Source organism: Physella acuta, unplaced genomic scaffold (assembly GCF_028476545.2).
Source record: "Physella acuta isolate Inbredline_101_S28 unplaced genomic scaffold, ASM2847654v3 ptg000934l, whole genome shotgun sequence".
Taxonomy (NCBI): Eukaryota; Metazoa; Mollusca; class Gastropoda; family Physidae; genus Physella; species Physella acuta.
Window position 1 is genome coordinate 215,062 of NW_026732451.1, and position 144,179 is coordinate 359,240.

The following is a 144,179-nucleotide window of genomic DNA, read 5'->3' on the forward strand; positions in this document are numbered from 1 at the left end:
ATCCCAACCAATGGCGACATGAGTTGAGGATAACCTCCCCTGTCACAGAAGTCTTTAATTGCCCCGCACACTCGCAACACGTGGCAGTTTATCTTGACCTGGCAGTCTACGAGGCCGTTTTACCTTGGTCAGGTTGCCGTCCATATTGTCCGGCTATAGACTCTGACCATTTGAACGTGAGAGTACTTAAGACCTGTGTGTGCCTTGCTTTCTTCAGTTGATTTAGTCTTCTAGTTTAATATTACTTGTCGCTAAGTAATTCTAGAAACTACAGCATTGTTGTGTGGCCTGTAGCTGTTCTTTAGACAGTGTAGAAATCTGTGATAGTGATTTTTCCTACATTGTGTAAGTTGGTTTTTGATATTTTATACATTAAATATTTTATTTAGTTCAACCTTGTGTTCTGCCACTTCTGAGTTCGCTGATTAAAAGGTCGTATGTAGATTGGATGAGTGTTAATTACAATTGTATCACTAGCTTCCCTAGACATTAAATTCGAGCCCTAGTGGTCGTTGTGTTAAGTGTTCATCCACTTAGGCCGTAAGGCATTTGCATATGACCCCGAAAAAAAGAATCCGGGGACGTTCTCCTTCTATTTAGCTGATAGATAGGTTAACGTTACAAAGTGGGAGCTCGCCGAGATTTAATCTGTCGTTCCAGTTGTTGGTTATATCAGTTGAATACTAAGGTTAGTTGGATTTAGTTGTTTTTATATCCAGTAGCGCAGTGTCCTTACAACGCGCGCAAGCATAGAGTTATCTAGGTCAATAGCCAGACGTGTTGTCCTAGATTGAAGAGGTCAAGTACACGGCCCAACGCTGTGTGTTAAGTTAGTGAACCTAGGCTTGTTGTGATTTGAAAGTTAGTGTTATGGAGTCTTTTTTGGCTAATCCTACTTTTGAAGAGGTCGAAAAGTTGAGTAGAAAAGTTTTGGTTAGTGTAGTTAAGGAATTGAAATTGGATTATTCTGTTACGCAGAAGTCAGAGGTGTTGAGAGATAAAATTGTTGTTCATTTCATTAATGAAGGGGTATTTGATGAAAGTTTGTTGGCTGGTGTATTACTTCGTGAGGAGAAAGTTGCTTTAGAGAAGGCATTAAAAGAACAGGAGTTAGAGGTTAAAATTGCTTTAGATAGGAGGAGGTTGGAATCAGAATTTGGTCAAGTTAGTGATGTCACTTCTCTGGTAGATCCAAAAAAGTTGTCGGTAGGGCAAGTGATTGCCAAATTTGGGAAATTAGTTCCTAAATTTGATGAAACAGATTTGGTCGTTTTCTTTAACTCGTTTGAGAGTTTAGCGAAGACATGTGAATGGCCCGAAACTTCCATTACTGCTTTATTGAGTTCGGTCCTTACTGGGAAAGCTGCAAAAACATACCAGGCACTCTCTCACGACGTTCAAAATAACTATAGTTTGGTCAAGACTGCCATTTTAAAGGCCTACGCACTGACGCCCGAGGCCTATCGGACAAAATTCCGAACACTCCGCAAGTTACCCACACAATCATATGTGGAATTTCTCTTTGAAAAGGAGAAAATATTCTCAAGGTGGCTACACTCTGAGGAAGTTTCTGAGTTTGAGAAACTCAGATCACTTATCCTAAGGGAAGAATTCCTATCGTCCCTGCCTGAAGAGATACGACTACACATTCTGGATAACAAGATAATTGACATCCGGAAGGCTGCTGAGTCGGCTGACACATATATGTTGGTGCATAAGAAACCACCAGTGTCAGGAAACCGCCTCAACCCCGTGCTTCCCCTTTTTGGCAGCAATCCTCCTGTTGGCCAACACGTGAAGGCATCACAGTCCAGAGAGAAACCAAGATCAACTCTCAATCGTCGAGCAGTATGCCAGTTCTGCAAAAGACCTGGTCATCATGTCAAGGACTGTTACAAACGTCGTCAATATAACAGAGAGGTGGTGCGTACTTTCGCGCACTATGCTCTATCCCCTCAAGCAGCCAGTTCAACTATGAACTCTAGAATTCTAAAGGACTCTAACCCTAAGTGTCCGCAAGAAGGTAGTCAAGTCTCCACACATTATGTGCAGTCACATTTTGACTGTTCTCGCCACCATCCAGTTTCTTCCGAGTCTACCGATCTCGAGGGATCGAGAAAAGTTGACTTTTCATCTTTTATTGCTGAAGCCATCATTAGCAAACCAGGTGATCCGTTGTCTCAGAAGAATATCACCGTCCTAAGAGACACAGGAGCGTCACAATCACTCCTTTTGAGAAGTTCAATGGACATTACACCAGAGACGAACACCGGAAGGATTTCCATTATCCAGGGAGTGGGGACAAAATCTACTGTCGTCCCTTTACACAAGTTTGCCCTGAAACATCATCTCGTCGAAGGTGAGGTCATTTTAGGTGTGATAGATAGTATTCCAGTCCCAGGAGTACACCTACTTCTAGGGAATGACCTTGCGGGAAGCAAAGTATACCCCTGTACGGTTTCAGACCCTTTGTCAACAGTTCCAGATAATGATTATGAACTGTATCCTGCATGTGCGGTGACAAGAAGCCAGACCAAACAATTGGCTGACACAACGTCTGAACCACACCCGCCGTCATCGTCAAGAAATTCGACTCCCAAACTGGAGTCTATGCTTCCAGAAAACACAAGCCTGGGCTTACCCCTGAGAATATCTCAGGAAGACATCATTAAAGCTCAACAAGTCGACGCGGAACTCAAAGCAACGGTCGAAAAATCTCTATCATCTGACGATGGGGAATATTTCTCCGAGAACGGCCTCTTCTTTCGTCGCGCTATACCAGTGAATGCCTCACCAGCCGAACCATGGTTGGGTAAAAACCAGCTGTGGATCCCTCCACCTTATAGGCATGAAATACTTAAGCTGGCACATGACCATCCAATGTCAGCGCACCCAGGAGTCACTAAAACGACGGCGAAGATCAAAGAACTGTTCTTTTGGCCCAAAATGAGAAAAGATGCGTCGCGTTACTGCAGAAGTTGCACGAACTGTCAGTTGGCCGGAAAGCCCAACCAGACAATTCCTAAGGCCCCTTTGAGTCCGATTCCTGTATTAGAAGAACCTTTTTCTAAAATCGTCATGGACTGTGTAGGTCCCTTGCCTAAAACCAAGGCGGGCAACGAGTACCTACTTACCTTTATGTGTTCAAGTACCCGTTTTCCCGAGGCGATTCCCTTACGGAACATTAAGGCAAAGACTGTAGTCAGAGCCATGACCCGGTTCTTCACTACCTTTGGATTACCTAGAATCGTGCAAACAGATCAAGGCAGCAACTTCACCAGTCACCATTTTCAGGAAGCACTAGCCAAGCTAGGCGTTACCCACATCACCAGCTCAGCCTACCACCCTCAGTCTCAAGGCGTACTTGAGCGGTTCCACCAAACCCTCAAAACCATGCTAAGGACATTCGCTAATAGTAACACCCAATGGGATGAGTCTGTTCCTTGGATTATTTTCGCCGCGAGGGACTGTGTCCAGGACTCTTTAGGCTACTCGCCTTTTCAACTTGTGTTTGGACATTCTGTCCGTGGCCCCCTGAAGCTGATACACGAATGTTGGACAGGTACCAGCGATCATCCAGTGGAAAACTTCGACGATTTTCACGTTCGACTGAAAGCCGTGTGCGAAATGGCTCACAAGAACTTAAGAAAGGCCCAAGTGAGAATGAAAGAACTGTATGATAAGAGTTCTTGTAAACGAACATTCAATCCAGGCGACAAAGTTCTTGTGCTAGTGCCTAATCTGAACAATGCGTTATCCTTGAGATATTGTGGACCTTTTACTGTGCATTCAAAATTAAGTGATTTGAACTATGTTGTCAATACGCCCGACAGAAGAAAGAAACAGACAGTGTATCATGTCAACTCACTGAAAAAATATTATGATAATTGTAACAATTTTCAATCCACAGCTAAAATTACTTTACCTGTATGTTCAAGTGTTTCTGATGATGTGATACATGATAAATTGAAACCCCCAAAATTGGTAAATTCTTCCTTTTTAGATAATTTGAATGTCCACCTTATGCATTTGTCCACAGAGGAAAGCCATAGATTGTCTCAGTTATTTGAGACATTTCCCTCTATTTTTGGGGATGTCCCCAAAGAAGCGAAGGTTCCACCTCATGATGTAGACGTTGGTGACGCAAAACCCATTAAACAACACCCCTATAGAGTTAACCCGGAAAAAGCTGCTTTGATAAAAGATGAAATTGATTATATGCTCAAGAATGATATCATTGAGCCCAGTTTCAGCAACTGGAGTTCCCCATGTCTCCTAGTCCCGAAAGACGGTGGATCTTTCAGGTTTGTGACCGACTTTAGGAAGGTGAATGCGCTCACCAAAGCTGATTCCTATCCCTTACCTCGGATAGAGGACGTTATTGATAAAGTTGGTCAGGCTAAGATAATTTCCAAAATTGATTTACTTTCAGGATACTGGCAAATCCCCTTATCTGACCGTGCAAAAGAAATATCTGCTTTTGTAACCCCTAATGGTTTTTATAGATACAAACGTATGCCCTTTGGTATGCGAAATGCTGGTCAAACTTTCCAGAGAGTCATTAACTCTGTCATTGCTGACATAGACCAATGTGAGGCCTACATAGATGATATAGTTGTATTTTCTAATACTTTTGAAGAACATATTGTTCAATTGACTAACCTTTTTAGAAAATTGTCTGAAGTGAATTTTACTGTAAACTTACATAAAAGTGATTTCTGTAAAGCTTCAATTACCTATTTGGGTTATCAAGTGGGAACGAACCAAGTTCGGCCCATTGAAGCTAAAGTAGATGCTATTGTAAGGTTACCACCTCCCAAAAATTGTAAAGAGATCAAAAAGTTCCTTGGGATGGCTGGTTACTATAGGCGGTTCTGTCAAAACTTTTCAGCTATTGCTGAACCTCTTACTGCATTATTGAAAAAGGGTGTTAAGTTTGAATGGTCAAATAAATGTCAAGAAGCCTTTTTAACCATTAAGTCATTTTTATCAAATGCTCCTGTTATGGCTGCACCAAATTTTAGCAAGCCCTTTAAACTTGCCATTGATGCTAGCAACTTAGCCATTGGCTCAGTCCTATTTCAAGAAGACAACATGGGAATTGACCATCCCATTGCCTTTTTTTCCAGGAAGTTAAATGAGAACCAAAAGAATTATTCTACTATTGAAAAAGAAGCTTTAGCTTTAGTTTTGTCATTACAACATTTTGAAGTCTATGTCTCTTCTTCAACCAATCCAGTCAGAGTGTTTTCTGACCATGATCCCCTGAAATTTACCTCTAAGTTAGGACAGACAAATCAAAGAATATTGAGATGGTGCTTATATTTCCAAAATTTTAATCTGGAAATTTCACACATTAAGGGTAGTGATAATGTTGTGGCTGATTGTTTGTCAAAGATGTAAAATCTTATTGTACACATTGATCATGTGACATGCTTTGTGGTTCATTAGGACCATAAACAGGTTTTGTTTGAGTGTCACTCATATGAAAATGAGTGGTGTGAGTTAGAATTTTTCAAAATTCCAATCCTGTTGAATATTTTGTTTATTTTCAGGTGAACCTTAATTAAAGGTAGTTTTTGATTATATGTAATCTTTTATAATAATATGTCTCATATGACTCAATTGATATTGTAGCTAGTCATTGAAATAAAGGTCTTACCCTGGCGGGTTTACCACTTTTAATATTCTCATGGAAAAATTGTAATACCCTTTTTTGAGGGATTTTGATGTATAATTACTTTTTGAAGGGTTACTCCCCTTTCACCAATTGTAAAAGTTGGAGTTACTTCCCTTTTATGTTCAGGGATATTTTCATCTGGTATTATGATTTTGATTGCCTACATTTGTAAAACATTTTTGTTATTTCATTGCCAGATTGGTTCCTTATGTATGTTCTTGTGGAACCTATCTGTCACTTCCAAAAAGGGAGGGGATGTGACCTACTTAGGTCGAGTCATTTTTATTTTGACATTGTATAATTCCTTATATGGAATGATTGTGTAACACCTGGGGTTTTTCCATTGACTATTAAGGTGTTTGAGACATAGAAAATTTCCATTAAAATCTGATTGAATGATTCTGATCAGATGATTATCCCAACCAATGGCGACATGAGTTGAGGATAACCTCCCCTGTCACAGAAGTCTTTAATTGCCCCGCACACTCGCAACACGTGGCAGTTTATCTTGACCTGGCAGTCTACGAGGCCGTTTTACCTTGGTCAGGTTGCCGTCCATATTGTCCGGCTATAGACTCTGACCATTTGAACGTGAGAGTACTTAAGACCTGTGTGTGCCTTGCTTTCTTCAGTTGATTTAGTCTTCTAGTTTAATATTACTTGTCGCTAAGTAATTCTAGAAACTACAGCATTGTTGTGTGGCCTGTAGCTGTTCTTTAGACAGTGTAGAAATCTGTGATAGTGATTTTTCCTACATTGTGTAAGTTGGTTTTTGATATTTTATACATTAAATATTTTATTTAGTTCAACCTTGTGTTCTGCCACTTCTGAGTTCGCTGATTAAAAGGTCGTATGTAGATTGGATGAGTGTTAATTACAATTGTATCACTAGCTTCCCTAGACATTAAATTCGAGCCCTAGTGGTCGTTGTGTTAAGTGTTCATCCACTTAGGCCGTAAGGCATTTGCATATGACCCCGAAAAAAAGAATCCGGGGACGTTCTCCTTCTATTTAGCTGATAGATAGGTTAACGTTACAATATATATATATATATATATATATATATATATATATATAATGGTATAACATCGCCGTGAAACTTGGCGAGTTGTTGAGAATATTCCTGGGGAAAATTTCAAATTCGCAGGGCGCGATTTGTTTTTTCTTATTATACGGTATATAAAAATAAAAGTCGATTTTGATTTGACACCGTTCATTCGATAGGGATGAAATATTTGGGAGTTCATTATAACACTCTAGAGAAGGGTTCTGTAAAAAATAATTTTTAATTTCGCAAGGGCGGCGCCACGGGAGGGTGCGATTTTTCTCTATATACGGTATATAAAAATAAATGGCGATTTTGGTTTGACACCGTTATCCGATAGCCATGAGACTTTGGGGGAGTTGATTGGAACACTCTGGGAAAGAGTTTTGTAAAAAAAAAATCATTTTTAATTTCGCAAGGGCGGCGCCACGTGAGGGTGCTTTTTTTTCTCCATATACGGTATATAAAAATAAAAAAAGTGAATTGCTTCGACACCGTTCACACGATCGCAATGAAACTTTTGGGAAGGTGTTGAGAATATTTCAGGGGAGGTTTATGCGCTAAAAACATTTTCAAATTTGCATGGGTGTCGCCCTGGCAGGGTCCGATTTGTTTTCTCTCTATATATGGTATATAAAAATAAAAGTCGATTGCGGTCTCACAACGTTCATCCGATACCCATCAAACCTAGGGACTTGATTAGAATACTCCAAGGAAGGATTCTGTATAAAATCATTTTTAATTTCGCAAGGGCGGCGCCACAGGAGGGTGCGATTTTCTCTATATTTTATCTATCTAACTATATATATAAAGCAATGTATGTCTGTGTGTCTGTGTGTGTCTTTTGTGTATTACTACACCTCTCATCACATTGCCGTGAAACTTTGGGAAGTTGTTGAGAATATTCCTGGCGAGGTGTCTGCGAAAAAAAAGATTTCAAATTTGCAGGGGTGGCGCCCAGGCAGGGCGCGTTTTTTTTCTCTATAAACTGTATATAATAATAAAAGTCGATGGCGGTTTGACACCGTTCATCCGATCGCAATTAAACTTCGGGGAGTTAATTAGAAAGCTACAGGGAAGGGTTCTGCAAAGAAATCTTTTTTTTTAAAATTTATTAAGGGCAGTGCAACGGGAGTATGCTATTTACCTCTATACACGATATACAAAATTATAAAAGTCGGATGCGGTTCGACACCGTTTACCCGAGTGCCATAAAATTTTAGGGAGTTGATGAATACTCCCGAAAAGGTTTCTTGGGGGGGGGGGGGATTTAATGTCGCACGGGCGGCCCCCGGCAGGATGCAATTTGACGCCCTGATCTGTCCCGTGAGCGCTATGGCGACTACGTTTGGTTTAAACAGTGTGATAGACAAGGATAAGATGGGTGTTACAGTCGCTCACTAAATTGAATCAGGCGTGTCCGCCGGCGCCCTGGTAGGGTGCAACTAAGCTGTGAACAAAAATTTCAGTTTCAGCCCCCAAAGGCTCACATGGACCGCTGAGGGCCCTGTAATACGTTTTATTTTAATAATCAGAAGAAATCCTGTTCATTTTTGTCACTTTAGCGAATGACGCAATCTGCATCATTGCTAACAGGATGCTATTTGGTACTCTGGGTTATCCTATGAGCACGATGGCGCCTATGTTAGTTTTAAGAAGTGGGGGCCCTACGCGGCGCCTCTGCGGTGGTGTAATCCGGGGCTCCCGAGAGCGCCCCTCTACGTCATTGACACATGGGTGGTTACCGAAGTGCGTTCTACCTCATTATTTCGCCGAGTGACTAACGTACACTCAAGGTTTTCATGCGGTAGTTTAGGTAAACTCGTGTCCCGATAATTGTTTACATTTAAATAACTCAGTTTTAGAAAACAAAGTCACGCTTGAAAGAAACCCTTCTTATTTATTTCGCTAGACGTTTTTCTACCCTTAGGGCTGCGCTGACGCGATATGTTAGGAGGATTTCCTCAGTTTATCATGATGTATTTTTAGATGCGTGACCTTGTTTTCTAAAATAAAGTTATTTAAATGTAAACAATGCTGGCGCTATATTTCTGGGATCTTAGCTGTTGTTTCGTGAATTTTCCACAATCCGCTCACACCCCACAAGTTGCGCTTTATGAAAACCTTGAATGTATGTAGATCATCCTCCGTAATACTGAGTTAGAACACACCTAAGCGACCGTTTATATGTCAGGGGCGTCGCCGTGCGTTCTCGGGAACCATCACTTACACTTGTGGCAGGGGCGGCTTGTACGGCGGCTGGATTAGGTTCAATCATCGAACTTCGTGTGCCACCGTGTCCCTATTGTAGCGTGCTCTTTAAAAATAATATAGGCGCCATTGTCCTGACGGGGGAGCCCAGGTGCTCAGCACAGCCGACCGCCGGTATCTCAGAGAGTGCGCCTGATTTGATTTAATAAACGATAATTGTAGCCCAACGTATCTATCCCGCTTTATATTTGTTAGGTTTATAGTCTGACGTGAAGTTTGTTTTTTCTTTATTAATTATTTGCCTTCTTACACACTTTTTGTTTTCGCTGACGTGAGTTTTTTTGTTTAACATTCTAGCTCTCTACCGGTAGTCAACTCCGTCCTTTAAATATATATATATATATATATATATATATATATATATATATATATATATATATATATATATATATATATATATATATATATATGTGTGTGTGTGTGTGTGTATGTATGTATACATAGGGAGTAGTTCGTGTAAATAATTTAAAACTTGTATACTTAATAAACATCTTGAAATATCTAAAGAAAAAAATTCCAAAAAAATAAAACTACTCAATAATTTAAAAGGATAATCTGTTAATGATTTATAGTAATCCCAAGTACCAACCAGAAGATGTTTTAAATCAGCATCCAAAACAATAATTCGAATGCTCAAAAGGAACTTTAAAACTTCGGGAATTCCCATTATTATAAATAATGACCTCTTGTACATGTAATAGGAAAGACCTCTGACAACTACTTGACTTACGCTAAGATCGTCGGTAATTATTTAGTTTAATATAGTTCATTAATAAATGTTGACATATTTCTTAAAATTGATTTACTTAAAAATGCAAACAGACGACTATATTTTTAAAACAAAGTAAAAATCTTTTATGACCAAGGTAAGGGCATGAAAAAGTAGTTCGGACACAAGTAAAAAGTAATGCAGTGAATATTTGTGCTATTCAAATTTACTTGTAATTACCTTTATCTTTGAGATGGTTTATTGACCATAATTTATAAATCGATACCTTTTTAAGAAATGTAAAAATAACATAAAAATATATTGATCTACTTCAGCTGCAAGGTTAAATATACACGTTACAATAATACTAAGACCTATTTTTAGAATCTACTGGACTAGCCGTTATTCCACACTATGCTGAGGACACAGAAACAGGTGAACTCTACTTCACTTTCCCCGTGTTCCCCTAAGTCCTGATAGGTAACTCTATCATTCACTTCTAAAAAAAATTAGGTGCAGAATTAGTGGGGTACTTTATTCACATCTAGATCTAGAGTCAGCGTATGAAACTTGAGTTACGCGAATAGGCCCTATTATTTAAAATTAAATTATATCCTAAATTAGCCAATTCCATAGCTAAACTAACAAAGATTTACATAAAATAAGTAAGGCCTGAAATAGTTTAGTATAGAAACTTATTATTGGCAGAGATTCTAGATCCAGAGATCTAGAGATCAAGACCTAGAATCTATTGCTGGGCTTGACTAGTTTTTCCGTAGCTATAAATAAATAACGTCCGTGTATTCTCGAATATGTGAAGATAAAAAACAAAGATTCAGACATAATATATATCAAATATTTAAGGACCAAAATAGTTTAATAAAGAAACTCAATTATTTATAGTGTTTTTTTTTGTATCTAACTAAATAGATCTAGATCTAATATATGTTTGGCCTATCGGTAGATCTAGAATCCATAGAGATCTAGTCTAGGTAAATTAATTTTATAAATTAGAAGAAATGCCCAGTGTATACTAATAAAAATTAGTGTTGGAACCTAATAAAAATAGCAAGCAGACGTATCTTTTAAGCAATAGTCGATAGAAAATTTAGCTTTATATTGCTTTAAACTTTTGAAATCGCAACTTGATCTTCCATGGAAGCCGACATATTTATTGTAAAAAAAAAAGTAAGTAATGTGACGTCACTTTAAATAAAGTAACTGTTCTAAACTTTTATAATTAAGTGGTGTTTCTACCAATGAATATATCAATAAATTAATTAACGACTTTAAATGAATTTGCGATTAAAAGATTGGTTTAAAAAAAACATTCTCTACATAAATAAGTATTTTACAGCTCTACACATAGTGCAGATGCTTTGATGCAACCAAACAGACAAAGAAAAAAAAAAGAAATATACAAACTTGTCAACAATCTTGAGTTTTAGTAGTATATAGATAGATGACAACCATATTATTTAAATAAGATATTTATTTTTTTACTTTTACTGGTTAGAATACCAAAGCGGACACATATTATATTTTAAGATATGTTATAACAACTTTTTAATGTAATGAGTAAGTAAATTATCCCAATTCGTGTACTCTTAAAGTAAATTTCCCCTTTTAGGGCAGATGAAGTAGAATTTCCCAGTCTCAGTGACTTCAACCTATCAAGGGATAGTGTGGCCAGCAATACGTCCAGCTGTCTTTACTTTTTTTAACGTGAGTTGGGTACCCATCAGAGCTGGGTCGACTCGGCTACGGATTCGAGCTTGGGATAAAAACTCCAAACTTTCAGGTTACATGTCGTTTGCTCTACTGTCCAACTACCCCGTCCCATCATACGTTCTTGCAGTGTTTCTTCCAGACTTTTTTCTCCGGGGGGGCACTTGAAATTTTCGGGGAGGGGGGGGGGGCGGTGAATATTTTTCGGGGGGGGGGGGGGGGCGGACACTAGTAAAAGTGTATGTTTACTATATAAAATCCATCTCGTTCGGGGGGGGGGGCGGTAGACTTTCTTCGGGAGCCCCCCCCCCCCCCCCCCCCCCCCCACCGAAGAGATGCCTGGAAGAAACTCTGCGTTCTTGTGACATTTTAAATATGTTTTAAATGATTGTATTCCTATCACGGGTTATTGTTTTGTATTCCACACGTTCAAGTAGAAAACACAATGGCGTCTTCAAGAAAAGGTCGTCTTAAGCTGGAGGACGAGGCTGTCTTACAGGAGAACCTGGTGTACCTGATCAAAGAGGTCGACGCCCTGGATATCGTCGATGTTTTATTTGCCAAAAATGTTTTCACCCTTGATGACAAACACGTCATCAGTGGCATGCCCACGGCCACAGGACGAATGAGGACACTCTTGGACAAACTGTTCCATGCCGGCTCGGGTCCAGCGTTTGGTCACTTTCTGGAGGCTCTGGACGAGAACTACTCGCACGTGTCAGCCCGACTGAGACAGGGAGCCTCAGCAGGTAGGTTTGGGGGGAGTCATGAATGGGGAGTAGACTTGATGTTGTTTTATGTGTCAAGTTGTGTGTTGGTGTCAAGACAGGGGCCTAGCAGGTACGTTTGATGGAGTCATACATGGGGAGTAGACCTTACTTTACTTACTTAATCCTCATCACTCGCTGTGGAGTATAGGGCAACAACAAATCTCCGCCATTCCACTCTGTCTTGAGCGAGCCACTTTAGTTCATGCCAGGTCTGCACTTCTTCTTCCATCTCTCTCCTCCATGTTCCCAGTGGTCTTCCTCTATTTCTCTTTCCGGGTGGGTTCCACTTCAGCGCCATGTTGGGGAGTCTTCTTTTGCTCATTCGTAGGACATGGCTCAGTCATCTCCATCTCCTCATTCGAACTTCTGAAACAATGTCGTTTAATCCTGTCCGTAGCCATATTTCCTTGTTCGGGACTTTGTCGTCCCACTTCATCCTGAGAATAGTTAGATGAATCTTCTTTCAAAGCCTCTTAGGCGGCTCTCTCCTTTCTTGTTTAGTTTCCATGACTCTGCAGCATAGAAGAGTACAGAACGTACATTAGACTTGTAGATCCTTATTTTTGGTTCTCTACTGCAGTGAAGATGATTTCCAGATCTTAGCGAGTCTGTTGAAAGCTTGCGCTGACATTGCTATTCTGGTGGCCATTTCTTTCTCTATGCTGCCATTTGCTGATATATAGCTGCCGAGGTACTTAAAGTCTTCGACCTCTTCTAGATCTGCTCCATTCGCAAAGGACTTGAGAGCACTTTTGGTTTTTATTTTCATAGACCTGGCGTTGTTTTATTGTGTCTAGTTTTTTATTGGTGTCAAATTGCTAGTGTCAAGTTGTGTGTTAGTGTCAAGTTGTGTATTATTGACGAGTTTCACCGGCAACAATTGTCTGAAAATAAAAACGGTACAGAGTTGGACCGAAATACTTTGATTTTAGTTAACCCAACTTTCATTTAGAGTTTAGAGGTACGGGTGTGATGTGTTTTAATAAGCCGGTTATCTTGTGGAATGTATTGGTTTATTTGCAGATAACATTTATTAATTTCTTAGAAAACATATAAGGATGTGAATGGAAATAGGTTAAGGAATACGTCTCTGCACAATTTTGGATTTAGACATTGTTTAAGGTTAAAAACAATTATGTTTGAACTTACGGCTTTTACAAATTTAAGAATTTAGGTTACAATTTAGGATGTTGGTTTGATTTACTTATTGCAGGTTTACAATCGGGACAAAACAAAACCATATATTAAGGGTTTAGTTTTGGGTTACGTTTAGGTTCTAGATTTCTTATAACGGGCCATACAGATGTCAACAGATTATCGAAGAATATCTCTAATCAATACTCAGTCTGAAGTTAACATATTTGTAGAAACGTTTTTTATTCAGGAAAGTGGGAAGAAAGGAGTGGGGGCATTTCTAAACTAGAGCTATATGCTATAAATTTGAATAACTTCTAAAATATTTTATATTGTTTTATATTAAAAGTGTACTCATTTTTGTTATAACTGAAATATGGCGTATTTTTATTAAGGGTCATTTGGTTGAAATATATTCGAGTACCTTTGGTGAAAGAGTACATGCATTGCATCAGCACCATAGAGTACTTGTGTCGAACCCCCGAATAAAACTAATTGATGTAATTTTTTTATTCCTTTTCTAGACTCACGTGCTTCACGTCATTTGACCAACGATCACATAAAAAATAGTTCAAGTACAACAAACAACAGGCCTCACACAAATACAACTAAAGATGAACCGTCTTATAAACTGAAACTTGAGGCCTTGGAGGAGGAAAAGAACCAACTTTTAGAGAGAATTAAAGAGCTGGAAACTTGCCAAGCCCAGAGACATGTTGAGGTCTCAGTACCTGTGGGTAAACTACAACACGCTCTGATGCTGGGATGTTTTGGTAGTTTTGACGACTGTCGTGTCAGCTACAACCGACTGACCAAACTGGCCACCATACGGGGGAAGGAGGCCGATGTGAGTAACCAGATACGTAAGATTGTCACTGAGGTGAAGCGGATAAAAACAGCCAAAATATTTTTAACGGAGTTGATGCTGCAACTGTTGTCGACACAGAAGGCGTGGTGTGTCCTGGGTGATTTGACCCACTTGGGGCAGGTGAAGTACATGTTAAAGACACATTATCTGCTGCTTGCTAGTAACGATGATGTCGTATTGCACCGCGCGATGACTCATCTTCTTCGTATTTTAAATCACAAAGTTGTTGCAAGGTCCACTGAAGCGATATTAATAGACACGTTGACGTCATTGAAAGATCACTTAGAAAAAGATCTTTTAGTTCGAGTTACGTGGAATGTGGAAAAGACGGAAATTTATTTGGAAGGTCTGGAGGAAGATGTGCTGATCTCTAGGAGACAAACCCAAACGTTGATTGGTGACCATCTAGAATATGAAACAACACATCACATGCTACAGTGTACGTACCTACAAAAGTTTCACCAATCGGCGTTGTTCAAACTATTCAGGGAGACAGAAGAAACCAATCCCTTGTGTTGTAGGCCTGATACTGCTGTTGTATCGTTTCATACCTTCATGCACCTGGCTGATGACGTCATCACCAGGACCTGGAATCTGCACACTCTCTGTGGTCAGCTCATGACAGATGTCATTCTTGTCATTCGGGGATTCCAAGATGAACTTATTCAGGAGAACATTTCTGAGTTCCAGTCTAAGGAAAAATGTGTTGTGACGTCAAATGTTTCAGACTTTCTCCGTGATGAAGACGTCAAACCTGATGATAAAGACGTCAAGCCTGTTGATGACGCTGTTAAACCTGACGATAAAGACTTCAAATTTGTCCGAAATCAAGCAGGTTTAGCACATAGTTCTAGTTTGTTTAAAGATTTCAACACAGTGAAAATAAAATGTGGCTGTATTGATGAGGAAAACACTGACGTGATTGTGTATCAGTGGAATGATGCTGCGTGCCCGAGTGTTTCGGCTGATGTCGTTAAAATGTGTCAAGCAGAAAGACAAAAAAATCCTAAGGCTATAATCTTTATCCTAGCCAAGCAACTGAGCACAGACTTTAGTTATGTTACGTGTACAAGACTTGGTTCTAATTCCAGGTCAGATCTGGTGACTGTCTACAAAACGATCCTGGATAAGGTGCTGGAGCTTGGCGCCACGTCTGTAGCAGTTCCTGCCCTCACCTTCACGGAACTTCCTGTTGACGATGTGATCCTCATCGCACGGAGGACAATCAATCGTTACATAACTCTCAGACCTATCGATGTACACATTGTCATCGACGACAAAGATACATTCCTTAAACTGAACGTACCAACAGCAAATGATGTTTCACTAGAAGAGAAGGGTTGTGAATATGAAATTGTTCCTGTGTTAAATATAGATCCACGAATACTTCCTGAGGTGTCTATTACCGCAGACAAAAACACGGATCTAGATTCAGTTATGGTGAGACTTTGTGGCCAGATTTTTCATAAATGTTTGTATACAAGTGAAGTCAGTAGCAGCGCCATCAATTTCTGGCCAGATGGGCTACACAACATGCTCGTAGAGAGATGCAAATCTTTGACAGTTTGTCTCAAGCTTGTCTCTGATCAAACTACAATTACATGCAAACTGAAAGGGTTGCAGAAAGATGTAGAGCTGATAAAATCTTTGATTGACGCCGAGGTTCAAAAAGTGTCTGACGCCTTACAGAAACACGCCATCGCTACCTACAAGACCCACCAGCGTCACCGAGTGACTTTCTTAAAGTATGCCTCTGGTGTTGACGAGATCTGCCCGTCATACTGGACTCTGTTCAACGATAAAACTTTCTGGAGGGGCGTGGTCAATCACCCGGACCAAGCGGTAGATCTGAAGTCCAGACAATCGTACCTGATAGATGTCGATGACGTCACGCGGCAAGCGGTGTCCGATCTTGTCTTAAAGACGTGGGATCTAAACCACGCCGGAGAAGGCCGTGACGCCGCGGGGTTGGAGGACAACACGGGAATCCACATCGTCAACGTCCAGAGGTATGAGAGCCTCCAGACATTCCAGCGCTACTCACACAGCAGGAAAAGTTTGTTTAGCAAAATGTCGGAAAGTGGGAAACTGTGCTGCGACTTGTCTAAGATTTTGCCAGGCCATCAAATCAAAACCACCAAGCTACTGGGCAGTGTGTTGAGCCAAGAGCTGTACAGCGAGATCAACGAGCATTTTCTCTTCTTTGGCATCAAGCCAGGGCTGGCTGACGCCCTAAGGACGGGGAGTCTCAGCCCGCTGTTCTCTACATCCGGGATCTTAGGGCGGGCTCTTTATTTCGCTGAGGAGTCAACCAAATCAAACCAACATACAGACCTAACTCCTACCAGGAAAGGTAATGTACGACATAGTGTGTGCAGTATTAAACTGCATGGCTATACAAACAACAGCGCTCTCTCTTTCTCTCTCCATATATATATATATATATATATATATATATATATATATATATATATATATATATATATATATATATATATATATATATATATATATATATATATATATATATATATATATATATATATATAGCACAACCCAGTCACATTGGATACACCTTAGAATCAGATAAACATTTTGTTTTCTAACAGAGCCTACAGTATGTCGCCAGCCACCAGGAACTGAGTTGTATTTGTGTCTGGTTCGAGTCCTGCTGGGAAATCCATACGTTATTGACAAGAAGCATAGGAGAGTGACTTCTGGTGGTATGTATAGTTTTGGTGTTGAGATTTAGTGGTATTTTTGTCATGTTTTTTATATTTCGTAGTTTTGTGTATGTTGATGACATGTTGTGGAATGTTCGAAACTTATAAATATATTTTTCTCATGCATATCCCCGAACATTTGAAACTGTTCTACTTCTATTTTCACGTGCTATTGTGTGTGTTCCATGCTCATGTGCTGTGTGTGTTCTACACCCATGCTCATGTGCTGTGTGTGTTCTACACCCATGCTCATGTGCTGTGTGTGTTCTACACCCATGCTCATGTGCTGTGTGTGTGTTCTACGTCCATGTTCATGTGCTGATGTTGTGTTTTCTACGTCCATGTTCATGTGCTGTGTGTGTTCTACGTCCATGTTCATGTGCTGATGTTGTGTTTTCTACGTCCATGTTCATGTGCTGTGTGTGTTCTACGTCCATGCTATTGTGCCTATGGTGTATGTGTTCTACGTCCATGCTCATGTGGTGTGTGTGTTCTACGTCCTTGCTCATATGCTGTGTGTGTTTTGCCCAGGCGATCGTTTCACCGGCCCCCCATGTGTCAAGTGTGAAGACGAGACGTGCACTAAAAACCATCCCATGTATGACTCGATCATTCTTGACGATGACGGCTTGATGTTCAGGAAATTTGTCATTTACAATGAGAATTGTTGTTATCCTGAATACTTAATTACATACAGGAGAGAGGTATTTGTGTGACATGATAACATACATAATAACATACAGGAGAGAAGTCCTCGTCTATGGAATCACGTGACTTAATTACATACAGACGGTCGCCGCTAAAGCAGCCTGTAACCTTATTACATACATACAAATATCCGTTGCTGAAGACAAACTGTAACTTTACAACTCACAGACGAATGAAACAAATAAATGGCTGATGTTACTAAATTCAATATAGACTAACGTGAACCTTAGTGGGATGTTGTGACCCTACAATGTACAGAGTGATCTCAATAAGTGAAAGAAACCTGATAGTGTTGAAACCTTACAGTATTACCTCCTTAACTGATATCACTAAAATATAATTAAGGCAGGTATAAAATTTAATATTATGATAATTGTTGTGCAAAATGGGATAAGCGCAGTTTTGTTAAAATAAAAACCACACAGACATAATAGGAATGGAATAAATATTTATTTAGTTTTTGGGGTCCACAATCCTCCTGTATTTGATGACGTACTCAGGGTAGCACTGATCCCTGTCGTAGACCACGAACTCACGGAATTGAGCGCCCCCATCTAACATGACGGAGTCGTACAGGACCTGGTTAGGACATGAGCACCTGTCCTTCTGGCATTGAACACACGGTGGTCTGGTCAGTTTCTCAGGGCCTGATACAATAGATATCGTCAGTTAGGTGAGAAGCTACTTTTTACATAAACAATGCTCAAACACAACACAAAAACAACACAAACACAACACAAACACAACACAAACACAACACAAACACAACACAAACACAACACAAACACAACACAAACACAACACAAACACAACACAAACACAACACAAACACAACACAAACACAACACAAACACAACACAAACACAACACAAACACAACACAAACACAACACAAACACAACACAAACACAACACAAACACAACACAAACACAATACAAACACAACACAGCACAAACACAAAAGAAAACATGCCGCGCCTGATTCAGTGAATGACTATAAAACCCCCAGCTTGTCCGCAAACCGAAAGATAGAATAATAAATAATAAGCAGTACATTCAGTGTATAAAATAAATAAAAGGCAGTATTTAAAATATCCGAGCACTTTATCGATTCATGCATTTTTTTTTCAATTCTTTAAAGTAAATAAACCGGGAGTGATCTCCCCTAAACTTTCTCGAATATTCTAATATAACTTGGAATATAGACATGATTTTTAATTACTTAAACTTTTAAAAATAGAATAGAATCTCATAGAAAAAAGAATTGCGCACCAAGCGAACGCCAAAACAAGATGTGCATAATAGTGCTCAATATTATTAGTACTTTATAAATTTACATGCGTTTTTTGAGAAACGGAAATAGCGTAATTTAGTACTTCCGGTCAACGGAAATTACTCAAAATTTGAAAGAAGGTAGAGAATTAGATCTTTTACTTACATGTGAAATTTCATTTATCTATCTGAAATACTACTCAAGTTATAGGCTTTTGAAAAATTCAAAGTAGAAAAAGTACCACTTCCGGTTATCGGAAATCGCTCAAAAGTTGATCAGTATTTACGATTTTGATAAAATACATATATGAAATTTCATCAACCTAGCTGTAACGGTACTCAAGTTATCATGTTTACACACAGACAGAAACACAGACACACAGACAGACACAGAGACATACGGACAAGATTGCAAAATTATGTTGTTCCGTATCAGTGAGGTGTGATTTTTTTTTTTTTTTGCACGATTACAAGACTTTCTCTATACTTCGTTTATACGAGAAAGTTAAAAAAAATCACAATAGAGTTTCATGAGTTAAACGATTGCGCACCTAATGAATGTGATGACACGTATATAATGTTGAGGAATAGTTGATCAAAAAATATCATTAGTAGACAGTGCGTTCAGTGAATAAAATAAATAAAAGATAACCTTTTATCAATCCATGCTAATTATAATATTCCAACAGTAATGTCCTCTTACACGTCTACAGAATTTGCATTCACATTTTGCTAATTACATTATTCCAACAATAATTTCGTCTTGGAGATTTTGCATTCCCATTTTTTAATTAGCGTGAGTTGAATTTATTTTTAAATTACCTCCCTTCGCTAAATTACAAAAGAGCTTATTTAATTAGTTTTTTATTAAAATGTATTCATTTTTTCTAGTAATCCAAACGAAAATAATATTTGACATTGATCCATTTAATATGTTTTAGCAATGTGCGTGTATTTAATATTTTCTTTACGTGTAAGAGTAAAAACAGTGACAACTATAAAATAAATTTAAGTCGTTATATAAACAAACTCTACTCTATTACTTATAATAAGACACTGCGATGCAAGTAAAAAGCACGACACATGATGTGTTTATATATATATATATATATATATATATATATATATATATATATATATATATATGTGTGTGTATATTGCTTTATTGTTATATTTAAATCATATATATAACAATTCAGACGTTTACTGCTATTTCTTGTTTACTATGTTGACTGAACTTATGTTCGTGTTGAATCAGATGCATTACTTTAATAAAAACCATCCTATAACATTCTCGGTGTAATAGTTTTATATTTTCGATGGGTTTTTTTTTAATAAATTATCCGTGGCCTCTACATGCCGTCTAGGGTCATATGGTATTCTGTACATGTGCCAAAAGTTGTGTATTAACGCTTTTTCTTGTGTACTCGAATGACTTATTTCTTCCCCAATCTGTCTTGTCTTGTATACGCTCAAGGCCGACGTGATACAACGTTATAAGAACATTACAAGATAATTTTAATGCTAAATACAATTTTAAATGAAGCTAGGTATGAAATAAATCACTCAACCTGTGATGTACGGGCTATTCCGAGATATGACGTATACGTCTCCTAGCAACACGCGCATTAACAGCAGGACGCCATCTTGTCCACGTGATGTTTGAGAGTCTGTGGAAATAAAGACATAAAGACAAATTAAAGAAATACTACAAATCAAAAAATTGATTATGTTCACTAATTGGGGTTGTGTGAACATCAACAAAAGCTGACGTGTGAATGGGGGCTCGCCAAAGATCAAACTTGAATGAACAACATAAAACCTACCAGTGTACTGGTCAGAAAAAAACCTACCCGTGTACTGGTCAGAAAAAACCTACCCGTGTACTGGTCAGAAAAAACCTACCTGTGTACCAGAAAAAACCTACCTGTGTACCAGAAAAAACCTACCCGTGTACTGGTCAGAAAAAAACCTACCCGTGTACTGGTCAGAAAGAACCTACCTGTGTACCAGAAAAAAACCTACCTGTGTACCAGAGAAAACCTACCTAAGTACCAGAGAAAACCTACCTAAGTACCAGAGAAAACCTACCCGTGTACTGGTCAGAAAGAACCTACCTGTGTACCAGAAAAAAACCTACCTGTGTACCAGAGAAAACCTACCTGTGTACCAGAGAAAACCTACCTGTGTACTGGTCAGACTTGGTGACCATCTCTGCTGTATAAATGCCTTTACCCAGCATACAATGGGACCCACCGACCCGAGGGTCAAGTCCATTATTGAGAACAGCGTCCACAAGATTTGCCTTGGTGCCGTGAAACAGGTAGTGCTCGTTAATCTCAGTGTACAACTCTTTCTTCATGAACCGTTGTATGACGTCAGTGGTTCTAACGGCACCCCTGGAGCCTAGCAGCTGATCTACGGGCTTACACAGACGTCTCTTTGAGTACATGGACTCACACATCCGCTTCCGTTTGTCGTTGTAGATCTTAAACAGCCGTTGGTTCTCTACTCTCTGCACGCTGACAACTTGTATGGAATTATGACGTAGTCCGCGAGCATCTCGACCCACGCCGATGGACGACTGGTCGAAGGTTTGAAACACCAGGTCAGTGATCGCTTCTCGTGTGATTCTGCCGACGTAAACCAACGGATGCGTCGAGTCTAGACTTATAGAACTACTTCCGGCATCCATGTTGCAGCGCCAATAGGGCGGGACATCGTCTTTCTGGGCAGCGAGCCCCAGAAACTCCACTGTCCCCCTTGGCATTGAAAGAACAGGTTTAACTTTGGCCCACAACATCTGACCAACACAGCTATACAGCTCGGACAGCCGTGTGTTGCTGTACAAAGCTGTTTCGTGTCTGTTGTCAAATATGAGCGTGATGTTTGGACCGTGGGTGTCGATGACGCACTCAATCTCTGGCTCTAGCTCGTCCAGGGAGGGTCTGATTACATTTGTTGAGATCATTTTCTTGACTTGCTGCAACTTTTTCCTGTCAGGAAATTCTTGTTCCAGTTTAACACGATAAGTGACCAGCTGTTGCTTCATAGTTTCCAACAGTGTTTGGGCCAGTTTCACGTGTTTTGCTTTCCCCTGGAAGCTTATATAAATACTGTCGTCTGTTTGTATATGTTTTAAAACTTCTACTTTTGTAAGCTGTTCCTGCATTTTTTCAGATGAAAATCTGTTTAAAAATTTAGACCATGGTTGTTTTACTTGAAAAACCGAAGAAGTTTTTTGTTTCGCCGAGTTTCTTGAGGTCGGTCTGTGTTGAGTGGCTGGCGATCTAGCACGAACCTGTGCTGTGTATGAAACGACGGGGTGGGCTCCAAACTTGATTTGTACTTGGCATGGGCTAGCTTTTTTGTCGGTAGTGTTCGAGCCTGGTGGCGCATGTGTGGGTGAGGGCAGTGATGGATGTATTTGTGAGGGCAGTGATGGATGTATTTGTGAGGACAGGGACGTCTGTAGGCGAGCCAATCGTTCCACACGAAGCCACTGTCTATGGGAGGAACTTTTGCTCCAGAACACGAAAAGTTTGAGCTTTTTACCAACGGATTGTTGAGGAGTTGCTGCATTTTGTTCATTGCCTGTATCTTCTGGGTGGATTTTGTTTTGTGTGTTTAAATGTGGAGGACGTTTTATTATAGACACGGTCGCTCCCATGTTGCCAGTGTTTTCACTCTGAAAAAAGTAAAGTAAAAGCATAGTGTTGGCCTTTTAGATAAGAAATTGTCAGCGTATATTTAACAAATGTATACAACCGCTCATGAAACTAACCTAACTAAGGCAATATAACTGAGAAAGTTGTTTCTGATAACGTTATAACTTTTGGTAACTCTTGTGTGAGTATCAACTAATGATCTCTACGGACATTGGCAGCCTATAAAACTGTAACTTTAGCTCATTACCTGTACACTGATTAAGCCATTAACACACAATACAGTTACATCCTGGAGCTGACTTAATGTTGAGGACGCGGGTTGACCAACACACTTACTCGTGTGTGTTAACTACTACACACGTTCAATGTTACGTCATTCGCGGAATTTAAAAAAAATCAGAAGCGGCAATTACACGCAGAGAAATTTACATTGACACCATTGAATCAACATTGATATTATCGATTTGAGTTGTATTGAAATCGTCGCTAATAATGTCTCTGCCTTAGTTTTGTCTGTTTGCTGTGTAGAGAAGTGCCAGCCAAGTCCTAGAGGGCATTCAGCATTACTGGCACCATTCCAGCTCAGTGTCGCTCTACTGCACCTAGTCACGAGAGACACATTACACACACGAGGCGTCTGTCAGTGACATGTCAGTACCGTGGCATAACTGACACGTGACATCTCTGACATAAGTCAGAAGTTTTACTGTCTTGACCACTGGACACTGTTACATACATTCAGACCGATTGATCTTCACTTCTTCTACTGTAGGATTTAGGTTGATTAATTTAAATTAGCTTCTTGTAAGATGATAAAATATTCTTAGACACTGATAAATACCCATACGGAAATACACACACACATTCATATATATATATATATATATATATATATATATATATATATATATATATATATATATATATATATATATATATATATATATATATATATATATATATATATGAACTTACCGTCTAGCTAGTGAATGAAAACAACATGCCTAAGTCGACTCAATCAAGTGACACTTGAAACTGCCTGTAATTGTCATGGCGTCTCTGTCGATCGGGAAATTCCAGTTTCTATTCCCTAAAATTTCTTCGAAAAAATCTGTTTCTATATCAATAAAAACGTTTTTAAAATTGTCTATCAAACAAATCTGTTGAAATTTAATGTGATGTGTAAATTAATTAACTTGTTTAAGTTATCAGTAGCCCAATTAAACACTCTTTAACAATTTTAACAGTTACGTGGTCGGGTTAGGGAATTTGTGGCAGCTTCTGTGAATTCTAACACTTCCTCGAACTTTGGACTGACAAAACATTTTTAGCGTTAGGGGGATATGGTTATCTAACGATGAGACTCTGATTCAGACTCAGTACAACGTAGGCGCTATAAATAGAAGCGAAATTACGCCGTTTTTAAAAACCATTTTCAACCTTTATACAATGTTAATCGCTGATATATCAAACAACTAAATCATAATTTTTACTGTGTGCAAAGCGTATCCAGCAAATAAATTTTATATGAAAAATATACAGAATGTTATAATGTGTGTAACAATTAAAACGTAATGTATTATGTATTTACTACTAAATAAAACTGTAGAACAACCTTTGGAAAAAGTAATTCGTTTGACTTATACTAGTTCACAAGCAAAATTTGTATCTTCAAACCTCTCAGAAGTTAGAACATTCAATCGTCGTGATCTAAGGGCTCGATAATATAGTTAATGACGTCACTACTCTTTGCCTACATTTTATATGTTAGACCATGTAGACGACTTGTAATGTTTTATACAGTATAACCAACTTATGTGTTACAAATGGGGCCAACTTGTTATGGTTTATTAAATGTGGCCGAATTGTTATGTTTTATTCAATATGTCAACGTATATGTTACCCAATATGACAGCCTGAATACACTGTTATTTTGATCTTAGCCAACACATATTTTGTCACGTCGCTGTTCTATTGACTTTAAGTGTGCTTAAGTCGTGTTGTGTTACAGCTGATGCGGCTAAAATAAAATTCCGACTAAGCCAAAATAATATGCTGACAAGGCCAAAATAAAACGTGGACACAGTTTAATTGTGCGGTAAATAGAAGGCCCCTTACTTTAGTTAGTAAGTTTTAATTATTTCATGCAAGATTAATTACGCATCCAATTAAGTCAAATTTGATGTCAGATTGCATTGTCATCGTGTCTTGAACAACGTAATAAGTAAGAAACGAATCGGTCACTTAAAAGTGCTCGAAATTTCGCTCATCAGTTTCGATATCTGACGACAGAAGAAGTTAGTTAATTAAAAACTTGTAATAAAAACTAAAATATATAGGGGAACAAGTTTTTAAAATACACATAATTAAACTGGAATGTAACATGACAACCTATAGTATTTTTAATCAATTTATTTTGTAAAACATTGCAACAACATAGTGACAACAAAATTAGTGTACAAAAACAAGTGTATTTGTACAGGCTTATACTTAGGTCGTAATGTCCGTCTATTTGTCAGCCTGTCTGAGATAAGTTGATAATTTGTCGTCAAATATTATAACAAAATGTTCACCTAATTCTCATTCAACTTTTGAGAAAAATAAATAAAAGCATTAGTCGCAAAAAAATATTTCAGTGACCATTTAATTAAAGAGAGAAAGTACTTTTATTTTCTTTTATAATGTCAGTCAGACAGATACACAATCAGACGTATAGATATACAGAAAGGCAGACATCCACACGATCTCAAATTCCAGCCAATCAAACGTTTCTTCCATTATTTTCTTTTAATGTAACGTTAAACGCCCCCCCCCCCCCCTCCCATTGCTTGACAAACAAATCAGTGGTTCAATTAGGCAGTGATCTCATGTTCTAATACAGCAATTTTTTGGGATCCACAATCCTCCTGTATTTGATGACGTACTCCGGATAGCACTGGTCCCTGTCGTAGACCACGAACTCACGGAATTGAGCGCCTCCATCTAACATGACGGAGTCGTACAGGACCTGGTTAGGACATGAGCACCTGTCCTTCTGGCATTGAACACATGGTGGTCTGGTCAGTTTCTCAGGGCCTGGTACAACAAACACAAGAACACTGTGAGACGTTGTGTCATATATCTCGCTCCATATCTAACATAAAACCTAATGCTAGCTTGTTTGCTCGTGTGTTTCTTAAATTGTTTAGACAATAAATATGAAGGCAAGTTATTTAACTAAATCAATCTCTATACTACTAAAACTCAAGTTTGTTTACATGTTTAAATATTTATTTGTTTTTTTTTTTTGTTTTTTTTGTTTGTCTGATTGCGTAATGGAGAGAATCTGCACTATGTGTAGAGCTGTAAAATAGTATGTAGGTAGAGAACAATTTTTGTTTTCAGACAAATTTATTTAAAGATGTTAATTAATTTATTGATTTATTCATTGGTAGATTAACCACATTAATTTTAAAAGTTTAGAAAAACGACTTTGATTGAGTGAATAGTGACGTCACATGATTTGTTTAATTTTAGTACAATAAATGGCGGCTGCAATACAAGATTTCTTATTTTATTCAGATCTTTAACGCGTTATACAGCTAATTTTCTGTCTGCTATAAATTTAACAATATGTCCGTTTGCTGTTTTTATTATGTTTATAATTTTCAACAGTTCTTTTTATTTTAGTATACAATAAATTTCTCTAGATCTAGAATCTACAAATCAGCTGTCGAAGGAAGGAAAAGTTATAGATCTAGAAAAAAAGTAAAATATATTAGTAGTTACGTCCGTTATTCTACAAGCCAAGATAGATAAGATGTTAGTGTATTAAGTTTCCATGCGTGTGGCATGGGCTCGAGACACATCATGTCAATGTTAATTTTTTTTCAATTTTCTTTTAGATGTGAATGATAAAGTTGTCTATCAGAACTTTGCGGGATACAGGGCAGGTGAGTTAGAGTTCACCTGTTTCTGTGTGATCAGCATATGAAGGGATAGTGTAGTCAGAGCCATGCTCGGCCGAAATATTTTTTAACGATAAAAACATGTTGTCTTAGACTTGTGGGACACTGAGCAGGTGAAGTAGAGTTGGGTATGTGTAGAGTTCATCTGTGACGTCAGCATATGAAAGGATACTGTGGTCAGGCCCATGCTCTGCCGAAATCGGTGTTTTTAAAGGACAAAAACGTCTGAGGTGTGTCATCTTTTTTAATGTGGGTTCTGGTTATTTTGTGATGGTAAGTGACAGACGTGATGTCATTTATGGATGACCCACCAAAAACCACAGTTATCTAATGATAACGGGTGGTCTAGTAAACTTTAAAATTCGACAATTTGAAATATCTCTTTAAGTATTATTGGGAAAATATTATTTTCTGAAGAATATAATATTATAATAGACTAATGGACTAAATATAATCCTACAGTTTCTAAATAAGAAAAGCTGGGTGTGACCTGTGATGTACGTGCTATTCCTAGATATGACGTACACATCTCCCAGCAACACACGCGTCAAAAGTAGGACGCCATCTTGTCCACGTGATGTTTGGGTGTCTGGAAATATTGGTCATTGAGACATTCAAAAGTAAAACACGATGTATCAAGTTCAAAGTTGGGAGGGGGGGGGGGGGAGAAAGCATTTTTTAAAGTTGAAGTCCGATGATTATATTCATAAGCGTGCCGAGATTTTAACAAAAGTGTCAATACAGTTTTAAAGTGAATGAAGAACATAAAACCTACCCGTGTACTGGTCAGAAAAAACCTACCTGTGTACCAGAGAAAACCTACCTGTGTACTGGTCTGACTTGGTGACCATCTCAGCTGTATAAATGCCTTTACCCAGCAGACAGTCCGACCCACTGACCCGTGGGTCAAGTCCATTATTGAGAACAGCGTCCACAAGATTTGCCTTGGTGCCGTGAAACAAGTAGTGCTAGTTGATTTCCAGGCACAACTCTTTTTTCATAGAAGGTTTTATAACGTCATTTGTTCTAACGGCGCCCCTGGAGCCTGGCAGCTGATCTACGGGCTTACATAGACGTCTCTTTGAGTACATGGACTCACACATCCGCTTCCGTTTGTCGTTGTAGATCTTAAACAGCCGTTGGTTCTCTACTCTCTGCACGCTGACAACTTCTATGGAATTATGACATAGTCCGCGAGCATCTCGACCCACGTCAATGGACGACTGGTCGAAGGTTTGAAACACCAGGTCAGTGATCGCCTCTCGTGTGTTAGCCATCACGTCAACGAGTCTGAATGAAGTATTGCCATCATTTGTTCGATAGCTCCAGTAAGATGGGACATCATCATTCTGAGCAGCGAGCCCTAATATCTCAAGTGACCCTAACGGCCTGGCTAAAACAGGTTTAACTTTGGCCCACAACATCTGACCAACACAGCCATACAGCTCGGACAGCCGTGTGTTGCTGAACAAAGCTGTTTCGTGTCTGTTATCAAATATGAGCGTGATGTTTGGACCGTGGGTGTCGATGACGCACTCAATTTCTGGCTCTAGCTCGTCCAGGGAGGGTCTGATTACATTTGTTGAGATCATTTTCTTGACTTGCTGCAACTTTTTCCTGTCAGGAAATTCTTGTTCCAGTTTAACACGATAAGTCACCAGCTTTTGCTTCATAAATTCCAACAATGTATCGGCCAGTTTCACGTGTTTTGCTTTCCCTTGGAATTTAATGTAAATCTTGTCGTCTCTACGCTCGCTCTTTAAAACATCAACAGATTTAAGCATCCTCAACATTTTCTTGTGTGAAAATCTGTTTATAATTTTGGACAAATGTTTGTCCACTTGAAAAATGGATGTCGTGTTCTGTCTCTGCGCGTTTCTTGAAGTAGGTCTTTGCTCCACACCTGGTATTCTATCACGGAGGTTCGCAGTGTATGAAACTCTAGGGCTAGAACCAAACTCTATTTGTATGTGGCCAGGCTGATCCTCATTGTCGGCAAGGTTAGGCTTTAGGGTCGCTTTTAGATGTGGGGGTAATGACGACTGAAGACGAGCCAATTGTTCCAAACGAAGCCACTGCCGATTAGAGGGGTTTTTAGAGCAGAATACTAGTTTATCAAACCATCTTTTAAGAGTTTCTACCTTCGTGCCCTGTGCATCTTGAGGATGAATTCTGTTAGCGGTAGATGTACATCCACCCATGATGCTTGATATTTCACTCTGAAGGAAATTTAACATAGTGAGGTGGTTTCTACTTAATACATGTGAGAGTTTAATCAATGAAATTTATTGAAAAGTATCGTTAACAATTCATATTTATCGACATCACAACGTATTACCCAGCATACACTGATGTTTTTGTCGGTTATCTTTTAATACTACAAATTTATCTGTAGGATATAAAATTCAACAAACGATATGCATTTGGAATCTTTTATTTTTTTAAAATTCTGTTTGTGCTTCTATTTGCGGACAAGTTGTTCCAACCAGCCAGCCCCACCCCCCCCCCACCCCCCCCCCCCCCACTCACGCAAATATAAAATGTGAAATCTTTTGGAAACTACGGAGTTCTAGATTCTATACCATTAAAAAGAATGCAACAATAAACATTTGAACTGAATGTTGGCAGTTCCATTTTTTTTACAAAAATGACTTCTACGCAAGTTTATTATATTGTGTATTTCTCTACTGATTTAAGGCGAACTGGGTAGACGAATAGGGGGGGGGGCTAGGAACAACCTACCCACCCATCATAATTTTAGACAGATAAAACCCATCATTGTTCTATTTTTTATAACTAATATTTGTGTACAGTGTTACATCGGATTGTTTAATTTTATTGACTGCTTCATGGAAGACTGGAAAAAATTAAGCCTGAGATTTGGTAATGATCGTTGAAAAACAGCGTCATTGTAACGACAGAAAGCGTTTAACGAAATACGGCGAGGTAAATAGCGCCGATGTCATTAAGTGAGTAGATACTGCAGTGGTAGAGAATGTAGTTTTGGGAGTTTGTGGGCTTGTGGGCTTAGTTTTGGGAGTAGGAGTGTGAGTGGGCATAGTTTTGGGAGTTTGTGAGCTTAGTTTTGGGAGTAGGAGTGTGAGTGGGCTTAGTTTTGGGAGTAGGAGTGTGAGTGGGCGTAGTTTTGGGAGTTTGTGAGCTTAGTTTTGGGAGTAGGAGTGTGAGTGGGCGTAGTTTTGGGAGTTTGTGAGCTTAGTTTTGGGAGTAGGAGTGTGAGTGGGCGTAGTTTTGGGAGTTTGTGAGCTTAGTTTTGGGAGTAGGAGTGTGAGTGGGCGTAGTTTTGGGAGTTTGTGAGCTTAGGTTTGGGAGTAGGAGTGTGAGTGGGCGTAGTTTTGTGAGTAGGAATGTGAGTAGGAGTGTGAGTGGGCTTAGTTTTGGGAATAGGAGTGTGAGTGTGAGTAGTTTTGAGAGTAGGAGTGTGAGTGGGCGTAGTTTTGGGAGTAGGAGTGTGAGTGGGCGTAGTTATGGGAGTAGGAGTGTGAGTGGGCTTAGTTTTGGGAATAGGAGTGTGAGTGGGAGTAGTTTTGGGAGTAGGAGTGTGAGTGGGCGTAGTTATGGGAGTTTGTGAGCTTAGTTTTGGGAGTAGGAGTGTGAGTGGGCGAAGTTCTGGGAATGATTCAATGATTTGATTCATTGAATAGACGTCAATAATATCGATTTTACTTTATGCTTAATGCATGGCTACTTTATTCCTCTGGCAAACGTTTTAATTTTTGTGGCAAATCCTACAAGTACAACAAGCACATGTACACGTACCCCATTCTCCACACATTACACACCACACACAACACACTCTAAATTATATATCATTCACATTTATAATACATACATAATAAGAAAACTTACTACCTTGGTAGAGCACAACGAATGGGTTCCTTTAAACGCTTCTTATACACCTGCGATATATTGATTTTTTTCTCTTAAACAATAATCGAATCGGCAAACTCCAGGTTTTTAAATTTTTTGATCTTCGTTCTTTCTCCGTCGATACAAGAATGAAAGTTGACAACGAAAAAAAAATCACATCTTTGGTCATCCAAGACAGTAGTTTTCCCTGTGATTTTAATTTCTTTCCATTCTTGCGTCCAGTGTAAGCCAATCTTCTATCTGTACCTACCTGGTCTGAAACTGACCGGTTTACATTGTCTTTCTATCCTCGTTTGGGAATATCCGTATGTAGCATATTCGATACATTAATCAATAATGTAGGCGCTATGAATAAATCCAGCGTTGTTACGGAAGTATTCTTTATGAATTTTCTGACTAGTGCCTCGTAAAAGTATAGTACTCTACAATGTCTTTTAGCTGTAAAGGTGAACATAACGGCCATGTTATGGTATACAACTTACACAATGGATAAGGGGGCTTTTCAAAACATGATATAATTTGCTAGTAGTTAAAGCTGCATTAACCAACCTATGAAGATTAAATTAGTAGCGTCGCTAACTGAAAATGGTATCTTTAATTAATGTGGCAATGGAGGAGGTAGCTATGTGAAAGTGACAATCTATTCACATACACGTATGTTATGTGTATGTTTTACTTTCTAGTGTCGCCGCTGAACTTGCTGTGATGTAAAACGCCAAAACTGATTCCGGTGATAAGCAAATGTACTGCTCACACGTAAACTCAGTGGCGTCGCTAGGTCGGGTGTCACCCGGTGCGACACTTCGTGGTGTCACCCCCAAGTCAAAAAGTATATATATATATATATATATATATATATATATATATATATATATATATATATATATATATATATATATATATATACATATAGGCCTATATATATATATATATATATATATATATATATATATATATATATATATATATATATATATATATATATATATATATATATATATATATAATCGTGTGTGTCGGCCTAAATAAGTCCATAATTTAAATATCCTAATTTATAAATCCCCACGTTCGCACATCTCTCTCTCTCTCTCTTTCTCTGTCCGCAAAAAATTTTCGCCGGACATCACGTCAGAATCGGCAGCGATATATCGAGAATTTTTTACGGACTTTTGTTGAAAATAATATGTTAGATGTTTTAAATGTATAACCACAATTTTATTTAAAGAAGAAAAATAAAAATTTAAGGCGTATTCGAATGTAGAGAAACAGTATTATTTATGCAACCGGAAAAGCATTAATATATGTGAAAAAGAACGCATAAAACTGTGACGTCACTATTGCTTATACATTAACTAATGACGTCATCTGCCGTGTTTAGAATGAAAACAAATGAACTATTTCATTCAAATTTGATTTAGATCTACGTACACTATGAAATGTATACAATACAATTTTTCCGGCCTAAACTCATAAAATTTATTTTATGTATTTGGATTCTAGATCTAGAGATTCTAGATCTAGACTAAATCTAAATCTAAATCTACGCAATAACTAGATCTAGACGTAGACGCTAAGATCTAGATTTAGACTCTAACTTCTCTAAAATCAATTCCAAAAATAAATTTCTATATTAGGACTAAACTATTTCAAGACTTATTTATTTTATACAAAATCTTTGTTTGGAACTGGCTAATTTGGGATAAAAAATTAATTTGAAAGAATAGGCATATTCGCGTAAGTTAAGATTTTAAAATACGTGTTTCATTCTCCGTATTTTATAAGGTGCCTAAATAGCGGAGATGTTAGTGTATATTAAACCACGCAGGTGGTGCGGGTTCGAGACACAGCAAGTCAACTTGGTTAATGTATTCTTTTTTATTATGCTCGGGCTAAACTTAAAAAAAAAATTCTTTTAGGAATCTAGATCTAGATCTAGATTGTCGGGTGTCCGATAGGGCACTTCCCGGCGCCGCAGGCGCTTCAAATTTGGCATGATCTTGCCTTGGTGCGACAGAACACGGGGGCCGGTTGGCCGAAAAGTCTACGATGTGGGGGTCAAAACTGACCTCGACTGACCGGTACCTTATATGAGCTATAAATCGAAAAAAAAATGTCCACGGAGGAACCTCTTCATAACTCTTGAGGTCGTAGACCGACCTTCGGGCGAATTAATTAAGCATTCAAATTCTCAATGTTTTCGAAAGCCTAAGCGAAGCTGGGCAGCATGCCTAGTATGCTACATATTTGCGTATAAGCTTTAATCTCTGCAGACTTAATAGTAACGATGTTTATCTTTAGTCTGTTAATAATACAGTTGGATGTAGCATGATTTTCTCTATAGTTGGCGCGTTTACGTCATGGTGTCACCCCTACCCGCTTGTTATAATAGTCGATTCGTACTTAAAAGACTAATTAACTATAATTAATCATTAATGGAACTGGCAAAAAAGCATTTTTCTTATGTACATTTTGCCTTTATTTTGCTTTGGTGTCCCCCCCCCCACCCCCCAAGTGGTCTCACCCGGTGCGGTCCGCACCCCCCGCCCCGCCCTCACAACGCCTCTGCCTAGACTACAGAGTTTGTGTGGAGCACACATATTACGAACATTTAAGTTTTATCAAAAAATTGTAGCAGCATCCTATTGTTGTAAAAATAATGTTGCAATATTCCAAATGTAAAAAAAAATGTAATACAGGCTTCACGTAAGTGTTGTCAGGATTTTTAACAATATGTGAAATTAAAAATATTAAGTCCGTATGGTTATAAAAATGTAATTACATCTCTAATGAATCAAATACAAACAAGAATTAGTGTTAGATAATTAGTTTTAATGAACTTTCGACATACAAATTGTTATGTCCGTTTTTTCTCATCACCGTTCTTAGATGTTTGAGTTTTGTTTCCATGATATTTATATAATGATGCAACTAGACTGAATAATTGCATTGTGTACACGTAGCTAGGGTTGCCAGGTGTCCAGTTTTGAACTGGACAGTCCAGTATTTGAGCAGACTGTCCAGGACAAAATAAATATAAATACTGTACAAGTATATGAATAATACTCTGTTACCCCCCTTCTTCTGCTTTGCGGCATACCTGAGAAGGGAAGAATGGAAAGGTGTCCAGTATTTTCGGAAAAGGTATCTGGCAACCCTCCACGTAGCTCAGATAGCTGCTAATATGTGCAGAAAATGTGCACATTGAGTATACAATGTGTATACACATGTCAACTAATGATCGTGTACATTGTGTACATTGTACTGCTACGCATCTACACCCTTAAATATTTGATGATGTACTCAGGGTAGCAGTGGTTCTTGTCATACACGACAAACTCGCGGAAAAGCCACTTCCCGTCGGCCATCACTGACCCATAAAGCTGTTGGTTTGCGCATGCGCACTTGTCTTTCTCACACTGCATACACGGCGGTCTGGTCAGCTTTTCGTTTCCTGGTGAAATTAAAATCTGTTAGTTAATGGGTCCTCTAGGTTTAGGTAATACAGACACAGCTCAAGAATTACAGAGTGGGATGGATTGGCTTAGCGGTAGAGAGCTAGACTGTTAACCGGTAAGTCTAGAATTTGAATCCTGGCTCAAGTCTGTAGACCGTCCCTGAGTCCACCCAGCTCTGATGGGTACCTAACTCACGTTATAAAAATTAAAGACTGCTGGACATAGTGCTGACCACACTATCTCTTCATATGCCGAGGTCACAGAAACAAATGAACTCTACTTCACTTGCCCCGTAGACCGTCATGTTTGAAAGGAAACTTTAAGGTAAAACAGACACAGCTCATGTAATACGGCACAGGACATTTAACATTTCCCACCTACGGACATTTCCCACCCCCACGTATTTACCCCCCCCCCCCCCGGAGCAATTAGCCCCTGTCAATTATTCCCCTGGGGAATTACAACCCCCCTCCCAAATCCACCAAGATAGGACAAAGACGAAAAACCTAAGAATTCACAGTACCCTAAATTTAACCCAAAACCAACCCAACTCCAGACATTTATTTAAGCCTAACCCTGATCTTAACACTAGCCCTAGCCCTAGCCCTAGCCCTAGCCCTAGCCCTAGCCCTAGCCCTAGCCCTAGTCCTAGCCCTAGCCCTAGCCCTAACCCTAACCCTAACCCTAACCCTAGCGCTAACTCTAGACCTTGGCCTAGCCCAAACCCAAACCCTAGCTCTAACCCTAATTGAACCTTAAGCTCTAACCGGGGGATGATGTCCTACTGGGCGGAGGGTAATTAACAGGGGGGTCATTACTCCGGAGATGGGGGGGGGGGGGGGTAATGACGGGGGAGGGGGGGGGAACGTCCGGTGGGTATTTGACGGGGGGGGGGTAATGCCCTGTACCCATGTAATGCAGACACAGTTGATGTAATACAGAGTGTTATTCAATGTGTCCTTTATTTAATGTTTTATTGACCAGGACGTGCACACCTGGGCTTCAGCATGTGACATGGTCTGATACTAAATTTAGTTAAGGCGTCTTGTGTTGTTAAATGTGTTGAATCGTTATGTGTGGCCAACACACCACACGACCCCCGACACATGTGTAGTTTAATGGGGCCAAAACACCACACGACCCCCGACACATGTGTAGTTTAATGGGGGAAAAACACCACACGACCCCCGACACACTGCCTACGTTATTGGAAGGGGCTTTTGTTAAAACATGGTGTGCTATTGATTTGGGCCAACACATGTTGTGTCTTATCAGGGGTGGGCTGACTGTGTCCAAGAGGGTCCATGTAATTTTTAAACGGGCTTCAAAAAATTTTTAATTGTACATTTTTCGCCATCATAGCCTGATGATCATCCTCAGCTGGATGGGAATTAACGCGACATAATATTTTTTAAATCCTAGCACTAATAAGCCTAGAACCGCACTGTTCCAGGGGACCCATCGGGATTTGTACCGGTAGACCGGCGGGACAATTTTACCCCTGTGTGTTATTGATGACTGAGGCTGACACACTAGTCACTGTTCGATTAACTGTGTAGGCAGGAGTAGAGGTGTGTAGATGTAGAGCGTCTAATATTGTCTTTATGTGTTGTACACCACAAGTTCCTAAAGTGGGACTCACGTGTGATGTAGTCATGCGTGTCGTCCATCAAACAGACGTCACCCAGCAACACACGGACCAGCAGCATAGTCTTGTAGGTGCCAGACTGGTGTCTGCTGAATGGGCAGTCTGGGGAGATAGTTGGTGGGGAACATGGACAGTCTGGGGAGACATTTGGTGGGGAACATGGACAGTCTGGGGAGATAGTTGGTGGGGAACATGGACAATCTGGGGAGATAGTTGGTGGGGAACATGGACAATCTGGGGAGATATTTGGTGGGGAACATGGACAATCTGGGGAGACGTTTGGTGGGGAACATGGACAATCTGGAGACATTTGGTGGGGAACATGGACAGAGGAGAAATTTGGTGGGGAACATGGACAATCTGGGGAGACATTTGGTGGGGAGACATTTGGTGGGGAACATAAACAGAGGAGACATTTGGTGGGGAACATGGACAATCTGGGGAGACATTTGGTGGGGAACATGGACAGTCTGGGGAGACACTTGGTGGGGAGACATTTGGTGGGGAACATAAACAGAGGAGACATTTGGTGGGGAACATGGACAATCTGGGAAGACATTTGGTGGGGAACATGGACAATCTGGGGAGACATTTGGTGGGGAACATGGACAATCTGGGGAGATAGTTGGTGGGGAACATGGACAATCTGGGGAGATATTTGTTGGGGAACATGGACAATCTGGGGAGACGTTTGGTGGGGAACATGGACAATCTGGAGACATTTGGTGGGGAACATGGACAGAGGAGAAATTTGGTGGGGAACATGGACAATCTGGGGAGACATTTGGTGGGGAGACATTTGGTGGGGAACATAAACAGAGGAGACATTTGGTGGGGAACATGGACAATCTGGGGAGACATTTGGTGGGGAACATGGACAGTCTGGGGAGACATTTGGTGGGGAACATGGACAGTCTGGGGAGATAGTTGGTGGGGAACATGGACAATCTGGGGAGATAGTTGGTGGGGAACATGGACAATCTGGGGAGATATTTGGTGGGGAACATGGACAATCTGGGGAGACGTTTGGTGGGGAACATGGACAATCTGGAGACATTTGGTGGGGAACATGGACAGAGGAGAAATTTGGTGGGGAACATGGACAATCTGGGGAGACATTTGGTGGGGAGACATTTGGTGGGGAACATAAACAGAGGAGACATTTGGTGGGGAACATGGACAATCTGGGGAGACATTTGGTGGGGAACATGGACAGTCTGGGGAGACACTTGGTGGGGAGACATTTGGTGGGGAACATAAACAGAGGAGACATTTGGTGGGGAACATGGACAATCTGGGAAGACATTTGGTGGGGAACATGGACAATCTGGGGAGACATTTGGTGGGGAACATGGACAATCTGGGGAGATAGTTGGTGGGGAACATGGACAATCTGGGGAGATATTTGTTGGGGAACATGGACAATCTGGGGAGACGTTTGGTGGGGAACATGGACAATCTGGAGACATTTGGTGGGGAACATGGACAGAGGAGAAATTTGGTGGGGAACATGGACAATCTGGGGAGACATTTGGTGGGGAGACATTTGGTGGGGAACATAAACAGAGGAGACATTTGGTGGGGAACATGGACAATCTGGGGAGACATTTGGTGGGGAACATGGACAGTCTGGGGAGACATTTGGTGGGGAGACATTTGGTGGGGAACATAAACAGAGGAGACATTTGGTGGGGAACATGGACAATCTGGGGAGACATTTGGTGGGGAACATGGACAGTCTGGGGAGACATTTGGTGGGGAGACAATTGGTGGGGAACATAAACAGAGAAGACATTTGGTGGAGAACATGGACAATCTGGGGAGACATTTGGTGGGGAACATGGACAATCTGAGGAGATAGTTGGTGGGGAACATGGACAATCTGGGGAGACAATTTGTGGGGAACATGGACAATCTGGGGAGATATTTGGTGGGGAACATGGACGATCTGGAGAGACATTTGGTGGGGAACATGGACCATCTGGGGAGACATTTGGTGGGGAACATGGACAATTTGGGGAGACATTTGGTGGGGAGAATGGACAATTTGGGGAGACATTTGGTGGGGAACATGGACAATTTGGGGAGACATTTGGTGGGGAACATGGACCATCTGGGGAGACATTTGGTGGGGAACATGGACAATCTGGGGAGATATTTGGTAAGGAACATGGACAATCTGGAGAGACATTTGGTGGGGAACATGGACAATTTGGGGAGACATTTGGTGGGGAACATGGACCATCTGGGGAGACATTTGGTGGGGAACATGGACAATCTGGGGAGACATTTGGTGGGGAACATGGACAATCTAAGGAGATGTTTGATGGGGAACATGGACAATCTGGGGAGATATTTGGTGGGGAACATGGAGAATCTGGGGAGACATTCGGTGAGGAACATGGACAATCTGGGGAGACATTTGGTAGGGACATGGACAATCTGGGGGAGACATTTGGTGGGGAACATGGACAATCTGGGGAGACATTTGGTGGGGAACATGGACAATATGGGGAGACATTTGGTGGGGAACATGGACAATATGGGGAGACATTTGGTGGGGAACATGGACAATCTGTGGAGACATTCGGTGGGGAACGTGGACAATCTGGGAAGACATTTGGTGGGGAACATGGACAATCTGGGGAGACATTTGGTGGGGAACATGGACAATCTGGGGAGACATTTGGTGGGGAACATGGACAATCTGGGGAGATATTTGGTGGGGAACTTGGACAAAGTAGGGAGACATTTGGTGGGGAACATGGACAATCTGATGAGACATTTGGTGGGGAATATGGACAGGACAAAAATCATAACTTAATGTTTGAGCTAAGAAACAAATTGTGAATGAAAACAGAAAGGTAAGAAAACCACATAAATGTGTACTGGTCACAAAGAAAACCACATACCTTTGTACAGGTGAAAACCACATACCGTTGTACTGGTCCCAAGGAAAACCACTTACCTGTGTACTGGTCCATAAGGAAACCACATACATGTGTACTGGTGAAAACCACATACCTGTGTACGGGTGAAAACCACATACCTGTGTACTGGTAAAAATCACATACCTATGTGCAGGTCCCTAAGAAAACCACATACCTGCGTCCTGTCCCTAAGAAAACCACATACCTGTGTATAGGTGACAACCACATACCTGTGTACAGGTGAAAACCACATACCTGTGTACTGGTGAAAACCACATACCTGTGTACAGGTCCCTAAGAAAAACACATACCTGTGTACAGGTGAAAACCACATACCTGTGTACAGGTGCCTAAGAAAACAACATACCTATGTACAGGTCCCTAAGAAAACCACATACCTGTGTACAGGTGAAAACCACATACCTGTGTACAGCTCCCTAAGAAAACCACATATCTGTGTACTGGTCCCTAAGAAAACCACATACCTGTGTACTGGTCCCTAAGAAAACCACATACCTGTGTACTGGTCCCTAAGAAAAACACATACCTGTGTACAGGTGAAAACCACATACCTGTGTACAGGTGAAAACCACATACCTGTGTACAGGTGCCTAAGAAAACAACATACCTATGTACAGGTCCCTAAGAAAACCACATACCTGTGTACAGGTGAAAACCACATACCGTTGTACTGGTCCCTAAGGAAACCACATACATGTGTACTGGTGAAAACCACATACCTATGTGCAGGTCCCTAAGAAAACCACATACCTGTGTACAGGTGCCTAAGAAAACCATATACCTATGTACAGGTCCCTAAGAAAACCACATACATGTGTACCGGTGAAAACCACATACCTGTGTACTGGTTCGTAAGAAAACCACATACCTGTGTACAGGTGAAAACCACATACCTGTGTACAGGTCCCTAAGAAAACCACATACCTTTGTACTGGTGAAAACCACATACCTGTGTACAGGTCCCTAAGAAAAACACATACCTGTGTATATGTGAAAACCACATACCTGTGTATATGTGAAAATCACAGACCTGTGTACTGGTCCCTAAGAAAACCACATACTTGTGTACTGGTCCTTAAGAAAAACACATACCTGTGTATATGTGAAAACCACATACTGTGTACAGGTCCCAAAGAAAACCACATACCTGTGTACTGGTCCCAAAGAAAACCACATACCTGTGTGCTGATGAAAACAACATACCTGTGTACTGGTGAAAACCACATACCTGTGTACAGGTCCCTTAAAAACCACATACCTGTGTACAGATCCCTAAGAAAACCACATACCTGTGTACTGGTCCCAAAGAAAACCACATACCTGTGTACTGATGAAAACCACATACCTGTGTACTGGTCAGCTTTGGTGGACTTCTCTGCCGTGTAGATCCCTTTACCCAGAAGCCCGTCCTGTCGACCTACCCTCGGGTCAAGGCCGTTGTTCACTATAGCGTCGATAAATTTACATTTGGTGCCGTGGAACAGGTAGTGCTCGTTGACGTCGTGGTAGAGCTCTGACTTCATGGACTCGTCCAGGAGGTCGGAGGTCACAACGCTCCCAGACGAGCCTTTGACTTGACCCACGGGCGTGCACACCCGCTTCTGTGAGCGGGTGGCCTCCAGCAGACGTCTCCTCTCGGCGCTGTAGGCTGAGAACAGCTTCGGGTTCTCGATACGCTTGACTGCACACACCTGGATGCCGGTGTGACGTAAGCCGATGGCGTCTCTGCCGGCCCCGACACGTGACCTGTCCCACGTGTCTTCCACCAGACGAGTTATCGCAGACTTTGTCCGGTCATCGACCTCGACGATACGCTCTGGAACTTTAGTCGCGTCATCGCCGTTACCATGGAGACTGCTTGCCCAGTATGCCGGAACTTGGTCCTGACAGCCGGCGTACTGCAAGAATTCCACAGGCGCCGGTTTAGTTTTGGCCGCGTCTAATTTAGTCTGAATTAACGCGAACGATTTATCTAGGTAACATTTTAACTTGTCAACAGCACTCCTCTCTCCTCTAATCTTTATCACAGAACCTTCTAGATCCGGGTCTTCAGGCCACACGAGAATAACGTTCAGCCCTTTAGCTTTGGAGTTGATAAAGCGTGTTAGATTTGACGTCACAAGCTGATGTGTTTTAGACAGGTTGTACACACTGGTGTACAAGCAGCACTCGATAATCTTTCGCTTGACTTGTCGCCAGAGGAAATCTCCGACAACTTGTTTGTAGTTGGATGTGTTCGTGTGGATGAGGAGGTTGACGTTTCGGATGTCGTAGAAGATCTCAACACGAGGCTGGCTGCATGTTGAATGTTGCTGACACGATAATCCACTGGGGTTTGTGTCTGGTGTCTCTAATGTGTCTGGTGTCTCTAATGTGTCTGGTGTCTCTAATAAGTCTGCTGTGTCTTGTGTGTCTGGTGTCCAGTGTAGGTCCACGAGACACCTGTGTTCTATCTCCAGCTGGTCCAGACAGTGTCTTAAGACACGTGACTTGATGCCAGCTGCCACCAGATCCAGGTCGTCAGGCTCCTGGAACTCGTGGCATAGAACCGCATCACGTGACGTCACTCTAGACCTGAGGGCGCTTAGCAGCTCGTGGGCCACGCTCACTTGACCTTTCTGACCTTTGAACTTGATGAGGACTTTGGTGCCGGTGTAGAACTGCTCTTTGATCGTGACGTGGCGGAGAATTCTCGTGACGTCACCGACCAGGAACCTGGAGAAGTACCTGGTCAGGTGGAGGTCGACGTAGAAATATTTTTCTTCCTGGCGTAGGCGGGACACCCACGCCAGCAGCGGCCCAAACAGGCGGGCGGGGGAGCGGGTGGTGGGTGTCTCTGTCACGGTCAAGGTCGTGTGTCTGGAGTCCTTGCAGAAGACGACATTTTGTCTGGCAGCGGATAGGATGACCACAGCACAGGCGGCGTCAGTGACGTCATCGGACGAGCGAGACTTTTGATCCGTCATTGGATCGTTTGTGTTATGGCGCTATGTGGCTGGGACGTTCTGGTTCTCATCACAAGGTTCGGTGTGTCGTATGTGTGTCATGCAGTGGTTAGTGTGCGAGAAGTGTGTCAATCAATGGTTAGAGTGTCATAAGTGTGTTAGTGAGTGGTCAGTAAGTGGTGGTTATTGTGTCGGTGGAGAGTCAGTGTGTGACAGAACTGTCACTGTGTCAGTGACATGCCAATATGCCACAGAGTATGCATGATGTGTTTTTTAAAGCTACATGTAAGTTTTGTCGCTGTTCAGCAAGTAGTTTCTGACACCCGATACATTTTTAAAGAGATCTAAATTTAGACAGCCAATCACAATGAACCTGATGAATAACAGGTATAAAATGATTGTAATACAATCAATAGTTATAACATCACAGCAGTTTACAAACATCATAACAAGAATAACAATAACAACAGCTAAATTGATTTGCGATGAGTAAAGTCTATTTAATGTAAGCAAAAAATCGCACAATGTATACAGAATAAAAAAGAAAACAAACAAAACTATTAAGACGTAGTTAGTAGTATAAAATTGTTTGAAACAGCGTAGACAACTTACCAGCTTCAATGCTCCTTGAACGTGTATAAAATACCTGGTTCAGATGTATAATACATACAGCTTCAAGTGTCCAGCATATTTAGCTACAGGTGTTATAGAAGTCTGACACACCTTGCTACAGGTGTTCAACAGCTCTACACACAACTAAAGATTACGTCATCCAGCAATGCGCGTGTTTAATCTCTTGTTAAAATCAATGTAGAGAAACTTTGAATTTTCATATTTTAGGTCAAGTGTAACAACAGCTGGCGTGCAAGCTGATGTGAGTCAATAACGGGTGTGTTCAGGCTAGACTTAAGGTGTGGGTTGATGAAGTCTTGAGTCTGTTGGCTGAAGCTAGACTTAAGGTGTGGGTTGATAAAGTCTTGAGTCTGTTCGCTGAAGCTAGACTTAAGGTGTGGGTTGAGGAAGTCTTGAGTCTGTTCGCTGAAGCTAGACTTAAGGTGTGGGTTGATGAAGTCTTGAGTCTGTTGGCTTAGCTAGATCCAAGGTGTGGGTTGATGAAGTCTTGAGTCTGTTAACTTAAGTTAAAGATTGAGAACGTTTTGAGTCTGCTAGCTTAATTAAGACACATGATATAAGAGTGAGAAAATTCATGTGCTGAATCTTTAAGTGTAGACCTAACTTGTGTAGAAGTTAATTTTATTGAGGTGAAATGGAACGCTACATAAAGGAGGCAGTGGCGTAGCTACCGTAAAGCAAAGCATAGGGGCCCACGACACTTTGGGGGCCCTTTTACCTCCTTAAAAAAAGTAAAACACCACATTGAAATTTTAATATTTGTTTAAATATAAATAATTAAAGAAAAGGAAAATTCAGTTTCTTTTCTATTGTAGAAATAATTAAAAGTTCCAAAAAGGCCCCAAGTCTTTTCTTACTTTAGTGGGATTTAGTGGGGGGGGGGAGGGTCGAACAGGGCCCATCCCTAATATCACTACAGGCGTTGCCGCATGATCCTGCAAGCCATTGAGAGAATCTATATATATAAAGCAAAGTGGTCAAGTGCCCGATAGGGCACTTCCCGGCGCCGCAGGCGCGTCAAATTTGGCACGATGGTGCCTTGGGGCAATAGAACACGAGGGCCGGTGACGGTTTGCCGAAAAGTCTACGGAGAGGGGGTCAAAACTGACCTCGACTGACCGGCGCCTTATATGGGCTATATTACGAAAAAAAAATTCCTCCGACGACCCCCCTTGAAATTTTGTGAGGTGGTAGGAGAACGCCTTGGGGTGTCCCAAAAAACTCGCCATGTCCGGGAAAATTCGTTAAATGGGTCAAAACTGACCAGTCGTATTTCCCTATATAATCTTTGTATTTTATGGGAAAAACAGAGGGTGATTTCAAAACGGATTTTAGGGCACTTACCCTCTTTACATCTGGCTAATTTTTTGCATGCTCTTAGGTAAATGGCTTGTTAGCCTATAAATAAACTTGAACTTCGATATTTTGTAAGATCGGCATCCAGCACCAGTAAATCTACATGTATCGCTACAAACCTCAACTAACTGGGAAATTCCCTACCCCATCCAACAGACATGCACCTCTCTCCCAGATGTCTGCCCTCCACGAAATTCCATCTAACTAAACATCCATGATAACAACTGAAACATTTTAAAAAATGTATTAACCATGGACAGTGTTCTCACAACCAGCAGAGTCCAACATTTGTCACTGTTTTTCTTTACCTTAATGACATTTCCTTTGTTGATCTAATCATTCCTTAATCAATATGGCGCTACCAACGCTATACGTTTTTGATTTTTATCCAATCGCCAAGAAACTTTGGGAAGTCGTTGTCGTTGAGAATATTTTAAAGGAAGTGTTTTTTTCCTGAAAAGGTGCATGAAAGAAACTCCGACTTTTGGGAAGGTTTTTGCCATTAAATTTTTATTTCTGAGGGTGGCGCTCCGGCAGTAAGGCGGCGCAGTTTACCACCAAGAGTTTCCCAACAGCTATCAGGGGTCTGTTTAATGGGTGTCTTGGGCAGCGGGTAAGCGTTACTTCTTAATTCAGTGGTCAAATTGCAGCCGGCACCTCGGCCGTCGTGTAACCCGGTGCGCCCCGGGCTCCCAGATGAGCATTATGGCGCCTATATTCGTTTTAATGAGCGCCATACACTAGGGATACGTCGTGATACTAAAGTCGATTACTAAATCGAAAAAGGGGTGTCCTCCGGCGCTTTAGCAGTAGTAACGGTTGGTCGCCCCTAGTTACCCAGCGGATACATGAGTGCACGAAATCCGTTGATTGGGCGTCCTGCAGAGTCTTGATTCAGCGGTCAAACTGCAACAGGGCGGCTTTCGACACCAATCACACGAGTATTCTACAATAGGGACAGGGTGTGCCTCTACATTCGACGACTAAACAAAACCAGAGGTTGTATCTGGTCACCTACGGTGGTGTAACCAATCACTTCCGCGAAGACCTTGACACCTAGGTGATCGCCGAAAGGTATTCAACCTCACTATTAAGGAAGATGATAAAAAAAAATAGCGAAGTTGTTGTTTGCATGTTAACAAAACGTATATCAGTTTTAGAAAACAAGGTCCCATGACTAAAAATACACAATTGATAACGCGTTGATAAAACCCTTACAAATAGTTTCGTTACCATGGTATGTGGACCTAGATCGCAGAGGACGGGCAAAGTATAAGCCAGAGTTTCTTCCAGGCATCTCTTCGGGGGGCGAAGGCCCCCCCGAAAATTTTTTACCGCCCCCCGAACGGAATGAAATGTGTATAATTTATATAGAAAATATATACTTCTAACAGTGCCCGCCCCCCGAAGAAAGTTTACCGCCCCCCCCCCCCCACGAAAATTTCAAGTGCCCCCCCCCCCCCCCCGGAGAAAAAAGTCTGGAAGAAACACTGGTTTAAGCATTCTTTAACATTCCACTGTGATAAGGAGGGAGATTTTGATGTATATGATGAAATTCTTAAATCTCATTATTTGTACATATGCCCATTGGGTCTTTAGCTTAGCCATCCTAAGAATCAAACATACAGACGCAGCTAAAGTAGATCTCAGTGAACTTATTCATCATTTTACAAATTTAAAAGCAAGAAAAAAACACCAAATATCTAAATAAATCATGAGCAATTAAAAAAAAATGTATTTGGTTAGTGGCGTCACAATGTCGGGTGTTACCCTACGTGTTTACCAAAATTGACACCCCATCGTTCCCAATATAGCATTTTCGGTGAGGTGTCACCCCTCTCTCACTAATCTTTTATTATTTTAGCTGGATACAACTTAGTTTTGACTGTAAATTTGACAATGGTTTGTCATGGTGACACGCCTAAATGTCGTCATCAAAGGACCTCACCTCTGACCTAGCCTTAAGACGCTGCTCTTTTCGTTTAGTTAAAACAAAAACAAATTAACTTTAAGGCTGTAACATTTTTACAAAACCATATAATAACATAGTATAATTACACAATCAAGATGTATAAAATATAAAATGTAAAGAATATTTATATTATTTAAAATCCTTCTTCTTATCTGTAGATCTTAAGTAGCAGTTGATTTCTTCGTTTAACTCCATTGTAGCCTGACGGCTTACGAAGGGGCCCAATGATAATTTTTGCATAGGGGCCCAAAATTCCTAGCTACGCCACTGAAAGAAGGGGTCAAGAAATGGGTGTCCAGAAAAACAAAAAACCTGGACATAAACCCCTGAACAACCCCCCGCTACATAAATCCCCGCGGGGGGGGGGGGTTATGTCCAGGTGGTTTTTGACCGGGAGCCTAAGAAATGAAACTTGTATTAATTTTGTCTATTTTCAAGTTCAAAGAGATGTTTATTTTCCTTAAAACTGATGTACTTTAAGTGAGGGAGGGGGAGGGGGGAGAATAGTGTGACGAGTTGTTGAAGGGCCTGGATTTGTGTGATTACCTATGAGTAGGGTCATCAGAGGTGAGTGAGGGTATCAGAATATCTGCCCTACACAATTGGTCTCAGCTTTTGGCTCGCGTAGATCAAAAGTTTGTTCCAAAACTGTCAGTGTCATTTAACCTCAAATTTAACTCTCAGCAACGATATAAATTAAAGTTTAAAAAATATAGAGATACACACAGAGAAACAAACAGACACACACAAAGATATATATATATATATATATATATATATATATATATATATATATATATATATATATATATATATAAACATGTATCATTTTCGCCCCGCCCCCCCATTATAACCCCCCCCCCCCCAAAACGTATCAACACCTGTGACATCTACGTATGTCACTTTTAATCAGAGTTGTTTAAGCCAATTAAAACACAAGACACCACAGTTGAACAATCACCCAATAAAGCCGGAGATTACATTTTAATTATTTTTATTCTACTAGATCGTATTCTTGTTAACACAAGGGAGAGAAAGCTGCAAAGTTTAATATTCAGTAATACAATTTTACAGTTGTCAACCTTTGTCGTACAATTACTTAGCTAGAAACAAATGTAGGCAGTTCTTCCAGTACATCGCAACTATTAAGATGGTTTAGTAGGTGATACAACTTGTCAGTTGATTATGCTGTTCTCACACTGTACAGATCCATGGGAAGTCATTCTGTCGTACACTATATGACATCGGTTGTAAGAGTTGACATGATATAGTGCTCTGTTTATAGTGACAAGAATGTTTACATGATATAATGCACTGTTTATAATGACAAGAATGTTTACATGATACAATGCACTGGTGACAATGATGAGAATGTTTACTTGATATAATGATGAGAATGTTTACATAATATAATGATGAGAATGTCTACATGATATAATGATGAGACTGTTTACATGATATAATGACAAGAATGTTGACATGATATAATGACAAGAATGTTTACATGATATAATGACAAGAATGTTTACATGATATAATGACAAGAATGTTTACATGATATAATGACAAGAATGTTTAAATGATATAATGACAAGAATGTTTACATGATATAATGACAAGAATGTTTACATGATATAATGACAAGAATGTTTACATGATATAATGACAAGAATGTTTACATGATATAATGACAAGAATGTTTACATGATATAATGATGAGAATGTGTACATGATATAATGATGAGAATGTCTACATGATATAATGATGAGAATGTTTACATGATATAATGATGAGAATGTTTACATAATATAATGATGACAATGTCAACATGATATAATGATGAGAATATTTAATTTACATGATATAATGATGAGAATGTTTACATGATATAATGATGAGAATGTTTACATGATATAATGATGAGAATGTTTACATGATATAATAATGAACTTATCTATTTGAGCCCGAAGAAATTCTCAACTCACATCGTCTGCGTGGGTAAGTATGATACAACGTGTGTGGTGATGGAAGTGGGGGTGGTGGTGGTAGTGGTGGTGGGGTGGTCGGCTTGGTGTCTTGGGGGATATGTGGTGTCTTGGGGGAGGTGTGGTGTCTTGGGGGGAGGTGTGGTGTCTTGGGGGGAGGTGTGGTGTCTTGGGGGGAGGGGTGGTGTCTTGGGGGAGGTGTGGTGTCTTGGGGGAGGTGTGGTGTCTTGGGGGAGGGGTGGTGTCTTGGGGGAGGTGTGGTGTCTTGGGGGGAGGTGTGGTGTCTTGGGGGGAGGTGTGGTGTCTTGGGGGAGGGGTGGTGTCTTGATGGAGGTGTGGTGTCTTGTGGGGAGGTGTGGTGTCTTGGGGGAGGGGTGGTGTCTTGGGGGAGGGGTGGTGTCTTGGGGGAGAGGTGGTGTCTTAGGCGAGGGGTTGTGTCTTGGGGGAGGTGTGGTGTCTTGGGGTAGGGGTGGTGTCTTGGGGGAGGTGTATCTTTGGGAGAGGTGTGGTGTCTTGGGGGAGGGGTGGTGTCTTGGGGGAGGTGTATCTTTGGGGGAGGTGTGGTGTCTTGGGGGAGGTGTGGTTTCTTTGGGGGAGGTGTGGTGTCTTGGGGTAGGGGTGGTGTCTTTGGGGGAGGTGTGGTGTCTTGGGGTAGGGGTGGTGTCTTGGGGGAGGTGTATCTTTGGGGAGGTGTGGTGTCTTGGGGTAGGGGTGGTGTCTTGGGGGAGGTGTATCTTTGGGGGAGGTGTGGTGTCTTGGGGGGAGGGGTGGTGTCTTGGGGGAGGTGTGTCTTTGGGGGAGGTGTGGTGTCTTGGGGTAGGGGTGGTGTCTTGGGGGAGGTGTGGTGTCTTGGGGAAAGGGTGGTGTCTTGGGGGAGGTGTATCTTTGGGGGAGGTGTGGTGTCTTGGGGTAGGGGTGGTGTCTTGGGGAGGTGTATCTTTGGGGGAGGTGTGGTGTCTTGGGGGAGGTGTGGTGTCTTGGGGTAGGGGTGGTATCTTGAGGGAGGTGTATCTTTGGGGGAGGTGTGGTGTCTTGGGGGAGGGGTGGTGTCTTGGGGGAGGTGTGTCTTTGGGGGAGGTGTGGTGTCTTGGGGTAGGGGTGGTGTCTTGGGGGAGGTGTGTCTTTGGGGGAGGTGTGGTGTCTTGGGGTAGGGGTGGTGTCAAGGGGGAGGGGTGGTGGTGGGGTGGTGTCTTGGGGGAGAGGTGGTGTCTTAGGGGAGGGGTTGTGTCTTGGGGGAGGTGTGGTGTCTTGGGGTAGGGGTGGTGTCTTGGGGGAGGTGTATCTTTGGGGGAGGGGTGGTGTCTTGGGGGAGGGGTGGTGTCTTGGGGGAGGTGTATCTTTGGGGGAGGGGTGGTGTCTTGGGGGAGGTGTATCTTTGGGGGAGGTGTGGTGTCTTGGGGTAGGGGTGGTGTCTTGGGGGAGGTGTATCTTTGGGGGAGGAGTGGTGTCTTGGGGTAGGGGTGGTGTCTTGGGGGAGGTGTATCTTTGGGGGAGGTGTGGTGTCTTGGGGTGGGGGTGGTGTCTTGGGGGAGGTGTATCTTTGGGGGATGTGTGGTGTCTTGGGGGAGGGGTGGTGTCTTGGGGGAGGTGTATCTTTGGGGGAGGTGTGGTGTCTTTGGGGGAGGTGTGGTGTCTTGGGGTAGGGGTGGTGTCTTGGGGGAGGGGTGGTGTCTTGGGGGAGGTGTATCTTTGGGGGAGGTGTGGTGTCTTGGGGGAGGTGTGGTGTCTTGGGGGAGGGGTGGTGTCTTGGGGGAGGTGTGGTGTCTTGGGGTAGGGGTGGTGTCTTGGGGGAGGTGTGTCTTTGGGGGAGGTGTGGTGTCTTGGGTTAGGGGTGGTGTCTGGGGGAGGTGTGTCTTTGGGGGAGGTGTGGTGTCTTGGGGTAGGGGTGGTGTCTGGGGGAGGGGTGGTGGTGGGGTGGTGTCTTGGGGGAGAGGTGGTGTCTTGGATGATGGGTGGTGTCTTGTGGGAGGGGTGGTGTCTTGGGGGTGGGTGGTATTGATCAAAGGAAAGCACTTCCTGGTTCTGTGTGTAAGCTTGTTAGCGCGGGTAAATAAATCTATGCTGGGCAGGTGAGGGTGGGGGGGGGGGGTGGGGGTATGTCCTTGACCTCATGTAAAGGCGCTACACCGTGTATATTTGTGATTTATGGATTCCTTAGAAGGAAGTTTATTTAAGCCTGGCCGCATGACGCAATAGTATCAGGTACCTCCCTTTTTTATTGACTCTTCTTACCTCCCTTGTTGTTGACTCCTCTTACCTCCCTTATTGTTTATTACTCCTACACTCCTACCTCCGTTGTTGTTTACCGCTCATTGTTTACCTTTCATACCTCCGTTGTTGTAGACTTTTCTTACCTCCGTTGTTGTAGACTTTTCTTATCTCCGTTGTTGTAGACTTTTCTTACCTCCGTTGGTGTTTATTTTTCTTACCTCCCTTGTTGTTTGCTATTATTAGTTTCCTCCCTTTCTTTACTCTGCAAAGAATCAAAACGGGTAGAAAACGGTAACTCATACACCTACATGTTTACATACCGGTACTTACTATTGAATCCCGCCGCGGTGAAATAAGAAATTTTAGCCAGTCCTAAAGAAGGCCGCAGAACGAGTAGACCCCCCCCCCCCTACCCTCCCCTACCCCCACCCACCCAAAACCTGTTTTCAAGTTTCTTTTGAATCCCAACACCATCCAAATGTTACATGGTCTAGGATCACATGAAATCCTACTAGACTTTCTTTACTTGTGTGATTTAATTACGGTTTCGACAGGTAATGTTGGTGTCTACTTGCCGCATTTTTCTCATGTCATGCATTCACTGGAGGGTGAGGTTTAGTCCAGGTTAGGCCTGTCTATAATTTTGTAACAATTGATACAATTTTACTAATTACCGTAGTATATACAATTTCATAATTAGGCTATAATTTAGACACATTTACATTTTGGTGACATATGATTTTTCCTGCAAAAGTAATAATCAAGTAAGTTTTTATCATTGTATAATCGAATAACATATAACTTTTTATTATAGATATGTGTTGATCTTTGAGTCATTGCAGACGATTAAAGGCGGTAAAAACAAAATGGATATGTGACAAAGTACTAACATGGTAGGTGCTCAGCAAATTTAAGTACTCAGCAATGATAGTATTTCAAGATATTATACAGTTCGCTTTAATTTTTACAAAAGTTGATTACCTAATAATCAATATTGTCTTCTTCTTCTTCGTTCTTAATTATTAGTATTGAAGGGGGATTGAGATTTATCTGCCAGTGGGTTTGAACTCGAGACTTTGTTCGAATTTATCAACCATGAGCTTTTTGCCGACTCGACCACGCCTCCAACACAATTAAGCGTTACGTGTCAACTTGTTATGCGCCATTGAGGCCATTGACTCCGATTTCAGCCTGCTTTTCTTTTTGGATTTGCTTCCATAGCCGTTGTCCAACCAAGAGCAAACCACAGGGCAGCAGTAGTTTTAATTTTGGAGTTGTCTCTCCTAGAAGAGTGGCTGTCGCCAGCTAACGAGCCTCATCTGCCCGAGGGTTCGTACTCGAGACTTTTCGGTTTTAGCAACCATGAGCTTTACCGACTCGACCACGCCGACCCCAATCAATATTGAAATTTAATTAATTAAAGATCTGGTGATGTCAAAGCTAATGCCACATGGCATTGAATTGACGCTAGATAAACGTTTTCAGTTTGAAACAAATCAGTTCGGTAAAACTTTTTAATTTTGATCGAAAGTTTCGACCTATAACGAAGCAAAAAGTGCAGACGATAAATCAAGCTTATTTTTTTTATACGTGTGAAAAACAACCTTGTTTACGAGCTAAAATTTGTAGACACATTTAGAAAGTGTAGTTAGTTGTATATGAAACAGCCGGGCACCAAATGGTCTGCAGTATGTGATAGTGGGGGGGGGGGGGGGGTTGACACACAGAGTGACCACACCTGGTCTGACCTAACCTAGTGACGTCACTGTTATTTTACATATCCTCTAATTAGTCTCCATTGTACCAGATTTATCACGGCAACATTCTCTGTTTTTGTTTAACATTAAGTTTAATTTAAGTGCAACATTCTCTGTGTTTATTTAAGCGTCCTATGCTGTACAACAGCATCCACCCGACAGCACGACAACAACTTTTGGTTGTGTTCACAGTTTGGAGTATCTCTGTCAATGTTGGTGTCTGTAAGTAGATGGTGTCAATGTTGGTGTCTGTAAGTAGATCGTGTATGTAAGTAGATCGTGTATGTAAGTAGATGGTGTCAATGTTGGTGTCTGTAAGTAGATCGTGTATGTAAGTAGATCGTGTATGTAAGTAGATGGTGTCAATGTTGGTGTCTGTAAGTAGATCGTGTATGTAAGTAGATCGTGTATGTAAGTAGATCGTGTCAATGTTGGTGTATGTAAGTAGATCGTGTCAATGTTGGTGTCTGTAAGTAGATCGTGTCAATGTTGGTGTATGTAAGTAGATCGTGTCAATGTTGGTGTCTGTAAGTAGATCGTGTCAATGTTGGTGTCTGTAAGTAGATGGTGTCAATGTTGGTGTCTGTAAGTAGATGGTGTCAATGTTAGTGTCTGTAAGTAGATGGTGTCAATGTTGGTGTCTGAAGTAGATCTTGTCAATGTTGGTGTCTGCAAGTAGATGATGTCAATGTTGGTGTCTGTAAGTAGATCGTGTCAATGTTGGTGTCTGTAAGTAGATGGTGTCAATGTTGGTGTCTGTAAGTAGATCGTGTCAATGTTGGTGTATGTAAGTAGATCGTGTCAATGTTGGTGTCTGCAAGTAGATGATGTCAATGTTGGTGTCTGTAAGTAGATCGTGTCAATGTTGGTGTCTGTAAGTAGATGGTCTCAATGTTGGTGTCTGTAAGTAGATGGTGTCAATGTTAGTGTCTGTAAGTAGATGGTGTCAATGTTGGTGTCTGAAGTAGATCTTGTCAATGTTGGTGTCTGCAAGTAGATGATGTCAATGTTGGTGTCTGTAAGTAGATCGTGTCAATGTTGGTGTCTGTAAGTAGATGGTGTCAATGTTGGTGTCTGTAAGTAGATCTTGTCAATGTTGGTGTATGTAAGTAGATCGTGTCAATGTTGGTGTCTGTAAGTAGATGGTGTCAATGTTGGTGTCTGTAAGTAGATCTTGTCAATGTTGGTATCTGTAAGTAGATCCGTGTGTTGGTTTGAAACTACGTGTACATGTGCTTCTATTGGGAGGGGGGTTTGTTTTATTCGACCTGTAGTGTATAGCATGTGATATTCCTACTGATGTAAATTGTTTAAATAATTTGGAAGTTGCACGCATATTTTATTCCCAGCGCCAGAGGTAAATGTTATGTCGAGTATTCAGCTATTCAGCCGTTTGTTAGAGTCATGGTTTATATAAACATAGAAATTGTTTGTTGGGGGGGGGGGGGGGGGCTGGTGGACTTGATTTAGCCTAGGATGACAAGTGTCTGAACAGACCAACGACGTTACCTTGTTAGCCTACATGTATGTGTTTGCCTAGGCTTTTCTGGTCGGTGTAAGTTAATCAACTTCCCTGTCTATAACTGAATGTATTTTGATTTGACGATATGTTTTTTTAAAATGCAAGACCATATATAATCAATGTAACACACGAACTGGTCTATGTGAAATCAATGTACTGTGAGAATCTCTTTTGACATTTCTACTTCCTCGTCTCGGGTAGAACTACACGCCCACTTGCTAATGTTACAGAAATTGTTACATATAGGTTTGTATAGCCTAGGTTTGAAATTGTTACATATAGGTTTGTATAGCCTAGGTTTGAAATTGTTACATTTAGGTTTGTATAGCCTAGGTCTGAAATTGTTACATATAGGTTTGTATAGCCTAGGTTTGAAATTGTTACATATAGGTTTGTATAGCCTAGGTTTGAAATTGTTACATATAGGTTTGTATAGCCTAGGTTTGAAATTGTTACATATAGGTTTGTATAGTCTAGGTTTGAAATTGTTACATATAGGTTTATATAGCGTAGGTTTGAAATTCTTACATATAGGTTTGTATAGCCTAGGTTTGAAATTGTTACATATAGGTTTGTATAGCCTAGGTTTGAAATTGCTACATTTAGGTTAGTATAGCCTAGGTTTGAAATTGTTACATTTAGGTTTGTATAGCCTTCCTTTGAAATGGTCAATTTGAATTTTTGAATAGCCTCGGCTGTGAAAGTGTGATAATGTCAGTGCTATAATGTCAGTGTCATAACAGCAGTGTTGTTCTTGAAGTTGTTGAATTGTGGGTATTGAAGTAGTTGTTTAGGAACCCAAAACTGTGACGATAATAGTTCGTTGTTAACATCAAAGTGGGGGTAAACAAAACTTAAAGATACTTTACAATTACCTACAATGTATCACTGATATTATTTCTGAGAATCGATCCATTATAAGATATAGATGAATAAAACATGAAGATATTTTGATGTTTTCTGTAATGCATGTATATTTCCCCCATTTTCTGATGTGTTGTGATGTCCCCAGACTATAATGAGTAAGAATAATTGTACACTAACTGTTAACATAATTTACTTTGTTGTTACACAAAACAATGAATACAACAGTCAGATAATTTCGTTCGATTGTGTAGCAGTCTATTTCTTAATATCCACAATGTACTATTTTGTAATGCAGCTCAAAATGAGCTTTTTGGAAATACATGTTGGCGCCTCCTAAGGCTCGAAGTATTGGGAAGACGCCACACAAACCCTCCCTTCTGTCCCCCCGTCATTAATGTGTAACACATGTCCACACCCATTAATGTGTAACACATGTCCACACCCATTAATGTGTAACACATGTTCCCAGCCATTAATGTGTAACACATGTTCCCAGCCATTAATGTGTAACACATGTTCCCAGCCATTAATGTGTAACACATGTTCCCAGCCATTAATGTGTAACACATGTCCACACCCATTAATGTGTAACACATGTTCCCAGCCATTAATGTGTAACACATGCCCCCAACCATTAATGTGTAACACATGTTCCTATCCATTAATGTGTAACACATGTTCCCAGCCATTAATGTGTAACACATGTTCCCAGCCATTAATGTGTAACACATGCCCCCAACCATTAATGTGTAACACATGTTCCTATCCATTAATGTGTAACACATGTTCCCAGCCATTAATGTGTAACACATGTTCCCAGCCATTAATGTGTAACACATGCCCCCAACCATTAATGTGTAACACATGTTCCTATCCATTAATGTGTAACACATGTTCCTATCCATTAATGTGTAACACATGTTCCCAGCCATTAATGTGTAACACATGTCCACACCCATTAATGTGTAACACATGTCCACACCCATTAATGTGTAACACATGTCCCCAGCCATTAATGTGTAACACATGTTCCTATCCATTAATGTGTAACACATGTTCCTATCCATTAATGTGTAACACATGTTCCCAGCCATTAATGTGTAACACATGCCCCCAACCATTAATGTGTAACACATGTTCCTATCCATTAATGTGTAACACATGTTCCTATCCATTAATGTGTAACACATGTTCCCAGCCATTAATGTGTAACACATGCCCCCAACCATTAATGTGTAACACATGCCCCCAACCATTAATGTGTAACACATGTTTCTAGCCATTAATGTGTAACACATGTTCCCAGCCATTAATGTGTAACACATGTTCCTATCCATTAATGTGTAACACATGCCCCCAACCATTAATGTGTAACACATGTTCCCAGCCATTAATGTGTAACACATGTTCCTATCCATTAATGTGTAACACATGCCCCCAACCATTAATGTGTAACACATGTTCCTATCCATTAATGTGTAACACATGTTCCTATTCATTAATGTGTAACACATGTTCCCAGCCATTAATGTGTAACACATGTTCCTATCCATTAATGTGTAACACATGTTCCTATCCATTAATGTGTAACACATGTTCCCAGCCATTAATGTGTAACACATATCCACACCCATTAATGTGTAACACATGTTCCTATCCATTAATGTGTAACACATGTTCCCAGCCATTAATGTGTAACACATGTTTCTAGCCATTAATGTGTAACACATGTTCCCAGCCATTAATGTGTAACACATGTCCCCAGCCATTAATGTGTAACACATGTTCCCAGCCATTAATGTGTACCACATGTTTCTAGCCATTAATGTGTAACACATGTTCCCAGCCATTAATGTGTAACACATGTTCCCAGACATTAATGTGTAACACATGTCCCCAGCCATTAATGTGTAACACATGTCCCCAGCCATTAATGTGTAACATATGTCCCCAGCCATTAATGTGTAACACATGTTCCCAGCCATTAATGTGTAACACATGTTTCTAGCAATTAATGTGTAACACATGTCCCCAGCCATTAATGTGTAACACATGTTCCCAGACATTAATGTGTAACACATGTCCCCAGCCATTAATGTGTAATACATGTCCCCAGCCATTGATTCCTGTACACCACACGACAACACGTCAACTCTACTGTCCTGCAGTCAAGACCTGACCCCCAGCACCTGTTTTTGTGCCGACATCTCTACCCTGGGGTCATGTGACACAAACACGACCCTACCCCAGTACCAAATCTTTGGCTATGTTTTCACCGACCTGAAGACACCGGATAATGAGACGCAGGACGTCACTCCTGACCCCACTGACCACTACCTCATCTGTAAATGTAAGATCCACTCGTCATCATTTCTTTTTCATTTAAAATAAACCGGGAGTGATCTCCCCTAAACTTTCTTGAATATTCTTCTATGACTTGGAGTATAGACATAATTTTTAATTACTTAAACTTTTAAAAATAGAATAGAATCTCATAGAAAAAAGAATTGCACACCAAGCCGAACGCCAAAACAAAATGTGCATATTAGTGAACAATATTATTAGTACTTTATAAAATTAGATGCGTTTTTTGAGAAATCGGAAATAGCGTAAATTAGTACTTTCGGTCAACGGAAATTACTCAAAATTCGACAGAAGGTAGAGAATTAGATCTTTTACTTAGATGTCAAATTTCATTTATCTATCTGAAATAGTACTCAAGTTATAGGATTTTGAAAAGTTCAAAGTAAAAAAAGTACCATTTCCGTTTATCGGAAATCGCTCAAAAGTTGATCAGGATCTACGATTTTTATAAAATACTTATATATGAAATTTCATCAACCTAGCTCTAACGGTACTCAAGTTATCGTGTTTACACACAGACAGACAGACAGACACACAGACAAACACACAGACAGACATACGGACAAGATTGCAAAATTATGTTTTTCCGTATCAGTGAGGTGTAAAACGTCGAGATTTGTAAAAATCTCGATTTTTTTTGCACGATTACAAGACTTTCTCTATACTTCGTATATACGAGAAAGTAAAAAATAAACTTAAACTAAAAAGTATTTTATTTTGGTAGTTTATTTATTTTTTACACATTATTACTGGTATTCTTTTACTCGATTTAATTTTGATTTTACTTATCTAAGCAATTGAAGGTCTAGTAGCATACGGAAAGTTCATGTTGTTTTTATGCTGCCTATATAAACACAGTCAAATCTCTGTGTAGTTTAAAGAATTTCTGTCTAGTCTCCGTGTAGTCTAAAGCAACTCCGTCTAGTCTCCGTGTAATCTGCTTAGCTGCATGTAGATTTAAGTTTTATTTTAAACAAACACAGTGACCACATAGATGTAAACAGCAATGTAGGTCACTGGCCAAGTGTAAGATGACCTACATTGACCAACGTCCATGTAAGATGACCTACATTGACCAAGGTCCATGTAAGATGACCTACATTGACCAAGGTCTATGTAAGATGACCTACATTGACCAAGGTCCATGTAAGATGACCTACATTGACCAAGGTCCATGTAAGATGACCTACATTGACCAAGGTCCATGTAAGCTGACCTACATTGACCAAGGTCCATGTAAGATGACCTACATTGACCAAGGTCCATGTAAGAAGACCTACATTGACCAAGGTACATGTAAGAAGACCTACATTGACCAAGGTACATGTAAGAAGACCTACATTGACCAAGGTACATGTAAGAAGACCTACATTGACCAAGGTACATGTAAGAAGACCTACATTGACCAAGGTACATGTAAGAAGACCTACATTGACCAAGGTACATGTAAGAAGACCTACATTGACCAAGGTACATGTAAGAAGACCTACATTGACCAAGGTACATGTAAGAAGACCTACATTGACCAAGGTACATGTAAGAAGACCTACATTGACCAAGGTACATGTAAGAAGACCTACATTGACCAAGGTACATGTAAGAAGACCTACATTGACCAAGGTACATGTAAGAAGACCTACATTGACCAAGGTACATGTAAGAAGACCTACATTGACCAAGGTACATGTAGGAAGACCTACATTGACCAAGGTACATGTAAGAAGACCTACATTGACCAAGGTACATGTAAGAAGACCTACATTGACCAAGGTCCATGTAAGATGACCTACATTGACCAAGGTCCATGTAAGATGACCTAAACTGACCAAGGTCCATGTAAGATGACCTACATTGACCAACGTCCATTTAAGATGACCTACATTGACCAAGGTCCGTGTATTGCAGACAGCCACAGAGCTCTGGCCTGCAACAACACACCAACCTTCAGCAGCAAAACTCTGGACATCCGGTGCCAGCTCCAAGACTCATTCCCCAACACAACATGTCTTATACAGCTCCAGGTAATGTCTTATACAGCTCCAGGTAATGTCTTATACAGCTCCAAGACACATTCCCCAACACAACATGTCTTATACAGCTCCAGGTAATGCCTTATACAGCTTCAGGTAATGTCTTATACAGTTCCAGGTAATGTCTTATACAGCTCCAGGTAATGTCTTATACAGCTCCAGGTAATGTCTTATACAAATACAGGTAATGTCTTATACAGCTCCAGGTAATGTTCAGGTAATGTCTCATACAGCTCCAGGTAATGTCTTATACAGCTCCAGGTAATGTCTTATACAGCTCCAGGTAATGTCTTATACAGCTCCAGGTAATGTCTTATACAGCTCCAGGTAATGCCTTATACAACTCCAGGTAATGCCTTATACAAGTCCAGTTAATATCTTATACAGCTCCAGGTAATGTCTTATACAGCTACAGGTAATGTCTTATACAGCTCCAGGTAATGTCTTATACAGCTCCAGGTAATGTCTTATACAGCTCCAGGTAATGCCTTATACAACTCCAGGTAATGTCTTATGCAGCTCCAGGTAATGTCTTATACAGCTCCAGGTAATGTCTTATACAGCTCCAGGTAATGTCCAGGTAATGTCTTATACAGCTCCAGGTAATGTTCAGGTAATGTCTTATACAGCTCCAGGTAATGTCTTATACAGCTCCAGGTAATGTCTTATACAGCTCCAGGTAATGTCTTATACAGCTCCAGGTAATGTCTTATACAGCTCCAGGTAATGTCCTTATACAAATACAGGTAAGATTGTATATAATGTCAAGGGTATATCTTTATTATCGTCTGTCTGTCGAACATATACCATACGTGTTAATAGTGTTATATTGTCCTTTTGTGTCTTTTTCACTATCCCGTATAATGCCTAGTTCTGCGGGTATCAAACGCTTTCAAGAGCTGTTCAAATAATTTATTGCCCTTCACCTTGGATCAACATTTACCAACTGTATAGCTGTCTGTTACTTCCGGTCACAGAAAATATTTACAGTTTCCTGAGATTAATCTCAACTGATGTTTAGCTTCCTTGTGTTTAGTTGTTTTTTAAAGTACTAAATGGCATAGATGGTATGGCGTGGTCGGATAGTAGGCATCACGACTACTTACACAGAAGTCTCTAGATCGGTTCTCGGGCACTAGTGTGTAGAACATTCCAGAGTCTACCCTGCCCTAATGGGTAACTGACTCAAGTTAGGTAACTCTGACGGCTGGGCATAATGCCGACCAGGTTATGTATACCATGGTCTTTAAAACAGATTAACTCTACTTCATCTGCTACGTTATCTTGGACACGAACGAAGAAAGGCGATAATGAAATGGCATCCGCTAAGTTAGATGACAAACACCAGGTTTCCCCCCCCCCCCCCCCACACCCCATTTATTATTATTGACATGGATAATTGAACGATTTTAACTTACATATTGAAGAGTTCTTAAAAGAACTTAGCTTTTCAATATTTAAATTTAAAAAAAAAAATCATTTCAAACCAAGTTCATAAATAAAATACTTGAAGTGCTATTCATTTTGTACAAGTATGACTTCAGTAAGACTTGTACAAGTATGACTTCAGTAAGACTTGTACAAGTATGACTTCAGCAAGAAAAACTTTGTAAGGCTACACCAGCACGTTATGAATTACATTTCTGTAGCACTAACGTTTTGGCCAGTGGTCAGATTTCTGTCCAGCTGTCTTTACGTGAACTTACTTAGTCAAGGCAAAGAGTGGTCGCATGCACGGTTCTTTTCAGACATGTTCTCCGAATAAGTGGAGAAAGTGGGTCATTAATACTAATAGTTTCGCTGTCTGTGTATCTGACAAGAACGCTCTGTCTGACAAGAACGCTCTAGAGAAAACACAAGCAATTTAAAAACATGCACAGTAATTCGAAAAACGAAATATGACGTCGACACATTTAGCGCACAGAGTAGAAAATAATCTCAAACCCAGAGAGTGCTCAAAGTTATATGACGTCATTGATTTTCGCGTTAACATTGAATAAAAAGGAAATGTTGTCTAATCTTAATGGTTTGCGTGAAGAGTTTCTTGCATACAATTCTTCGGTTAGGGGCGAAGCCCCACCCCCCGCGTAAGAACGTCTGAGCCCCCCCCCCCCCCTCGGGGAGGGGGCGGACACTGGAAAAAGTATATAATTATATTTCGTTGAATGGGACGGTAGACATGTTTTTTTGGGGGGGGGGGGGGTGGGGGGGGGGTGGGGGGGTGGTGTGTGTGGGGGGTGGGGGGTGGTGTGTGTGGGGGGTGGGGTGGTTTTAGTTTAGACTTTTTCCTCCCCAGAGAGGGGTGGGGGTACTTGAAATTTTCGGGGGCGGGGGTAGAATTTTCGGGGAAGGGGCGGACACTGGAAAAAGTATATAATTATATTTCGTTGAATGGGACGGTAGGCATGTTTTTTTTTTGGGGAGGGGGTGGAGGGGTGGGGGGGTGGTGTGTGTGGGGGGGGGGCGGTGTGTGGGGTGGGGTGGGGGTGGTGTGTGTGGGGGGGGGGGGTGGGTTGGTTTTAGTTTAGAGAAAAGAGACAGCACTATCAAGCTAGCGCCCGGTGTATCCTTCCTCAACGGGCCATTTTTCTCGTCTATAATAATAGTTTCGCTGTCTCTCTATCTATCTATCTGTCTGACAAGAACGCTCTAGAGAAAACACAAGGAATTTAAAAACCTGCACAGTAATTCGAAAAACGAAATATGACGTCGACACATTTAGCGTAGAGTAGAACATAATCTCAAACCAGAGAGTGCACACAGTAATGTAATGACGTCATTGAAACATTGAAAAAAAGGAAATGTTGTCTAATCTAAATGGTTTGCGTGAAGAGTTTCTTGCATACAATTCTTCGGGTAGAGGCGAAGCCCCACCCCCGCGTAAGAACGTCTGAGGGGGGTGGGGGTGGGGGGGGGGTTGAGTGGGGGGGTGGTTTTAATTTAGACTTTTTCCTCCCCGGAGAGGGGTGGGGGGTACTTGAAATTTTCGGGGGCGGGGGTAGAATTTTCGGGGAGGGGCGGACACTGGAAAAAGTATATAATTATATTTCGTTGAATGGGACGGTAGACATGTTTTTTTAGGGGGGGGGGGGGGGTTGTGGGTGGGGGGTGGGGGGAGGGGGGGTGTGTGGGGGGGGATGGGGGGTGAGTGGGGGGGGGGGTTAATTTAGACTTTTTCCTCCCCGGAGAGGGGTGGGGGTACTTGAAATTTTCGGGGGCGGGGGTAGAATTTTCGGGGAGGGGGCGGACACTGGAAAAAGTATATAATTATATTTTGTTGAATGGGACGGTAGACATGCTTTTTTTTGGGGGGGGTGGGGTGGGTGGGGGGTGGGGGGGGGTGGTGTGTGTGGGGGGGGGGTGGTTTTTGTTTAGAGAAAAGAGACAGCACTATCAACCTAGCGCCCGGTGTATCCTTCCTCAACGGGCCATTTTTCTCGTGTGTCAAATAATCGCCACCAATGTTTACATTAAGTATGTCCCATGATCACCACCAATGTTTACATTAAGTATGTCACATGATCACCACCAATGTCACATGATCGCCACCAATGTCACATGATCACCACCAGTGTTTACAATGAGCACATGCCTCACATCCCCAGAACACAAACCTGGAGCGAGTGTCCCCCTCTGACATTTGGTGCAACTTCTCTCTGCCACTGCTCAACCTGTCTAAAGGTTTGAAAACTTTTAACATCACGTGGTACAGTGACGTCAGACCCGATGTACGGATACAGGGAGAGGCTACCACTGTCCAAGTTCATCTGGGTAAGTCACGTGATTTAATATATGTCATATGTTTCTACCCATATTTATATATGTGTCACATGATTTGATATCTGAAAATCACATGTTTTGATCTGTGTAAATCACATGTTTTTACCGATGTGAAAATTCACAAGTTTTCAATTCCCTGATGAAGACGGCCAAGTTTTTAGCAGTCGTCCTTGAACGACTCCTGGGAGGAGAGTTGGGGGTGGGGGAGGGGGCTGTTTATTTCGTATTTTTAATGTCATTTTAAAAAAAATGGACATGTGAATGTGTCTCCTGTTGCATCTGTGTGATGCAAGTCTTGTTTGATATTTGATGTGTGTATGCTTGCACTGGCAACTTTTCATCATCACGTGACTGCCAACATTTGAATCATACCATCACGTGACTGCCAACATTTGAATCATACCATCACGTGACTGCCAACATTTGAATCATACCATCACGTGACTGCCAACATTTGAATCATACCATCACGTGACTGCCAACATTTGAATCATACCATCACGTGACTGCCAACATTTGAATCATACCATCACGTGACTGCCCACATTTGAATCATACCATCACGTGACTGCCAACATTTGTATCATACCATCACGTGACTGCCAACATTTGAATCATACCATCACGTGACTGCCAACATTTGAATCATACCATCACGTGACTGCCAACATTTGAATCATACCATCACGTGACTGCCAACATTTGAATCATACCATCACGTGACTGCCAACATTTGAATCATACCATCACGTGACTGCCAACATTTGAATCATACCATCACGTGACTGCCAACATTTGAATCATACCATCACGTGACTGCCCACATTTGAATCATACCATCACGTGACTGCCAACATTTGTATCATACCATCACGTGACTGCCAACATTTGAATCATACCATCACGTGACTGCCAACATTTGAATCATACCATCACGTGACTGCCCACATTTGAATCATACCATCACGTGACTGCCAACATTTGAATCATACCATCACGTGACTGCCAACATTTGTATCATACCATCACGTGACTGCCAACATTTGAATCATACCATCACGTGACTGCCCACATTTGAATCATACCATCACGTGACTGCCAACATTTGAATCATACCATCACGTGACTGCCAACATTTGAATCATACCATCACGTGACTGCTAACATTTGAATCATACCATCACGTGACTGCCAACATTTGAATCATACCATCACGTGACTGCCAACATTTGAATCATACCATCACGTGACTGCCAACATTTGAATCATACCATCACGTGACTGCCAACATTTGAATCATACCATCACGTGACTGCCAACATTTGAATCATACCATCACGTGACTGCCAACATTTGAATCATACCATCATGTGACTGCCAACATTTGAATCATACCATCACGTGACTGCCAACATTTGAATCATACCATCACGTGACTGCCAACATTTGAATCATACCATCACGTGACTGCCAACATTTGAATCATACCATCACGTGACTGCCAACATTTGAATCATACCATCACGTGACTGCCAACATTTGAATCATACCAAAACGTGACTGCCAACATTTGAATCATACCATCACGTGACTGCCAACATTTGAATCATTCCATCACGTGACTGCCAACATTTGAATCATACCATCACGTGACTGCCAACATTTGAATCATACCATCATGTGACTGCCAACATTTGAATCATATAATCACGTGACTGCCAACATTTGAATCATACCATCACGTGACTGCCAACATTTGAATCATACCATCACGTGACTGCCAACATTTGAATCATACCATCACGTGACTGCCAACATTTGAATCATACCATCACGTGACTGCCAACATTTGAATCATACCATCACGTGACTGCCAACATTTGAATCATACCATCACGTGACTGCCAACATTTGAATCATACCATCACGTGACTGCCAACATTTGAATCATACCATCACCTGACTGCCAACATTTGAATCATACCATCACGTGACTGCTAACATTTGAATCATACCATCACGTGACTGCCAACATTTGAATCATACCATCACGTGACTGCCAACATTTGAATCATACCATCACCTGACTGCCAACATTTGAATCATACCATCACGTGACTGCTAACATTTGAATCATACCATCACGTGACTGCCAACATTTGAATCATACCATCACGTGACTGCCAACATTTGAATCATACCATTACGTGACTGCCAACATTTGAATCATACCATCACGTGACTGCCAACATTTGAATCATACCATCACGTGACTGCCAACATTTGAATCATACCATCACGTGACTGCCAACATTTGAATCATACCATCACGTGACTGCCAACATTTGAATCATACCATCACGTGACTGCCAACATTTGAATCATACCATCACCTGACTGCCAACATTTGAATCATACCATCACGTGACTGCTAACATTTGAATCATACCATCACGTGACTGCCAACATTGAATCATACCATCATGTGACTGCCAACATTTGAATCATACCATCACGTGACTGCCAACATTTGAATCATACCATCACGTGACTGCCAACATTTGAATCATACCATCACGTGACTGCCAACATTTGAATCATACCATCACGTGACTGCCAACATTTGAATCATACCATCACGTGACTGCCAACATTTGAATCATACCATCACGTGACTGCCAACATTTGAATCATACCATCACGTGACTGCCAACATTTGAATCACACCATCACGTGACTGTCTTGTCCAGCACTACCTGAGCACAGCTTGGTGAACTGTCCCAGTGGTACTCACGTCAACAACACGACCATCCACCCACAGTCCAACGCCTCATGCACGTGCAAGTTGGACCGTCCGGGCTCACCCCCGGGCTGTGTCACGTGGGACAATGTGTGTCACGTCAACATTGACAACTGTCAAGTGGATAAAACTGTCAACTTTACATACCAGAATAATTGTGAGAATAAAATAGTTAAATTTACATACCAGAATAATTGTGAGAATAAAATAGTTAAATTTACATACCAGAATAATTGTGAGAATAAAACTATCAACTTTACATACCAGAATAATTGTGAGAATAAAATAGTTAACTTTACATACCAGAATAATTGTGAGAATAAAACTATCAACTTTATATACCAGAATAATTGTGAGAATAAAACTATCAACTTTATATACCAGAATAATTGTGAGAATAAAACTATCAACTTTATGTACCAGAATAGTTGTGAGAATAAAACTGTCAACTTTACATTCCCGAATAATTGTGAGAGTAAAATAATTAACTCCACATATTAAAATTATTTTGAGAAAATATAGTTAACTTTACACCCCAAAAACAAAAAACGTAATAATGTAACTATCAATTTTATATATCAAAATAACTTATAGAATAAAAAATCGAATTCAATACCGAAACATTTGTAATAACAAACAAAAAAACGTTAACAACTCAACATACTAAAAGTTAGGTATCTAACAGAATATTTCTAAACATTGATTTAAAGTTAGTTAATTAATTAAAGTTGTATAGTGTCATACAACTATCCAATAAATATCAAACTAATCTTTTGATGCCTAATGTGAGCCTAAGTATGTTAAAGTAACACCTCTCAGTGTAAATTGTAAATCTAACTTCAATGCTACATTTCTCCCCCAGTGCCACAGAACTTTAGTTGTCGCGTCTGCTCTGGTTTGGGAGGTTACCAGAACTCTCTAACATTTACACCTGTGTTTGCAGGTAAAGTAACGACATACCTTAGTAACATCTTTGTTTTGTCGCCTTGCGGACGTGTGACGATATTTTTAATGTCTTTTAAACAAGAATCCATGTGTTTAGTTCAAGACAAAAAGACTTGTTAAACCAAGAATCCATGTCTTAAGCCCCAGACAAATGACATGTTAAACCAAGAATCCATGTATTTAGCCACAGACAAATAACATGTTAAACCAAGAATCCATATCTTTAGCCCCAGACAAAATGACTTGTTAAACCAAGAATCCGTCTTTAGTTCAAGACAAAATAACTTGTTAAACTAAGAATCCATGTCTTAAGCCCCAGACAAATGACATGTTAAACCAAGAATCCATGTATTTAGCCACAGACAAATAACATGTTAAACCAAGAATCCATATCTTTAGCCCCAGACAAAATGACTTGTTAAACCAAAAATCCGTCTTTAGTTCAAGACAAAATGACATGCTAAACCAAGAATCCCTGTCTCTAGTTCTACCAGAAAACGTCTCAGTCTCATGGAATACAACAGCAGACGATATGGTGCTGTGTCCAGACATGTCCAACATCTTCCTACAGCTGGACTGTACTGCTGTCAACGTCCGCCATCCAGATCTTGTCTTCAAGCTGGAGGTCACCTCCAACACGACCGTCCTTGACCGACATGAGGGTTCCAGTGTTGACTTTCCACACCAGGTGGCGCTGAACTCGACTGGTAACTACAGCGTCAGGTGTGTGGCGTGGAACAACATGTTTCCAGATATACCTGTACCAGCCAACAAGACAGGAGAATTGGAGATCCAAGGTCAGTTGTAGTTTTACAGATTGTTTCTTTCGGACTTTTTTTTTCTCCGGGAGGGGGGGGGGGGCGCTTCCAGAGTCCTTTACACGTCTGGCTATTTAGAAAAACTATCAAAGTTATGAGGAATGTTTTGGGGGTTGTAACTTTTCCAATTGTGACAGATTTTTGGTTTTGTCTATTATAAATGTACTTTTCAAGCATCGTTCAAATTTTATAGGAGTCGATAATCTTCTGGTGACAGTGTTTAAGACTGTCCGATGATTATTTATCAGTTGTCACTAGTGATCACAAATAAAATCACCAAATTCCCTGTTAGATGGTCCCATCTTCTACCTTTATTTTTACGTTATCCAGTTGGACGGTGTTTTAGATTGTGTTGCTGGTAATGCTAACATTACCCTAACACTAGTTTTAACCCTAGCTATAATCTAAACAGAAACAAACACTGTAAAGATGTTGCCTTGTAGCCACATAAAAGATGATGTTCTATGTTCCACTAGAAAGATGATGTTCTATGTTCCACATAAAAGATGATGTTCTATGTTACCAGGACCAAACGATGTCCAGCTTTTACACAACGGGACGGTCATCCAAGAGCATGACGTACAGTCCAACCACTCCATCCACATCACGTGCGTGGCAGACGAGACCGGAAATGCCACTCTGGACTGTGATGGTGTGGGTATGTTCACGTGGCCTGGCCAGGTCAACCACACACTGACCAGTGGTCAGCAGGCCAACTGTACGTGTATGGCGTCAGGCACGCTCAAGTGTTTCAGGAATAAGACGGTCGAGTTTATAGTCAGCGTCAGGGGTAGGTTGTGTCAGTTGTTACTTACGTCATCGTTAGATAACTGTGTCAGCATTGATTGCCTGTGTCATGATTTAGTAGTTGTGTCATCGTATAAGGAGTGTCACTATTTCATGGTCAATATCAGATAGTTGTGTATTGAATCAGTTGAGTCATTTTTTGTGTGTCACCATTAGATAATGTGTCACCATTAGATAGTGTGTCACCATTAGATAGTGTGTCACCATTAGATGGTGTGTCACCAGTTCTTACTTGTGTTACCTTTGGGTAGTTGTATCAGTATTTTGTGGTTGTGTCATTATTAGGTAGATGTGTCATTAAAAGGTAATTTATCATTATTTAAGTTGTTGTGTCACCATTAGTCAATTGTGTCACCATTTGTTAATCATTTCGCCGTCAAGTAGTTGTGTCATAATTAAGGTGTGTCACCTTTAAGTAGTTTTATCACTGCTAGGCAGTTGTGTGTCACCATTAGGTAGCAGCAAACCCCTTCTATACCCCGTCTCTATATTCCTTAGACATTTTTAAATAAAAACATAAACGTAAGAAACAATCAATCCAACCGAGTTACATTTCTTCACCCCATCTCAGTACGTCTTCAAAGAATTCAAATAGTACCCCACCCCCCACACACAAATCCTATACTTACCTTCCCCTAAATTAGGAATATCATAAACTGAGACTATATAAATCTATCTAGAAGTTGAACCAGTAAAGAACCAGGCTCTAGAGAAAGGAGGTGTAGGACTGAGTGTAGGACTTGGTGTAGGACTTGGTGTAGAACTTGGTTGTCTTATCATCATTGTGGTGCTGGTCATTTGTCGATGCAAAAGGAGAGGGAGGAATAGAAATATTCAACAACACACACGACATCCTACTGGCTATGATAATATTCATCTGGATGGTAGGTGGATGGTAGGTGGATGTTAGGTGATGGTAGGTGGATGGTAGGTGATGGTAGGCGGATGGTAGGTGGATGGTAGGTGATGGTAGGTGGATAGTAAGTGGATGGTAGGTGATGGTAGGTGGATAGTAAGTGGATGGTAAGTAGATGGTAGGTAGATGGTAGGTGGATGGTAGGTAGATGGTAGTAAGATGGTAGGTAGATGGTAGGTGGATGGTAGGTAGATGGTAGTAAGATGGTAGGTAGATGGTAGGTGGATGGTAGGTAGATGGTAGTAAGATGGTAGGTAGATGGTAGGTGGATGGTAGGTAGATGGTAGTAAGATGGTAGGTGATGGTAGGTGGATAGTAAGTGGATGGTAGGTAGATAGTAGGTAGATTGTAAGTGGATGGTAGGTGGAGTGTAGGTAGATGGTAGGTTGATGGTAGGTTGATGTTAGGTGATGGTAGGTAGATGGTAGGTTGGTGGTTGATGTTAGTGGTAGGAAGAGATGGTAGTTAACTTGTAGTTCGTTGGTAGTGAGATAGACATTGCATTGTATGTAGACTCCTACAGAGTTAGAATGTTGAATCAGTTGCCATGTATCACCTTCTATACACCAGGTGAATCCCATCACAAAGAAAATGTGGAGATCACTAAAGTTAACGGTGAGACCAGAGTTTCTATCATAGAGAAATCCAAGCCCCCAAGTAAAGACGAGCCCCACGACTACACTCAAGTCGTTGTTGATGGTAGGAACTCTTTATGGTGTGTCGTCACGTGGGTCATGATTGTATGTTTGTCTCTCTACAGTCAATATGTTTTTGGTGAATCTTTTCTGCGAAACGTCAGACATGCAGTGTAAGACAGTGAGACTTTGAAATAACCCAACTCTAGTTAACCACAGCCACTTAATTCTAACTAAGATCTCAGGATAATATGATCTGAGATTTAAAACATGGTTTTTGGCTTTTACAAACCCCAGCAAGATTACAATAACAGTCTTAATGTATATATGTTATCAATGTATATATGATATCAACTTTACGGATGTGTTGGGTTCCTTGATCACGTGATTATTTTTGTCTTTATTTTAATCAACAGGAAATGAGTACGACCCATCACGTCATCAGGTCAAACAGAAGGTCGAGGTCACCACAGATGGCGACAACACGAGAATCTCGATATCAGAGGACGAGAAAAGTCACGTGACAGTGGCGAGCCCAACCACCACAAAACCCCCGCCCCAGTTCCACAAAGCTGGACCCCCCGCCAAGTCCCGTCCAGTCACTCACATCGAGATTATAAACCTTCGGCCCAACAACAGGCCAGATCAATTGTGGCGAAGTGAGCCGAATCTCAATATGGCCGACTTGCCACAAAAGAAAAGCTACGAGAATGTTGTAACTCACACAGGCTCTAAGCCAGGTGTAAAAATAATTAATGCCAACATAGGAGCTGCCAGCAATAAACCAAAGACTACCACTGTGATACCAGAAGAACCGGAGGGTTCTCAAACTCTTTCATCGGGTTTGGCCAGTAAAGCTGGGTACATTGACATGAAACCTGTGGAGCCTCAGGTTGATTCAACTGTGGCTCAGACAGGAGATAGTGGGAGACATTCACCAGAACCTGTAGCTCTACAACAAGCTCCACAGCAAGACGACGGGGACTACGTGTCCATACACAAGCCGCGCCAAGGATATGAGAATATCAGGCTTTAGATCAGTGGTTCTCAACCTTTTATAGGTACTGAATCCCACCAGTTTTAAATGCGCACTCCCCGAACTCTTCTTAATAGTTCTATCGTCAGCACTGATATAATCCGATCGCTAATGATATGAGTCGGGTGTTTGTCTTGATCTTCGCCGAACCCCTCAGACTGACTCATCGAACCCCAGGGATAAGATTGAGCCCAGGTTAAGAACCACTGGTGTAGGCAAACCACGCCTAACTCCAAGGTCTGGTTGTGTTTTAGTGTGTGTGTGTGTGTGTGTGTGCATCATTGAACGCTAACAAAATCTGTGCCCTAAGCGTCACTGTAGAAAAGCTTTTAACGCCTACATACGCTAAACGCATGAGTTAATACGATGTCAATAAATGAAGTCAAACTAATTTTATACTTTTCCCCCAACGCCCTTCCGCCCATTTTGCGATTGGTCGTTAAGAAAACGGGACATACACTCAATTAATTTGACAAAATTCTTCTTAAATAACAATAATCGTAAGGTAATTTAGAATGAAAGACAAAAAACAGCTACCAAGTAAATGCTTCATTATATGACTTGCATCTACACCCCCCCCCACCTTTTACGTAGCACACGTTATATAATTCTATTTCCTTCCACCCCCCTCCACTCACCTTTTACCAAGCACACCGTTATGTAATCTAATCACTTATGTAAGGACCTTCTCTAGTGATCTGCCCTAAGTCAGACATGGGGAACTCCCGCAGAGAGCACTTATCTCTCCCATTATCTTCCACAGTCCACACTTCCTGGTTTGTTACAGATAAAGCAGATACAGATCACTAGATTTACACAGTGCAGTCAGCTAACTGTAGCGACTTTCTTTTCCAAACAAAAGCTCTCAAATATTTTTTGCTTTCACTTTCGCTGGAAGCCTAGTTGCTTTCCGTACTGTTTTAAAATATTGTTTCTAGCTGGTGTTTCAACCAAATATGTACAGATCTAGTAGTGTATAATTTAAGGGTAGCATTTATATCTTGTAACCTTGTATGTAGATTATATCATTACAATCTCCATGATCTCAAGATAATATTATTTATATTCAAATTTCTGTAGACTAAATATATGTTGACTAAATATCTGGTGAATAAATATCTAGTGACTAAATATCTATTCACTAAATTTATTATTGACTAAATACCTGTTGATTAAATATCTGGTGACTATATGTCTCGTGACTAAATATATGTTGACTAAATATCTTTAGACTAAATATCTGTTGACTAAATGTTTAACCCTCAGCACCAGATGGCTGTCTTATGTTACTTTGTTGTTTGTATTAAATTCATGTTCTATTTTATTCTGTGTTGCTTTGTTTTTCTCTAGCTGTTTGTGTAGTAATTAAATAGAAAAAAATGAATATAGGGCCTAATCGAATTAATTAATATGCACAATTTATAATGAATTTAATAGTACCGCACAGTGCCTAGACCTGACCAGAACCTAGACCCGCCCAGAACCTAGACCCGCCCAGAACCTAGACCCGCCCAGAACCTAAACCCGCCCAGAACCTAGACCCGCCTAGAACCTAGACCCGCCCAGAACCTAGACCCGCCCAGAACCTAGACCCGCCAGAACCTAGACCCGCCCAGAACCTAGACCCGCCCAGAACCTACACTCGCCCTGAACCTAGACCCACCTTGACCCGCCCAGAACCTACACCCCACCCCCCCAGAACCTAGACCCGCCCAGAACCTAGACCCGCCCCGCCTTGAACCTAGACCCGCCTAGAGCCTAGACCCGCCCAGAACCTAGACCCGCCTATAGCCAAGACCCACCTAGTGCCTAGACCCACCACTGTACCGACTGTGACACTAGGTGTGGCCACAGAAACTGATACTCTCATGTCCTATTGTGAATCCTGTAACTTGACATTATACTACTGATGTTTCACCGTCGTTGTTTCCCGACACTTGAATCAATCTAAGCTGCTTGCTTGGTCTTTTGATCAGTGGAGTAAAATAAGGACGGTACAACTGTACAACCCTCCCCCCTCTTCCCCCAAAAACACATAATGACAACTTTTTTCAGCTAAGCTACAACTATTATCTAGATCTACTTCCCGCTTGGCGTGTTCGTGATTTCAATATGTTGAATGTCACAAACAATATTTCCTTTAAAAATAGTTATGGAAAAATGTTATATATATATATATATATATATATATATATATATATATATATATATATATATATATATATATATATATATATATATATATATATATATATATGTGTGTGTGTGTGTGTGTGTGTGTGTGTGTGTGTGCGTGTTTTGTGTGTGTGAGGGAATGGGTTGGGGAATGGGAGTGGATGTGTGTGTGTGTGTGTTTGTGTGAGTGTGTGCGTGCGTGCGTGTGTGTATGCATATGATGAAGATTATAAATAACGAGCCGGCCCGCGGCATAACATACGCCGCTATTTAGTTGTTTCTAATTTTCAATAATTCATAATTTGTGAATTCGACAGTACCAACGCTGACACTGAAAATATTTCTTTAAAACACTATAAGTAGCTCGTTAAGGACCATAACCCCCCCCCCCCCTTCCTTCCCTCCCCCCTCCTCCTCCCCCCCCCCCCTTACGTTTAAAATCGTTGGCTCTGCTTGTAAACATTTAGAGTGAACACAGCTCACTAAAACCATGTAGGGGTGGGGAGGTAGGGAGAGCGTTTGCAGCTTGTTTTCTAACGGCTCGAAGAAGAGAATTATATATATAGATAATTAAACACCCCCCCCCCCTCCCGCCCCACCACCACAAGAACCCGCCTCGCAACTGGTCTAGGTAGAAGCTTAACGCGGAATGGTTTCATGATATTAAAGCCTCAACATGGACCATATACATGATATTTCATTCCCCTGGTGGGGTGTTGGTGGATGGGTGTGTGGGATGTGCGGGTGTGTGTGGGTTGTGTGTTGGTGTGTGGGTGGGTGTGTGTCGGTGGGGGGCAGGTGTGTGGGGGGTGTGTTGGTGTGTGGGTGTTGGTGGGGGGTGTGGACTGTGTGTTGGGGTGTGGGTGGTGGTAGGTGGGGGTGTATGGGGTGGGTGTGTGAACCCCAACCAGAAGACCGGCCATCTTATCAAATGAATTGGACTATAACAAAAACAACTGTTAAGATTTCAAAGGTCAAATTTCTAAGGCCTGGATTTGAACAGGATCTGATTACACAGTCAGCTAACGGTTCTATGGATTCATGGGAGGGTTTTACACGCGGAGACCTGTGTTGTTTGCTTATATGTAACGCTATTTTAGAGCTGTGAAGTTACTATATACCTGTGAAATGGCTATAAAGCAATGAAACTTATATGTAGCTGTGAGGCTATTATTTAGCTGTGACGATACTATATATGATGGATGTAATAAAAGTGTCTATAGCTGTGGTTACTTGATCGTTGTAACGGCTAAGTTAAAGTCCCTACCCGGAATGCATCAATGTGTCGTGACTAGCTCAGGTAAGCAGGAAATAGATTAACTTCTGATACCAGGTGTACACAATATAGACCTACAGTGCCCTACAGTCAGGAACGAACTATTTGCTATAGATTTTGTTTTCAAGTGGGGGACTTTTTAAGCATTAGTTTGATGGTCAGTATAAACTGACAAGAGTGTGACTTTAGGATCTATCACTGAGTGAAATGTTGGTACCTGTGTCACATTAAATCTACCACTCTGACATTAAGTTTAGCGACCTTGACCCACTTTTGGAAATGTTGTTTGGACCTGGGATTTCTTTTATGAGTTAAATTCGTCATTTATTATGTTGTGATACATAACGTTCTAAGACATACAAGAGATATCTTAGTCACAAAATGTAAAAATGTTATCTGTAGATTTACACAAAAGAGTTCCTATTTAAAAGGAAGCAATACATCAACCAGGTTAGGTTAAGGGGTGTGTAATAGTGAGCGTTTTCCAGCTGTCGTTATTTTCTCCAATTAGAGTCAGGTACCCGTTACAGCTGGATGAACTGGGGGACGTCGACGTCTCAACCATTTTTACTTTCTCGTAAATACGAAGTATAGAGAAAGTCTTGTAATCGTGCAAAAAAAATCGAGATTTTTACATATCTCGACGTTTTACACCTCACTGATATGGAAAAACATAATTTTGCAATCTTGTCCGTATGTCTGTGTGTCTGTGTATGTGTGTGTGTGTGTCTGTATGACTGTGTGTAAACACGATTACTTGAGTACCGTTACAGCTAGGTTGATGAAATTTCATATATAAGTATTTTATTAAAATCGTAGATCCGTATCAACTTTTGAGCGATTTCCGATAAGCGAAAGTGATAATTTTTCTACTTTAAATTTTTCAAAAGCCTATAACTTGAGTACTATTTCAGATAGATAAATGAAATTTCACCTTTAAGTAAAAGATCTAATTTTCTACCTTCTGTCAAATTTTGAGTAATTTCCGTTGATCGAAAGTAATAATTTAAACTATTTCCGATTTCTCAAAAAAACGCATGTAAATTTATAAAGTACTAATAATATTGCGCACTATTATGCACATTATTTTTGTGTTCGCTTGGTGCGCAATTATTTTTTCTATGAGATTCTATTCTATTTTTAAATGTTTAAGTAATTAAAAATTATGTCTATATTCCAAGTTATATAAGAATATTCGAGAGAGTTTAGGGGAGATCACTCCCAGTTTATAAAAATCATGTTAAAAGGGTCAATGAATTGTCGTAATTTGTTTTAAAATTGTGTATTTTAGCCCAAACCCCAACAGATGATGACTACCTTATACCAAGCATCAACCAACCAATCTATTCATCTGGTGCTGACCTAACGACTGACTTTACTCACGCGTCACGTGACCGTAACGGCGATGACGTCATTCAGAGTTGCAGGACCAGCACAGGCGTTTTGTTGGGGGAACTTTCACGTGAGGAGCAGCTTAACAACAGGTCAAGGTCAAATGGTGAGTATCTGGTAGTTAATAGGGTAGTGTAGACAGGTATATGGTAGTTGATATTGTAGTGTAGACAGGTATCTGGTAGTTAATAGGGTAGTGTAGACAGGTATCTGGTAGTTGATATTGTAGTGTAGACAGGTATCTGGTAGTTAATAGGGTAGTGTAGACAGGTATATGGTAGTTGATATTGTAGTGTAGACAGGTATATGGTAGTTGATATGGTAGTGTAGACAGGTATCTGGTAGTTGATATGGTAGTGTAGACAGGTATCTGGTAGTTGATAGGGTAGTGTAGACAGGTATATGGTAGTTGATATTGTAGTGTAGACAGGTATATGGTAGTTAACATGGTAGTGTAGACAGGTATATGGTAGTTGATATGGTAGTGTAGACAGGTATCTGGTAGTTGATATGGTAGTGTAGACAGGTATCTGGTAGTTGATATTGTAGTGTAGACAGGTATCTGGTAGTTGATATGGTAGTGTAGACAGGTATCTGGTAGTTGATATGGTAGTGTAGACAGGTATCTGGTAGTTGATATGGTAGTGTAGACAGGTATCTGGTAGTTGATATGGTAGTGTAGACAGGTATCTGGTAGTTGATATGGTAGTGTAGACAGGTATCTGGTAGTTGATATGGTAGTGTAGACAGGTATCTGGTAGTTGATATTGTAGTGTAGACAGGTATCTGGTAGTTGATATGGTAGTGTAGACATGTATCTGGTAGTTGATAGGGTAGTGTGGACAGGTATCTGAGAGTTGGTATGGTAGTGTAGACAGGTATCTGGTAGTTGATATTGTAGTGTAGACAGGTATCTGGTAGTTGATATTGTAGTGTAGACAGGTATATGGTAGTTAATATGGTAGTGTAGACAGATATCTGGTAGTTAGTTAATATGGTAGTGTAGACAGGTATCTGGTAGTTGAAATGGTAGTATTGACAGGTATCTGAGAGTTCATATGGCAGTGTAGACAGATATCTGGTAGTTAATATGGTAGTGTAGACAGGTATCCAAGCAGCTGTGCTATTGCTATAGAGCTATGAAATTACTATCTAGCTGTGTGGCTATTATTTAGCTGTGACGACACTATATATGATGGATGTGATAACAATATCTATAGCTGTGGTTACTCGATCGTTGTAACAACTGAGTTAAAGCTCCTACCCAGAATGCATCAATGTGTCGTGACTAGCTCAGGTAAGCAGGAAATAGATTCACGTCTGGTACCAGTTGTACACAATATAGGCCTACATTCAGGAACGATCTTTTTGCTATAGATTTTGTTATCAATTGGTGACTGTTTTTAAGAATTTGTTTAATGGTTAGTATAAACTGACAAGTGTGTGACTTTAAGATCTGTCACTTTGAGTGAAATGTTGGTGCCTGTGTCACATTATATCTGCCACTCTAACATTAAGTTAAAAGACCTTGATTCACTTCTGTAGATGTTGCTGGGAGCTTTGATTTTTTTAATGAGTTAAATTTGTCATTTATTATGTTTTGATACATCACGTTCTAAGACAAACAAGAGATATCTTAGTCACAAAATGTAGAAATGTTATCTAGTTTTACACAAAAGAATTCTTATATTTAAAAGGGAAGTAATACATCAAACAGGTTAGGTTAAGGGGTGTGTACTAGTGCCAGCAGTAAATGTAAGACATCAATTGTCGCTCAGTAAAAGAGTGACATGAGGGTGCCACTCCATTGGCTAACCTGGTCTAGTGAGGCATTGTACAAGAGTAGTTCTCTGGGGATTTTGTGAGCGTTGCCCAGCTGTCGTTATTTTCTCCAATTCGAGTCAGGTACCCGTTATAGCTGGATGAACTCGGGGACGTCAAACACTCAACCATTTTTAACTCATGTATAACGGCTAAATAAAATGTCGTCATGTGTTTTAAAATTGTGTATAACGGGTCAATAAAATGTCATAATGTGTTTTAAAATTGTGTATAACGGGTCAATAAAATGTCGTCATGTGTTTTAAAATTGTGTATAACGGGTCAATAAAATGTCGTCATGTGTTTTAAAATTGTGTATTTTAGCCCAAACCCCAACAGACGATGACTACCTTATACCAAGCATATACCAACCAATCTATTCATCTGGTGCTGACCTAACGACAAACTTAACTCACGAGTCACGTGACCATAACGGCGATGACGTCATTCAGAGTTGCAGGACCAGTACAGGCGATTTGTTCGGGGAGCTTTCACGTGAGGAGCAGCTTAACAGGTCAAGGTCAAATAGTGAGTATCTGTTAGTTAACATGGTAGTGTAGACAGGTATATGGTAGTCAATATGGTAGTGTAGACAGGTATCTGGTAGTTGATATGGTAGTGTAGACAGGTATATGGTAGTTGATATGGTAGTGTAGACAGGTATCTGGTAGTTGATATGGTAGTGTAGACAGGTATCTGGTAGTGAACATGGTAGTGTAGACAGGTACCTGGTAGTCAATATGGTAGTGTAGACAGGTAACTGGTAGTTTATATGGTAGTGTAGACAGGTATCTGGTAGTTGATATGGTAGTGTAGACAGGTATCTGGTAGTCAATATGGTAGTGTAGACAGGTATCTGGTAGTTGATATGGTAGTGTAGACGGGTATCTGGTAGTTGATAGGGTAGTGTAGACAGGTATGTGGTAGTTGATAGGGTAGTGTAGACAGGTATCTGGTAGTTTATATGGTAGTGTAGACAGGTATCTGGTAGTTGATATGGTAGTGTAGACAGGTATCTGGTAGTCAATATGGTAGTGTAGACAGGTATCTGGTAGTTGATATGGTAGTGTAGACGGGTATCTGGTAGTTGATAGGGTAGTGTAGACAGGTATCTGGTAGTTGATATGGTAGTGTAGACATGTATCTGGTAGTTGATATGGTAGTGTAGACAGGTATATGGTAGTTAATATGGTAGTGTAGACAGATATCTGGTAGTTAGTTAATATGGTAGTGTAGACAGGTATCTGGTAGTTGAAATGGTAGTATTGACAGGTATCTGAGAGTTCATATGGCAGTGTAGACAGATATCTGGTAGTTAATATGGTAGTGTAGACAGGTATCCAAGCAGCTGTGCTATTGCTATAGAGCTATGAAATTACTATCTAGCTGTGTGGCTATTATTTAGCCGTGACGACACTATATATGATGGATGTGATAACAATATCTATAGCTGTGGTTACTCGATCGTTGTAACAACTGAGTTAAAGCTCCTACCCAGAATGCATCAATGTGTCGTGACTAGCTCAGGTAAGCAGGAAATAGATTCACGTCTGGTACCAGTTGTACACAATATAGGCCTACATTCAGGAACGATCTTTTTGCTATAGATTTTGTTATCAATTGGTGACTGTTTTTAAGAATTTGTTTAATGGTTAGTATAAACTGACAAGTGTGTGACTTTAAGATCTGTCACTTTGAGTGAAATGTTGGTGCCTGTGTCACATTATATCTGCCACTCTAACATTAAGTTAAAAGACCTTGACCCACTTCTGTAGATGTTGCTGGGAGCTTTGATTTTTTTTATGAGTTAAATTTGTCATTTATTATGTTTTGATACATCACGTTCTAAGACAAACAAGAGATATCTTAGTCACAAAATGTAGAAATGTTATCTAGTTTTACACAAAAGAATTCTTATATTTAAAAGGGAAGTAATACATCAAACAGGTTAGGTTAAGGGGTGTGTACTAGTGCCAGCAGTAAATGTAAGACATCAATTGTCGCTCAGTAAAAGAGTGACATGAGGGTGCCACTCCATTGGCTAACCTGGTCTAGTGAGGCATTGTACAAGAGTAGTTCTCTGGGGATTTTGTGAGCGTTGCCCAGCTGTCGTTATTTTCTCCAATTCGAGTCAGGTACCCGTTATAGCTGGATGAACTCGGGGACGTCAAACACTCAACCATTTTTAACTCATGTATAACGGCTAAATAAAATGTCGTCATGTGTTTTAAAATTGTGTATAACGGGTCAATAAAATGTCATAATGTGTTTTAAAATTGTGTATAACGGGTCAATAAAATGTCGTCATGTGTTTTAAAATTGTGTATAACGGGTCAATAAAATGTCGTCATGTGTTTTAAAATTGTGTATTTTAGCCCAAACCCCAACAGACGATGACTTTAAAATTGTGTATTTTAGCCCAAACCCCAACAGACGATGACTACCTTATACCAAGCATATACCAACCAATCTATTCATCTGGTGCTGACCTAACGACAAACTTAACTCACGAGTCACGTGACCATAACGGCGATGACGTCATTCAGAGTTGCAGGACCAGTACAGGCGATTTGTTCGGGGAACTTTCACGTGAGGAGCAGCTTAACAGGTCAAGGTCAAATAGTGAGTATCTGTTAGTTAACATGGTAGTGTAGACAGGTATATGGTAGTCAATATGGTAGTGTAGACAGGTATCTGGTAGTTGATATGGTAGTGTAGACAGGTATATGGTAGTTGATATGGTAGTGTAGACAGGTATCTGGTAGTTGATATGGTAGTGTAGACAGGTATCTGGTAGTGAACATGGTAGTGTAGACAGGTACCTGGTAGTCAATATGGTAGTGTAGACAGGTAACTGGTAGTTTATATGGTAGTGTAGACAGGTATCTGGTAGTTGATATGGTAGTGTAGACAGGTATCTGGTAGTCAATATGGTAGTGTAGACAGGTATCTGGTAGTTGATATGGTAGTGTAGACGGGTATCTGGTAGTTGATAGGGTAGTGTAGACAGGTATCTGGTAGATGATATGGTAGTGTAGACAGGTATCTGGTAGTTAACATGGTAGTGTAGACAGGTATCTGGTAGTTTACATGGTAGTGTAGACAGGTATCTGGTAGTTAACATGGTAGTGTAGACAGGTATCTGGTAGTCAATATGGTAGTGTAGACAGGTATCTGGTAGTTGATATGGTAGTGTAGACAGGTATCTGGTAGTTGATATGGTAGTGTAGACAGGTATCTGGTAGTTGATATGGTAGTGTAGACGGGTATCTGGTAGTTGATATGGTAGTGTAGACAGGTATCTGGTAGTTGATATGGTAGTGTAGACAGATATCTGGTAGTTGATAGGGTAGTGTAGACTGGTATCTGGTAGTTGATATGGTAGTGTAGACAGGTATCTGGTAGTTGATAGGGTAGTGTAGACAGGTATCTGGTAGTTGATAGTGTAGTGTAGACTGGTATCTGGTAGTTGATATGGTAGTGTAGACAGGTATCTGGTTGTTGATAGTGTAGTGTAGACTGGTATCTGGTAGTTGATATGGTAGTGTAGACAGGTATCTGGTAGTTGATAGTGTAGTGTAGACTGGTATCTGGTAGTTGATAGGGTAGTGTAGACAGGTATCTGGTAGTTGATAGTGTAGTGTAGACTGGTATCTGGTAGTTGATATGGTAGTGTAGACAGGTATCTGGTAGTTGATAGTGTAGTGTAGACTGGTATCTGGTAGTTGATATGGTAGTGTAGACAGGTATCTGGTAGTTGATAGTGTAGTGTAGACTGGTATCTGGTAGTTGATATGGTAGTGTAGACAGGTATCTGGTAGTTGATAGTGTAGTGTAGACTGGTATCTGGTAGTTGATATGGTAGTGTAGACAGGTATCTGGTAGTTGATAGTGTAGTGTAGACTGGTATCTGGTAGTTGATATGGTAGTGTAGACAGGTATCTGGTAGTTGATAGTGTAGTGTAGACTGGTATCTGGTAGTTGATATGGTAGTTTAGACAGGTATCTGAGGGTTTCATATAGCTGTGATATGGCTATAAAGCAGTGAAACTTCTATATAGCTGTGAATCTACTGTTTAGCTATGATGATTCTATTTATAATAAATGTGATAGAAGTGTCTATAGCTGTGGTTACTCGATCATTGTAACAACTAAGTTAAAGCTCCTACCCAGAATGCATCAATGTGTTGTGACTAGTAAGCTGGAAATAGATTCACTTCTGATAACATGTGTAGACAATATAGGCATACAGTCAGAAACGTTCTTTTTGCTATAGATTTTTTGATCAAGTGGGGACGGTTTATAAGAATTTTTTATAAACAGACAAGTGTGGCACATTAGGATCTGTCACTTTGGGTGAAATGTTGGTACCTGTGTCACATTATATCCACCATTCTGGTACCTGTCATTTATTATGTTGTGATACATCACGTTCTAAGAAAAACAAGCGATATCTTAGTCACAAAATGTAGAAATGTTATCTGTAGTTTTACACAAAAGAATTCCTATATTTAAAGGGAAGCGACACATCAACCAGGTTAGGTTAAGGGGCGTGAACTAGTGCCAACAGTGAGTGTAAGACATCAATTGTTGCTCAGTAAAAGAGTGAAATGTGGGTGCCACTCCATAGGGCTAGCTTGTTCTAGTGAGGCATTGTACAAGAGTAGTTCTGTGGGGATTTTTTTGTGAGCGTTGCCCAGCTGTCGTTATTTTCTCCAATTCGAGTCAGGTACCCGTTACAGCTGGATGAACTCGGGGACGTCAAACTCTCAACTACTTTAAAATCATGTTTAACGGGTCAATGAAATGTCGTCATGTGTTTTAAAATTGTGTATTTTAGCCCAAATCCCAACAGACGATGACTACCTTATACCAAGCATCAACCAACCAATCTATTCATCTGGTGCTGACCTAACGACTAATTTTACTCACGGGTCACGTGACCATAACGGCGATGACGTCATTCAGAGTTGCAGGAGCAGCACAGACGTTTTGGTGGAGGAGCAGCTCAACAACAGGTCAAGGTCAAATGGTGAGTATCTGGTAGTTGATATGGTAGTGTAGACAGGTATTAGATAGTTGAAGTGACGTAGGTAGATTCAAGTTACGAGTGTGGGGAATTGGGTGAGGGAATTCCATATATCCATATACATATATATATATATATATATATATATATATATATATATATATATATATATATATATATATATATATATATATATATATATATTGTCAAGGTAGTGTAGCCCAAATAAATAAAAGAAAAGTCGCTGGTGTAAGTTGGAAGTGAAATAAAAGCCCCCTAATTATCCCTAGATATTAGCCAACCTCGGGAGAAACGATACTGTTATTTTTCAAAGAGAAACTGGTGGGATAAAAAAAATTCAACGTTAAAATAAGCCTACTAGTTCAACATAGCTCTGTACCGCAGTCTAGTAATGAATTCGCTTTGAACGGTAAACCACTGCGCCCCATTTATTCAAGTCAAACGTCACATCACTTGCCTTTAAGTGAATGTTTCCCTTAACATCAAGACGACCTTGACCCTTAAGTGCACACAGACACTAATCCCGGTGTTGAGCTTAATTAGCCAATTAACATTTCGTGGTAAACGTGGAAGAAACTGTGAATTATGTTTTCCTAAAATGTCCCATGTTATCGTGTGTTTGAGTACATTAGCTGTGTAAACAAGTAAGTGATCAGATTAGTTTCCCGTTTACCGTTTTGTACTTTTTATATTAGTGTTATAGATATTTATTAGATAAGATCAACTATATATTTGATATTCTATCATTTAGTCAGCCGTTAGTCATTACTTTGTCATGTTTCCTGTCAAAAAATACACTCATCACTACATACATAGCAGTTCTATTAATCATCGAGTTCCTTTTGTTAAACCTTAATCGTTAAATAAATATTGCCTTCTGAGGAGATAGATCTAGCAAAGAAAATAGATCTATATGCATCTAGATCTAAGATTTAGAATAAATCTATCATCATCTAGATCAATGATGTAGAATAGATCTATCATCATCTATGTTGTAGAATAGATCTATCATCATCTAGATCTAAGATGTAGAATAGATCTATCATCATCTATGTTGTAGAATAGATCTATCATCATCTAGATCTATGATGTAGAATAGATCTATCATCATCTAGATCTATGATGTACAATAGATCTATCATCTAGATCTAGGATGTAGAATAGATCTATCATCTAGATCTATGATGTAGAATAGATCTATCATCATCTAGATCTATGTTGTAGAATAGATCTATCATCATCTAGATCTATGATGTAGAATAGATCTATTATCATCTAGATCTATGATGTAGAATAGATCTATTATCATCTAGATCTATGATGTAGAATAGATCTATTATCATCTAGATCTATGATGTAGAATAGATCTATCATCTAAATCTATAATGTAGAATAGATCTATCATCTAGATCTATGATGTAGAATAGATCTATCATCATCTAGATCTATGATGTAGAATAGATCTATCATCTAGATCTAGGATGTAGTATAGATCTATTATCATCTAGATCTATGTTGTAGAATAGATCTATTTTCATCTAGATCTGTTGTAGAATAGATCTATTATCATCTAGATCTATGTTGTAGAATAGATATATCATCATCTAGATCTATGATATAGAATAGATCTATTATCATCTAGATCTTTGATGTAGAATAGATCTATTATCATCTAGATCTATGATGTAGAATAGATCTATCATCTAGATCTATAATGTAGAATAGATCTATCATCTAGATCTGTGATGTAGAATAGATCTATCATCATCTAGATCTATGTTGTAGAATAGATCTATCATCATCTAGATCTATGATGTACAATAGATCTATCATCTAGATCTAGGATGTAGAATAGATCTATCATCTAGATCTATAATGTAGAATAGATCTATCATCTAGATCTATGATGTAGAATAGATCTATCATCATCTAGATCTATGATGTAGAATAGATCTATCATCTAGATCTAGGATGTAGTATACATCTATGATCATCTAGATCTATGTTGTAGAATAGATCTATCATCATCTAGATCTATGATGTAGAATAGATCTCTCATCATCTAGATCTATGATGTAGAATAGATCTATTATCATCTAGATCTATGTTGTAGAATATATCTATCATCATCTAGATCTATGTTGTAGAATAGATCTCTCATCATCTAGATCTATGATGTAGAATAGATCTATTATCATCTAGATCTATGATGTAGAATAGATCTATCATCATCTAGATCTATGTTGTAGAATAGATCTATCATCATCTAGATCTATGATGTAGAATAGATCTATTATCATCTAGATCTATGATGTAGAATAGATCTATTATCATCTAGATCTATGATGTAGAATAGATCTATTATCATCTAGATCTATGATGTAGAATAGATCTATCATCTAAATCTATAATGTAGAATAGATCTATCATCTAGATCTATGATGTAGAATAGATCTATCATCATCTAGATCTATGATGTAGAATAGATCTATCATCTAGATTTAGGATGTAATATAGATCTATTATCATCTAGATCTATGTTGTAGAATAGATCTATTTTCATCTAGATCTATGTTGTAGAATAGATCTATTATCATCTAGATCTATGTTGTAGAATAGATCTATCATCATCTAGATCTATGATATAGAATAGATCTATTATCATCTAGATCTTTGATGTAGAATAGATCTATTATCATCTAGATCTATGATGTAGAATAGATCTATCATCTAGATCTATAATGTAGAATAGATCTATCATCTAGATCTGTGATGTAGAATAGATCTATCATCATCTAGATCTATGTTGTAGAATAGATCTATCATCATCTAGATCTATGATGTACAATAGATCTATCATCTAGATCTAGGATGTAGAATAGATCTATCATCTAGATCTATAATGTAGAATAGATCTATCATCTAGATCTATGATGTAGAATAGATCTATCATCATCTAGATCTATGATGTAGAATAGATCTATCATCTAGATCTAGGATGTAGTATACATCTATGATCATCTAGATCTATGTTGTAGAATAGATCTATCATCATCTAGATCTATGATGTAGAATAGATCTCTCATCATCTAGATCTATGATGTAGAATAGATCTATTATCATCTAGATCTATGTTGTAGAATATATCTATCATCATCTAGATCTATGTTGTAGAATAGATCTCTCATCATCTAGATCTATGATGTAGAATAGATCTATTATCATCTAGATCTATGATGTAGAATAGATCTATCATCATCTAGATCTATGTTGTAGAATAGATCTATCATCATCTAGATCTATGATGTAGAATAGATCTATTATCATCTAGATCTATGATGTAGAATAGATCTATTATCATCTAGATCTATGATGTAGAATAGATCTATTATCATCTAGATCTATGATGTAGAATAGATCTATCATCTAAATCTATAATGTAGAATAGATCTATCATCTAGATCTATGATGTAGAATAGATCTATCATCATCTAGATCTATGATGTAGAATAGATCTATCATCTAGATTTAGGATGTAATATAGATCTATTATCATCTAGATCTATGTTGTAGAATAGATCTATTTTCATCTAGATCTATGTTGTAGAATAGATCTATTATCATCTAGATCTATGTTGTAGAATAGATCTATCATCATCTAGATCTATGATATAGAATAGATCTATTATCATCTAGATCTTTGATGTAGAATAGATCTATTATCATCTAGATCTATGATGTAGAATAGATCTATCATCTAGATCTATAATGTAGAATAGATCTATCATCTAGATCTGTGATGTAGAATAGATCTATCATCATCTAGATCTATGTTGTAGAATAGATCTATCATCATCTAGATCTATGATGTACAATAGATCTATCATCTAGATCTAGGATGTAGAATAGATCTATCATCTAGATCTATAATGTAGAATAGATCTATCATCTAGATCTATGATGTAGAATAGATCTATCATCATCTAGATCTATGATGTAGAATAGATCTATCATCTAGATCTAGGATGTAGTATAGATCTATGATCATCTAGGTCTATGTTGTAGAATAGATCTATCATCATCTAGATCTATGATGTAGAATAGATCTCTCATCATCTAGATCTATGATGTAGAATAGATCTATTATCATCTAGATCTATGATGTAGAATAGATCTATCATCATCTAGATCTATGATGTAGAATAGATCTCTCATCATCTAGATCTATGATGTAGAATAGATCTATTATCATCTAGATCTATGTTGTAGAATAGATCTATTATCATCTAGATCTATCTTGTAGATTAGATCTATCATCATCTAGATCTATGATGTAAAATAGATCTATCATCATCTAAATCTAGCAGAAGTTTAACAAGTGGAGGAGATTGTACGAACGCTCCAAACGCCGACTTTAGGGGGCGCCAAAAGGGTTTTAATAAAAATACTAAAACATCACATCCTCATTGTTGAGATTTCAATAGACTTTACGAAACTAATTTTATGGTAGGTCTATAAATACTTAGTCGGGGTAGAGAAAGTTGACGGTGTCTGTATATACGTATTGACATCAATTGTGTAACAACAAATAAAACCCGCTACGGACACGCCTTCCAACAACTTTTTAAAATAAGGGTTGAGCACGATTTCAGCAGAGTAAAGATTTTCTTCTTCTTCTTCGTTCTTAATTGTACATTGGGCGGGATTTAGTCCAACACAATTTAGTGTTACATGTCAACTTATTATTGCGCCATTTAAGCCGTTGGTTCCGATGTCAGCCTGCTTTTCTTTGGATTTGCTTCCATAGTCTTTGTCCATCCAGGAACAAACTACAAGGCAGCAGTTGTTTGATTTTGGAGAAGTCCCCAACTATCGAGCCTTATCTGCCAGGGGGTTGGAACCTGGTAACCTGGGATTTTAAATCTGACTTGTGTGAACATAAAAATGTTTGGATACATAGACAAGAAAACAATCGTACAAATATTAAATGTGTCAACACATAATACGACTTCTGTTAGTCCAATTTTAGGTAATGAAATTACAAGACTAGTAGCACCTGCCAAAAATTAAAAGATTTTTTCTTATTTTATACTTTACAAATCAAAGATCGTTGATTGATTGCTGTAGGTTTGAAGAAAGCCTAAACAAAGCTAGGAAAAAATAATAATCAAGATTTCCAATGCATTGCATGAAAATGCATCGCATTATTTAAAGGTTTCTTTCAGATATTTTTCTCAGGATGTTAGAGGTGTGTGTGTGGGGGAGGAGGGGGGAGGGGTCTTGAAACTTAAGGGTGTACTCATGAGAAACTTCCGGTATTTCTTCTATCTCGTCCAGGGGGTCACATCCCCCGCCCTCTACCTATCTGTGATCATGACAAAAGTAACAAATAATGTTGACCCTCCAAAGTGTGTGTAAACTTACAATCTGTTTTAAATGTATTGATGTGAGTGTGTATTGTATAATGTAATGCTAATTGTCTTTTAAAAAAGGTGTTTTTATATAATGATATGTGTGTTGTAAATGTAATGACAATATGTGTTATTAAATATAATGTGTTATAAAATGTAATGACGGGTGTTTTAAATCTCCAGTGTACAGCAATACCTTTGATGTGTGTGTTGGTGAACGGCAGGACATAGGGCCAGGACTTCACGGTGAGTAGAGATTGTTGTGTCATCTAGTGTTAATGATACGGCCCCACCTAATGACACAGTCCCACATACCCATACGGTCCCACATAATCATATTGTGCCACATAAACATACCGTCCCACATAAACATACGGTCCCACATAATCACACGGTCCCACATAATCATACGGTCCCACATAATCATACGTCCCACATAATCATACGGTCCCACATAACCATATGGTCCCACATAACCATACGGTCCCACATAATCATACGGTCCCACATAACCATATGGTCCCACATAACCATACGGTCCCACATAATCATACGGTCCCACATAATCATATTGTGCCACATAAACATACGGTCCCACATAATCATACGGTCCCACATAATCATACGGTCCCACATAATCATATTGTGTCACATAAACATAAGGTCCCACATAATCATACGGTCCCACATAATCATACAGTCCTACATAATCATACAGTCTCACATAATCATACGGTCCCACATAATGACACGGTCCCACATAATCATACGGTCCCACATAATCATACGGTCCCACATAATCATACGGTCCCACATAATCATACGGTCCCACATAATCATACGGTCCCACATAATCATACGGTCCCACATAATCATACGGTCCCACATAACCATACGGTCCCACATAACCATACGGTCCCACATAATCATAGGGTCCCACATAATCATACGGTCCCACATAATCATACGGTCCCACATAATCATACGGTCCCACATAATCATATTGTGCCACATAAACATACGGTCCCACATAATCATACGGTCCCACATAATCATATGGCCGCACATAATTATACTGTCCCACATAATCATACGGTCCCACATAATCATACGGTCCCACATAATCATATGTCCCACATAATCATATGGTCCCACATATGTATACTGCCTACTGCCTCAGACGTATAACTTAACAGCATCAGCACCACTTGCCATGTGTGCTTTAGTATTCGAGTTTACATCATCGGCTTAAGAGGACTGATACACATTTACAGTAGTAATACTTCTGTCTGACATTCTTCGAAGATGGTTTAGGTATACATGATACAAAACGTATAATTTCAATTTATCTTAACCCTGAAAATTTAAATATTTAATTAAATGGTGTTTTTCTACACTGTGGAGTTGGGAGGGGTATGAGGAAATCTAAAAATCGTACCTAAAATATTTTTTTTTAAATAGGACATTTTTTGGTGGGGTGGGTTGAGGTGGTTGGGGTAGTATGGGCTTCTAACTAGAGCTGAAATAAATTTGGGTGCAAAGGAAAATCTTATTATAAGCACCATGGATGATACCTATAGGAAAATGAGGCACCTCATATAAAATATTCTTTCCTTTCAAACAACTTTATCCATAGCAGTCCTCCTACATTTAAAACATTTTATGATTTTATACATTTTCTACATGATAAGAAAGTGTAATTACAGTGATTAAATGAAGAAAGGGCAGTAACTGGCATGGGGTCGTGTCCTGCACTCGTGTTTATAAAATAATCGTATTAGTGTCAGCTATTACGTTAGATTGTTATGCAAAGCTGACACCCGATAGTTTATAGTCTCTGGATTTAGATTAGGTTAATCCGCTGTCGGGGTCTACACAGGTACATGTTATAATGCACTTTTTCTGAACTTTATGTGACTCCTCTAGAACTTGTCATTGCCCCCCCCCCCCCTTGATAGGCCTGATTATTTAAGTAAATTGATTTAGTTAGGTTCTACTAAAAAGTGCTTGTTATAAAAGTATGTATTTATTTTATTTTTTTTTACATTCAGAAACGACATATTATTTTATTTTTTGTGGGGGTGGGGGTTGTGTCCCTGTAGTTAATAATGAGTACACTCTGTACATGTAGCCTACTTTTATGTACACAATTTTATTGTCCGTTGTATTCACCGGAGTTAACTTGTTGACATTTTACATTGTTTGTTTTCATGAATGTCATACATTTATGGGTTGCTCATCTTCTGTTTGACATATTTAAATGTGATTGTTTAAACATAGGTTTACATCGTTATTTCACAGATGATGGCTATTTTTCCTATCTCACTTCCGGTGGGATGTCTAGTTACCAGGAATTGGTGGAACAAACCGAAACAGACAAGATGACAAAAGAAGCTAAACAAGAGATAATGAAGAATGTAGGTCACACGTCAGTGTTGGTCATGCAATCCGAAACATTGAAACCAAATGGTAAAAGCACTGAATCATTTTCTTTTATTATTAATTTAAGAATCCCTGACTAAACAATTTTATTTAGCATTCCCGACAACAAACTTTTGAAATTTTCAACAATAAAACATTAGAAAATTTAGAATTCCTAACACGAAAATTTAAAAAAAATTGTAAATCCTGATGAGATTTAATAATTAAATAAAGCTGTTGTTACGGAGTTTTGCTATTTAAAAAACAACTTACTTTTTAAAGCTGTACTGTAATTCAACGTATTAACTATAAATTAAGTCAAATTGCTTAAAATCGAATGTAATTTAGGACTAACTCAGTATTCATGTGTTTTTCTAGTCGTAATAACTAATTTTATTTTTAAACTTTAGCCGAAGAGACATGTCAAGGTCACAAACGTCCAATCAAATCAGAGCGTCGTAGAAAACAGAGAGTGAAGGAACACGTTGAGGTTGTGTGGACGCCGGTAGGGAGCAAAGTTGTTGTGGTGGGGGAGGGGAGAACCCCCACACACATGCTTGACAGCAGAACCCCCACACACATGCTTGACAGCAGAACCCCCACACATATACTGGAAGACAGAACCCCCACACACGTCCTGGAAGAAGGAACATCTGCAAAACTTCTGGGAAAAGAAACAGCTGAATGCCCTCTAACACTAAGTAATTTTTTTTTTCTGATTTAAACTTCTAGAAATTGTTTGTTTATACATGAAGCACTAACCTAATTCAACACAAACTTTCCCTACAAGTAAAGATGACCAACTTATCCAGTCAATGACTATAAAAAATGTAGATGCTAGTACCGTGTGCTCTAATGGTAGAATGATTGCTTGCTAAGTAAAGTCAGGAGGTCAGAGCTCTGGTTTAGACAAACTGAGCTGACCCTCTAATCCTAACCAGGTGGTGGAGGGAGAGAGGGGGGGGGGGGGGGCAGACAGTCTGAGCTGACCCTCTAATCTAACCAGGTGGTGGAGGGGGGGGGGCAGACAGTCTGAGCTGACCATCTAATCCTAACCAGGTGGTGGAGGGGGGGGGGCGACAGTATGAGCTGACCATCTAATCCTAACCAGGTGGTGGAGGGGGGGGGCCGACAGTCTGAGCTGACCATCTAATCCTAACCAGGTGGTGGGGGGGGGGGGGCAGACAGTCTGAGCTGACCATCTAATCCTAACCAGGTGGTGGAGGGGGGGGGGAAGACAGTTTGAGCTGACCCTCTAATCCTAACCAGGTGGTGGGGGGGGGGGGGCAGACAGTCTGAGCTGACCATCTAATCCTAACCAGGTGGTGGGGGGAGGGGGGGCCGACAGTCTGAGCTGACCATCTAATCCTAACCAGGTGGTGGAGGGGGGGGGGAAGACAGTTTGAGCTGTCCGTCTAATCTAACCAGGTGGTGGGGGGGGGGGGCAGACAGTCTGAGCTGACCCTCTAATCTAACCAGGTGGTGGGGGGGGGGGGGGAAGACAGTCTGAGCTGTCCGTCTAATCCTAACCAGGTGGTGGGGGGGGGGGGGGGGGGGCAGACAGTCTGAGCTGTCCGTCTAATCCTAACCAGGTGGTGGGGGGGGGGAGACAGTCTGAGCTGTCCGTCTAATCTAACCAGGTGGTGGGGGGGGGGGGGAAGACAGTCTGAGCTGTCCGTCTAATCCTAACCAGGTGGTGGGGGGGGGGGCAGACAGTCTGAGCTGACCCTCTAATCCTAACCAGGTGGTGGAGGGGGGGGGGGAAGACAGTTTGAGCTGTCCGTCTAATCTAACCAGGTGGTGGGGGGGGGAAGACAGTCTGAGCTGTCCGTCTAATCCTAACCAGGAGGTGGGGGGGGGGAGGCAGACAGTCTGAGCTGACCATCTAATCCTAACCAGGTGGTGGGGGGGGGGGGAAGACAGTCTGAGCTGACCATCTAATCCTAACCAGGTGGTGGGGGGGGGGAAGACAGTCTGAGCTGTCCGTCTAATCCTAACCAGGTGGTGGGGGAGGGGGGGAGGCAGACAGTCTGAACTGACCCTCTAATCCTAACCAGGTGGTGGGGGGGGGGGGCAGCACAAGCCTAACATACATCCAAATACATGCACGACTCTGCTTCCTTTTTCTGGAGCAGTGCATGCGTGAGCAATTACTTTATACAAGATAGAGAAATTGGTGCTTGAAACAGATTTTATTTTTATTGTTTGCGTGTAGATTAAACAAATTCATGACTTTTTGCTAACTTTGTTTTTCAGACATGTCTGACGGTGTTTTAATACGTAACGATAAAGACCAAAATCTTGTTAACAAGACAAGTTGTTACCATGACAACTGTATGCCTGAGTGGCCTGGTCACAGTAGAAACAAAGCAGACCCGTATCTCACTGGTGTGTGTCATGTTGGCAGTAAAGATGAAACAAATCAGTCTGCTGAGTACAGGAACTTTGTCAACACGATGAGCAGCAGAGGCCATAAAACCCACAGTGGTGTTGAATCAGAAAACATAATCTATGAAAATGTTGGTGACATCAAAACATGTCCTGCACAAACTTCTATGGCTGGTTGTCTCTCTTTAGTGTGTGGATTAGGTTAGTGAAGTTTGATTTTAATTTCGTCTTATTTGGGTGAAGTCAATGATTTTCCTTAAATATATAATAATGCACCACGATTTTTTTTTAATATTAAGAAAAGCGTTACTTTAAAACCATAATTATGACAGTCTAGTTAGTTTTGTTAAATAATGATTTTGTGGAAACGTTATGACACAGTTTTAGTGTGGCTGTCTGGCCTTCAAGTCAAAGCTGGGTGGGAGGGGAGGCGGGAGGGGGAGAGAATAAAACTGCTATAATGACGTAATTTCATTTACCGACGATCTTTTGCAGTAAGATGCGTCTTCAATCAGATTTCACTTTTTAAGTCAAAATGTAAAGTATCAAAAAATAATTGTACCCAATGAACAAATATGCGTGTGGATGTGTACATTCTTATTTTAGAAATAAAAATCTTCTATCTCGTAAGGTTGTATGAGTAAGTTGACACAACTAGCTGCTAAAATTTCTTCTAATAAACTTGAGTGTCAAATCTTGCTGCACAGTAGTCCTAGCCACTCTTCTACTAAACGACCTTTTTCATTACCCAGATAGATTGGTAGCCCCATTAGACTGATTAGATATTTGATTTGATAAAACTAGATGCTTTAACACAACTCTGATATATCATTGTCCACAGAGGTTACTGGTATCAACACTGCTACACAAGATGTAACGACTCTGTCAACGGATTCTAAACTTTCCTCTCAAGATGTACCAACGTTGTCCAGGAGTTCTAAAATTATTGGTCAAGATGTACCAAGTATATCCGAGGATTCTAAACTTTCTAATCAAGCTGTACCAACTCTGTCCACGGATTCTAAACTTTCTTGTCAAGATGTACCAACTCTGTCCACGGATTCTAAACTTTCTAATCAAGCTGTACCAACTCTGTCCACGGATTCTAAACTTTCTAATCAAGCTGTACCAACTCTGTCCACGGATTCTAACATTTCTTGTCAAGATGTACCTACTAAGTCCAGGGATTCTAAACTTTTGAATCAAGCTGTACAAACTCTGTCCACGGATTCTAAACTTTCTTGTCAAGAGATAACTACTAAGTCCAGGGATTCTCAAATGTGTGGTCAACAGACATCTCCTACAAGGTCAAGGAGACCAAGGGTTGTGAAAGAAAACGTTATAATTATAAATTCTAGTCAAGGGCCAAAAATAATTGTAGAAGACAGTAGAGCACAATCTATTCACGAAAACAAAAGTCCATGTTTAGAAATTGACTACATCAATAAAGATCTATGTATAGAAAATGACTACATAAATAAAGATCTATGTTTAGAAAATGACTACATAAATAAAGATCTATGTTCAGAAAATGACTACATAAATAAAGATCTATGTCTAGACACTGTACAGTCGACTGTAAGCCATGGTGCATGGCCAGAAACTGATCAGTTTACAAAAGGGCCATGTTTATGTTCTGGCCACTTAAACCAAGATTTATGTTCATGTACTGGCCAAAGAAAGAACTGTTTATATTTCAATGAAACTATTTCACACCAGACTAATGAAAACGATTTTTGCGAATTTATTGTTTACTTTTGATTAATTAAAATTGAGACAATACAGCAAATAATTTGTTTTATTTATGTCGTTGTTCCTGTGAACCCTCTATCGTATTGCCTGTTTTAAACACAATCATTACCTCACAAAAACCCACTGTCACTGTCTGTAATTCTCACAATCCCACATATTTCCCCAAACAGACATTACATTCTTCTGTACCTCACAAAAACCCACCTTACTGTACCTCACACAAACCCACCATCTTAATGTACCTCACACAAACCCACCTTACTGTACCTCACACAAACCCACCTTACTGTACCTCACACAAACCCACCTTACTGTACCTCACACAAACCCACCTTACTGTACCTCACACAAACCCACCTTCGTACCGTACCTCAAACAAACCCACCTTCTTACTGTACCTCACACAAACCCACCTTACTGTACCTAACACAAACCCACCTTACTGTACCTCACACAAACCCACCTTACTGTACCTCACACAAACCCACCTTCGTACCGTACCTCAAACAAACCCACCTTACTGTACCTCACACAAACCCACCTTCTTACTGTACCTCAAACAAACCCACCTTACTGTACCTCACACAAACCCACCTTACTGTACCTCACACAAACCCATCTTACTGTACCTCACACAAACCCACCTTCTTACTGTACCTCACACAAACCCACCTTACTGTACCTAACACAAACCCATATTACTGTACCTCACACAAACCCACCTTACTGTACCTCACACAAACCGACCTTCTTACTGTACCTCACACAAACCCATCTTCGTACCGTACCTCAAGCAAACCCACCATCTTACTGTACCTCACACAAACCCATCTTCGTACCGTACCTCAAGCAAACCCACCATCTTACTGTACCTCACACAAACCCATCTTCGTACCGTACCTCAAGCAAACCCACCATCTTACTGTACCTCACACAAACCCACCCTCTTACTGTACCTCACACAAACCCATCTTACTGTACCTCACACAAACCCACCCTCTTACTGTACCTCACACAAACCCATCTTACTGTACCTCACACAAACCCATCTTACTGTACCTCACACAAACCCACCCTCTTACCGTACCTCAAACAAACCCACCATCTTACTGTACCTCACACAAACCCACCTTCTTACTGTACCTCACACAAACCCATCTTACTGTACCTCACACAAACCCACCCTCTTACTGTACCTCACACAAACCCATCTTACTGTACCTCACACAAACCCATCTTACTGTACCTCACACAAACCCACCCTCTTACCGTACCTCAAACAAACCCACCATCTTACTGTACCTCACAAAAACCCACCTTACTGTACCTCACACAAACCCACCTTCTTACTGTACCTCACACAAACCCATCTTACTGTACCGCACACAAACCCATATTACTGTACCTCACACTAACCACCTTCTTACTGTACCTCACACAAACCCACCATCTTACTGTACCTCACACAAACCCATCTTACTGTACCTCACAAAAACCCACCCTCTTACTGTACCTCACACAAACCCACCTTACTGTACCTCACAAAAACCCACCTTACTGTACCTCACACAAACCCACCCTCTTACTGTACCTCACACAAACCCACCCTCTTACTGTACCTCACATAACCCATATTACTGTACCTCACACAAACCCACCCTCTTACTGTACCTCACACAAACCCACCTTCTTACTGTACCGCACACAAACCCATATTACTGTACCTCACACAAACCCACCTTCTTACTGTACCTCACACAAACCCACCTTCTTACTGTACCTCACACAAACCCACCTTCTTACTGTACCTCACACAAACCCACCTTCTTACTGTACCGCACACAAACCCACCTTCTTACTGTACCTCACACAAACCCACCTTCTTACTGTACCGCACACAAACCCACCCTCTTACTGTACCTCACATAACCCATATTACTGTACCTCACACAAACCCACCATCTTACTGTACCTCACACAAACCACCATCTTACTGTACCTCACACAAACCCACCCTCTTACTGTACCTCACACAAACCACCATCTTACTGTACCTCACACAAACCCACCTTCTTACTGTACCGCACACAAACCCACCTTCTTACTGTACCTCACACAAACCCACCATCTTAATGTACCTCACACAAACCCACCATCTTACTGTACCTCACACAAACCCACCATCTTACTGTACCTCACACAAACCCACCATCTTACTGTACCTCCCAAAAGACCTTTGAGTCAAATCAGAGGCGTAGCTACCGTAAAACTAGCGTAAGCAAGGCATAAGAGTCAGAGGCAAATAGGGGCCCTTTTCCCTCTTATAATTTTTTAAAAACTTTTACATTGGAATTGTCGAATTCACATATTGTGAATTGTTGATAAGTAGAAAATAAAACAACTAGATAGCGGCGTATGCTATGTTGCGGGTCAGCTCGTATTGTATAATTATGTTACGATTTTTTTTTGCTTTTGAAAAATTAAAGGTTATAAATGTTATAGATTCCAGCCTACAATTGTTATATATGAATCCGTTAGGAGAGGGTGAAAAATATGAAAAAGACAATTAATTAGATGATTAATTAGGGACTAAGACGATTTTAGAAACATTTGTTACACTACCTCATACTGTATGTCTACTAACATTAACTTTCATTAAGTATTGCAATCTACAATGGCTACTGATGTATATTGTTTTTCAACTGGATAATGCTGAAAAAACTTTTTTGTTTTGAATTTCTGCTCTATATAATTTTAACAAAAGCAAATAATAACTTAAAGTTGTATTTATATGTAAGCGATCAACCTATGATGCAGGAATTTAAAATTAATGTAAAGTAAAGCAACGAATTATCTCCCATTCGGAAACCCAAATACCAACATTTAATTAATGGGAAATAACTTCCAACCGAATAGCTAAATAAATCTAAGTGTAACTAAGACATGCTTGAAAAACACTATAAAACAGTCTAAATTTCATTAAGTAATAATTATAATAAATCTTTTATATTAGTTATGTAACGGTGTCAAAACAATATATTTTACTTATTAACTACTTAACTGTAGGTTTTGTTTGAAAGTCTAAATACGTTAGTTTTATTATAAAATACTTCTATTCAATAATGATAACATCCATCTATTTGTTGTGGTATATATAAGCTTAGTAGAAATTTTTGGATCCCCTTAATAGGGACAGCCTTTAAAAATAATCCAATAGGGCAGGGGTCGGCAACCTGCGGCTCGTGAGCCGCATGCGGCTCCTTTGATGTCAAGTTACGGCTCTTCGGCTCCATGCAAAAATATTAATAATTATTTTATGTTATTTTCAAAACTCATAAAAATATTGTTCTGCAACACTCGGTAATGAATTAAATAATTGTCAACATAAAAAATACAATAAACACTCGCGACTCTATTTGAATATTTAGTTACCCCCTATTTCAATGTACTTCCTATTAAACTGTTCATCCCGAGTTGAAACATTCAGCTTCATGGTGGATAGCACAAAGAAACTAAATGAGCTAAATGAAAAACCTGCACGGAAAGGAAACCAAGCCTATGCCTTGCTTGAGAAGTTGATGTTTCGAAAATAAATTACTTTTTTGTTGTTGTTGAAGACACGGAGAGCGGTAAATAACTTGATTTTGAAAAATCTGAAAAAAAATATCATGAAACCAATGCAACTATTAGCATGAATTGCTTCAGCATTACAACATACAAAACGAAGGATGGATTCATTGAGAGATTTGAGCAATTTAAAATAAATGCAAGTACTCTGACGTTCAATAGCAGACTCTCTCAACACAAAAACAAATGAGATTAACTTTGAGCTATTTGGAATCGATGCTGGTTTGCTTTTAATGCAATTGCTGGATTTGAAAACGACTCATTTGTGGAGCGGAAAATTCATAAAACTCAAGAGCAAGTAAAAATACTTGGAGGTCCAGTAAAACATGCACGTTACGCTGCACACATGTACAGCTCTAAAAGAAATAATGCGAGTTGAGGCACTCATATGTGACGCACGGAATAGTTGTGCAGGATGGTACAGTAACGTGGAGAAGTTGAAATCTGCTGATGATCTCTAGGTCAACGTATCCGAGCCAGCAAGAGTTCTCTTACATGAATATAATAAAAGTAAAGTAAGAAGCCAACTAACAAATAAAAATGTAGAGGTGTGCTTGAAACTTAAAACAAGAAGTTATGAGCCAGATTTAAATTAACTTTCAAACGGCATGAAAGCTCAGTGCTCCCATTGATGTAACTAATGTAAATATTTAATGATTAGAGTTTAATTGTTTGATTAATAATTTTATTATTCTAGCAGAGCTACTAAAATACTATAATATGTTTTGTGTAAAACATGCGTATTTTAAAAAAAATATGAATAAATATTGTTTCATATTTAAAGCAATATGTATTTAAATTATATATATATATATATATATATATATATATATATATATATATATACACCTAATCCTAAATATTGAAAAAAAACGTTTGTGGCTCTTTAAGAACTGGTAAATTTTGTAAATTGCATTTTTTTGCTCTTCCGTCGGTAAAAGTTGCCGACCCCTGTTTAAGACTTTGCCATAATTATTGATTAAAAATTTTTAAAAAATATTTTGAAAAAAAACAAAGTTTACGGTAAGTTATAAATTCCAGCCTATATAATATTATGTATTAATACTTTAAGAGTGGTAATATAGATTCCTAAAAATCTAAAACGTATTTAGCTAGAGAACGCCTACCTTTCTTTGTAGTTTGTTCTGTCCTAAATTGAAATAATCTAACTTACGATATACTCGACTACTCGATAGACTTTTCTTCATTAACAACACATCAAACTTCGATACCTAAACATAACTAGACTCGATACTAGAATCTACGACACCAACTCGCATAACTTCACCAAGCTCTACAAACGACACTCCCAATCAACAACGATTTAACTGGACCTACTACTACACATTAACAGCCAACACAAGTCGATACCTTAACACCGCAAGGCTGGATAGTCCCAAACTCCAGAGCTACGATACCTCATCACCTACATTCTCATTTCTCTACTACCAATCAGATTCCACTAGACCAGGGGTCGGCAACCTGCGGCTCGCGAGCCTCATGCGGCTCTTCTGATGTCAAGATGCGGCTCTTCAGCTTTATGCAAAAAAAAAATTATTGAGAGATATTTTATTTTTAAAACTTATAAAAATATTGTTCTGCAACACTCGGTAATGAACGATAAAATAATAAACATAAACAACAAGCACTCGCAATTCTATTAGAATATTTAGTTACGCAATATTTTAATGTATTAACTCGTCTATCCCAAATTGAAATATTCAACTTCACAAAGAAACTAAACGAAATAAATCTAAAACTGCATGGACAGGAAAACCCAGCCTACGCCTCGCTTGAAGAAGATGATTGTTCCGAAAAAAAATACTTCATTTTGTTGAAGACCCTGAGAGCGGTCAATTACTTTATTTCGAAAAATTTGAAAAAAAATATGATAAAACCATTGCTACTATTAACATAAATCACTTCAGCATTACTATAAACAAAATGAAGGATGGGTTCACTGAGATTTTGAGCAATTCAAAAGAAATATAAGTACTCTGACGTTCATAGTAGATTCTCTCTACACAAAACAATTTAGATTAACTTTGAGCTATTTGGAATTGATGCTGGTTCGCTTCAAATTGCTAGATTTGAAAACCAAACATTTGTGGAGCGGTAAGTTCACAGATCTCAAGAGCAAGTTAGATGATTTGGAGATTCAGTAAAACGTGCACTTTTCATTGGACAACTCTAACAGAATCCCGCAAGTTAAGGCCCTGTTATGTGACGCATTGGATAGTCTTGCAGGATGCTACAGTAAGGTGAAGAAGTTAGCATTTGGAGTGCTGACGATCTTTGGGTCAACATATTCATGGGAGCAAGCGTTTTCTTGCATGAATGTAATTCAAAGTATAGAAGCACACTAACAAATAATATCTAGAGGCGTGCTTGAAACTGAAAATAAGTTATGAGCCAGCTTTAAACAAACTTTCAAAAGGCATGCAAGGCGAAACTGTTGTAAATAGTATTCAATAATTAAAGTTATATCATTTGATTACTGATTTTATTATTCTAGCAGAGCTAGATACAATACTTTAATACTTTTTCTGCAAAACATGTGTATGTTTTTATTTTAATAAATTTTATTTCATATTTAAAACTATATATATATATATATATATATATATATATATATATATATATATATATATATATATATATATATATATATATATATGTATAATCAAATATCATAATATTGATATAAAAATGTTAGTGGCTCTTTAAAAACTAGAATATTTGGTAAATTAAATTATCACTTTTGGCTCTTCCGTCCCATAAGGTTGCCGTCCCCTGATCTAGGTGCCTCCTGTGGCAGGTAAGTATATGTGGTATTGCAAAAAATTAGACTTTCAACGGGGCGGATTTTGGGAACACTGTTTCAACTGAATATTTACTAATCTACAAATTATTTAAGATATAGTCCCATTGTTATTAGTTAAAATAAAGCATGGACATATTTTTTTTAAGTATTAAGCATACATTAGGACGTGCAACATTACTTTTGGAAATAGAAATATTAATTTAACAAAGGATATTTTCATAATTTTAACATAAGAATTCATTTTTTTTTACTACTTGTTAATACGTCTTATTGAATTTCCAGGTAGCATCCCTTGGCATAAACAATTATATACATGGGAAGTAACTAGCACAATGCTAAAATGTTTCTCACAGCTTCAATTTAAAAACAAGCTTAAAATCAAAAGATTTTCTGCAGGTTTACAGATACAGGGCAACAATGTTACATTGTGTATGTAATAAGAAATACAGAATGTAGGGCAAAATGGTTTTGTAACGTTGTGAGTTTATTGCAACACAACGACATTAAAAGCTAAGTCTTTTTATTGGAAACTTTGCTACTGGGTATTTCATAATTAAGAGTTTTGAACAGCCCATAATGTTTTGTTTATGTAAGAGTTATTGATGACATCATCATATTAGGAAATTGAATAGGCAACTTGAACACCTAATTAATACGTAAACTCAGTGGTTTTAAATTTTTAACTATTCAAGAATTGCAATTACAACATTCAAAGTACATAACATTTTCTGATACTTTTAATTATTTGTTTTATAATTGTTTTTGAATTATGGTAACTTTTTTTTAAATGGTGGGATTTTCTTTTGTTTTAGTGTCTTTATTATATTTTTACAGGTTAAAGTCCCTGGTAACGATGATGTGTGTTATTGGGACAACATGGTTAAACATTGAAGGTAAACCCATCTAGTTTATCAAGGGTTTAAGACTTTTTAAACAAAACAAAACATGATTATCACATGTGTTGTAATGGTTAAGACACAATTATCACATATGTTTTTTTTTAAAATGGTTCGGTTAAGACATGATTTTTTTTTCTTAAACGCAATATAACTATAACGACTGTAAATTCAGTGACGTTAAACTTTCTGAAAGCATTTAAACAAGGGGGTGGGGGTGCTAGTTCTAGAGTAGAAGCTACTCAGTACAAGGGGGTGGGGGGTGCTAGTTCTAGAGTAGAAGCTACTCAGTACAAGGGGGTGGGGGGTGCTAGTTCTAGAGTAGAAGCTACTCAGTACAAGGGGGTGGGGGTGCTAGTTCTAGAGTAGAAGCTACTCAGTACAAGGGGGTGGGGGTGCTAGTTCTAGAGTAGAAGCTACTCAGTACAAGGGGTGGGGGTGCTAGTTCTAGAGTAGAAGCTACTCAGTACAAGGGGGTGGGGGTGCTAGTTCTAGAGTAGAAGCTACTCAGTACAAGGGGGTGGGGGTGCTAGTTCTAGAGTAGAAGCTACTCAGTACAAGGGGGTGGGGGTGCTAGTTCTAGAGTAGAAGCTACTCAGTACTCGATCAAGGGGGTGGGGGTGCTAGTTCTAGAGTAGAAGCTACTCAGTACTCGATCAAGGGGGTGGGGCTGCTAGTTCTAGAGTAGAAGCTACTCAGTACAAGGGGGTGGGGTGCTAGTTCTAGAGTAGAAGCTACTCAGTACAAGGGGGTGGGGGTGCTAGTTCTAGAGTAGAAGCTACTCAGTACAAGGGGGTGGGGGTGCTAGTTCTAGAGTAGAAGCTACTCAGTACTCGATCAGTTGGGAGGAGGGTGGGGGAGAGTAGGCCGATATAAGGGAGACTACTTGGTCAAGTGCTACGGTCAGACCTAGTTTTTAGACTGGAGATTTTCCGTGTTTTTTCCCTGGTTGATGATTTTACTAAAATATTTTGTTTTATAGACTTTTGGGAACACATTTTAAAGATGTTTTCCCATTTGTTTATTTATATATTTAATCCAAATACAGAGTCCAATAGAGACAAGATACATAACATTATTAAAACACATCTTCGATTTTTTTTTTCTAAAATAGGCTCGCCAGGGACCCGACCCCCCCCCCCCCCTTTCCACTCGCGTCTACAAAAGTTGTTTTCTTTTCGAACTCCCCCCTAACCACACGTGTGGACATCATAAATGGGAGAGGGGTGGGGCGGGACATCATGGGGTTCTGTCAAATAGGGTCTTGTACTTGGCAAAAATGGGTGTGCATGGTCTATGTGTCATCGTTGTATTGTACAGCATGGAGACATCAATGTATCGTGGTTCAAAACGAAAGGATAAAAGCAGTCATGCTCATGTAGACATCAATGTATCGTGGTTCAAAACGAAAGGATAAAGACAGTCATGCTCACATTGTACAGTATGTAGACATCAATGTATCGTGGTTCAAAACGAAATGATAAAGGCAGTCATGCTCAGGGAACTTAGGTGTTGTTGTTGCTGAATGGGTTATGTGTCATCGCTTTACTTTTTCTTCTTTTATTTCGGCAGGTTGGTTAAGTAAAAACACAATGGAATGCCGACAATGATAGGAATGGTCATTTATTATGATTTATGAGAAGTCTAAAAATAAGTACTTTGTTAACTCAATGGTTTTAAATTTTAACTAAGCTCCAATTATTCAAAAATTGCATATACAACATACATATTACATATATGTTTTCTGATCCTTATATTTCTTTCTTTCATAATTATTATTGAATTATAGTTATTTTTAGTTTTAATGTTAGGATTTTCTTTTGTTTTAGTGTCTTTATTATTATTTTGTACAGGTTCTATCCCCTGGTATCGATGATGTGAGTTATTGGGAAATTATTAAGGATAAAGCATGTTCTATATTTTATATTATAGTTGAAGATTGGAGATTGACGGGCTATTTCTAGAAAGGTAAATTATTGTTGTAGTTTGGGCAGTAGCCTAGTTAAGATATGTTACCTTAGGGTGAAGCTGGGGTCAGGCAGGGGTTGGGTTACCTTAGGGTGAAGCTGGGGTTATGGCAGGGGTTGGGTTACCTTAGGGTGAAGCTGGGGTCAAGCAGGGGTTGGGTTACCTTAGGGTGAAGCTGGGGTTATGGCAGGGGTTGGGTTACCTTAGGGTGAAGCTGGGGTCAAGCAGGGGTTGGGTTACCTTAGGGTGAAGCTGGGGTTATGGCAGGGGTTGGGTTACCTTAGGGTGAAGCTGGGGTAGGGCAGGGGTTGGGTTACCTTAGGGTGAAGCTGGGGTCAAGCAGGGGTTGGGTTACCTTAGGGTGAAGCTGGGGTTATGGCAGGGGTTGGGTTACCTTAGGGTGAAGCTGGGGTTATGGCAGGGGTTGGGTTACCTTAGGGTGAAGCTGGGGTAGGGCAGGGGTTGGGTTACCTTAGGGTGAAGCTGGGGTCAAGCAGGGGTTGGGTTACCTTAGGGTGAAGCTGGGGTTATGGCAGGGGTTGGGTTACCTTAGGGTGAAGCTGGGGTTATGGCAGGGGTTGGGTTACCTTAGGGTGAAGGTCGGGTCAGGCAGGGTTTGGGTTACCTTAGGGTGAAGCTGGGGTCAGACAGGGGTTGGGTTACCTTAGGGTGAAGCTGGGGTTATGGCAGGGGTTGGGTTACCTTAGGGTGAAGCTGGGGTTATGGCAGGGGTTGGGTTACCTTAGGGTGAAGCTGGGGTTATGGCAGGGGTTGGGTTACCTTAGGGTGAAGCTGGGGTTATGGCAGGGGTTGGGTTACCTTAGGGTGAAGGTGGGGTCAGGCAGGGGTTGGGTTACCTTAGGGTGAAGGTCGGGTCAGGCAGGGTTTGGGTTACCTTAGGGTGAAGCTGGGGTCAGGCGGGGGTTGGGTTACCTTAGGGTGAAGCTGGGGTCAGGCAGGGTTTGGGTTACCTTAATGTGAAGCTGGGGTCAGGCGGGGGTTGGGTTACCTTAGGGTGAAGTATGGGTCAGGCAGAGGTTGGGTTACCTTAGGGTGAAGGTGGGGTCAGGCGGGGGTTGGGTTACCTTAGGGTGAAGTATGGGTCAGGCAGAGGTTGGGTTACCTTAGGGTGAAGGTGGGGTCAGGCAGGGTTTGGGTTACCTTAATGTGAAGCTGGGGTCAGGCGGGGGTTGGGTTACCTTAGGGTGAAGCTGGGGTCAGGCAGGGTTTGGGTTACCTTAGGGTGAAGCTGGGGTCAAGCAGGGGTTGGGTTACCTTAGGGTGAAGCTGGGGTCAGGCAGGGGTTGGGATACCTTAGGGTGAAGTACGGGTCAGGCAGGGGTTGGGTTACCTTAGGGTGAAGCTGGGGTCAAGCAGGGGTTGGGTTACCTTAGGGTGAAGCTGGGGTCAGGCAGGGGTTGGGATACCTTAGGGTGAAGTACGGGTTAGGCAGAGGTTGGGTTACCTTAGGGTGAAGCTGGGGTTATGGCAGGGGTTGGGTTACCTTAGGGTGAAGCTGGGGTCAGGCAGGGTTTGGGTTACCTTAGGGTGAAGGTGGGGTCAGGCGGGGGTTGGGTTACCTTAGGATGAAGCTGGGGTCAGGCAGGGGTTGGGTTATCCTGTTCTTTAGAACATACTAAGACTATCATGTTGTGCTTAGTTTCACCACCCTTTAAATTAAAGTTGCTGACTTGAGATTGTGTTGGTGTCTTCTTTAACACTCAAGTAATCTACTGTTCAGGTGTCTAATTCACCTCACAACTGTTTAACCGATCACTGCAGTCATCGACAACATGAAACCGTGTACCGACTATACAGATAACTTGATAAAACCTCGAACGAAACATAATGTGGGCCTATATAGAAAATCCCTACCACGCTAAATTTAATCAGACCCCCCCCCCCCCAAATATCTAGCACCCCTCCCTACATGGAGAAAAAAGTCTCAAAGAAACACTGTTTGAAACCTCCCATAGTTAGGATAGGACAGTAGAGTAGTTAAGGTAGGGCACTATGTTAGATAGAATAGGACAGTACAATAGTTAGAAAAGGACATCAGCCTACTGAAAATAGATAGTAGACAATTATGTAAAACTACAGATTAGTTAGGGTTAGACATACGTTCGTGAAAAAAAAAAAGTAATACTAGTCCATATATATATATATATATATATATATATATATATATATATATATATATATATATATATATATATATATATATATATATATATATTTATCGGTTTAATATACTAAGAAATGGGACTTGTGTTTTGCATGTTTTAATAAGTAAATGCTTGAGTTATATATCACGTATTTTTTTTTAGTATGGAGCTATGATCATCTTAAACCAGGGGTCGGCTCTTTTGATGTCAAGATGCGGCTATCCAGTTCTATGCATAAATATTAATAATTATTTTATATTATTTTCAAAACTCATTAAAAAATATTATAAAGAAAAACAACTTTAAACACGATAAAAAACATCCATTAGAGAACGCTAAGAGAAGGTTGACCGTGTTTAGGGCTGCCGGGTTAGGGGAGACACCTCCGTAAAGAAAGAAAAATAAACCGGGAGTGGTCTCCCCTAAACTTTCTCGAAAACAACAGGGGATGGGAACTCGGGCTATAGACATGATTTTTAATAGAGGAATTGAAAGTGAGGGTGAGGATAATCGTCCCTCACTAGCCACTAATAGTGTTTTAAAGCAAAATATTTTCAGTCACACCATTGGTAGCGTCGAATTCACAAATTATGAGTTACTGAAAAATAGGAATTAAACTAAATAGCGGCGTATGATACGTCGCAGGTCAGCTTGTAGTTTATAAAAGATAATCAAAGTTATTAATTATTAGGTACTTTTTAAAAATAGCGATTGAACCTTTTTGCCCCCCCCCCCCCCTCCTAGGGATAGCGCTCTAGGCGACCGCCTAGTTCGCTTTATAGGTAGCGCCGGCCCTTTATGCATTAATACAAAAACGATGTAATCGCCAAGAAACATTGGGAAGTCGTTTAGAATAATTCAGACAAACCTCTACTGACCGTGAAATTTCCTACCACAACCCCACACAAGAGGTGTAGTGCCTCACCCTCGAAGAGAAGCCAGATAGAAACTCTGACTCCTATAAGGTTTTCTGCCATTAATTTTTTTTTTTGTCCGATGAGCGGCTCCTTGACAGTAAGGCGGTTCAGTTTGCCACCCAGAGTTTCCCAGCGGCTTTCTTAGCACATGGGGTCAGTTAATTGCTGAATTCAGGATTACTGCTGAATTCAACGGTCAAACTGCACAGGTGCATCAGCCGGCGTCCCTGGCTCCCCCCCCCCCCCCCCGTGAGCTAAAAACGCATGTAAATTTAAAAAGTACTAATAATATTGCGCATTATTATGCACATTTTGTTTTGGCGTTTGCTTGGTGCGCAATTCTTTTTTCTAATAGATTCTATTCTATTTTTAAAAGTTTAAGTAATTAAAAATCATGTCTATATTCCGAGTTATATACGAATATTCGAGAAAGTTTAGGGGAGATCACTCCCGGTTTATTAAAGTCTGTAAAGATTATAGGTCACCTAACATACAATAGTTTAATTAACATCATTGGATATCTTATCAAGCTATCGTATGTTTATAATCAGGCCATAACAAACGGTATCGGTTGATCTATCCTACCACGTGACCAGATTGTTTTTATCAGATGTTTATCTTCATGGTCCGCGAACCGTCACAGTGATACTTCAATGTTTCTGTGATCGGCTTTAAAGATGAAGCCGTTGGTAGTTTTGTTGCTGTGTCTGGTGACGTGGTCCCACCATGGAACTCTGGGGATGGATGTGTTTCACATGTCACAGGAGGTCGAAAGTAAGTCGTCCCCCCCCCCCTCTCTCACCCTCATCCACACCTAAATCGTTCTCATTGATCACTTTTGTAAACACAGAATTAGAATGTATCTAGCTTTGGTTAGTGTGTTATGTCTGGACGCACCTATCATCATCATTATCATCATCATCATTATTATCATCATCATCATCATCTTCATTATCATCAACATCATCATCATCTTCATTATCATCATCATCATCATCATCTTCATTATCATCATCATTATCATCATCATCATCATCATCATCATCATCATCATCTTCATTATCATCATCATCATCATCATCATCATCATCATCATCATCATCATCATCATCATCATCATCATCATCATCATCATCATTATCATCAACATCATCATCATCTTCATTATCATCATCATCATCATCATCATCATCATCATCATCATCATCATCATCATCATCATCATCTTCATTATCATCATCATCATCATCATCATCATCTTCATTATCAGCATCATCATCATCATCATCATCATCATCATCATCATCATCATCATCATCATCTTCATTATCATCATCATCATCATCATCATCTTCATTATCATCATCATCTTCATTATCATCATCATCATCATCATCTTCATTATCATCATCATCATCATCATCTTCAGTATCATCATCATCAAAAACGTAGCGACGATGCCTCCATGTTGGGCCCTTGACATTCCTGCTGTTTATGCTTCACTGGGAACTGGTCTTTTCCAAGTTTGATTTAGCCTACCTACTTTACGCTTTTTTTTCTTGAAGATATCAGTATATTGCCTGTCTGGTGAGGTTGCATGTTGGTTTGTGCAAGATATATTTAGTCTCCAGTTGCACTTTTGTATTTCTTTGTCAATAAGTTTTTGTCCAGTTTTTATTTACCATTGCCTACAGAGATCCGTTATAAATAATGATCAGATATGAGATATAGTCTATGTGTGTTGCCCAAAAGGATGAATCCCAATAAATTTGATGTTATTATATTTACTGCAGTCCGAACTATTATACTTTGTAGTTCTTCGTTCTTTTTATGCCTATATAGCTAAACTATTGTTTTTTTTTAAACTTAAATCTGACCAAACTAACATACCTCGAGAAAGGTTTTTAATGAGAAAACTCTACAAGGCAGTGTATTGTAAGGGGTCTTATTTAACTTGCAATATTAAACGTCTGTATTTTAGAAAGTCTAATCCAACATTTCTAGCCTCAAGTATTTTACAAGTTGTTTCCGCATTCATGATATTCAGACTGAAAACCGTACTTTAAGTCAAAATTTGTTCCACTTTTTAAACCGCTATTTTCATGTTATCACACCTCTACGGTGAATTGTAAAGTTTGAAACAAAATGTACTTTGTTTCACTCTCAGAAGAGTTCTACAAAGATCAGACGACCGACTTAGCTGCAGTTACTTTCAGCCTGGCCAAACATTTCCAGAGCCACATGGTGCTACAGCAGGCACCACAGAGGGCGAACGTCTACGGCTTCTCTCCCTCCATAGGGCAGAAAGTTACGTTACAGGTACGACATGCTCAAATCTTTCGTCCTTACACGTCACACCATTTCCCCCTACACATCACACCATCCCCCACACATCACATCATCCCCCCACACATCACACCATTTCCCCCCACACATCACACCATACCACCCACACATCACACCATTTCCCCCCACACATCACACCATACCACCCACACATCACACCATTTCCCCCTACATATCACACCATCCCCCCTATACATCACACGATCCCCTACACATCACACCATTTCCCCCCACACACCACACCATCCCTCCACACATATACACATCACATCATTCCCCCTACACATCACACCATTCCTCCCCCCCCCCCCATATCACACGATTTCTCCCCGTACAAAGGATACGTTTTTAGCTTTTAGCTTTAAAATAGAAAATAGTTCTTCATTTTAGTGTTATTTCTTAAAGCGATCAAGACATATAAGACAAATGGAAGTTTATAGCTTAGTTTTAAACTAGTAGCAAAATTGTTGAAAAATAAAATTTCAGATAGAAATGTTTAGGTTAGTATTTTCTACTATCTAACTATTTCAATCTCAAGTAAAATAACAGCGTTTTGCTAATATACGATGGATTGAACAGAAATGTACCAATCATCCACGCATACATTGCACTAACTGTTGCCATGGTAACCTATGTGACAGCTGACAACGACCCCGCCCACACAAACCTACAACTACGAGACTACGGTGCGACAAGGTCCCGAACCCGGGCTGGGTCAGTGGAACGTCCTGCTGGACCCGTTCGGACCCACGACTGTGGCCACAATCAGGGTGACGTCAGAGGGCGTGTCCCTGACCATTGATGACGTCTTGTTCGGTGACGTCTGGATCTGCTCTGGTCAGTCCAACATGCAGATGACCGTTATCTCGGTGAGTAGCCTCGGTCATTTTAGGTTCATCAATGTTAACTTTGTTTTCAGTAGAGCAGCATAGGTTGTGTTGTGTTGTGTTGGGTGGTGCTGTGTTGTGCTGGGTGGTGTTTTGTTGTGCTGGGTGGTGCTGGACGGTGCTGGGTGGTGCATAGCTGTTGGTAAACGTCATCAAGGCCATCATTTTTTATCCTTTAATGTTGGAGCATAACGGCAACCTGCCCCAGGTTCTTTTACCCAACTACGTCACTCAAAAACAACTTTAAATTGATGCTGAGTTTTATTGTGAAATATCGCAAGAAAATATGTTTTCACATAAATAGACACTCCACCACCAAACGCCTTGCATTAATATTGTATTTCAGTCCAGTGTTTTCATATTTATGTATTATTTTCCCAGGAAACTTGTTTTTAAAGACGTTTTTCCGCTATTGTAAAAGTAATTTATAGTAGCAAATATATTGTACAACACATTACAAGCCAACAAATGATTAGGACTGTAAATTAAAAGACGAGGTTAAAAACTATAACATTGCCGTAAAAGTTTTGTATATTTGCCTGATGTTTGTTTGTTTGACTGTCTGTCAGATCGACGTGGCCACCGAGGAGATGGCAGATGCCCACAACTACCCCAACATCCGCCTGATGACCGTCAACATGGACGAAGCTGCCACGCCCCAGTATGACCTCATTAAAGTAGAACAATCATGGATTAAAGCTGACAGCAGTAAGGATGAGATATAATCAACCCTAACCTTTACTCCAACATCCCAGAGAAAATAGTTTCTTTTTCAAGGAGTTGCACGTATAAATTCTTTCCGTAACCAAGTTTCAGCAAATCAGTTTTCAAGTTTGTCGCCTAGGGTAGGCTACATAAACCAACCAATGATAATGGATTTTGCAGGAGACTTGACCAGAGTTTCTTCCAGGCATCTCTTCGGGGGGGCGAAGCCCCCCCGAAAAATTTTTACCGCCCCCCCCGAACGAAATGAAATTTATATAATTTATATAGAAAATATATACTTTTAACAGTGTCCGCCCCCCCGAAGAAAGTCTACCGCCCCCCCGAAAATTTCTAGTGCCCCCCCGGAGAAAAAAGTCTGCAAGAAACACTGGACTTGACGGTTTAGTACGAGATCGAATAAACTCTTATTGAGCCTGTGGTTTATTTTTTTATTTGCTAAAATGGCCGAAACGCATTGATAATTAATTTCTAGCTCTAATTAACTTACGTTAATATTTAATTAATTGTTTAATTATAAAAGCTGTATTAAGGCCTAACTTCCATGTAAAAAAAAATTCGCTTTGTCCTCTAAAAAAAGCCTTTAAATCAGTTAAAGTAATGTCTATAATAAGCTATTAATTATTGTTAAATCAATACGTGTCTTTATAATTAGACAAACCATAGTTTTCTAATGTTGAGATGTCTGTCTACCCCAGGTTCTATCGGCCACGACGCTTGGACGTATTTCTCAGCCGTCTGCTGGCTCTATGGCAAGGCAATCTTCAAGGCCAAAAACTACCCCATAGGATTGGTGGCTACAGACTGGGGCGGCACCCCCGTGCAGGCGTGGTCCTCCCCTGAGGCTCTGGCGTCCTGTGGTATCCATGACAATCCTAGCATTGTCCAACCAGATTCGTACATCAAGTCAGTTGTTTTGTTATTGTCCAATCAGATTCATACATCAAGTCAGTTGTTTTGTTATTGTCCAATCAGATTCATACATCAAGTCAGTTGTTTTGTTATTGTCCAATCAGATTCATACATCAAGTCAGTTGTTTTGTCGTTGTCCAATCAGATTCATACATCAAGTCAGTTGTTTTGTTATTGTCCAACCAGATTCGTACATCAAGTCAGTTGTTTTGTTATTGTCCAATCAGATTCATACATCAAGTCAGTTGTTTTGTTATTGTCCAATCAGATTCATTCATCAAGTCATTTGTTTTGTTTTTGTCCAACCAGATTCATACATCAAGTCAGTTGTTTTGTCATTGTCCAATCAGATTCGTACATAAAGTCAGTTGTTTTGTTATTGTCCGATCATATTCATACATCAAGTCAGTTGTTTTGTCGTTGTCCAGTCAGATTCATTCATCAAGTCAGTTGTTTTGTCATTGTCCAATCAGATTCCTACATAAAGTCAGTTGTTTTGTTATTGTCCAGTCAGATTAATAACCATATCCTTAATTTTCACGACTCTGAAAATAGTCTAAATACTTTAATAATCACATTAAGCTTTACAAAAATTATACTTTTAAACCCACCCCTCCCTTTCCCCGCACGTGTGCACATTTGACACCTGTATAGTTCAGCACCAGATCATTTCTATTTTACCTGCAGATACCTGGAGCAACAGCCACCGGAAGTACGCCGCAGACTTGAGGCGCCATCAGAAAAGTCTGTCTTGTGGAACTCTATGATACACCCCCTGCTGGGGATGACGATCTACGGCGCCATCTGGTACCAAGGTCAGTCCAAGAGATTGGGGTACCATGGCTGTGAGGGGGGGGGGGGGGCGTGCGTGATGTAAAACCTAACACGTCTATTTAAAATTCTTCAAATCCATACTTTCTTTTTTAACTGCATTGCATTTTAGTTTTTCGAAATTTAGCAACTAAATTTATTCAGTACGCCTTGACCATTAGTCAGATTAAATTTATTCAGTAAGCCTTGACCATTAGTCAGATTAAATGTATTCAGTAAGCCTTGACCATTAGTCAGATTAAATTTATTCAGTAAGCCTTGACCATTAGTCAGATTAAATTTATTCAGTAATCCTTGACGGTTAGTCAGACATAAATCAGCGCCTGGAGTATCGCGATGACGTAATATTTACCTGTTGACCGTATGGCATCGTGTCTGGTACCTACAGGTGAATCTGACGCCGGCCCACCAGCCGTGAACCGCTACAACTGCACCTTCCCAGCCATGATAAAAGACTGGAGAGCAAACTTTAACCGTGCATCTAACGGCCAGACCAGCGCAAACTTTCCGTTTGGATTTGTACAGGTCAGGTTGTATGGGCGATCTAGTGCCACGGTCCAATGGTTAGGCAACTTTCCGTTTGGATGTGTATAGGTCAGGTTCTATGGGCGATCTAGTGCCACGGTCCAATGGTTAGGCAACTTTCCGTTTAGATTTGTACAGGTCAGGTTCTATGGGCGATCTAGTGCCACGGTCCAATGGTTAGCGATAGGTTTACTCATACACTTTCATAACACTCAATCGTTACGTGGAAGGTTGGTCATACATTTACTTCATAGATTGTTTTCATCCTCGCGTTTTTTAGTCAAGGTGTTTATGTCGGAATGGTGTGGGGGGGGGGGGGGGGGGGTATGTGACTTATGTCGGGCTTCTTTTAGTAAATAGGTTTTTGTCTGAGTGTTTGTGTCGGGGTTTTGTAATATCACATTTTTAGAGAGATTATTTTCTACACTTAGCTTTCTTTTTTAAAATTCTCGCTGTAATAATACTAATTAATGTGCCTAACTGTACGTGTTTTTTTTAAGATGAACACTATAACTGTATACCAAATATCTGGACAAAGAATGTAGCTTACACCCCCCCCCCCCCACCCACACACCTTCTACACACAACTGACAGTCTAAAACCTTGTTCTAGTTGGCACCCAACTCCCCGAGCCCAGGACCTACGTCAGGATTTACTGACATCCGCTGGCACCAGACAGCTGACCGGGGCTACGTCCCCAACCCTGACCTCAACAACGTCTTCATGGCCGTGGCTATGGACTTGCCGGACTTCGACTCGCCATCCGGCGCGTGAGTAACTATGACAACCAAAACACGTTGTCATCTAGAACCACTGGCATACCTTCTAACCATATTTTAACTAGCTAGTGGAGAAGTGTTTTACTGTTGTAATGGTGCCTCATCTCTGTTTTCTGGTAGGGTTTTAGGATAGTTCGAAGTAGCTAGAGCTTCTTAAAAAGAAATACATTAGTTTTTCATACAATTTGCAGCTCCAGTCTTTGGAGGGGGGGGGGGGGTATTTTCTTTGAGGTTCTCAGCATATGTTAAAACACAAACAAGATACATATCATTGTAGAGTAAACCGTATGTTATATCATAGAAACATTCTATTTTAGTCTTAGTGAGTTAAATTTTGTTAAAAGAAGAAAAGCTTTGAACTAGTAGTGTTTTTTTTCTATTCATCCAACTATTCTAAACAGCAGGAGTTTAGTTTAAAGAAAGATAAAATCAAGGGCAACGTTCATATATCACCACCTTACCCAATAAATCCGTATAATGAAAAATACAGCACCTCTAATTTCCCTACTTGCTGTGTGTAATGTATACGCAGAGGCGTAGCGACCCTTCCCGGCGCCCGGGGACAAACTTTCGATTTGCACCCCCCCCCCCGCTCGAACTTTCAATTTGGCGCCCCCCCCCTTAGGTCGGCGCCCGGGGACATATGCCCCCCCCCCGCCCCCTTCCCTCGCTGCGCCTCTGTGTATACGATCCCTAGATAAACAACTACGAAGTAGATCAATGTGTTCTGTGAAGCCAGTACAACCATTTTCCCCTTTTAGAATCCACCCACGTTACAAGAAGGACATTGGAGACAGGTTGGCGATCAGCGGGTTGGCAGTGGCCTACAACCAGGGCGGTTTATTCCAGGGGCCGCTACCCTCGGGTTCCAGCCTGACCCCTGCAGGTCTGGTCATAGACTACGGCACCACCTGGACCCTGGAGATCAGAGTCAACTCTGGATTTGAGGTAAACTTGATCGATGTTGATTTGGTGATCTCTCACTACTAAATTTGATGTAAAGTTGATAAATATTGATTTGATAGTTTTTAATATGATTCATACATAATTAAATTCTGCATCATAAACCCTAAATATAAGTTGCATGGCGGGGGGGGGGGGGGGGGGAGTGTCGAGGTGCGTAAAATAGAGACTAACTTTGTATAGAAATAAATGATAGCCATGTTGAATCCGACGCTAAGTAGGTCGTTAGACACCATTGTTAGCTGTCGTCATGGTATACAGAAGCAGAGTTTCTTCCAGGCTTCTCTCCGGGGGAGTGGGTGGGGGCTCTGCTCCCCGAACTAAATAGAATTTTTATAGAACATATATACTTTTAACAGTGTCCCCACCCCCCCCCCCCTCGAGAATTTCAAGTGCCCCCACCAACCCACCCCCACCACCCCCTCCCGGAGAAAAAAAAGTCGGGAAGAAACACTGTACAGAAGTTTTACTTGGTCAGACTTATACAGTTGGCCTATACCAAATATAGCAATCCCATTTCAAATGAAAACTGTTTTCTCACAGGTTCAATGCTCACATGCACGCTGGGTTGCCACAAGCATCACTGCTCACACCCAGACCACCGTAACGGTCAACTCGGCCAACGTATGCAACACAGGAGAAAAGATAACTGGCATTCGCTACGCTTGGAGCGAATCGCCTTGCGCATTACATAAGTGCGCAGTATATGAGACATCTAAGGGACTTCCGGCTCCACCATTTGTGTCTTATGCTGATTATGACCAAGTGGGGAATCCTTACTTTACATTTGATCGACCACAACACATTTGACAGATTTTCCTTTTTAAAAGTATCAAAACGATTTGTTTATTTTTATTTAATCTATTTTTTTCAACGTAATTGTTTTCTAAATATATGTGATTCGGACATAAATCTAAATACTAAATTGACCAATAAATATGTTTTAATAAACTATTTTGTTTACTTCAATATTAATATTATTGAAATTAGTATATTATTATTATTATATTATTATTTTTAAAAACTCTATTAAACCTTCAGCATCCCTGCCCACCACACACACACACACACACACACACACAAAACGCAGCCTACTTCAATATTTTTAATACTGATATAGTCAGATATAGACTAGCACTCCGCTACGTTAACAATTGGTACATAAACGCCGTAGACGTTTGAGAGGCGTAGCGACCCTTCCCCGCGCCCGGGGACAAACTTTCAATTTGGCGCCTCCCCCCCCCCCCCCCCCCCCCCCCCCCATACATTTTTTTACATTTATAATACAAAAATGCAGCTAAAATGAGCTTTTTTAATTTTTGTCCAACTCATTTTGGCGCCTCTGAATGTGTATAGCTAAAGCATTGTTCGTCCACTATATTGTACAACAGCCTTTCTGTATGTCTACAATGTGTATGATCTAGTGCGTGTACACTTAAAAACGATCAAAAATGACGTAAAGCTTTTGAAATTCCCCCCCCCTGCCACCTCTTTTTACAAATTGTCACAAAAAATCACCCCACCCTCACCCCGCTGACATCACACTTCAGCATACAATCATACGTCTCTCCTCCGCCGCCGCCTATTTCAAACACGGCTGTAGACTGTAGAGAAGGATAAAGATGTATTCTAGATCTATGATCTGCTACACAGAGTAGGCTTGTGTTTAGTGTAGAAAAAAATAACATGTAAGTCGGTGATACGATGCTGATTGATGAATTCTTTTGTAAAGAAAAACTGCATTAGTAACTAGATCTACTAACTAGATTAATATTTTTCTTTGAATTATACTTTTTAATTCAAAACATTATAACAAACTTGCGAAGCTATGTAATAATTACATATTACATATTGATGTGGTTTAAGGGGACATCCATAAATGACATCACGCATTTTTTGAGGATTTTTATCTCACCCCTCCCCTCCATCACACATTGTCACAAAAAGCCAGACCCCCTCTCCCCAGAAAATGACGTCACACCTCAGCCTACAACCCCGCTCAAAATTGCAGTTGAATTTTTCTTAAAACAATGAAAATTTTTTTCTAGAATATTGTTTGAATTCTGTCAACATAGAGTATTTTAATCAATTCCTGTTACAGTTTATTTAAACAGTTTTATAAAACGCGAAATAACGGTTAAAACTCGTTTTCTAGCATTTCTTAGTGACGTCACAACATCTGAACATTCCCTCCCCCCTCCACCTCATCACACACCGTCACAAAAATACTGACCCCCCTCCCCCTAAGAGTGTAACGACATTTATTTACGACCCCTAAGCATAATTTTAATGACGTATTCATTTCTCAATAACGTTAACATGGACACTATGTTGGAAACTACGCGCCTATCTATCAACTAAAATACATTACAATGTGTCAATTTTGTTTATTTCATTTTAGTTTCAGTACACGTATTTTATCTGGCAATTATTAGATCTTCTGGTCTGTTTTTGTTAGGTATTATTTGGATCGACTGAAAAATTTAGTTTCTAGATCTAGATCTAGATCTAGATTAGTTAGATCTAGATATTCCACATCATAAAACTGGGTAGACAGATCTAGAGTCTAGATCTAGATCTAGAAGATTTTATATTTCTTAAATTTAAATCAAGAGTATTTGAGAGTATTTGACTGTGTAACGTAACACTCACTGTCACTGTCGGATGATTTTAGCCGCAAATTTTAGTTTATTTTATTCGCCGCTTAGGGTTAAGGGGGGGGGGGGGGTTAAAGGCAAAAGTTTATAATATTCTCCATATTCAATTGGATGATTATAGATACCGGTGTCCTATAATGGAGTCTTCTTTAAAAAAGGGGTGTTGGGTTGTTAGTAGTATTGTAATCTCAACTAATCAACTAATCATTTAATCATGGTAATTACTAGTAATTAACGTTAGGCGTATGGTAGAACCACGGTTGGGGTTAGGGACAGGGTTAGCATTGAAATTATTAGCCAGCCATGTGTGTATTTTTTAGTTAACTACCAGCAACCTAACACCCTGGGAAAACGGAAACAAAGTGCTACTTTTGTCAAGTTTGACCCTAGGTGCACGGTTTAAGTTTAGGGGTATGACTACGACTATATTTAGTATAAAAAAGTGCAGTAACTATTCGTATATCAAGGTCAAATCCGGTTTAAAATGCAGATTCTGGATAAAAATCTGTTGTCAATTATAATTTTCGTTTCCGGTTAAATTTGAAATTGAGGCGGTGATTTTGGTTAGGCCTATTTGTTAATTTATTATCTAGATCTGTTAGATTCTATAGGCTTAGTAATAATTTTATTATCTTAATGATGTAGATCTGCTTATAGCTTAACAAATAATATTTTTATTACCTAGATCTAGATCTAAATGATTTATTTATTTGATTGATATGAGTAGTAGTAGTGCTAGATCTAGTAACAAGTGGGTCTTGGTAAATTGCAAAATGGCAATTAGGAAATTTTTTTTAGATATACCTGCAAAATTACAGGTGAAAAGCAAGACATGATTTCCAAGAACTTTTTGGTCTTGGGTTGTTGTTTTAGATGTTCTAGAGTTAATAGTTCTTAACAAGATCACAAGTCTTATATTTTTTTTACAGCCTTACATAACAAAGGCTGAATATCAGACAGTTTTGAACAAGTTGGTGCTTCAAACCAACCAACAACACAAAAGAAAAAGTTATTTAATCCGAAACGGAGCTTAGGTTGTAGCAATATAAATTAAAATAAAAGGCGTTATGTCATGTATATCATAAGCACATTACAATTGGGGTAGGGTATAATTTTTGCAGACATCTTCACATTTTACCTCCTCCCAGGGAAACAATCAGGCGGGGGTAAGTTTAGATAAAAATGTCACATAACTGGTGGTTTTTTTACCCATCTCTTTTATCATCTTGCCATTTTGTGTCTTGCTTTTTCCCAAGACCCATTACTAGTAGACTATAGTAGACTACACTACTATAGAGATGGCTTATGACTTGTAGTAAGGAGTTATAGAAAGTGTAGAGCAAGAGTCAGTGTAGACTAATTTGCTTTTAATTAGAATTAAGTGTGCAGTGTTAAGTTTTTCTTAAAATTCTTGAGACTATATCTAAATCTAGATATTCTCTATAGTCTATTTGCCAGAAAGCCAGATACTAGATAAGATAGGATTGATAATTAAATGGCCTAATAATAATAACTATGAATAGTTGGCCCAATCATAGTAAAATTATATATAGGGTCTATTAATTTATTAGATTAGGGACTAGCCAGACAGACTCTTAATTTAACTATTATTATTATTAACTTAGAATCTTGCCTAAGGATTAGATAGCATTTATTAACCTTTTAATGTCAACTTAATGCTTCTTTGCCCTGAATAATTACAATGTTAAAGGTATTTTTCTCCATAATTTTTAATACTACTACTATTTTTTTCAGATGTGGTATGTATGCATCTTTCCAGAATCTCAGAACTGCATACCTTTTACAAACATTGAAATTATTTAATCCAGTCAAATCTGCACTATCATTTAGAAGCATGTCAGACCCAGTTGAAGCAGGGAAAGTTGCTGCTGCTTATAAATCTGTTGATGACTACATTAAGCACCATCAAGTTGTCGGAATCGGCAGCGGTTCAACCATAGTTTATGCAGTTCATCGGATAGCTGAAAGAAACAAGCTAGAAAAGCTGAATCTTATTTGTATCCCAACCTCATTTCAGGCCCGTCAGTTGATCAATGATCACGGATTAACTTTGGGCAGTCTTGAAAATACACCAGAGATTGACATAGCAATTGATGGAGCTGATGAAGTTGATAACAAGATGAACTTAATTAAAGGCGGGGGTGGTTGTTTGTTGCAGGAGAAGGTTATTGCCTCCTGTGCTAAACAGTTCATTGTCATAGCTGATTCTAGAAAAAACTCTCAGTCTCTTGGTACCACTTGGAAGAAAGGTCTGCCTATTGAAGTCCTACCTATGGCTTACAAACCTGTGCAGTTAAAAATCGTGCATCTTCTAGGAGGGAAAGCAGTGTTGAGAATGGCTGTGAATAAAGCAGGTCCAGTTGTTACGGACAATGGCAATTTTTTGATTGATTGGTTATTTGAGGGGGATCAGAACTGGGAAGAGGTAAATAAAGTTTTGTTAAATATTGCAGGGGTTATTGACACTGGGTTATTTTTAGATATGGCAGATGCTGTTTACTTTGGGACTCCTGAGGGTCAAGTTGATGTGAGAAAGAGGTCAGCTTAAGCAAAATCCTATAGACTTTGTATAATAATCAGTAATAAAATTTTGTATAGTTATGTTTTCTTGTTTTTTAGTTTTTAAGAACTTTTTGTACTTACCAATTATGTACTGGTATTACAATACAGATGATGGTGGTATATTTTTCTATCACTTTATCATTTATTAAAATAAAGAAGCCAACTTAAAGTTTGAAGCTTCAGTGAAATGTGATGCTTCCCTTGAACTCTGACAATTCTAAACAACATTCTTTCAACAAAATTTGAAGGGAGTGGGGGTTACTTAAAACTTGAGTGTATTGAGGCTGGTAAAAGAATATACCTTCTTTATAACTTCTATTTCATTTTGTGGGAGCAGAGGATGCCTGAAACTGTGGCTCTGATATAGCTTATCCTAAGGAATGTGTAATCCATCCAACTGCTTTAACCTCTTTGTGGCTTGAAGCTTTTGTCCAGTCTATAAACGCCACAAGAAGTTTCTCAGTTGTTATTTTAAGTAAAGAGGCAATGGTTTACTGGGCTAGTGTTAATAGGTATGTGGAAGCAAACTAGCTTTTCTAATTGCCTGTACTCAACACAATTAACTTGATCAAGTCATACAAGCATTAAGTTATTGAGTACATTTTTAGAGTTTGACAGAAGACTATTTCAAAGTCTCATGTTTTAAACATATTTTAGTTCTGCCAGTGATGTTGAATTAGCTGTCACAGCTGTTTGGAAAACAGCCAGGTGACAGCTTCAAGTTTGTGTGGGGGGGGGGGGGGGGGGGGGGGGGGAGAAAGAGAGTTTTAAACCTATGGCTATAAATACTATAGTTAAGATTTAATCTTTTAACACATGAATCATGAAAATGCATACTACTTGGTTGTTAACTGTTACTGTTAGTATCTTTAAACACTAAATAATATTAATAACCTTGTCATAGTTCAGTTAGCTTTACATGGATTCATAACAAGGGGGGGGGTAATTCTACTAACCCCACACTGCTTACACTACTGTTGTTGAGCCCAACTATGAAATTGCAACCAATCACAATTTTATTTATGGGACGGAGTGGTCTAGCGGTAGAGAGCTGGTCTGCTAACCCGTAAGTCTCGAGTTCGAATCCGGGTTCAAGTCAGTAGACCGTCCCTGAGTCCACCCAACTCAGATGGGTACCTAACTCACGTTGGGGAAAGTAAAGGTGGCTGGGCATAGTGCTGACCACACTATCTCTTCATATGCCGAGGTCACAGAAACAAGTGAACTCTACTTCACTTGCCCCATAGACCGTCAGGTTTGAAAGGGAAACTTCACTTTTTTACTTACTTACATTTTTATTTGATGTCAAGGCTGTTAATAGTTTGATAACATTTGAAATATTAAGATCAACACCATTTAATGTATTATCAGTAAAACTAATCAGAAGGTCAAACTTGTCATATTTAGATAGAGATTTATTACAAGGGGGTCAAAGTCAAAAAATTGAAGAGGGTAATGGAAGGAGCATTAGTGTGTTGAGCTAAAGAAATGTGTAAATAGAAAAATGTGTTGAGGCGGAGAAAATGGAAAAAAAAAGAAGATATGAGTAAGGTGTATGAAAGATCACAAAATTAAAGAATTTTGATTAATTAGGCATAAAGATGAGACGAAAATTAAAAGAATAATGTCAACTGTTATCACCTAGTCTAATGGTAGGTTACAAGTCAAGTATCTACAGATACTGTAATAATATAGAAAATAACAGTAGTTTCAATGTATCTCTTTATCTGTCTTACAACCAGTTATCAGCTAGTTAAGATATGGTTACTGAAGGCTGAGCTCTGTATTTGCTGATTAACCATGTTTTGATTGATAGTAGGCTACCACAGAACTTAAACTGATAAAATTATTTTTGAATCATTGCAAAAAAAAACAGGGACAAAAAAGAATCTCTGATTATGGTTAAGTGATTGGTAGGTTTTGAATTATAGAATAAACAATATAGACTCTAGGACGTCCCATGTCATGGGGATCAGTAGTGTTATGGCCTTGAGCACATCAACTGATTAATCTCTCTTCAAAACAATGGCAGCTGTAAATATTTTTTGTTATGACACTTTAATTACAACAACAATTCTTTGAAATGAAAAATATGAGACTGAATATAAAACCTTTCTTTTATTATTATTATCAAACATTAATGTAAGGAATGTCCCAAACATGTAAAATACAATAAACTTTCAACAATGTCTGTCATTAACAGAGTTAAACCTTGCTTGTGACAGTTAATGTTAGGGCCACATAAGGCTTAACAACTTGATAAAAAATTGATCATATTTTAAAACAATTATGATAAAAAATTGATTATATTATTAAAACAATTACATATTCTAGTGAAAACAGTTTGATTGAAGGAAAATGGTATAAATATTTTTGCTGAAAAGAATTCAACATTAGAAAAATTCCAAAATAATACTTGCAACCATAGAAAAAGCAACCAAAAGTGTAGTTTGCAATACCTGTTGAAGCATTCAGCTAATTTATTGGATTAAAAATTTAATAGGCAGTTTATAAGCTATTCAAAAAGGTTAATTTTAAGTATAAGAGGATGGGGTAGAGGTTTATCAAGCATAATTAGTAATAATAAAAAATTACAAATTCATATTGTTTAATTTGAAGAATACTTTCAACATTTTAAGTTGTAAAATAAAATAACACACAGTGATCTAATCACAAGATATGTAAATAGAGCAAGCTGAGAAACTAAAAAATTAAAATAATTTATTCTGAAAATTATCATAAATAAGCTGGTTCATCAAAGGTAAAATAAGGCTTTCCGTTGCTATTTTTAGCAAACGCAATAAATGGAGGAGCTGGCAAATTGTTGACGCTTTCATAAATAGCACACTGTAGCATAGCACAAGGTGACTCCCTCCAGGCGTAGCGCAGGCCTGTGACAGTTGGCTTACAGGTCCCTGTGAACAGGGTGACGGACGTCTGGTTGCTGGAGATGATAGGGGTTGGTACCCAGTTGCTGCCACACTGGAGCTGAGGGAGGGGACAACAGGGGGTGTTAGGGGGTTGGTACCCAGTTGCTGCCACACTGGAGCTGAGGGAGGGGACAACAGGGGGTGTTAACAGGTTGCTTTTACCCTAACACGTGGCTATAGCTACCCTAAATAGTGGGTTAACTTTTACCCTAACATTGCTGTAGCAACCCTAAATAGTGGGTCAATTTTTACCATAACACATTGCTGTAGCTACACTAAATAGTGGGTTAACTTTTACCCTAACACGTTGCTGTAGCTACCCTAAATAGTGGGTTAACTTTTACCCTAACACGTTGCTGTAGCTACCCTAAATAGTGGGTTAACTTTTACCCTAACACGTTGCTGTAGCTACCCTAAATAGTAGGTTAACTTTTACCCTAACATTGCTGTAGCTACCCTAAATAGTGGGTTAACTTTTACCCTAACATTGCTGTAGCTAACCTAAATAGTAGGTTAACTTTTACACTAACACATTGTTATAGCTATGCTAAATAGTAGGTTAACTTTTACACTAACACATTGTTATAGCTATGCTAAATAGTAGGTTAACTTTTACACTAACACATTGTTATAGCTATGCTAAACAGTGGGTTAACTTTTACCTTAACATTGCTGAAGCTATCCTAGATAGTAGGTTAACTTTTACCATAACACATTGTTATAGCTACCCTAAATAATGGGTCAACTTTTACCATACCACACTGCTACACAAATTTCACTGGGTTTTATAGATGAAACTATAATAATCCTTAATTTAAAAAAAAAAATTTAAACTGAGCTTCTTATTTTTTTACAGAATTTCTTACAGAAATTATGCGCAGTAAATTATTTTTATGAAACAAAATACAGGGAGAAAAATATTTGACTGTGAAATACTGAAGTAAATTTACCTCAAATCCCTCCCAGTTTTTAATGTTTAATGACCAACTGCTGCCGTAGTCCACCACAAGACCTACTGAGGATATGTAGGCCTTGGCAGGGAAAGGTCCTTGGAAGACCTCAGACTGACCATAGGCAACAGCTAGGCCACTGAGTGCCAATCTGGCGCCAACATCTTTCTTGTCTCTTGGGTGGATACTGGCAGATAGAGGCGGAGTTTGAGATTTTATTGATTGAACATAACAGGTAGATACTGGCAGATAGAGGCGGAGTTTGAGATTTTATTGACTGAACATAATACTGGCAGATAGAGGCGGAGTTTGAGATTTTATTGATTGAACATAAGTGGTAGATGGTGGCAGAGTTTGTAATTTTGTTAATTGAGCTTAACAGTTGGCTACTGGTAGTGGTAGATAGAGGTGGAGTTTGAGAATTTTATTTATACAATAAAACATTATCACCAACTATGAGTAAAGAAAGGTATGTAAATTAGTCAATTTTGAAGCCATGATGGTCCATAGATGATAAAGCAAAGTAAAGTCCAGAAACATAGGAAAATAATTTGTGTAAAGCTGGAACTAGAAAATAGAATAGAAAAAAAATTAAAAGTGGTCAGTCATGAAAGACAGGTAAGAAAGCATCTACCTGACAGACAGCTCAAAAGGCAACAAACTGCTACGTGTTCAACAGACATATGACAGATACATACGCTCCATAGCTGGATGTAAAGTCTGGCAAGTCCATAGCCACAGCCATGAAGACGTTGACCATCTTTTGATTAGGGACGTAGCCAACATCAGCTGTCTGGTGCCAGCGGATGTCTGGGAATCCTACGGAGATGGTGGGGTCAGGAGAGTTGCCTGATAGCTGGGATAAAAACAGATGGTGGGGTCAGGTAAAAACAGATGGTGGGGTCAGGAGAGTTGCCTGATAGCTGGGATAAAAACAGATGGTGGGGTCAGGAGAGTTGCCTGATAGCTGGGATAAAAACAGATGGTGGGGTCAGGAGAGTTGCCTGATAGCTGGGATAAAAACAGATGGTGGGGTCAGGAGAGTTGCCTGATAGCTGGGATAAAAACAGATGGTGGGGTCAGGAGAGTTGCCTGATAGCTGGGATAAAAACAGATGGTGGGGTCAGGAGAGTTGCCTGATAGCTGGGATAAAAACAGATGGTGGGATCAGGAGAGTTGCCTGATAGCTGGGATAAAAACAGATGGTGGGATCAGGAGAGTTGCCTGATAGCTGGGATAAAAACAGATGGTGGGAGAGTTGCCTGATAGCTGGGATAAAAACAGATGGTGGGGTCAGGAGAGTTGCCTGATAGCTGGGATAAAAACAGATGGTGGGGTCAGGAGAGTTGCCTGATAGCTGGGATAAAAACAGATGGTGGGGTCAGGAGAGTTGCCTGATAGCTGGGATAAAAACAGATGGTGGGGTCAGGAGAGTTGCCTGATAGCTGGGATAAAAACAGATGGTGGGGTCAGGAGAGTTGCCTGATAGCTGGGATAAAAACAGATGGTGGGATCAGGAGAGTTGCCTGATAGCTGGGATAAAAACAGATGGTGGGATCAGGAGAGTTGCCTGATAGCTGGGATAAAAACAGATGGTGGGAGAGTTGCCTGATAGCTGGGATAAAAACAGATGGTGGGGTCAGGAGAGTTGCCTGATAGCTGGGATAAAAACAGATGGTGGGGTCAGGAGAGTTGCCTGATAGCTGGGATAAAAACAGATGGTGGGGTCAGGTGAGTTGCCTGATAGCTGGGATAAAAACAGATGGTGGGGTCAGGAGAGTTGCCTGATAGCTGGGATAAAAACAGATGGTGGGGTCAGGAGAGTTGTCTGATAGCTGGGATAAAAACAGATGGTGGGGTCAGGAGAGTTGTCTGATAGCTGGGATAAAAACAGATGGTGGGGTCAGGAGAGTTGTCTGATAGCTGGGATAAAAACAGATGGTGGGGTCAGGAGAGTTGCCTGATAGCTGGGATAAAAACAGATGGTGGGGTCAGGAGAGTTGTCTGATAGCTGGGATAAAAACAGATGGTGGGGTCAGGAGAGTTGCCTGATAGCTGGGATAAAAACAGATGGTGGGGTCAGGAGAGTTGTCTGATAGCTGGGATAAAAACAGATGGTGGGGTCAGGAGAGTTGCCTGATAGCTGGGATAAAAACAGATGGTGGGGTCAGGAGAGTTGCCTGATAGCTGGGATAAAAACAGATGGTGGGGTCAGGAGAGTTGCCTGATAGCTGGGATAAAAACAGATGGTGGGGTCAGGAGAGTTGTCTGATAGCTGGGATAAAAACAGATGGTGGGGTCAGGAGAGTTGCCTGATAGCTGGGATAAAAACAGATGGTGGGGTCAGGAGAGTTGCCTGATAGCTGGGATAAAAACAGATGGTGGGGTCAGGAGAGTTGCCTGATAGCTGGGATAAAAACAGATGGTGGGGTCAGGAGAGTTGCCTGATAGCTGGGATAAAAACAGATGGTGGGGTCAGGAGAGTTGCCTGATAGCTGGGATAAAAACAGATGGTGGGGTCAGGAGAGTTGCCTGATAGCTGGGATAAAAACAGATGGTGGGGTCAGGAGAGTTGTCTGATAGCTGGGATAAAAACAGATGGTGGGGTCAGGAGAGTTGCCTGATAGCTGGGATAAAAACAGATGGTGGGGTCAGGAGAGTTGCCTGATAGCTGGGATAAAAACAGATGGTGGGGTCAGGAGAGTTGCCTGATAGCTGGGATAAAAACAGATAGTGGGGTCAGGAGAGTTGCCTGATAGCTGGGATAAAAACAGATGGTGGGGTCAGGAGAGTTGCCTGATAGCTGGGATAAAAACAGATGGTGGGGTCAGGAGAGTTGTCTGATAGCTGGGATAAAAACAGATGGTGGGGTCAGGAGAGTTGCCTGATAGCTGGGATAAAAACAGATGGTGGGGTCAGGAGAGTTGCCTGATAGCTGGGATAAAAACAGATGGTGGGGTCAGGAGAGTTGCCTGATAGCTGGGATAAAAACAGATGGTGGGGTCAGGAGAGTTGCCTGATAGCTGGGATAAAAACAGATGGTGGGATCAGGAGAGTTGCCTGATAGCTGGGATAAAAACAGATGGTGGGGTCAGGAGAGTTGCCTGATAGCTGGGATAAAAACAGATAGTGGGGTCAGGAGAGTTGCCTGATAGCTGGGATAAAAACAGATGGTGGGGTCAGGAGAGTTGCCTGATAGCTGGGATAAAAACAGATAGTGGGGTCAGGAGAGTTGCCTGATAGCTGGGATAAAAACAGATGGTGGGATCAGGAGAGTTGCCTGATAGCTGGGATAAAAACAGATGGTGGGGTCAGGAGAGTTGCCTGATAGCTAGGATAAAAACAGATGGTGGGGTCAGGAGAGTTGCCTGATAGCTGGGATAAAAACAGATGGTGGGGTCAGGAGAGTTGCCTGATAGCTGGGATAAAAACAGATGGTGGGATCAGGAGAGTTGCCTGATAGCTGGGATAAAAACAGATGGTGGGGTCAGGAGAGTTGCCTGATAGCTGGGATAAAAACAGATGGTGGGGTCAGGAGAGTTGCCTGATAGCTGGGATAAAAACAGATGGTGGGGTCAGGAGAGTTGCCTGATAGCTGGGATAAAAACAGATGGTGGGGTCAGGAGAGTTGCCTGATAGCTGGGATAAAAACAGATGGTGGGGTCAGGAGAGTTGCCTGATAGCTGGGATAAAAACAGATGGTGGGGTCAGGAGAGTTGCCTGATGTTGGGAGTCAGGGAAGGTGATGAAATGAGACAACACATCTAAACAGCTCTAGACCTAGACAACACATCTAAACAGCTCTAGACCTAGACAACACATCTAAACAGCTCTAGACCTAGACAATACATATAAACAACTCTAGACCTAGACAACACATCTAAACAGCTCTAGACCTAGACAATACATATAAACAACTCTAGACCTAGACAACACATCTAAACAGCTCTAGACCTAGACAATACATATAAACAACTCTAGACCTAGACAACACATCTAAACAACTGTAAACAACACACTTGTGCAGCTATAGACAGCACCCATACAACCAAACACCCTGCCTCTACAACCAAACACCCTACCTCTACAACCAAACACCCTACCTCTACAACCAAACACCCTACCTCTACAACCAAACACCTTACCTCTACAACCAAACACCCTACCCATACAACCAAACACCCTGCCTGTACAACCAAACACCCTACCTGCACGAAACCAAAAGGAAATGTCAAGCTTGTCTGGCCATTTGAAGCTTTGTTAAAATTAGCTCTCCAGTCATTTATCATTGCTGGGAACGTGCAGTTGTAATTATTCATCCTGGCCCCACTAGCATCAGCCTCACCTAAAATAATTAATGAACTCACCTAACAAAAGTTAATTAACTCACCAAAAATAACTAATTATTAGAAACTTAAAGTAAAAAGTAACAGTAAGGTTTTCAATAGGTTCTTAGGGAAGATTATATTCCCTTAAATGTATTACCAGCCATGTACCCAACCTCAGGTACCTATAAGAGCTGGGTAGATCTAAAACTTATACAACTATGGCCAACCTATAAATTAGAGCCTGCTAGCCAAAATATTCTTTTTTTTTAACCAGCATCTCATCCTCAATTAACCACTGTGACCTTTATACTAAAGTTTTTTTATGTTATTTCAATCACTGACGCGCAGAAGTTTTTAAATTAAGTACAGTCAACTATTACATGTGTTCTGTCCATACCTTGATACCAGATAGCACCATATATGGTCATACCCAGCAGGGGATGAACCATAGCATTCCACAAGACAGAGTTATCTCCAGGACCTTCAAGCCTATGTCTTTCTTTAGGGGACAGCTGATTTAGGTAGCTGGAATGGTAAATGTTAATAAATTATTGGTACAGAGACCTTCAAGTCTGCGTCTTTCTTTAGGGGACAGCTGATTTAGGTAGCTGGGATGGTAAATGTTAATAAATTATTGGTACAGGGACCTTCAAGTCTGTGTCTTTCTTTAGGGGACAGCTGATTTAGGTAGCTGGGGTGGTAAATGTTAATAAATTATTGGTACAGGGACCTTCAAGTCTACGTCTTTCTTTAGGGGACAGCTGATTTAGGTAGCTGGAATGGTAAATGTTAATAAATTATTGCTACAGGGACCTTCAAGTCTACGTCTTTCTTTAGGGGGCAGCTGATTTAGGTAGCTGGGATGGTAAATGTTAATAAATTATTGCTACAGGGACCTTCAAGTCTACGTCTTTCTTTAGGGGGCAGCTGATTTAGGTAGCTGGGATGGTAAATGTTAATAAATTATTGCTACAGGGACCTTCAAGTCTGCGTCTTTCTTTAGGGGACAGCTGATTTAGGTAGCTGGGATGGTAAATGTTAATAAATTATTGCTACAGGGACCTTCAAGTCTACGTCTTTCTTTAGGGGACAGCTGATTTAGGTAGCTGGGATGGTAAATGTTAATAAATTATTGCTACAGGGACCTTCAAGTCTACGTCTTTCTTTAGGGGACAGCTGATTTAGGTAGCTGGGATGGTAAATGTTAATAAATTATTGCTACAGGGACCTTCAAGTCTACGTCTTTCTTTAGGGGACAGCTGATTTAGGTAGCTGGGATGGTAAATGTTAATAAATTATTGCTACAGGGACCTTCAAGTCTACGTCTTTCTTTAGGGGACAGCTGATTTAGGTAGCTGAGATGGTAAATGTTAATAAATTATTGGTACAGGGACCTTCAAGTCTATGTCTTTAGGGGGCAACTGATTTAGGTAGCTGGGATGGTAAATGTTAATAAATTATTGGTACAGGGACCTTCAAGTCTATGTCTTTAGGGGGCAACTGATTTAGGTAGCTGGGATGATATAGGTTAATCAATAAATTATCAAAAAGATAAATTACACAATCTTTAGAGCTTATATGACAAAATCAATTTGAGAAAAATAAAAAACATAAACAAATTAAATGAACGACAATGAAAGAAAATTTACTAAACGCTACAATAGAAATGTTCACTAAACACAATTAAAGAACTGTTCACTTAACACAATAAGAGAAATGTTAACTAAATAAAACAGAACTGCTCACTAATCACAAAAAAGGAAATGTTCACCAAATTCAAGGGAAATTTCCACCAAAATACAACAAGGGTAATGTCCACTTAATACAACAAGGATAATGTCCACTTAATACAACAAGGGAAATGTCCACTTAATACAACAAGGGTAATGTCCACTTAATACAACAAGGAAAATGTCCACTAAATACAACAAGGAAAATGTCCACTTAATACAACAAGGGTAATGTCCACTTAATACAACAAGGAAAATGTCCACTAAATACAACAAGGAAAATGTCCACTTAATACAACAAGGGAAATGTCCACTTAATACAACAAGGAAAATGTCCACTTAATACAACAAGGAAAATGTCCACTTAATACAACAAGGGAAATGTCCACTTAATACAACAAGGGAAATGTCCACTAGACACACAGAACCCACCTCCTGTAGGACGCTGGCAGTTGAACCTTTGGTTTAGGTGAGTCCCCACAGGCTGCCAAGGCCTGAGGTGATGACCAGGCCTCCACTGGGGTGCCACCCCAGTCTGTGGCAACTAGGCCGATGGGGTCACCTCTCTGTTTGTGGATGTTTTTACCAAACAGCCAGCAGACTGCAGAGAAATAGGTCCAGGCAGCGGCGCCAAGAGTGTCTGGTGACAACAGTCAAGGTTTTGTTGTGTTGTTATGGTGCATTATATCATATTTTAATTTCAATCAAGCTTTTAAAAACAATAAAATGTTCTAAGATTCTGTGGTGGTGGCCTATCAGAATTTTTTTTTGACCAGAACAATTTCTAGCAATGTTGGTAAAACAGAAATAATCTCAAGGAGGTTTCAAGATTTCAAATAAGCAGAATAATATCAAAGTCCAAACTGAAACCAATATTGAATAAGGTCATTGGACATCATTTGTTATAGCAATTACAAAACATAATAAGCTTTAATCAATGCAATAATTTTAAAATTAAATGTTGCTGTAGCTAATGGATTTAAATTAAAAAAACAACTGTTGAATGTGAGTATATAGCTACCTCTACTTGGTTTAGTCCAGTTTTCCTCAATTTGTATGAGATCATACTGGACAGTTGTTGATTCATTCATATTGACGGTCATGAGGCGAATGTTCGGGTAATTTGCTGCATCAGCCAATTCAGCCTCAGCATCATCCATCTACAGCAATTGTCAGGTTTAACAGAATTAGTTTAACAATCAAGATTTAACACTGTTAGTTGAACACTTAAGTTTAACACAATTAGGTGAATATTCAAGTTTAACATAATCAGCTGAACACTCAGGTTTAAACACAATTATTTGAACATTCAGTTTTACACAATTCAGCCTTTACCTTTAGATATTTGCATTATCTTTTGAGTTTAAAACAACATAAGTTGTAATATTTTTAAAAAAAAAAAAAAAAAAAAGGAAAGGTGTTTTTATTAGGAATCTCTCAGTGTGCTGACCACACTATCTCTTCATATGCCGAGGTCACAGAAACAAGTGAACTCTACTTCACTTGCCCTGTAGACCATCAGGTTTGAAAGGGAACTTTACTTTTTTAATCTCCTCAACAATGACAAACAAATATCAATTAAATTAATCATTCTTGCCATTGCCTGTCCCCAGTCCCCCCCCCCCCTCAAGCACAATGTCTAAAAGAAGAAAAACTAAAAACAAGGACTTTGCTTTTTAATAATGCTACTACCATCTTTCCTACAAGTACATCTATTTCATCTATCTTACAAGTAGAAAATCTTGACCCACCTGAATAATGACAGTGACCAACCTGAATAATGACAGTGACCAACCTGAATAATGACAGTGACCAATCTGAATAATGACAGTGACCAACCTGAATGACAGTGAACTGCATGTTGGACTGCCCAGAGCAGATCCATACATCTCCAAAGATGACATCGTTTAAATTCAAAGAGCCGGCCTCAGCCTGTATGTTGATGTTTACTGTTGTGTTGGAAGGGAAGGGGTCAAGCATAAAGTTCCAATAGCCAAGGTTGGCGTCTGGACCTTGGACTGTTGTTGTTTCATAATAGTAAGGTCTTGTAGGAGGTACTGTTACAAGCTGTGGACAAAAGAAAAAAAAATTAATTATCTATTCCATTTATAATGTGATGAAAAATAATAAAATATTTTTAGGAAACACAACTATTATAGGGTTATCTATTTTTAATTGAAATCATATGTGACAAACAAGTCATTTTTAACTTGTAGATTGTTCAGTAAACATCTTTCACTCTAAACAAAAGAGCAGACTCGTACAAAACTAATTATCTCACAGCCTCCATAATATTTGAACTACAACAGTTTTGAAAGAAACCTAAAAATGGGTTCTTCTAAGAGGAGTTTTTCCTAGTCACTATTACTGTTGGAAAGTAAAAGCAATATTAACAAAAATAATAGATTTGATACTATTCCCGTAAAAATCATTATGTAATAAAACAATCATGTACAGTACCTGCATGATGACTTTTTGTCCAATGTCTGGTGAGAATCCATAAATATTGGCTCTCCTGGGTGCTTGCTGAAGCACCATGTGGTCCTGGAAATGCTTAGCAAAAGCAAACGAAGGCCCATTTTGGGCTATCCCTTTTTTCATGTGTTGTTCATACAAAACTAAAAACAAGTATAAAAATTTTATTTGCATCAAATCTTATGGTTTATTTTTTTTAATCTACATCTAGTAGGCTTGTATACATTAGTATCTTAGTACCTTAACTTAATCTTTAGGAGCACTTTAATAAGGGAAGAATTTACAGTACAGTATGTAATATGGAGTCTATACTAACTGTAAATTACATCATATTAGCCTATATATAATACATAATTAGGATACCTGGATGTTAAATTATAAAATTACCTTTATCAAAATCAGCAGACATTTGAATAACATTTTTACAAGAAGTTTTTTCAAAGAATAGTAGGCCTATACAAATTACTGTAAACCACTTGGATTTCATTCTACTGTTTTTAAAAATAAAAAAAAGATTGTTATTAAAGTTGAACAGTTATTATTCTTATTTTTAATATTACAGTGTAAGTCAGGAAAAAAAAAGTCTCAAAAGTGTAGGCCACTGACTGGAGGCCAGTGAAGGCCTGTTTTTTTTTATTAAAATCAAACTACAGTGGTACCTCGAGATACGAGTTTAATTCGTTTCATAACTTTGCTTGTATGTGAAATTGCTCATATCTCAAAGCCATTTTCTACATTGAAATTAATTGAAATGCCATTAATCTGTTCCAGGCTCCAAAATGCCACCCCTGTTGTTTTTTATACTGGTTTTTTTTAAATAAGAAAACTGTTTTTTACCCAAGAACCAGCCCACTTGAGCTTACGGAAGATGCTAGTGGAGGTGTAGACATTAGGAGGAAATAAGTGGAGGCAGTGGCGTAGCAAGGGGGGCGGGGATGCGGACCGCAACGGGTGACACCATATAGGGGGGTGACACCAAGGCAAAAAGATAGCAACATATATAGAGAAAAATGATAATTCCACTTAATTAAGTGATTAATTCGAGTGTTAAATAGTCTTTTAAGATTTTAAGAGGTGCAAATCTAAAGTTTGAAATGGTGGGGGGGGGGGTGCAAATCAAAAATTGAAAGTGTTTTTCTCCGGGAAGGGTCGCTATGCCGCCTCTGGGGGGAGACACCCAGAGTTTCTTACAGGCACCTCTTTGAAATGAAATTTATATAGAAAATATATACTTTTAAGTGTCCGCCCCCGGAAGAAAGTCTACCCTCCCCCCCCCCCCCCCCCCCGAAAATTTCAAGTGCCCCCCCGGAGAAAAAAGTCTGGAAGAAACACTGGTGACACCATTAAGTCCCACACCGGGTGACACCCGGCCTCGCTACACCACTGAGTGGAGGAGCTTCACTTTGCTCACTTACTTTCTGCCATTTTAATTCACTTAATCGTTACACTAACTTAACCCTAAATTTAACGGAATTTAAATTTCACCAAAAATAACTGAATCTCAATGTTACTGTATAATATTTAGTGATTTTTGTCACTGCTTCTCTCTACACTGGTCTATGTCGTTTTTTGCCATACTTTCGGCACTTTGTTTACTTTTCCTTGCTGGTGTAAAATTAAATCTGTCCAAGGTTAAAGAGTAGGTTTGCTTTTCCTCCATTTTTAGCGCAATTTCCATACGGACAATTGCGATTATTAACTCGTCCTTTCTGGATGTATGAATTAATGGATGGATGTGTGTCCGCAGCTTTAAGTCTTATCTCCTCCTCAACGAAGCAATATTGAGGACTAGTTCCAAAAGCAAATATGTTAAGCAAGTTCCGAGGATGATTGTGGGCCAAAAAAATTCCCGGAATTCCTTCCTGGATTTCCCGGAAAAGCCAAAAAACCTTGAAAAAAAGCAGTTTTTGGCACATATCTCGGCAACCAGACCACTTAGCGACTTGAAACATTTACCAATCAATTCCTGCCATAATTTAGAACAATATTGCGGAAGAAAGTTTTCAAAAATATCCTTTCATTCGGTCACAAATTTTTTTTTTAAATTACATAAACACCTACAAACCGATCGTTCTCCTAGCTTGAACGCACCCCAGCATTATACGTCTTTGTGATGACTATCTATTTTTAGATAACATAAGGAAATTGCGCTTAAATTGTCACTAGACTTTTTATTAACTTGTTTTAGAATGTTTTGGAAATAAATCAGGAGATTATCATTAAATGGCATAATAAATGGCATAATGATAATAAATGGCTTTAATATGCACAATCAGTGGCAACTTTTTTGTGGTGTTTCTTTGCCGCAAACTGTTAAGCCGCCAATGTGGTTACTCATATCTCAAATTTTGCTATCTAGTAGGTCATTGCAAATTTTAGCTCACTCTACTATTCCTAACTTAAAAATCTCGTAGATCTGTCGGGGCGATCATATGTCGGGGTGATCATATGTCAGGGCACTCGTATGTCGAGGTACAACTGTAATCAAATAGTTAAAATACTGCTTACTGGTAAAACTGTAATTAATTAATAATAATTAATTAGGCCTAGTACTAATGTTAATTAGGCCTACTACTACTACTTTAATTGTTTTTACTTTAATACTAATCTTTAGAATTAGCCTGCCTAATCTCTAAAAATCTAAAAATCACTAACTAATCTAATCTTCTAGAATCTAAATCTAACTATTTAAATCTAACTAAATTAAGATTTAATTAAATGATTAGGGCCCGGTAATTACAAGACACAACTAGCCGAATTTGTCCAAACACTTTTCACAGATAAGAGTTACTAAGAGTAAATACAAGTAACAATAGGGAGATAATCGTTACATTATTTTATCCAAAGCAATCGCGAGAACTAAATTACTTAGTCCAAACAAAAATATGCTATCAAAATCACATGATTATAAATCACGTGATATTTTTCCTTAAGTTGTCACGTGACGATTGTTTGTAAGTTAAATAAAAAATTTGGATTCTATGTTTCTGGTAAAAGTAAGTAGATTCTACAATCTACTGAATCTATTCTAGACCAAGAATCTATACTATAATTTCTAGATCTAGATTCTAGACTAGATTTCTATATAGTATAGATCTAGATCTAGTTCTACTTTACTAGTAAAACTAGTATTAGCATATTGTATTAGTTAGAACTATAAAGTAACAAAGTTACTTTAAACTTTAAAGGGTAATCTATCGTTTTGGGTACGTAAAATCGCCCGCGACTAGTAATGTGAAAAACAGGTGACTCCTTACATTTTAATCATTATTTCACATTTCGAGAAGGATTTATGTTTTAAAAATACAAAAATGTTTCCTTGTTTCATTTATGTACCTGTTTTTAAACAATTGAATTAAAACTTTTCAGTAATAAATGAAGACTAGCGATGTTTCCAACAGATGCAACCATGCTCATTTACTATAGCAGCCATCTTGTTAAAGTTTTATTTTTATAGACTTAATTAAAGCGCAAGATTCAGGCGGAAGTCACTCTATTTTACAAATGGCTGCTGTTTATATAGGAAATCTTGCTTGCAGACACTGCTGTTTAAAGTTAATTTCTGGCCTATATTGATATATTTAGCCATTGATTTAGGTTTATTATTCATTTATCTATAATATTTGACCCAAACATATCACAATATACTTCTATTACAGCCTTGACAATGAGGTAACGTTTTCGTACATTAGTAGCCGCGGGCGATTTTACGTACCCAAAACGATAAATTACCCTTTAAAGTATTTAGTTAATAAATTTAGTATAAACTATAAAGTCTACCGCCCCCCCCCCCCCCCCCCGAACGAGATTGCATTTTCATTTATAATTTATATTTTATATTTATAATATATAAATATAGTAAACATAATATACACTTGTACTAGTGTCCGCCCCCCCCCCCCCCCCCCACCCCCGAAAAATGTTGACCAAACAGGACAAACAGGAAATAACCAATTTATTATTGTTGCAAAATAATCTGAGCTTGGTTATTTCTTTTTTTTTTTTTTATTAATAACAGCTTTTATTTTTATATTTCAGAAAGAATGGTTGTTGATAACTCTACTACTACTGTTTAAAAAAGAAACAATAATAACACCCAGTTACGTGATGGTTTTATGTCAAGCTTACAAATATTCTGCATTGTTCTTGTGTAAAAAGTTGGGACATATAGGCAAATCTTATTCATTCAAAAGATTGGTCAATACAGTTGTCAGCACTACTCAGAGTAAAAGTTTATCACCACCTCATTTGACATCGGCTGTGGAAAAACATTTTTCTAGAATGTGTTCAGCAAAGGTTAGCTTTTTATTTTTCTTTCTTGGTTTTAGACAATTACACTTGTTTGATCATGTAGGTCAGGGGTCTCCAAACTACGGCCCGCGGGCCGGATGCGGCCCGCGAGGTTCTCTCGTCCGGCCCGCGGAGATCTTTTTGTCCAGGGAAAAAACGTTTGTTGGTGATGGCTGAGGAACTTTGCTCAGAAAAATCACGACATGCCTGGAAGAAACTGGCCCCCTAACTGAAATTTGATAGTTGATGCGGCCCTCGGACTGAAAAGTTTGGAGACCCCTGATGTAGGTTATGATTTATGAACAATGTCATGTTCAGTGTATTTTCTCTTAGTAGAGGAGGCTCGATAACTGGCGACAGCAACTCATCAAGGAGAGACAAATCCAAAATCAAACAACTGCCTACTTTTAGTTTGTTCTATTTTCGGACAGGCTATGGAAGCAAATCCAGAAATAAAATCAGGCAGAAATCGTAGTGGACTGCCTATATTCCGCATAACAAGGTGACTCGCAAAACTTAATTGTGTTGGAGGATATCCTATCCAACATTACAATTAAGATTGAAGAAAAGTATATTTCCTGAAATGATGGCCTGAATTTTATAAAAGTGTAATTTAGTGTAATGTGGGATGTCCTACTGGCTCCCAAAAGTCTAAATTCCAAACTCGAGACTTTTGGGTTAGCAATTGAACACTCGCCTACATGACCCATGTTTTAAAGATATTTTTAAAAATAAAATAAATATATATGTTATATTTATATGTTCTCACAATTTGTTGTAACCAGGTCCCTTGCAGAGTTGGTGAGCTGGTGACCGAGATAGAGACCCCAGCCCTGGTTGTGTGTCTGGAGAAGCTGGAAGAAAACCTCAAGATAATGACAGAGGCCATGAAGGCTTACCCTGGTGTCAAGTTTAGGCCTCATGCCAAATCTCATAAATGTCCCACGCTGGGCAGACTCCAGGTATCACTTGCTGTTGGGGTTTAGTTATGCTGGTGTTTGCATGCACAGGCTAATTTAAGTCAGGGGAAATAATCCATACATTAAAAAAATTATTGTCAACACTAGTCTAAGTTGCCTAAAGAATGTTCATATTAATTTTTAAATGGCTTTTTATTTTTTTTAATAAATTAATAAAGAAAGTCATTTAAGCTTTTTTTAAAAGGATAATACAATTTATTTTATGATTCACGCTTATTCTCATTTAAATCTACGAGCCGGCCCGCGGCATAACATAGGCCGCTATTTAGTTTTTTATTTTCTACTTTTCAGTAATTCATAATTTGTGAATTCAACAGTACCAATGCTGACACTGAAAATATTTCTTTAAAACACTATAAGTAGCTCGTTAAGGACCATAACCCCCCCCCTCCCTTCCTTCCCCCCCCCCCCCCTCCCTTCCTTCTCCCCCCCCCCCCCTCTTACATTTAAAATCGTTGGCTCTGCTTGTAAACATTTAGAGTGAACACAGCTCACTAAGATCATGTAGGGGTGGGGAGGTAGGGATCGCGTTTACAGCTTGTTTTTTAGCGGCTCCCAGAAGAGAATTATATATATAGATACTGTGAATCTGTGAATGTTCTAGTTTACTAAAATATTTTATTGCCCCTAAATGGCAGCTCTCTGGCTTGTGTCTATTTTAAGATTATCTAAACATCTTATTGTTGGGCAGATAAAGTCAGGAGCTGTAGGCTTGTGCTGCCAAAAGGTGACTGAAGCCGAGGCTATGGTGCTGGGTGGTGTTGAGGACATTCTGCTGTCAAATCAAGTAAAACTGACATTTTAGGGTTTTATTGTGATATACATGGAAAAACTGGGATTTATCATTTAAGTTTATATTTTATAAGTTCTTTATATGAAAAGAAATCTGTAACTTTAATGTTTATATTTAATATTTCTTCATTGATAAAATTCTTGGTTGCTCTTAATTAAATTTATATTAATTACTTAAACCTCTAATTTAATTGTTTTTATTTTATGAATTTAATACATTGATTGACTATGTTTCAGGTGATACAAAAAACAAAACTTTTAAGACTCGCTGCACTGGCCAGGAGTGCCAAGATTTCTGTCTGTGTGGACAGTGAGAAGAACATTGCTGATATCAGTCAGGCTGCTGTTGAGATGGGGGTCAACCTGGACATTGTGGTGGAGGTCAATGTTGGTGGGAACAGGTAACACACTGACTGGACAATCAGTGACCATTCCAGTAGTAAACACATTAAAATTATAAGAAAAAACTCAATTTTAATGCATTTTGATTCTTTTCTATATACGGTATATAAAAAATAAAAGTCGATTGCGGTTTTACACTGTTCATCCGATTGCCATGAAACTTTGGGAGTTGATTAGAACACTACAGGAAAGGGTTCTGCAAAAAAAATCTTTTTTAATTTTTCAAAGGCGGCATCCCGTGAGGGCGCAATTTTTTTTCTCTATATATGCCACCCTTGCTAGTTTGAATTTTATTTCTTCGCAGGAACCTCCCCAGGATTATTCTCAACAACTTCCCAAAGTTTCATGGCGATCGGATGAAAGGTTTAGTAATGCATAAAAGACACGCGCACACACACACATTGCTTTATATATATATATATATAGATATGTATATATATGAAGTTAAATCTTTCTAGGTGTGGTGTGGAGCCTGGAGAGGAAGTTGTAAAACTGGCCAGGACAATTCTTGACCTGCCAAATGTTAACTTTAAAGGAATTCACTGCTACAATGGGTAAATATGTTTAGCCAAATAAATACTGGAGTTTAACATTACAACTGGGTTTCAATTGATTACCACATCCAATCCACATTTTCCTTTTTTGGTTGTTCCTGATAATGGTTGTATTTTATTGTTAACAATAAAAGTATTTTATACTCGGAGAGCTCTTTAGGGTTTTAAGTTTTAAAAAAAATGGAGTTGAAGTAAGGTAATACATTTTTTTCCAGACAAAATCAGCATATCCGTAGTGCTGAGGACAGAAAGACAGCAGTAGATGCTGTTATTGTAAAAACAAAGGCTGCTCTCTCTGTAAGGACTTCGTTTAAATTTTTATTATAAATGTTTTGTTTAGCTGAAAAGAATATTGAACTGTCAATGTTGTTGAGAACTAATTAATCTGTTTTGTCATGATCAGGCACTGAAAGAAAGTGGCATTGATTGTAATTATGTCACAGGAGGTGGTACTGGAACCTTCCATTACGAGGCAGGCAGTGGAGTCTTCACAGAAGTTCAACCAATATCCATTTTGTGTTTATATCTCATGCACAGTTGCAAGCTATTTCATGATTAATTGTTTCAACTTTTCAGTTACAAACTTTGTGTCATCCTCAATTCTAATTAAATAAAAGCTATTTACTTGAGTATAAATAAGGAATACAAATATGTATGAACATCTACATTGATCTTTGGCAGAACATTATCTTCTATCTCTTGATACTCCTTCTGGCCTTTTGGTATAATGCCCAAGCCTCCATGAACTGGCTTACATACAAACTTTTTTAACTTGAAAATAATTTTAGAAAAATGATTTGATTGGTCAACGTATTTGGTTAAAGATATTCTTATTGTGTAAATTGCTTCACCTTAACTCACCCAAGGTTCATATGTTTTCATGGACGTTGACTATGGCAAGAACCTGGACATTAACGGCAAGTTTGTCTCAGAGTTTAGACAGTCTCTCTACGTGCTGAGTACAGTCCAGAGCTCGGTAAGTAGCGCTTCCATTGTTTTTGTTCTAGGCCTATATAAGTAGCATCAGTGCATTATTCAACAGTTGATGCTTTTCATATTCACTTTATTAACAAACTAAATTTAAGTCTACTAATCGCTCGTTCGAAATATAACATTCATTATACAAAAAAATAATAAAGTATTAATAATATAAATATAATTAAATAAAATATGGGTAAATATCATAATTAATTTATAATAATTTATAATTAATATGTTTTTAATGTGTAGTTTTTTTAATACTTTTTAATGTGTGGTTTTCTAATATTATTTTTTTAAATGTGTAGTTTTCTAATAGAGCTGTGCTAGATTGTGGGATGAAGGCAGTCAGTCTTGATTCAGGTGTACCAACTGTAAGTACATTTTTTGTAGATTTTCTCCAATTATACATTGTATCTTATACCTAAAATAATGAAAACTACATAATAAGTTTGTTTTGACCTTGATTTATTTCTTCCAATAATTTTTTTATTGAATTCTTTTCTTAGCTAAGAGAAGCAGGGGACTTAACTTACATAAGTGGTGGTGATGAACACGGAGTAATTGTCCCCCCTGGTAATCTCAAGGTAGGGATTTTATAATAAACTTTTCTTCAGTAATTTAATTTGTTTCATTGAGCTTCTTAGATGTTTATTTTTTTAACAGAACTATTATATATCTTACACTCTTACTTTGTATTATTTGTTAAAATTCAATTACTAGTCATTAAAACATAAGAGTTGTGAGAAACTTGCAGTCATTTTTGTCAGTCTTTCATGCTTTGCTTAATAGCTACATAAAAAACTTTTTAAAAAATCTTTACAGTAAATTTAATTTTCATACCCAACATTTTCTTCACGCCCACAGCAATAAAAATACCTTCTAGTTTATTGTGGTGTTTCATCAGTGGGTTTGGGTTTTTCTTTACGCAACTGAAAACATTCTTAATTGTATTTTTATTTTCATTCCAGGTTGGGGATCAAGTTTGGCTTGTTCCAGGTCACTGTGACCCAACAGTAAACATGCATGACTGGATTGTTGGCTTGAGGGATGGAAAAGTGGAGAGTATTTGGCCAGTTAGTGGGCGTGGCCCTGGCTACTAAATGTGTCTTTGGCCACTTGGATGGAAGGGCCAAGGGTTCTAAATTTCAGGGGATTTTTGTTGGTATTTTTATTACAGCAGCTAGTTAGTGATATGCATTAAACTGTTTATGTCTCTTGAAATATAATCAGCTAATACTGTTACTGTTTGTATCATCATTCGAGAAATTACAAAGGAAAAAACAAATCCATTAAATAAACTGTAGTGGGTTTTATATTTACTAAACAAATTTGTAAATGAAATGCGAAATCATAAATATTGATCAAACAATTACTAGTTTCAGATTTTGGTAATGAATATATCTAATAATTTATTTTTGTAATTGAAATTATTTTTAGACAATTATTTTTATATAACCAGAAAAAAACAAGTTACATTGTGATGTACAAATAACTTTGACTACTTAAAACGATAACCAACTTCCCTCAATTGCTTTCCATAAAAGCCCTATACCAGATTGCCTAATTTTATAATATGCCAAAGATGTTTATAATTTGTTTTATTGTTGTTTTACAGTGTGTAACAGAATATTTGTTGCCAAATGTTGATAAATAAAAATATACTTAAAGTAACAAAAAGAGTTTGTTGAAATATCTATTTAACACCATTTTGTCTTATCTATCATAGAACAGCACCACAATAGACTACATGGTCAGAAATATTTTGAGGTTTTTTATTTAGCATTTCAAACAACTCAAACATTAGATGTTATAAGAATACAACTGTTAAAATACTTATTAAAGTTAATATTGGTTAACATAAAATTTTGACATTACCACATTTTTATCTTGCAAAGACAATACATTATTTCATCATTTATTTCTTCATCCATTTACAACTAATTACAATTAAGAATTGTATTAGATCCTCTTAACAAATAGCAGAAAAGTAAGTTCACGTATAAGTGTGCATTATATGTTACACAAGGATGTATCATGTAGACATTATTGATTGAAAACATTAAACAAGTGTAACTACAATAGACATTTGAAATTGTTTTTAGTTTATTTAAATCGCCAAAATGTGATTGTTTAAATGCTTACAAAACCAAATATAAAAATTATGCATCTATTTCATATTTGACTGATGAATTTATTGTAAAATAATACATCTTATTAATGTATTGTTATATTTTTAAAAATAAAATATTAATATCAATGTAATGGTAAGACTAAACGACAATATAGGAATTCTATTGTTCACAATAATGAGAGTATATTTTCTGTACAGGATGAAAAGAAAATTCAAGTTTTTAAAATCCATTGGGCAAGTGGCTGGGTCTGATTCTTCTCAGAACATTCTGAATTCTTTTTATTCCTGTTTTTTAATGAAACAAAACATTAGTTATTTAACTTTTTAAATACAATTCTTTGATTTGCTAAAGTAAAAGGCAAGTGATGTTTGTGTTAAAGAAAGTATCATGACTCACCTTCTGTGCAGGTGTTCTCATCCAATGAAAACACAATCCTGAAGCAGCCAGGATTTTGGCTGTAGCAGGCTTGGCCAGGCAGGAGAAAAACTTTCTCTTTCATGAACTCTTCAAACAGCCACTCTTCTGCCAGGAAACTTTCTTCTGGTAGGTACTGCAGAATTAGCAAGGTTAGACTACATCATTTGTTGCATTCTCCTAGAATTTTAGAAGCATTGAAGTGGCCATTTTTGTTAATGAAACTGTTCACTGATTTTATTTTATTTTAGTCGCAGCAAAAAGTATTTCATATTTCACTTTTCTGTAGAGCAAATAGATCTGCAATCCAACAGGAACTCTCTTAATTGAAAGTAAAATGTCTCAACACAGTAGACCTAAACTAATATTGCCATAATTATAGTCTAGTAACCTGAACTAATATATTATCCTTTCAAAGTTCGAGCAGTTTCTTGCCCCCCCCCCCCCCCCCCCCCGAAGAAAGTCTACCGGCCACCCCCCCCCCCCCCCTCACCCCGAACGAAATGGAATTTATATAGAAAATATATACTTTTAGCAGTGTCTGCCCCCCCCCCCCCCCCGGAAATTTTAGCCTCCTCGGAGAAAAAAGTCTGAAAGAAACACGGAGTTGAAGGTCACGTACACAGGTGAACTCTACTTAAACTGCCCCATGAAACTTTATTTTTTGTTTAAACTGAACGAAACGTTTGAATACATCAATATCATTGCAATCTACTCATATCACAATTTTTAAAAACAAGCATTTGTGGACAGCGGATAAGTGAGTACCTTTGAGGCGTCGATCCAGATAAAGATGGCGCCAGAACACGGATGGACATCCAGACCACACCTGGTCAGCGCATCTTGGAACATCTTGTGATGTTTTTGTAACCGTCTTCTCAGTGTGGGCAGGTAGGTAGCATGTAACCATTCTAATTAAAGGAGAAATAATCAACTTTTACCATCAGAAAATACCACCTTACGCATAGTCGAAATATTGATAAGACAATGCTTATGGTCATCCATAAATGACGTCCCTTTTTTAAAACGATTTTATCTCCCTCTCCCCACCGTCACACATCGTCACAACAAAGAAGACCCTCCCCACTAAAATGACATTACACTTTATCCTATACCCCCCACCCTCCTCAAAACTGCGGTTGAATTTTTTTTTTCTGAAATCATAACTGAGCTCGCTAAACATAGAGTGCTTTAATCAATTTCTATTACAGTTTATTGAAACAGTTATCTAAAAACGTGAAATAACGGCTAAAATTCATTTTTTTAATGCAAAAGCATGTCGTCACACTATCTAACATCCCAATCCCCAATCACACATCGTTACAAAATCACGGACCTCCCTTCCCTATGAGTGTGACGACCCCCCCCCCCCCCCCCACCCTAATAAAGTAAACACAACTGTATGGGAAAAGACAGGAGAAATCTAAAAAGAGCTAGACATTTAGAACTAAAGGTGGAGATGGATGGCCTTTATGTTCAAGAAACTGGCAACTAGTATTACCAGAAAAGCCATATCATGAATCTACAAGAATTGAGAAAGAGAGGTAGAACAAAAAAAATGGGGCATAGAGAAATGGTTGAAGACATGAATATCATTGGAACATTAGGAGAGACACAAAAAAGCATGTTGTAAGAGGTCTATGCTTCCATGGAAGTTGAAAAAAAAAAGACGAAGAAGAAAATTATAAATCGACTTCAAACTTGTCCTTTTCTTTAATGTTGATGTTCTTCCTAAGCCAACAATATGCCCGTGTTAAGATTTTACCTCTGTCTGTCGTCCTACAGGCTAACAAAAAGTTTACATCTGTTGTCCTACAGTCTTCTCTACGAGAGATCAAGAGAAGCAAAGAGAAAGAGAAGGCTAACAAAAAGTTTACCTCTGTCGTCTATAAAGTGTTTCAGCCTTCTCTACGAGAGATCTAGAAGCGAAGAGAAGGCTAACAAAAAGTTTACCTCTGTCGTCTATAAAGTGTTTCAGCCTTCTCTACGAGAGATCTAGAAGCGAAGAGAAGGCTAACAAAAAGTTTACCTCTATCGTCTATAAAATGTTTCAGTCTTCTCTGAACCAGCGGCGGGGTGAGTTGGTAA

The 144,179-nt window shown here is 39.4% G+C and overlaps 10 protein-coding genes across 19 annotated transcripts in view; 6 read left to right on the top strand and 4 right to left on the bottom strand.

The window, feature by feature from the left end:
• The first annotated feature begins 11,878 nt into the window (after nucleotides 1-11,878).
• On the top strand, nucleotides 11,879-18,082 carry LOC131953618 (uncharacterized). Its single transcript, XM_059316886.1, has 4 exons — nucleotides 11,879-12,182; nucleotides 13,862-16,558; nucleotides 16,815-16,928; nucleotides 17,460-18,082. Exons 1-4 carry the CDS (start codon nucleotides 11,879-11,881, stop codon nucleotides 17,642-17,644), a joined length of 3,300 nt encoding a protein of 1,099 aa, XP_059172869.1. The 3' UTR covers nucleotides 17,645-18,082.
• Nucleotides 18,070-23,790, bottom strand: LOC131953627 (uncharacterized). Of its 2 annotated transcripts, none has more exons than XM_059316899.1 (4): nucleotides 23,551-23,790; nucleotides 21,092-22,595; nucleotides 20,479-20,577; nucleotides 18,070-18,283 (listed from the first exon to the last, which is right to left on the bottom strand). In XM_059316899.1, the coding sequence occupies exons 2-4, from the start codon at nucleotides 22,575-22,577 to the stop codon at nucleotides 18,090-18,092; spliced, it is 1,779 nt and encodes a 592-aa protein (XP_059172882.1). In that variant the 5' UTR covers nucleotides 22,578-22,595; nucleotides 23,551-23,790; the 3' UTR covers nucleotides 18,070-18,089. The 2 variants fall into 2 exon arrangements, with proteins under 2 accessions (XP_059172882.1, XP_059172883.1); XM_059316900.1 differs by lacking the exon at nucleotides 23,551-23,790 and adding an exon at nucleotides 22,823-23,095.
• A 9,442-nt stretch (nucleotides 23,791-33,232) lies between these two features.
• On the bottom strand, nucleotides 33,233-41,430 carry LOC131953619 (uncharacterized). The gene is made up of 3 exons (XM_059316887.1): nucleotides 39,810-41,430; nucleotides 35,508-35,615; nucleotides 33,233-33,861 (listed from the first exon to the last, which is right to left on the bottom strand). Exons 1-3 carry the CDS (start codon nucleotides 41,428-41,430, stop codon nucleotides 33,683-33,685), a joined length of 1,908 nt encoding a protein of 635 aa, XP_059172870.1. The 3' UTR covers nucleotides 33,233-33,682.
• An 8,617-nt stretch (nucleotides 41,431-50,047) lies between these two features.
• LOC131953620 (uncharacterized) lies at nucleotides 50,048-69,844 on the top strand. Its single transcript, XM_059316888.1, has 13 exons — nucleotides 50,048-50,191; nucleotides 50,382-50,460; nucleotides 51,453-51,546; nucleotides 55,830-56,063; nucleotides 57,983-58,120; nucleotides 61,693-61,878; nucleotides 64,638-64,844; nucleotides 65,550-65,630; nucleotides 66,118-66,429; nucleotides 66,977-67,240; nucleotides 67,938-68,141; nucleotides 68,744-68,872; nucleotides 69,225-69,844. The coding sequence occupies exons 2-13, from the start codon at nucleotides 50,458-50,460 to the stop codon at nucleotides 69,842-69,844; spliced, it is 2,472 nt and encodes an 823-aa protein (XP_059172871.1). The 5' UTR covers nucleotides 50,048-50,191; nucleotides 50,382-50,457.
• A 9,088-nt stretch (nucleotides 69,845-78,932) lies between these two features.
• Nucleotides 78,933-93,548, top strand: LOC131953614 (uncharacterized). Its single transcript, XM_059316879.1, has 7 exons — nucleotides 78,933-79,130; nucleotides 81,349-81,540; nucleotides 87,153-87,215; nucleotides 89,271-89,438; nucleotides 89,801-90,091; nucleotides 91,647-91,979; nucleotides 92,620-93,548. The coding sequence occupies exons 4-7, from the start codon at nucleotides 89,306-89,308 to the stop codon at nucleotides 93,537-93,539; spliced, it is 1,677 nt and encodes a 558-aa protein (XP_059172862.1). The 5' UTR covers nucleotides 78,933-79,130; nucleotides 81,349-81,540; nucleotides 87,153-87,215; nucleotides 89,271-89,305; the 3' UTR covers nucleotides 93,540-93,548.
• Nucleotides 93,549-106,529: 12,981 nt separating this feature from the next.
• On the top strand, nucleotides 106,530-114,838 carry LOC131953612 (sialate O-acetylesterase). Its single transcript, XM_059316870.1, has 10 exons — nucleotides 106,530-106,701; nucleotides 108,095-108,246; nucleotides 108,915-109,142; nucleotides 109,730-109,868; nucleotides 110,582-110,789; nucleotides 111,483-111,610; nucleotides 112,015-112,151; nucleotides 112,764-112,921; nucleotides 113,692-113,878; nucleotides 114,437-114,838. The coding sequence occupies exons 1-10, from the start codon at nucleotides 106,605-106,607 to the stop codon at nucleotides 114,701-114,703; spliced, it is 1,701 nt and encodes a 566-aa protein (XP_059172853.1). The 5' UTR covers nucleotides 106,530-106,604; the 3' UTR covers nucleotides 114,704-114,838.
• Nucleotides 114,839-116,276: 1,438 nt separating this feature from the next.
• LOC131953616 (ribose-5-phosphate isomerase) lies at nucleotides 116,277-119,172 on the top strand. 3 transcript variants are annotated; one of them, XM_059316883.1, is made up of 2 exons: nucleotides 116,277-116,351; nucleotides 118,306-119,172. In XM_059316883.1, exon 2 carries the CDS (start codon nucleotides 118,313-118,315, stop codon nucleotides 119,117-119,119), a length of 807 nt encoding a protein of 268 aa, XP_059172866.1. In that variant the 5' UTR covers nucleotides 116,277-116,351; nucleotides 118,306-118,312; the 3' UTR covers nucleotides 119,120-119,172. The 3 variants fall into 3 exon arrangements, with proteins under 3 accessions (XP_059172866.1, XP_059172865.1, XP_059172867.1); XM_059316882.1 differs by lacking the exon at nucleotides 116,277-116,351 and adding an exon at nucleotides 116,362-116,442; XM_059316884.1 differs by lacking the exon at nucleotides 116,277-116,351 and adding an exon at nucleotides 116,939-116,961.
• A 2,088-nt stretch (nucleotides 119,173-121,260) lies between these two features.
• LOC131953613 (sialate O-acetylesterase) lies at nucleotides 121,261-134,485 on the bottom strand. 7 transcript variants are annotated; one of them, XM_059316877.1, is made up of 12 exons: nucleotides 134,287-134,411; nucleotides 131,934-132,037; nucleotides 131,532-131,689; nucleotides 130,911-131,138; nucleotides 130,093-130,231; nucleotides 129,504-129,711; nucleotides 127,989-128,032; nucleotides 127,739-127,822; nucleotides 127,222-127,358; nucleotides 123,712-123,869; nucleotides 123,014-123,200; nucleotides 121,261-122,121 (listed from the first exon to the last, which is right to left on the bottom strand). In XM_059316877.1, the coding sequence occupies exons 2-12, from the start codon at nucleotides 132,031-132,033 to the stop codon at nucleotides 121,870-121,872; spliced, it is 1,695 nt and encodes a 564-aa protein (XP_059172860.1). In that variant the 5' UTR covers nucleotides 132,034-132,037; nucleotides 134,287-134,411; the 3' UTR covers nucleotides 121,261-121,869. The 7 variants fall into 7 exon arrangements, with proteins under 7 accessions (XP_059172860.1, XP_059172859.1, XP_059172857.1 ...); XM_059316876.1 differs by lacking the exon at nucleotides 127,989-128,032 and adding an exon at nucleotides 128,072-128,115; XM_059316874.1 differs by lacking the exon at nucleotides 127,989-128,032 and adding an exon at nucleotides 128,321-128,364.
• Nucleotides 134,439-141,248, top strand: LOC131953615 (3-hydroxy-D-aspartate aldolase-like). The gene is made up of 12 exons (XM_059316881.1): nucleotides 134,439-134,542; nucleotides 135,585-135,842; nucleotides 136,622-136,798; nucleotides 137,508-137,603; nucleotides 137,846-138,009; nucleotides 138,469-138,564; nucleotides 138,780-138,861; nucleotides 138,968-139,068; nucleotides 139,429-139,540; nucleotides 139,851-139,916; nucleotides 140,052-140,129; nucleotides 140,514-141,248. Exons 1-12 carry the CDS (start codon nucleotides 134,528-134,530, stop codon nucleotides 140,643-140,645), a joined length of 1,377 nt encoding a protein of 458 aa, XP_059172864.1. The 5' UTR covers nucleotides 134,439-134,527; the 3' UTR covers nucleotides 140,646-141,248.
• Nucleotides 141,249-141,305: 57 nt separating this feature from the next.
• LOC131953621 (1-aminocyclopropane-1-carboxylate synthase-like protein 1) overlaps nucleotides 141,306-144,179 on the bottom strand; it is a gene marked incomplete at its 5' end in the record, with an annotated part of 12,703 nt that continues 9,829 nt past the window's right edge. Inside the window, 4 exons of the mRNA XM_059316890.1 lie at nucleotides 141,306-141,961; nucleotides 142,074-142,227; nucleotides 142,860-143,002; nucleotides 143,969-144,179. The exon at nucleotides 143,969-144,179 is cut by the window's right edge and continues 83 nt beyond it. Coding sequence (XP_059172873.1) covers nucleotides 144,041-144,179 — 139 coding nt within the window. The remainder of the gene's footprint in view (nucleotides 141,962-142,073; nucleotides 142,228-142,859; nucleotides 143,003-143,968) is intronic.

What these genes read in the sequence shown, in the direction of transcription:
- LOC131953618 (XM_059316886.1), top strand. Translation starts at nt 11,879, where the DNA reads ATGGCGTCTTCAAGAAAAGGTCGTCTTAAGCTGGAGGACGAGGCTGTC. An exon ending in GAGACAGGGAGCCTCAGCAG is followed by an intron (nt 12,183 to 13,861) that starts GTAGGTTTGGGG and finishes TTCCTTTTCTAG; the next exon opens with ACTCACGTGCTTCACGTCAT. An exon ending in CCTAACTCCTACCAGGAAAG is followed by an intron (nt 16,559 to 16,814) that starts GTAATGTACGAC and finishes GTTTTCTAACAG; the next exon opens with AGCCTACAGTATGTCGCCAG.
- LOC131953627 (XM_059316899.1), bottom strand. Translation starts at nt 22,577, where the DNA reads ATGGGAGCGACCGTGTCTATAATAAAACGTCCTCCACATTTAAACACA. An exon ending in CAAGTCTGACCAGTACACAG is followed by an intron (nt 20,578 to 21,091) that starts GTAGGTTTTCTC and finishes TTATTTCCACAG; the next exon opens with ACTCTCAAACATCACGTGGA. An exon ending in GAATAGCCCGTACATCACAG is followed by an intron (nt 18,284 to 20,478) that starts GTTGAGTGATTT and finishes CTATTGTATCAG; the next exon opens with GCCCTGAGAAACTGACCAGA.
- LOC131953619 (XM_059316887.1), bottom strand. Translation starts at nt 41,430, where the DNA reads ATGACGGATCAAAAGTCTCGCTCGTCCGATGACGTCACTGACGCCGCC. An exon ending in CAAAGCTGACCAGTACACAG is followed by an intron (nt 35,616 to 39,809) that starts GTATGTGGTTTT and finishes CTATCTCCCCAG; the next exon opens with ACTGCCCATTCAGCAGACAC. An exon ending in CACGCATGACTACATCACAC is followed by an intron (nt 33,862 to 35,507) that starts GTGAGTCCCACT and finishes TAATTTCACCAG; the next exon opens with GAAACGAAAAGCTGACCAGA.
- LOC131953620 (XM_059316888.1), top strand. An exon ending in CCACTACCTCATCTGTAAAT is followed by an intron (nt 56,064 to 57,982) that starts GTAAGATCCACT and finishes CGTGTATTGCAG; the next exon opens with ACAGCCACAGAGCTCTGGCC. An exon ending in ATTTACACCTGTGTTTGCAG is followed by an intron (nt 65,631 to 66,117) that starts GTAAAGTAACGA and finishes CCCTGTCTCTAG; the next exon opens with TTCTACCAGAAAACGTCTCA.
- LOC131953614 (XM_059316879.1), top strand. Translation starts at nt 89,306, where the DNA reads ATGTCTAGTTACCAGGAATTGGTGGAACAAACCGAAACAGACAAGATG. An exon ending in TGAATGCCCTCTAACACTAA is followed by an intron (nt 90,092 to 91,646) that starts GTAATTTTTTTT and finishes TTTGTTTTTCAG; the next exon opens with ACATGTCTGACGGTGTTTTA. An exon ending in CTCTTTAGTGTGTGGATTAG is followed by an intron (nt 91,980 to 92,619) that starts GTTAGTGAAGTT and finishes CATTGTCCACAG; the next exon opens with AGGTTACTGGTATCAACACT.
- LOC131953612 (XM_059316870.1), top strand. Translation starts at nt 106,605, where the DNA reads ATGAAGCCGTTGGTAGTTTTGTTGCTGTGTCTGGTGACGTGGTCCCAC. An exon ending in GGCAGAAAGTTACGTTACAG is followed by an intron (nt 108,247 to 108,914) that starts GTACGACATGCT and finishes CCTATGTGACAG; the next exon opens with CTGACAACGACCCCGCCCAC. An exon ending in TGCAGATGACCGTTATCTCG is followed by an intron (nt 109,143 to 109,729) that starts GTGAGTAGCCTC and finishes ACTGTCTGTCAG; the next exon opens with ATCGACGTGGCCACCGAGGA.
- LOC131953616 (XM_059316883.1), top strand. Translation starts at nt 118,313, where the DNA reads ATGTATGCATCTTTCCAGAATCTCAGAACTGCATACCTTTTACAAACA.
- LOC131953613 (XM_059316875.1), bottom strand. Translation starts at nt 132,033, where the DNA reads ATGAAATCCAAGTGGTTTACAGTAATTTGTATAGGCCTACTATTCTTT. An exon ending in TGCAGTTCACTGTCATTCAG is followed by an intron (nt 130,232 to 130,910) that starts GTTGGTCACTGT and finishes CAATTGCTGTAG; the next exon opens with ATGGATGATGCTGAGGCTGA. An exon ending in CTGCCAGCGTCCTACAGGAG is followed by an intron (nt 127,867 to 129,503) that starts GTGGGTTCTGTG and finishes TTACCATTCCAG; the next exon opens with CTACCTAAATCAGCTGTCCC.
- LOC131953615 (XM_059316881.1), top strand. An exon ending in TGAGTACAGTCCAGAGCTCG is followed by an intron (nt 139,541 to 139,850) that starts GTAAGTAGCGCT and finishes TTAAATGTGTAG; the next exon opens with TTTTCTAATAGAGCTGTGCT. An exon ending in TCCCCCCTGGTAATCTCAAG is followed by an intron (nt 140,130 to 140,513) that starts GTAGGGATTTTA and finishes TTTTCATTCCAG; the next exon opens with GTTGGGGATCAAGTTTGGCT.